Source organism: Bubalus kerabau, chromosome 5, assembly GCF_029407905.1.
Source record: "Bubalus kerabau isolate K-KA32 ecotype Philippines breed swamp buffalo chromosome 5, PCC_UOA_SB_1v2, whole genome shotgun sequence".
Taxonomy (NCBI): Eukaryota; Metazoa; Chordata; class Mammalia; order Artiodactyla; family Bovidae; genus Bubalus; species Bubalus kerabau.
The window spans coordinates 96,529,329-96,669,268 of record NC_073628.1 but is presented as its reverse complement, the minus strand read 5'-3'; the positions used below and the strand labels follow the sequence as shown (position 1 = coordinate 96,669,268).

The 139,940-nt window shown below is 49.7% G+C and overlaps 6 protein-coding genes and 1 non-coding gene across 19 annotated transcripts in view; 4 read left to right on the top strand and 3 right to left on the bottom strand.

Moving 5' to 3' along the window:
* The window catches only part of AGTRAP (angiotensin II receptor associated protein), a 20,165-nt gene extending 14,350 nt beyond the window's left edge, over positions 1–5,815 (top strand). The window contains exons 4-6 of one of the 5 annotated variants that reach the window (XM_055582307.1): positions 1,432–1,537; positions 2,386–2,581; positions 3,937–5,815. In XM_055582307.1, the coding sequence (XP_055438282.1) occupies positions 1,432–1,537; positions 2,386–2,564 (285 nt within the window). In that variant the 3' untranslated portion in view covers positions 2,565–2,581; positions 3,937–5,815. The remainder of the gene's footprint in view (positions 1–1,431; positions 1,538–2,385; positions 2,582–3,936) is intronic. The other 4 variants (XM_055582305.1, XM_055582303.1, XM_055582304.1 and 1 more) reach the window with 4 other exon arrangements.
* Positions 5,816–25,611: 19,796 nt separating this feature from the next.
* Positions 25,612–48,466, top strand: C5H1orf167 (chromosome 5 C1orf167 homolog). Its single transcript, XM_055583781.1, is given in 21 exon segments — positions 25,612–25,681; positions 26,739–27,759; positions 27,877–28,003; positions 28,524–28,597; positions 28,676–28,883; positions 29,962–30,082; positions 32,486–32,536; positions 33,079–33,265; positions 37,168–37,343; positions 37,822–38,008; positions 39,663–39,813; positions 39,898–40,052; positions 40,731–40,939; positions 41,835–41,979; positions 43,327–43,652; positions 44,329–44,535; positions 46,198–46,291; positions 46,594–46,619; positions 47,078–47,275; positions 47,520–47,593; positions 48,086–48,466. Coding segments are annotated over 21 exon segments (3,984 nt in total). The 3' UTR covers positions 48,263–48,466.
* Positions 46,551–63,838, bottom strand: MTHFR (methylenetetrahydrofolate reductase). Of its 3 annotated transcripts, none has more exons than XM_055582302.1 (13): positions 63,707–63,838; positions 63,215–63,367; positions 60,711–61,036; positions 59,080–59,318; positions 58,152–58,262; positions 54,727–54,920; positions 53,535–53,785; positions 53,125–53,259; positions 52,787–52,967; positions 52,348–52,530; positions 51,154–51,255; positions 50,208–50,327; positions 46,551–49,683 (listed from the first exon to the last, which is right to left on the bottom strand). In XM_055582302.1, exons 3-13 carry the CDS (start codon positions 60,941–60,943, stop codon positions 49,465–49,467), a joined length of 1,968 nt encoding a protein of 655 aa, XP_055438277.1. In that variant the 5' UTR covers positions 60,944–61,036; positions 63,215–63,367; positions 63,707–63,838; the 3' UTR covers positions 46,551–49,464. The 3 variants fall into 3 exon arrangements, with proteins under 3 accessions (XP_055438277.1, XP_055438276.1, XP_055438275.1); XM_055582301.1 differs by having other exon boundaries at positions 60,711–60,956; XM_055582300.1 differs by lacking the exons at positions 63,215–63,367; positions 63,707–63,838 and adding an exon at positions 61,225–63,178 and having other exon boundaries at positions 60,711–60,956.
* Positions 63,698–97,896, top strand: CLCN6 (chloride voltage-gated channel 6). 7 transcript variants are annotated; one of them, XM_055582294.1, is made up of 24 exons: positions 63,698–64,178; positions 64,963–65,022; positions 71,105–71,170; positions 71,741–71,806; positions 74,410–74,476; positions 76,441–76,547; positions 77,593–77,719; positions 78,915–78,982; positions 80,264–80,322; positions 81,179–81,311; positions 82,305–82,418; positions 82,666–82,832; positions 83,375–83,501; positions 85,814–85,940; positions 86,211–86,364; positions 86,705–86,864; positions 86,953–87,059; positions 88,048–88,234; positions 89,170–89,327; positions 89,444–89,600; positions 91,173–91,277; positions 91,423–91,548; positions 94,653–94,968; positions 97,524–97,896. In XM_055582294.1, the coding sequence occupies exons 1-23, from the start codon at positions 64,092–64,094 to the stop codon at positions 94,731–94,733; spliced, it is 2,610 nt and encodes an 869-aa protein (XP_055438269.1). In that variant the 5' UTR covers positions 63,698–64,091; the 3' UTR covers positions 94,734–94,968; positions 97,524–97,896. The 7 variants fall into 7 exon arrangements, with proteins under 7 accessions (XP_055438269.1, XP_055438273.1, XP_055438272.1 ...); XM_055582292.1 differs by having other exon boundaries at positions 63,699–64,178; positions 91,173–91,280; XM_055582296.1 differs by lacking the exon at positions 63,698–64,178 and adding an exon at positions 64,198–64,644 and having other exon boundaries at positions 91,173–91,280.
* A 2,847-nt stretch (positions 97,897–100,743) lies between these two features.
* Positions 100,744–102,110, bottom strand: NPPA (natriuretic peptide A). Its single transcript, XM_055583597.1, has 3 exons — positions 101,900–102,110; positions 101,476–101,802; positions 100,744–100,949 (listed from the first exon to the last, which is right to left on the bottom strand). The coding sequence occupies exons 1-3, from the start codon at positions 102,017–102,019 to the stop codon at positions 100,938–100,940; spliced, it is 459 nt and encodes a 152-aa protein (XP_055439572.1). The 5' UTR covers positions 102,020–102,110; the 3' UTR covers positions 100,744–100,937.
* Positions 102,111–112,312: 10,202 nt separating this feature from the next.
* Positions 112,313–113,677, bottom strand: NPPB (natriuretic peptide B). The gene is made up of 3 exons (XM_055583596.1): positions 113,546–113,677; positions 113,025–113,271; positions 112,313–112,493 (listed from the first exon to the last, which is right to left on the bottom strand). The coding sequence occupies exons 1-3, from the start codon at positions 113,669–113,671 to the stop codon at positions 112,477–112,479; spliced, it is 390 nt and encodes a 129-aa protein (XP_055439571.1). The 5' UTR covers positions 113,672–113,677; the 3' UTR covers positions 112,313–112,476.
* A 15,056-nt stretch (positions 113,678–128,733) lies between these two features.
* On the top strand, positions 128,734–128,805 carry TRNAC-ACA (transfer RNA cysteine (anticodon ACA)). Its single transcript has one exon. It is a non-coding gene; the product is annotated as a tRNA-Cys (tRNA).
* The last annotated feature ends 11,135 nt before the right edge of the window (positions 128,806–139,940 follow it).

The window sequence follows — 139,940 nt, the reverse complement described above, 5'->3', positions numbered from 1 at the left end:
TGTACATGTTTGTGGGTATGAATAACGGGAGCAGTGATCATCATGGTTAATGGCCTTGGGGAGCAGAGTGAAAATCCAGATTTCTCAGGAACACTCCCCGAGACTCTGAGTTAATGAGTCCAGACCGGGCCCCCAGCACTTGCTTTCTCAAAACCAAAAAATGAGATGACTGATTTCCAAGTAAGCCCCATGGTGCTCTGCACTTAACTGCTTTGCACATGTTTTCCATATGGTATACTTCAGGGAATGTCATTTATATTTATGAAGCACCCCACTCTGTGCTTGGGCCGTCCAGGTGGGTTAAGAGCATGGCCTCTTGAGCCAGACTGCCTGGGTTTAAATCTCAGCTCTGCCACTTAGGAGCTGTGTGACCTTGGGCAAGTTCCTTGACCTCTCTGGGCCTCAGTCTCCTCATCTGTAAAATGAAGATGACCGTAGTGCCTCTTTACAAGGGTTGTTAACACATATGCACATAAATGAACCCATTTAAAGCACTCGTAACTGTGCTAGATACTAGTAAGGGGTCTGGGTTAACTATTCTTTTCTTTGAATTGACAAACAGTTTAGTTAGTAGCGATGCCCTACAAGATAAGAGAGTGGGCATTGTGTTAGAAGGTGGTCCTTACAGTGGGGCAGTCAGGGAAAGAGTCTCAGAGTTAACATATGAGCTGAGGCTAAAATGACAAGAAGGGACCAAGTGTTCAGGTAGAGGGAACAGCAAGGCAATGGATGGGAGGTATAGGCTGGGCTGTGTCATCAGACCCCACAGCACCCTGTGGACCATGATCAAGAGTCTGAATTTTATTCCAAGAAAGTGTTGGAGGAGTTTTAGCAGAGAAATGACATCCCCTGATTTACCTTACCGGTTGCTGTTTATGGAGGAGTTAAAAAGTGTTTCTAGTGGTGAAGAATTTGCCTGCAAATGCAGGAGACGTAAGAGACACAGGTTCAATCCCTGGGTCTGGAAGAGCCCCTGGAGGAGGGCATGGCAACCGGCTCCACTATTCTTGCCTGGAGAATCCCATGGACAGAGGACGCTGGCAGGCTACAGTCCATGGGGTTGCAAAGAGTCGGAAACGACAGAAGTGACTTAGTATGCATGCAAGTGCATTTATGGAATGACCAGGATGGGGCAGGAGTGGAAGTTAGGGGAACAATGGGTAGAGGCTACAGCGAAACGCTCAATCCCAGTAGGAGAAGATGGTGGTTTGGACCTGGAGGGATATGGCCAGATTCCGGATCCATTTGGGAAGCAGAGCCGATGGGATGTGCTGACATTGGCACATGGGTGTGAAGTAGGGGAATGGAGAGCTGAACGAGGCCGAACTGTGGCCTCTACTCATGGGGGCCCTGAGACCTAGCGCCGCAGGAGGTGACCTGTGGGCACCTAGGGGGCACCTCCTGACTTGACTCAGGTGCCTCCTCCTGCAGGGGCTGCATCGTGTTCCAGGGCCCCTATGCCTGGACCAACGTCCCCATCCTGGCCTTGGGCGTGTGGGCCGTGGCGCAGCGGGACTCTATCGACGCCATAAGTATGGTAAGCTGGGGGAGCAGCCAGGGAACCGGCTTCAGGGTGGTCATAGGCCCAGCTCCATCTTCCCCTTTCCCTGTCCTGTCTTCTCTGCCTTCTTTTTTCCCCATTTTCCATTTTCTAGAGTCCAGGCTCCCAGCCCACATGTATCTTCACTAGCCTGGCCTGCTGCTCTGCCTGCCTGGCTCAGAGAGTCTCCTCATTGTTTTCCCCAAAAGGGGCATGGGGTGGATTCCCACCAGTGCCCCATGAGATTGGCCATTCCTGGAGGGCAGTAGGGCATGCGCCAGTAACCCTCCTTGAGGGCCCCCCTAATAGGGAGGGCCCCCCATGAAGAGGGAGCTCAACCACTTTGTGAGGTCAGAGTGGACACAGTCTGGCTAAACTGTCATACTGGGAGTGCCCGGACACCCGCGCAGACCCTGTGGCTGTGAGCACCAGCACTGGCCTCTCAGGACGGGTGGAGACGGATTTCTTCAGTGGTGGAGATGGAACCAGTGAATTCCAAGGGACCTTCTATCTTAGAGGTTCTGAGCCCACGTCTTGTGCCTCATCATGGCCTCAAGGATGAGAAGAGTTGGGGGAGAGGACTCTGTCAGAGCCTGCAGGCTGGGTCCCGATAGGGACCCCATCCCTGGTCTCAGCCCTGCAGTCCCCAGTCGGGCATCTAGTCTGCAGAGTCCCACCTGCTGTCTTGGTCTGTCTTCCAGCAAACCCCAAGGACACAGTAGGGCACAAATGGAGCTTCCAGTCTGGTATATATGGTGGGGGGATGGGGTGACAGGGCAGCAGTGTGCTCACCACCCTAAGGACACTGTGGTCACCCCTCGGCCCTGTGCCTGGCTGTCTTGCAGTTTCTGGGTGGCTTGGTGGCTACCATCTTCCTGGACGTGATCTACATTGGCATCTTCTACCCGAGGTCCAACCTCTCGGACACAGTGCGCTTCAGCGCAGGCATGGCCATCCTCAACCTGATCCTCAAGCCGATCTCCTGCTTCTTCGTCTACCACATGTACCGGGAGCGTGGGGGTGAGCTCCTGGTCCACGTTGGTGAGGCCACCACCTCCAGCCAGCCCCCCAGTTCCCCTCCCACCAGCCCCGGTGCTGGCACTGCTGTCTCCTCTCCTTTCCTCGATCTCTGCCTTGCCCGCCCCCCAGCCCTTGCCCCAGGGAGCCAACCTTGCCCCCTGAGACAGGGATTCAAGGTGCAGGGTGGGGCCTGGTGTGGGCTCTGGGCACTAGGATGAAAGGTGTGCAAGTTTCTGGTCTCCTAGAGGAACCCAGGGGTCCCCTGGCCATCCCTGCCTGGCTATAGTGCCATGTCCTTCTCTCAGCTTAAACATGGGTGCGACTGGGGGCCTGACCCCATAGGCACCTGCAGGGCCAGCTTCCCCTCTCAGCTCCCTCTAGCCCCATTGCTGGAACCCCCTTTCCTGCCACCTATGGGGTCTGGGCGACCAGGGGAGAGCCAGTGCTGGCCTGGGTCCTGGGGGCCCCAGCCAAAGCCAGCCCTGAGCTGGACCCCTGCTTGTTTCAGCCCTTCCCCAGCCCCTTGTGACACCCGTTCTCATGTCCTTTCTGAGAGAAGTGGGGAGAGCTGTGGTCTTCTGCCTTTCACTCTTGAGAAAAGTGGCCTGAGACCTGCTGGGGGAGCAGCTGGGTTGAGGATGGGAATGGCCCAGGGCTGCCCACCCTTAGCAAAGCACCAAGCTGCCCGGACCTGCCCCGGGGTAAGGAGGAGCCAGCGCTGTCCCTCCATTAGACAGATGAGGAGACAGAGGCCTGGGGTGCTGGGGGCTTGTTCAGGAGCACAGGACAGATGTGGGGAGTGAGGATGGGAGTGAAGGGTATGGCACCCAGAAGCCAACAGCCTGCCTGGCACTGTCTGGGCTCTGCAGCTGCGCCAGCCCGGGGGCCTTCTGGAGGCTGTACAATGATGTCCACTGTCCGGGAGAGGAGCTGGAGGGGAGCCCGTGGGTCTGGGGCTGGGCATCCCTCGGCCAGATTCCTGAGCACACGCTCCCAGGGAAGCACCGAGGCACAGTGGCTGAGCCCTGTCTTTGGTGCCGTGCTGCATCAGTTGGAATCCTAGTGTCCTCTGCTTCAAGCTTTATAATCTCAAGCAAGGCGGTTTATCTTTTTAACACTCGGTTTCCTCATCTGTAAAGTAGGGACAAAAAAATACCCTGCTCTATAGGGTTACAGGAGGACTGAATAAGTGATACATGCTAAAGGCTTGGTGCCTGGGGCTGCTGCCACTGTCTGTCCTGGATACCTGGATGCCCAGCTCTGGCTTTTCTTGTTGGGGTGGGATGGGTGGCGGGGAGTAGGGGGACCTTGGTTTGGCCTCATGGAATGTGCTAAGTCTTCACCCTTCATTTTTTTCTTTCTCTCCAACCCCCCAGGTTCCCTTGGGCCCTCAGAGGATCGCAGTTCCTACCAGCCAATCGACTCCTCAGAGGTGTCTGCCGACCCTGAGAGCAAGGCTCACATGACCCGAGGATACTGAAGCCCAGCCCAGGGGCCAGTCTGACAAACTGTGGAGCCGGCAGAGAGGAGGCCTCCTCACCTTCTTTGTGCCTTGGACATCATTCTAGGGGGTGCTCCTGACCGCCCCCTGCTTTCTCAGAACTAACTTGTGTCCTCCAGTTCCCCATCTCAGGGATTGCCTGAGTCACGTGCCCTAAAAGGCCCAGAGCCCCTGTGCACACCTGTCCCCAATTCCTCGAGCCCTCTCCTCCCTTCCGGGTTGCCCACTGGTCCCAGGCTGGGAACTCTAGTTGCTTTTGTCCCCTCCACCCTTAGCTGCTCCGTGCAGGCCCCAGGCCGAGCCATGCCCGAGCCTGGCAGGATCAGGCCTCTAGGGGCCAGTGGTGCCCCCCCACCTCGGCCTCTCCTAAGGTTGGCCATGCCCTCCCGCAGGAGCTCTGAGAGCCTTGGGTCCTGCTCACTGCCAGGAGCACAGGGGTGAGGACTCCTGGCTTCTCACTACCTGGTCACTTGGTGCCTGAGGACCCCAGGGCTGGAGGCAGAAGGGGTCTTCAGCCCCTCAGACCCCCATCAACCTCCAGCTGCAGGCCACAGCATTAAAGGGAATTCTGCAGCCAAGTGTGTTTTGAGCCGTGTTTCCTCTCCTCTCAGAGCTGGGGCCTGGACTTGCCATTCCCAGGAAGATTTCTCCTGTGAATCTCCAGGGTGCCAGGGCTTAGGTGCTTGTTTTCTTGTGACAGGAGGAAACGGGGGCTCGTGACCAGCTGGGCCTGCTGGGTGCTCAGCTCTGGCCTAGCCGAGGCCCCAGGAGAGGAGGGCACTGTCCAGTGTGTCAAATAGGCATCCATGTCTCTGAATTAAGTGACAGGTATTGGTTTGAATCCTGCTCTGCCACTGACTGTGTGCCCTTGGGCATCTCAACCTTTGGAGCCCGTGTCTGCTGGAAGAGGGCTAATAACCTGCCCAGAGAGAAAGAGATGACGCAGGCAAAATGTACAGTGCCTGACCCTCGGGAGAGCTTCCTAAATGACAGCAAAGTTTTTGATGGGGCTGCTCCCTAAGCCCATGCTGATGTTGGTCAATAGTCCGGGGTGGCCTCCCCCTGGCAGACCCAGTATCTTGGACTCAGAGCAAACTGGGACAACTGTTCAGAAGCTCCAGGGGTTTCGTGGCCAGGACCCTACCCCATCCCTACTGGGATGGGTATTGACCACTGGGCCCCAGGCATCTGGGCTTTGTCAGGCCATCCTGGCTTGCTTGTCCCTGGCACAGAGAGGTTAAGGCTGGGTGCACAGCCCCCACCGCCCCATTCTTCCATATCCATCCATCCAAAGAGGCTGAGTGCCTGCCAGTGCTGGGCATGGGCCTGGGGCTACAGGGGTGAACTCAGGTCCTGCCCTCAGGATAACAGACGCTGGGAGTCCTCTGTCGGGAGGCCCAAGCCCGGAAAAAAGGAACATGGGCCTCTGAAGAAGGGACCCAGGAATGCTCTTGGGCCCAGGAATGCAGAGGAGCTGCAGCTGCGGAAAACCTTAAACAGTCTTTTAGTCAGACAAAGGCAGACAAATAAGCCATGGTTCATTCATTCTAAGGAATACTGTTCAGCAGTTCAGATGAATAAACCAGACATATTTCTATCAATGGTGGTCCCCCCAAACATCGGTTGCAGAGTGGCACATGCAATATGAGAGTGTTCGTGTGAATTTTAAAAGCTCATAGAAATACTTTGTATTGTTCATGGGTGTGTATGTGGTTAAGGCATAAAAGTGTTGACTAGAAGGACCTGTCTCAAGTTCATGATTGTGGCTTTGGGTGGGAGAGAGGTTCCAATTCTCTCCCCAACCCTGCCACCCCGCCCTTTAAAATTTTTTTTTTGGCTGCACTGGGTTTTCATTGCTGCACACAGATTTCCTCCAGTTGCAGAGTGGAGGTTACTCTCTAGTTGCAGTGTGTGAGCTTCTCGTTGCGGTGGCTTCTCTGGTTGCAGGGCACAGGCTCCAGGTACATGGGCTGCAGCACTTCTGAAGTGGTGTGCTAGGTACACTACTTTCAGCGGTGCATGGGCTTAGTTGCGGCATGTGGAATCTTCGGGGACCAGGGTCAAACCTGTGTTTCCTCCACTGGCGGGCGGATTCCTACCCACTGTACCACCAGGGAGGTCCCCAGGTCTCTTGTTTATACCAGTTCCTGGCACGTGGGAGGCTGGCAGTGTATGTGCTCCTTGAATGTATCAGGAGGCCACCATGGCTGCAAATGAGGACAGGAAGAAGGAATGAGGTCAGGGAGGCAGCACAGCCCAGATGGCACAGTGTCACAAGGTCATTTCAAGAACTTTGAATGAGACAGGAGCTGCTGGAGAGCTTTGGGCAGAGTTGGACATGGTCTGATTTATGGTCTAGAAGGACAGTGTTGGACAGACAGGTGCGGGTGGTGAGAAGTGGTCAGGCCAAGCAGAGCACCAGGCACCAGCTATATCAATCTAAGGGAGTTCTTCAGGTACTTCTGCCTGATAGGGATAGAACAGGTCAGGAATAGGTCGGAAAGATCCCTTAGAGAGGGAAATGGCAACCCACTCCAGTATTTTTGCCTGGGAAATCTCATGGACAGAGGAGCCTGGTGAGCTACAGTCCATAGGATCACAAAATAGTCGGACATGACAGCATAACAACAGGTAGCGGTAGAAGTTCTAGTAGGGCACTGTAGATAGGGAAACCTAGGAAACCTTGGGAGACCACTGTAAGTTAATGATCACTCAAGAAAGCTACTGGAAGGTAGTGGAATTACAGCCTTGCTAAACTATAAAGTCATAAATAAAGGCACGAGATATGCCCCAGGCCATTGTGTGTGTGTGTGTGGTAAGTCGCTTCAGTTGTGTCTGACTCTTTGCGACCCCGTGAACTGTAACCCACCAGGCTCCTCTGTCCATGGGATTCTCCAGGCAAGAATACTGGAGTGGGTTCCTGTGCCCTCCTCCAGGGATCTTCCCTGACCCAGGGATTGAACCCACGTCTTTTATTTCTCCTGCATTGGCAGGCAGGTTCTTTACCACTAGCATCACCTGGGAAGCCCCAAGGCCATTAGGTGAAAGAAAAATATCACCTCTTTTCTTTTGATATAATAATCCTAAGAGATCAAGAGATGGCAAGAATATACAGAACTGTACAAAAAAAGTCTTAATGACCTGGATAACCATGATGGTGTGGTCACTCGCCTAGAGCCAGACATCCTAGAGTATGAAGTCAAGTGGGCCTTATGAAGCATCACTATGAACAAAGCTATTAGAAGTGATGGAATTCCAGCTGAGCTATTTAAAATCCTAAAAGATGATGCTGTGAAGTGCTGCACTCAATATGCCAGCAAATTTGGAAAACTTAGCAATGGCCACAGGACTGCAAAAGGTCAGTTTTCATTCCAATCCCAAAGAAGGGCAATGCTCAAGAATGCTCCAACTACCGCACAATTGCACTCATCTCACATGCTAGCAAGTGCTCAAAATCCTTCAAGCTAGGCTTCAACAGTATGTGAACTGAAAACTTCCAGATGTTCAAAATGGATTTAGAAAAGGCAGAGGAACCAGAGATCAAATTGCCAACATCCATTGGATCACAGAAAAAGCAAGAGAATTTCAGCAAAACATCTGCTTTGTTGACTACGCTAAAGCCTTTGTGTGGATCACAACAAACTGTAGAAAATTCTTCAAGAGATGGGAATATCAAGCCATCTGACTCCTGCAAAACCTGTATGCAGGTCAAGAAGCAATAGCCAGAACCAGACATGGAACAATGGACTGGTTCGAAATTGGAAAAGGAGTACATCAAGGCTCTGTATTGTCACTCTGCTTATTTAACTTATATGCAAAATGCCTGGCTGAATGAAGCACAAGCTGGAATCAAGACTACCAGGAGAAATATCAATAACCTCAGATATGCAGATGATACTACCCTAATGGCAGAAAGTGAAGAGGAACTAAAGAGTCTCTTGATGAAGGTGAAAGAGGAGAGTGAGAGGAGAGTGAAAAAGCTGGTTTAAAACTGAACACTCAAAAACCTAAGATCATGGCATCCAGTCTCATCACTTCATGGCTAATAGATGGGGGGAAAATGGAAACAGTGGCAGATTTTATTTTCTTGGGCTCCAAAATCACTGCAGCCATGAAATTAAAAGATGCTTGCTCCTTGGAAGAAAAGCTATGACAAACCTAGACAGCTTATTAAAAAGCAGAGATATCACTTTGCCACCAAAGGTCTGTATAGTCAAAGCTATGATTTTTCCAATAGTCATGTACAGAAGTGAGAGTTGGACCATAAAGAAGGCTGAGTGCCTAGGATTTGATGCTTTCAAACTGTGGTTAAGAAGACTCTTGAGAGTCCCTTGGACACCAAGAAGATCAAACCAGTCAGTCCTGAAGGAAATAAACCCTGAATATTCATAAGGACTGATGCTGAAGCTCCAATATTTTGGCCACCTGATGCAAAGACCTGACTCATTGGAAAAGACTGATACTGGGAAAGATTGAAGGCAGGAGGAGAAGGGGATGACAGAGGATGAGATGGTTAGTTAGCATCACAGACTCAATGGACTTGAGTCTGAATTTGAACAAACTCCAGGAAATAGTGAAGGCCAGGGAAGTCTGGCCTGCTGCAGTCAATGGAGTAAAAAAGAGTCAGACACAACAACTGAACAAAAAGAACAATCCCTAGTTTGGCCTCAGGTCAGACACTCTCCTGACTGATAGGAAGGAGAAGCTCATGATGTAAGCCTCACATTTTCTGGAAGAAGGTCGTCTTTTCCCTTCCCCTTTTCCTTTGACAATAAAATTGTAATCTATTTAATCCTGGGGCAGAATTCCCTCACCTGCCCACCTGCACCTCTTACAAGCATCCTATGTTAATAAATCTGCTTCTTGCCTATCACTTTGCCTCTTGCTGAATTCCTTCTGTGCTGAGACAAAGAACCTGAGCTTCATTAAATCCTTAAACTAGGTGTGTGATCTAAGTTGGAAGACTGGGTTTTGGCTGGGTTCAAGTCCCAATCTGAGGTGAATGGTTTCATGCCCACGGCAACTGGGTATTGGAGGCACCAAGGAAAACACCAGGCACTCAATAACTGATGGACAGTGGCTGGACTCATGCCAAGAAGAAGCTACATGATCAGCATCAGTAGTGGTCATCTCTTTGCCAATAAAGGTCTGTATAGTCAAAGCTACGGTTTTTCCAGTAGTCATGTATGAATGTGAAAGTTGGACCATGAAGAAGACTGAGCACCAAAGAACTGATGCTTTCGAACTGCAGTGCTGGAGAAGACTCAAGAGTCACTTGAGTCCAAGTCAATCCTAAAAGAAATCAGTTCAGTTCTGTCAGTTCAGTCACTCAGTCATGTCCGACTCTTGGCAACCCCATGAATCACAGCACGCCAGGCCTCCCTGTCCATCACCAACTCCCGGAGTTCACTCAGACTCAAGTCCATCGAGTCAGTGATGCCATCCAGCCATCTCATCCTCTGTCGTCCCCTTCTCCTCCTGCCCCCAATCCCTCCCAGCATCAGAGTCTTTTCCAATGAGTCAACTCTTCGCATGAGGTGGCCAAAGTACTGGAGTTTCAGCTTTAGCATCATTCCTTCCAAAGAAATCCCAGGGCTGATCTCCTTCAGAATGGACTGGTTGGATCTCCTTGCAGTCCAAGGGACTCTCAAGAGTCTTCTCCAACACCACAGTTCAAAAGCATCAATTCTTTGGCGCTCAGCCTTCTTCACAGTCCAACTCTCACATCCATACATGACCATAGGAAAAACCATAGCCTTGACTAGACGGACCTTTGTTGGCAAAGTAATGTCTCTGCTTTTGAATATGCTATCTAGGTTGGTCATAACTTTCCTTCCAAGGAGTAAGCGTCTTTTAATTTCATGGCTGCAATCACCATCTGCAGTGATTTTAGAGCCCCAAAAAATAAAGTCTGACACTGTTTCCCCATCTATTTTCCATGAAGTGATGGGACCGGATGCCATGATCTTCGTTTTCTGAATGTTGAGCTTTAAGCTAACTTTTTCACGCTCCACTTTCACTTTCACCAAGAGGCTTTTGAGTTCCTCTTCACTTTCTGCCATAAGGGTGGTGTCATCTGCATATCTGAGGTTATTGATATTTCTCCCGGCAATCTTGATTCCAGCTTGTGTTTCTTCCAGTCCAGTGTTTCTCATGATGTACTCTGCATGTAAGTTAAATAAGCAGGGTGATAATATACAGCCTTGACATACTCCTTTTCCTATTTGGAACCAGTCTGTTGTTCCATGTCCAGTTCTAACTGTTGCTTCCTGACCTGCATACAGATTTCTCAAGAGGCAGGTCAGGTGTTCTGGTATTCCCATCTCTTTCAGAATTTTCGATAGTTTATTGTGATCCACACAGTCAAAGGCTTTGGCATAGTCAATAAAGCAGAAATAGATGTTTTTCTGGCACTCTCTTGCTTTTTCCATGATCCAGCGGATGTTGGCAATTTGATCTCTGCTTCCTCTGCCTTTTCTAAAACCAGCTTGAACATCAGGAAGCTCACAGTTCACATATTGCTGAAGCCTGGCTTGGAGAATTTTGAGCATTACTTTACTAGCGTGTGAAATGAGTGCAATTGTGCGGTAGTCTGAACATTCTTTGGCATTGCCTTTCTTTGAGATTGGAATGAAAAGTGACCTTTTCCAGTCCTGTGGCCACTGCTGAGTTTTCCAGATTCGCTGGCATATTGAATGCAGCACTTTCACAGCATCATCTTTCAGGATTTGAAATAGCTCAACTGGAATTCCATCACCTCCACTAGCTTTGTTCATAGTGATGCTTTCTAAGGCCCACTTGACTTCACATTCCAGGATGTCTGGCTCTAGGTCAGTGATCACACCATCATGATTATCTGGGTCATGAAGATCTTTTTTGTACAGTTCTTCTGTGTATTCCTGCCACCTCTTCTTAATATCTTCTGCTTCTGTTAGGTCCTTACCATTTCTGTCCTTTATCGAGCCCATCTTTGCATAAAATGTCCCCTTGGTATCTCTGATTTTCTTGAAGAGATCTCTAGTCTTTCCCATTCTGTTGTTTTCCTCTATTTCTTTGCATTGATCGCTGAGGAAGGCTTTCTTATCTCTTCTTGCTATTCTTTGGAACTCTGCATTCAGATGCTTATATCTTTCCTTTGCTCCTTTGCTTTTCACTTCTCTTCTTTTCACAGCCATTTGTAAGGCCTCCCCAGACAGCCATTTTGCTTTTTTGCATTTCTTTTCCATGGGGATGGTCTTGATCCCTGTCTCCTGTACAATGTCACGAACCTCAGTCCATAGTTCATCAGGCACTCTATCTATCAGATCTAGTCCCTTAAATCTATTTTTCACTTCCACTGTATAATCATAAGGGATTTGATTTAGGTCATACCTGAATGGTCTAGTGGTTTTCCCTACTTTCTTCAATTTCAGTCTGAATTTGGCAATAAGGAGTTCATGATCTGAGCCACAATCAGCTCCTGGTCTTGTTTTTGTTGACTATATAGAGCTTCTCCATCTTTGGCTGCAAAGAATATAATCAATCTGATTTCAGTGTTGACCATCTGATGATGTCCATGTGTAGAGTCTTCTCTTGTGTTGTTGGAAGAGGGTGTTTGCTATGACCAGTCCATTTTCTTGGCAAAACTCTATTAGTCTTTGCCCTGCTTCATTCCGTATTCCAAGGCCAAATTTGCCTGTTACTCCAAGTGTTTCTTGACTTCCTACTTTTGCATTCCAGTCCCCTATAATGAAAAGGACATCTTTTTTTCGGTGTTAGTTCTAAAAGGTCTTGTAGGTCTTCATAGAACCGTTCAACTTCAGCTTCTTCAGCATTACTGGTTGGGGCATAGACTTGGATTACTGTGATATTGAATGGTTTGCCTTGGAAACGAACAGAGATCATTCTGTCATTTTTGAGATTGCATCCAAGTACTGCATTTTGGACTCTTTTGTTGACCATGATGGCTACTCCATTTCTTCTGAGGGATTCCTGCCCACAGTAGTAGATATAATGGTCATCTGAGTTAAATTCACCCATTCCAGTCCATTTTAGTTCACTGTCAATCCTTAAAGAAATCAGTCCTGAACATTCATTGGAAGGACTGATGCTGATGCTGAAGCTGAAGCTCCAATACTTTGGTCACCTGATGTGAAGAGATGGCTCATTGGAAAAGACCTTGATGCTGGGAAAGGCTGGAGGAGAAGGGGATGACAGAGGACAAGATGGTTGGATGGCATCACCGACTCAATGAACATGAATTTGAGCAAACTTCAGGAGATAGTGGAGGACAGAGGAGCCTGACATGCTGCAGTCCATAGGGTCACAAAGAGTCGGACACGACTGAGTGACTGAACAACAAGTGGTGTGGGTCCCCTGGGACCAGCAGGTCTCTCCCGGCAGCTGATGGGCAGTTTGCTTGCTGAGCCCTCTCATGTCACAGTGCAAGCACCTTATCCCCTCTTGAAGGACAGATAGAGCAGTGGAGTTGGCTGGGTGCCACGTGACAGGCATGTTTAAATGGAACAAAAGAGCACACACTGGCCTGAAAGAGGGTAAGATATTCCCACACCAAGTGATGAGCTTGGCAAGGCTGCGTGGGCTCTCCATCTCTCAGTGAGGAAGTGTCCCAGGCCAAGCAGGGTGGAAAGGCCACACCGCAGAGATTACATCTCCCAACCTGGAAGCTCTGGGGTCTGTTCTGAAGGCAGAGTAGCAGGTTTCACTCATGGACTGGATACAGGAAAAAAAGAGAAAAGAGGATATCAACATGGCAAATTCTCCAGCTCACTCAGCTGGAGGCAAGGAGGCCAGGAGGAGGCAAGGAGGCCAGGTTCAGGGCAATGATGCCTAAAACTCGGCCCCTGTGCACCAGGGCCAAACTGAATCTCAGAGACAGAATTTTGGGTGAAGTAGAAAAGAACAGGTTTATTGCTTTGCCAGTCGAAGGGGGACACATAGTTTTATGGGGCAGGAGTCTGCTGTATCCCCCTTTGCCTGCAAGGCAATAAAGCTGTCCTCTTCTATTTCACCCAAACCTCTCTCTCCTAGATTTGAGTATGCCCTGGTGCCCAGAGGCCGAGTTTTCGGCATCAACAAGGCCATGAGCTCAGTCTCCAATGGGTCATGCTTGAGGTAATGGGGCTTTCTAGCCAAACATTCTCACTATTGTGGTCTTTCTACTTTTTTTTTTTTTTTTTTTTTTGAGCACCTTGCAGCTCGTGTGATCTTAGTTCCCCAACTAGGGGTCGAACCACAGGCCCACAGCAGTGAAAGTGCTGAGTCTTAACCACTGGATCCCACCCCCTCCCCACCCAGGGAATTCGCACCTATTCTTTTTAAAAAGCCAGTTTCTATAGGGATTTGGAAAGAGACTATATATTTTTAACTTATTTATTTTTGACTGCACTGGGTCTTCGTTGCTGCCCATGGGCTTTATCTAGTTGCAGGGAGCTGGGGCTACTCTTCATTGCAGTGTGCACGCTTCTCATTGCGGTGGCTTCTTTTGTTGCTGAGCACCGACTCTAGGGCGCAGGCTCTGTAGTTGCGGCACACAGGCTTAGATGTCCCACAGCTTGTGGGATTTTCTTGAACCAGAGACCAAACCCATGTGCTCTGCATTGGCAGGAGGATTCTTAACCACAAGACCACCAGGGAAGCCTGAGAGTCGATATTTTAGTCTATAGTGTTATCTGACATTCTAGAAACTCAACCACAGGGAGCAAATTCCTCTTGCCTTTGGTTCCCTGCTGGTGAGAGCTAGAGTCACCTATCTTGTCTACAAATCTTCTATTTCTTGTCTTGACAAAACTGAGCCTTCCAGATTTAGGAACCAGAGAAACTTCCCTGGGAGGACTGCTGTCTTTTCCTATTGTCAAAACTGGACCAGAGCAGGAAATACCATCCCTCTTTTGCATCAGGCCCATCCTCAGAATCTCCAAACCAGCTCTGGAGCCAGTGAGTCTTTGTTTTAATCCCAACTGTTGCCTGTGACTGGTGCTGTAAGAGACTGGATGGTCCCTAGACTTCACTGAGACTCAGTTAGATAAATGTGACATCTCAGTTAGATAAATGTGTGTTAATTTTTCAGAGGGAGGGATGACCAATGTAGGAAGGGAAGTTTTTCTCAATCCTCCCCGGGTCTCTGGATAGGTCTGAAAATTAAACTGACAGAGATTATTAATTTTTTTGGCTTGCAGGATCTTAGTTCCCCAACCTGGAATCGAACCCACATTCTTGGCAAACAAAGCTCAGAGTCCTAACCACTGGACCACCAGAGAATTTCCTAAACTGGTAGAGATTAACAGGAGAAAAGTGTATAAGCTTTTTCGAAGTTTTATGTATGCAAGAGAATGGAGACCCAAAGAAGTGGCTGGAGTAGGAGGCTTTTAGACAGAGAAACAAGAAATTTGTGAAGCATTAACAAGACAAAGGTTTGGGAACCTGGGGTTGTAAATAGTAAAGAAGTAACTACAAAGATAAAGGTTTAACAACCGATAAGGGTTTGTTTATACAGATTTCTTGATCAGAAATCCCCTATCTCTGGCGATAAATGTCTTCTTTTCTCCTGAAACAGCAAGGGTACCTTGCATGCAAGTGTCTCATGACCTGTTTCAGGGAAGAAGAGCAGGAGGGTTGGGGAAAGGTCAGAGGGACTTTCCTTCTGCTGTTTTCTCAAAAACTCCTGTAGCTTAAAATCCCCTTGAAATTAAAAGACGTTTGCTCCTTAGAAGGAAAACTACAACAAACCTAGACAGCGTATTAAAAAGCAGAGACATCACTTTGCTGACAAAGGTCCGTCTAGTCAAAGCTATGGTTTTTCCAGCAGTCATGTACAGATGTTAGAGTTGGACCATAAAGAAGGCTGAGCATCAAAGAATTGATGCTTTCGAATTGTGGTGCTGGAGAAGATTCCTGAGCGTCTCTTGGACAGCAAGGAGATTAAGCCAGTCAATCCTAAAAGAAATCAACCCTGAATATTTACTGGAAGGACTGATGCTGAAGCTAAAGCTCCAATACTTTGGCCTCCTGATGGGAAAAGCTGACTACTAGAAAAGACCTGATGCTGGAAAAGATTGAAGGCAAAAGAAGAAGGGGGCAACAGAGGATGAGATAGTTAGATAGCATCATTGACTCAATGGACATGAATCTGAGCAAACTCCAGAAGACAGTGAGGGACAGGAGCCTGGAGTGCTGCAGTCCATGGGGTTGCAGACTTAGTGACTGAACAACAACAAAGCTTAAAATATTCTATCTGCCAAGGTGCCATATTTGGGGATAGCATGTCCTGAACCCTATCACCAGTCTGACCACCCATTTATCTATCCATTTATTATTAATTCCATAAACATTTATTGAGTGCATTCTACAAATTTTCAAAAACTTGAAAAAACTGTCAGGAAACAGAGGTCAACAGGTTTTATAAAACATTACTGTTGTTCAGTCACCCAGTGGTGTCCAACTCTTTGCAACCCCATGGACTGAAGCACACCAGGCCTCCTCGTCCCTCACCATCTCCTGGAGTTTGCCCAAGTTCATGTTCCTTGCATCGCTAATGCTGTCTAGCCATCTCATCCTCTGATGCCCTCTTCTCCTTCTGCCCTCAATCTTTTCAGTATCAGGGACTCTTCCAGTGAGTCATCTGTGTGCATCAGATGACCAAAATACTGGAGCTTCAGCTTCAGCATCAGTCCTTCCAGTGAATATTCAGGGTTGATCTCCCTTCAGATGACTGGTTTGATTTCCTTGCTGTTGAAGGGACTTTCAGGGGTCTTCTCCAGCATCACAGTTCAAAGGCATCAATTCTTTGGCATTCTGCCTTCTTTACGGTCCAGCTCTTATAACCATATGTGACCACTGGGAAGACCACAGCCCTGACGATATGGACCTTTGTCTGGCAGAGTAATTAATGTCTCTGCTTTTCAACACACTGCCTAGATTTGTCATCACTTTCCTGCCAAGAAGCAATCATCTGCTGATTTCATGGCTGCAGCCATCATCCACAGTGATTTTGGAGCCCAAGAAGAGGCGCCTATCTTGATTCTGGCTTATAGCTCATCCAGCCTGGTATTTCTCATGATGTGCTCAGCATATAGGTTAAACAAACAGGATGACAGCAGACAACCCTCTCATATTCCTTTCTCGATCTTGAACCAATCAGTTGTTCCATACAGGGTTCTAACTGTTGCTTCTTGACCTACATACAGGTTTCTCAGGAGACAGGTGAGATGGTCTGGTATTCCCGTCTCTCTAAGAGCTTTCTACAGTTTGTCATGGTCCACACAGTCAAAGGCTTTAGTGTAGTCAATGAAACAGAGATAGATGTTTTTCTGAAATTCCCTTGCTTTCTCTATAATCCAGTGAATGTTAGCAATTTGACCTCTAGTTCCTCTTCCTTTTCTAAACCAGCTTGGACATTTGGAAGTTCTTGGTTTGCATAATGATGAAGCCTAGCACCCAAGATTTTAAGCATGACCTTACTAGCATGGGAGATGAGTGCAACTGTCAAATGGTTAGCACATTCTTTGATATGACCCCTTTTGGGAATTAGGATGAGGACTGACCTTTTCCAGTCCTGTGGTCACTGCTGGGTCTTCCAGATTTGCTGACATAGTGAATGCAAAACCTTGATGGCATCCTCCTTTAGGGATTTGAATAGTTCTGCTGGAATTTTCATCGAATCCACTAGCTTTATTAACAGCAGTGCTTCTTAAGGCCCACTTGACTTCACACTCCAGAATGTCTGGTTCTGGGTGACTAAAATATTATATCAGAGATCTAAACTCAGAATCATAGATTTGAACTTGAAGAGAGCTTACAGCTCCCCTAACCAATTTGAAAGTCTCTTTTATTTCAAATGCTTTGTTCAAAAGAAATCGTATCTAGTATATGGAATGGAGCTAGTCTGACAAATCACATCCCAAGCTCCCATCACCAGTGCCACACTATGGTAGGACCTCTGAGCACAATATGAAAACTGGTCCCCTGGATCCTCCTTGTTCCACAACTGGGGACACAGCCCAGCAAGAGGAGACTCAGACAAGAGCACGTGGAAACTTCTTGATTTTAGAGTCAGATTGTGACTGTGCAAAATGGGATGTTGGGTAGAATTTTATAGGAAAGAAATAGGGAATTTCGCTGGTGGTCCAGGGGCTTTGCTGGTGGCTTAGATGATAAAGTATCTGCCTGCAGTGAGGGAGACCTGGGGTCCATCCCTGGGTCAGGAAGATACCCTGGAGAAGGGAATGGCAACCCAATCCAGTATTCTTGCCTAGAGAATTCCATGGACAGAGGAGCCTGGCAGGCTATACAGTCCATAGAGTCTGCATGGAGTTGCTTGGACATGACTGAGCAACTAATACCTTCACTGATGGTCCAGCGTTTAAGACTCTGGGCTCCCAATTCAGGGGGCATGTTTTCAATCCCTGAGGAACAAAGATCTTGAATGACATGCTGCATGCCATGGCCAAATAAAAAACTGGAAAGAGATATAACTTCTATCTATGAAAAACAAAGTGATTGAAGTTAAAAATTCAGTGGATAGGTTAATTCATAGAAGAGATTCACCAGAGGAAAGAATCAGTAGCCTTGAAGATAAGAGGTGAAGGATGCAGCAAAAACAGGCAGAAAACAGGAGAAGTTAAACCAAAGACAGAGTCAGAAGGTCCAATAAAAATATCATCAGAGTTTCTGAGGCAGACAGTATGAGAGAGAGGTAACATCCAAAGAAACAATAGTGGGGAGTTTTCCAAAATGGAAGGACACCAAACCCAAGATCCAGGGAGCCAAACAATCTCCAAACAGAACTAATAAGAGGAAATCCACGTTTATCAACATAATGGAACTTTGTTCACTCACTGATGTATCTTCAGCACCAAGAATAGTGCTGGCTCTCAGTAAGTCCTTTATAAAAGTTATGGAATGGGGGCTTCACTGGTGGTCCAGTGGTTAAGAATCTATCATGCAATGTGAGGACGCCGGTTTGATTCCTGGTCTGGGAACATCCCACATGCTGCCAGAGCAACTAAGCTCATGCACCACAACTACTAAGCTGGCGCCCTAGAGTCCATGAGCTGCAACAAGAGAGTAGCTCTGCTCACTGCAACTAGAGAAAGCCTGTGCGCAGCAACAAAGACCCAGTGCAGCCAGTTAAAAAAAAAAAAAAAGCTATGGAATGAATGGATGAATGAAAACAGCAGAAGATTAAGGACAAACATTAAGATGCCAAAAGCAGTTAGATAGATATTGTCCTAAAAAGGAATGACGTGTCAACTGAAAAAAAATGCACAGACTAAAGGTGGAAAATTATGTTTTATTTGGTGGACAAAACTGAGGACTTAAGCCAGGGACACAGCCTCTCAGAAAGCTCTGGGAAACAGCTCCAAAGAGGTAAGTAAGGGGGAAGCCAAGGTATATAGGAGTTTTTGCAACAAAGACCAGCTAATCAGAACATCAAAAGGTTACTGTTAATTAAAGAAAACCAGACATTTCAGGTAGATGCATGTAGCAATTTTCTAGGTATGCAAAGATGCAAAAGTCTGGGCTCCTTGACGTCATTCCTTTGATATGCATCTCAGTTACCTGGGGCCAGTATCCTGTGCTTTCTCATTCTGAGTGTCCTCAGGGGGCACCTCGGGAGCCACTGTTATGTGGTGGCTTGACAACTGCAGCATCCTTTGTTTACTGATATGGCAGCAACATTTTTTCTTGCATAAAATTATACTGTCAGCTGATGTCTAGTGAGGTATCTGTCAGGATGAAATGCATATTCAGAGGAACGCCAGTGGAGATGATCACCAATAGACATTCCCTACAGAGGTGTCTGAAGAACCTTTTTGTGAAAGAAGGAAATTTTTCCATAAGGAAGATCTGACATCTGAAGGAAATATTAATAGTAAACATGTGGCTTAGCGTTCAAGACAATAATACTACATGTCAGGAAGAGCAGAGCAGGCACAGTGTTACCAAGTCCATTAACTTTAGACTTCGTTAAATAAATACACATATTAAAATGTTTTGGAGGACCACTGAGAGAAAAAAAATAAAATGTGTAATTTCCAAAACAGTGGTGGGGAAAAATATGAGGAAAAAGGAAACCTTGATCGATTACAAAAAAGACAAGAAAGGGAGCTCCCCTGGTGGTCCAGTGGCTAAGATTCCTTGCTCCCAATGCAGGGGGGCCAGATTCGAATCCTGGTCAGGGAACTAGAGGCCACATGCTGCAACTAAGACTTCGAATGCCACAGCCAAAGATCCTGCATACCTCAAGGAAGATCCAAGATCCCACGTGTGGCAACCAAGACCCAGCACAGCCAAATAAATAAATAAAAATTTACAAATAAATTAAAAAGGCAAGAAAGGAGAAAAAAAAAACAAACCATGAAATGTGACCATTAGCAAGCACCAAATAAGATGGTTTATATAAATATAGTCATACATTTGTAAACGACTTTTTTAAAAATTCCAGCCACATTGTGTTTTAAGAACCATGACTAAAATATACAGACACAGGAAGCCTGAAAGTAAATGGATGAAAAAGTTAAACCAGGCAAAGAAGGACCAAAACAGAGCTGGTAAATATAATTACCAGATTGATTTGACTTTAAGGCAAAAATTATTACTAGAGATAAAACAGGACTTGAAATAATAACCACACTCTCCAAGAAATGCTTTAATTTAAAGGCTCTTTAGAGTACATCATGAGAAACGCTGGGCTGGAAGAAGCACAAGCTGGAATCAAGATTGCCGGGAGAAATATCAATAACCTTGGATATGCAGATGACACAACCCTTATGGTAGAAAGTGAAGAGGAACTAAAAGCCTCTTGATGAAAGTGAAAGAGGAGAGCGAAAAAGTTGGCTTAAAGCTCAACATTCAGAAAACTAAGATCATGGCATCCGGTCCCATCATTTCATGGGAAATAGATGGGGAAACAGTGGAAACTGTGTCAGACATTATTTTTTTGAGCTCCAGAATCACTGCAGATGGTGATTGCAGCCATGAAATTAAAAGACGCTTACTCCTTGGAAGGAAAGTTATGACCAACCTAGAGAGCATATTAAAAAGCAGAGACATTACTTTGCCAACAAAGGTCTGTCTAGTCAAGGCTATGGTTTTTCCTATGGTCATGTATGGATGTGAGAGTTGGACTATGAAGAAAGCTGAGCGCCGAAGAATTGATGCTTTTGAACTGTGGTTCTGGAGAAGACTCTTGAGAGTTCCTTGGACTGCAAGGAGATCCAACCAGTCCATCCTAAAGGAGATCAGTCCTGGGTGTTCATTGGAAGGACTGATGCTGAAGCTGAAACTCCAATACTTTGGCCACCTGATACAAAGAGTTGACTCATTGGAAAAGACCCTGATGCTGGGAGGGATTGCGGGCAGGAGGAGAAGGGGACGACAGAGGATGAGATGGCTGGATGGCATTACCGACTCCATGGACATGAGTTTGGGAGTTGGTGATGGACAGGGAGGCCTAACGTGCTGCAGTTCATGGGGTTGCAAAGAGTTGGACACGACTGAGCAAATGAACTGAACTGAACTGAAAGGCTCTTTGGCATCACCTTGCTAAACAGCTAACTCTCACATCAAACCCGTGAAACAGTCGAGTAAGTCTCATCACTCCTCTTTTACAGATGAGGAATGAGCCTGCGATTCAGAGAAGTTAGAGACTTGCCTAAGGTCAGACAGCAGCGGAATCAATATTGATCACAAGTCTTCTGACTCCCGCTCCGTGCTCTCCGTGTTTACAAAGGAGAAAATGGGAAACAGCCGGGTAGGGCTGGGTGAGGAACAGCATATAGGCAAAGAGGCTTGGCAGGGAGAAAATGCCTGGAAAATAGTAAGATTGCGCTGAATTTGGGCCGACACACTGCGGAGGGGAGTGGGTAGAGTGGATTACAGCCAGTTTTGAAGGAATCCAAAGCTTTGTGCAAGAAGTTTGCACAAGGCCACCTACCTTGCAAGTACCCTAACGCGGAGGACCGTCCCTTCCAGCGTCCTCGAGCCCGCGCACGCGCAGACACCGGCTGTTGGGCTCAGGACTCCTACGCAGGTGTCGCGTGCACCCTCCACAGGCAGCAGCTGAACGCTGGGCAGGCGCGATCTCTGACGTCTCCCAACACACATCCCGCTTACCTGGGTCGTTAGCCGTCCGTCCTGAGACCCCGCCCCCCCTCCCGTGAAGGTGGACAGAAGGTGAAGGTGGACCAGAGGAAGACAGACACGCGGGAGGGCAGGTCCAGGAAGTCAGGAAAACAGTTCTGGTAGGAAAAGAAGAGATGCTCTGATCACCTTAACCAGCCAAGGATGGAGTGCCCGCGGGGTAGGGGGCAGACAGGCTGGGGTGTGAGGAGAAGGTAGATGGGCAGGTGAGTCCAGGCACAGGACCAGGGGAGTTGGAGGTAGGAAAGGATATTGTGGATTGAGCTGTCTCCACTCTCCTTTGAAAAGAGGTAGGGGTCGAGGTGGTCCTGGTTAGGAGTATGCACTATGGGGTTGAACCCCTGGCATAGCCCTTCTGCAGCTGCTGATCTACTTTAACCTTTGGGCTGGGCAGGCTTTAAACTCACATCTAAAACAAGGAACTACTTCTTAGGGCTGCAGAGCAGATTAAATGACAGGAAGCATCCTAAAGTCTCCATGATGCTGAGTACCAGCCAGTCACTCCTTTAACACAATGTACAGGCCCCTGCTATGTGCCAGATACTGTTTACTCTATGTGCTGTGAATACAACAGGAGAAGAGACAGTGGCTTCAGTCCACTGAAGGGAGTAGAGCAATTTCTTCAGTCTGTTAGGTGGAGAAAAGTCATGGAGAAAAATCAGGCAGGGTGAAAAGAGGGAGTAGGGAGGGTACTGTGGAAAGGGGTGGGGGAGTGGTCAGGGAAGGGCTCCCTGTGAAGTCTGAGCAAGATTTGAAAGAATGAGGGAGGGTGGGAGGGAGAGAGATAGTTCTGAGCAGAAGGGACAGCAAGTGCAAAGGCCCTGAGGTGGGAACATGCACAGCATTTTGGAAGAACATGGAGGAAGCTGATGTGTCCAGAGCAGAGAGAACGAGGGCAGGGAGTGGGGATGGGGGGGAGGTGGGGTAAGCTAAGGGTGGGGAGCAGATAGCGTAAGGCAGGGGTCAGAGAGTAAACGTATGCAGCCATAGACAAGCATAACCAAAGAGTGGGACTGTGTTCCATCGTCACTTTGTACATAAAAAACAAGGTCCCTGAGGTAGGGCTTCAAAGCCTTGGTTGAGGACTGAATGGGCTGGGGAAACTTTGGCAGTCTTTGAGTTGAGTCAGGGCACACTTAGATCTCAGTGTTCACAGGTCACTCTGCCCTCCTTGGGAAGGAGGCTCTTGGGTGTGGGGACAAGGGCAGAAGTGGGGAGACCAGTTAGGAGGCAAGAAGAGAGGGTGACTTGACCCAGGGAGGTGAGGATGGAGGTGGGGAGCAGCGGCAGATTCTGGGTGTCTTTGGAAGGTAGGACAGATGGGGTTAGCTGATGGATTGCATGTGAGGTGAGGGAGTAAGGAGTCAGGATGTCCCGATGGAGCCATCCTTCTGGAAGAAGAGAGGGATGGGAGTCTGGGTGAGAAATGTCTGAGGCTGAGGTCACCTGGGGTGCGAGCATCAGGGGAGTCGGGCTGGGGGCTGAGATTGAACATGGAGAGGAGGAGGAACCAGCAGAAGAGACTGGAAAACAGGCAGGAGGGAGGGAGGAAAACTGAGAGGGGCAACCTGGAGTCAGGGAGACAGGGACTCTGAGGAGACTGAGTAACAGTGTCCTGCCTCCAGAAAACAGAGGGCTGGGAATTCCCTGGTGGTCTGGTGGCTAGAACTCCACACTTTCACTGGGTTTGATGCGCTTTGGAAGGAAAGCTATGACAAGCCTCGACAGCGTATTAAAAAGCAGAGACATTACTTTGTCAACAAAGGTCCATATAGTTAAAGCAATGGTTTTTTCAGTAGTCATGTAAAGATACGAGAGTTGGGCAATAAAAAAAGTAGAGCACCAAAGAATTGATGCCTTCAAACTGTGGTATTGGAGAAGATTCTTGAGAGTTCCTTTGGACAGCAAGGAGATCCAACCAGTCAATCCTAAAGGAAATCAGTCCTGATATTCATTGGAAGGACTGATGCTGAAGCTGAAACTCCAATACTTTGGCCTCCTGATGCGAAGAACTGACTCATTGGAAAAGACCCTGATGTTGGCAAAGATTGAAGGCAGGAGAAGGGGACAACAGAGAATGAGATGACATCACTGACTTGATAGACATGAGTTTGAGCAAGCTCTGGGAGTTGGTGATGGACAGGGAAGCCTGGCGTGCTGCAGTCCATGGGGTTGCAAAGAGTCGGACATTACTTAGAGACTAAACGACAACAGGAAGCTAAGATCCTGCAAGCTGGGGGCTGAGAACCGGCCAGGGGTGTAACATCCCAGAGGTCACCTAGAGGAAAGGATCTTTGGGGTGAGAGGAGCCTGAGTGCAGTGAGGTCAGCAGAGGTGAAGGTGGGGAAGGAATTGGGATTTGGGGGTGATGAGAAGGGAAGACATGGCCTGGGTCCTTCCTAGAGGCTCAAAAGGAGAATTTTGTTGTTGTTTGGTGTTTTTGTTTTTAAAGATGGAAAAAAATAACCACTGTTTAAGGGCTGATGGGAATGAATCAGTCAAGAAAGGGGAAGTGTTGATGGGGGGGGAAGTGACTTAAGGAACAGGGACAAGGCCCTGACACACCACAGCCTGTGTCCTGCACCCTAGCTCTGTGTCCTGGTGGGGTTGGGGGGCTGAATCAGCTGTGGGGCCGTGGGGATCGAAGGTGCTCTTTCTGAGTCACAGAATGGGACCTTAGAGGCCAGTGGTGGCCCCGGGTGCTGGCTTTGGGCAGGGCAGACAGGATGGCCTCTGGAGCACAGAGGAGGGTCAGGCTGGGGGTGGGACCACACAGGATGGCGGAGGGGCTGGGAGAGACTATGGATACAAAGGTGACAAGTGGGGACACTTAACAGCATTTCTCTTTATACATATACATATATTTAGTTTTGTTTATTTATTGGTTGGCTGCACTGTGTCTTAGTTGCAGCACGCGGGATCTTTAATTGCAGCTTTTGTTGTTATTCAGCCACCAAGTCATGTCTGTCACTTTGTGACCCCATGGATTGCATCATGCCAGCTTCCTCTGTCCTCCACTATCCCCTGGCGTTTACTCAAAATTCATGTCCATTGAGTCGGTGATGCCATCCAACCATCTCATCCTCTGCTCATCCTCGCTCAATCCAACCTCTCATTCTCCTTTGCCTTCAATCTTTCCCAGCATCGGGACCTTCAGGTGGGATCTAGTTCCCTGACCAGGGACGGAACCCAGGCCCCCTGCACTGGGAGCATGGAGCCTTAGCCTCTGGACTGCTAGGAAGTGCCAGCATTTCTCTTCTGATGTCCCTATTTGATGGATAAAATAGGAGCAAGTTCTGCTGTAGGGGGAAAGTGGAGAAGTGGTGGCAGAGGCCTGAGAACAGCAGAGAAAGTGTGAGTTAGCATCGGGGAGGGCTGGGAGGAGGGGACCAGAGTCTGGTTCTCCAGCAGCCTCGGGGGCCCCGCTTGAGGCTGATGTGGTACTTTCTGAGCAAGGCCACCAGTGCAGTTGTAGGGTTTCCTTTAGTCGCTTTAACCTGTGTTGTCGTTTTTCTGAGTGAGTGGCAGAGAGGAGGAGCTGGGAGAGCACAGAGGGGATGGTTAGGACACTGGATGGCTAAGCTGCAGGAGGCGGGAGAGAGACATCAAGGATCAAAGGACAAAGGGTGATGAGAAGAGAGGACTAGGTCTCACACAAGGTCCAGAGGAGGGAGCTGGAAAGATGGGTGTGGGCTCTGAAACAGAAATTAGGGAGGGGTGCAGTTATTGAGGATGACAAGTCTGGGGGGACCCTGGGCACCGGTGGCTGAGGTTGGGTGAAGGACAAGATGGTGGGAGGCAAGAAGGTCAAGGACTCGCAGACCAGGAATTAGACGGATCGTCCACATGGAGGGTAAAACCACCCAGAACTTAGGTGTGTGTTGGACAAAGTGACAGTGAGCCGAAGCTGACATCTTCAAGAAATAAATAATTAGAACTTCCTTGCTGGCTCACCTGGAGCTTAGAACCAGAACATTCTAGAGAAGAGAGAGGGAGAATGGTTGGGAAGTGGTCACAGGAATCAAAGAGGGGCACCCCATCCTGCCTGGAGGTCTGAAAGAAAGAGCCCCTACCTAACAGGGCTGCTGGGGAAGCGCAGTCCACAGGAATCTGTCATCAGTGTTAGAAGGAGTGGGTGCTGGAAGACATGGGAAAATGACAAGGGAAAAGGGTGGTAGGGGGCTGGGGAGAGAGACCCGAAGGGGCCCTGAACAGGACAGCCAGGCTGGACCTCAGGTCAGCCAGGGATGCTGGTGATGGGTGGGGTTGGGGACCAGGGATGGGCATGGCTGGGTAGGAGCTGGGCACTCTGTCCTTACCCCTCAGAGCCCCTCTAATCAAATAGGACCGCCAGCTGTGGTGTGGAACAAGATCACTGCCCCCTGCCCCCAGCTTTGCCCTGGAGCACATGGAGCTGAGACCTGATGCCAGCTACAAGGAGAATGTGCCCCCCAGGCTGGCAACCTCCCTGAGGCCAGGCAAGAGGTTCAGTGGGTCTGGGTCAGAGGTGGCAAGAGCAGGGCCCCCTTGGCTAGCAGCCCAGAGCCCCTTTCGCAGACAGGCCAGCCCAGGGCCTTGTTAATTCCTGAGATTGGCTGTTTGAGGCCAACTGGACCAGGACAAAGTCTTCCAGCCCAGGCCCCAAGGGAGGATCAGAAAGTCAGGACGTGAGGTGAGAAAGGGGGAAACAGGAGCCCCAGAGCTAGGTCTCTGCAGTGGTGGGCTGGGGAACCCCCCTGCTCAGGTGCCTGGGGCTTCCAGAAGGCCACAGAACTGTGCAGCCAAGAGTGGGAGCAACCCAAGAACTAGTTCAGATTCCAATTCACACGCCAGTTTCTCTGTGTTCTAGCTGTGTGACCATAGGGCAAGGTACTTAACCTCTTTGAACTTTAGTTCCTGTCTGCAAACTTTCATGGCCCATTCTACCTGCCAGGCCCTCCCAGGCATCTCACCAGCACCCAAGAGGCCAGGTGGAAGGGAGGCGGGCTGGGGAGACTGGTGGCAGTAGAGCGGGGTCGGGGGGTGGTGGCTGCGTAGGGGAGGGCTCTAAGCCCCATGCCCTTGGTCCCCAGAGCAGCTCCCTTTTAACTTTAATGTGTTGGGTCTTGCTTTCACTCCAGCTGTGAGCCACCCCCTCATCCAGCACCTCTGCTCAAGCTGGACACTAGGGAGTCGTCCTTGATGCTTCTTTCCCCTTCACCCTCTTTTACGCCTTCACCTTCTCAGCAGATCTGATCTGCTTCCTCTCCACCCTCCTACCGCCCCCATCCCAGCCCCATCACCTGTCACCTGGGACACCCCTCAGCCGCCTCCCCACTCTCTCCCCGCTTCTCACTGCCCCCCTCCGAGCCCCTGCCCCATCCCTGCATTGAGTCCCTGCATTGATGCCAGTTTGCTGCTCTTGGGGTGCATCCATCGGTCCACCCGGGACAATAGCTGACACAGACCTCTGGACCCTGGGCTCCCTCCCCTGTCCCTCCCGAGCACTGACCACAGAGTCCTCCCCCAGTGCATAACTGTCTGTCCTTTCTTTAGAGCCACAGAGACTCCGGAAGAGCCTGGGTGTCGGCTTGGGCAGTAGACATGGCCGGTGGGTGCCCGTGGGCTGGGCTGAGAGGGGAGGGCCTGCTGCCACACCACGCCTGGGGACAGCGCTGCGCCAGGAGCCTTGCCAAGTCCAGAGCAACCTGACCAGCCCCAGCCCCAGCCCCAGCCTGGGCCTCATCCTGAGGGACAGGACCGGCCGGCTGACCAACTCAAGCTTCCGGCAGCAGGTCAACCTGCAGTCCTTGGTTGGGAGACCCCAAGGGACAGCCCAAGACTTTGCGATCCAGCAAAGTAATTTATGCGCCAGGGAGACCCACACGGCTGAGTGTGGACGTCTCACCAGCCCCCAGCTCTGGTCAGAGCCTCAGGAGAGCTTCTCGCCCCTGATGCCCCAGGGAAGCCCCCTACCACGAGGGCCACTGGCTCACCCATCCTCCAATCTGAGGCGGTCCTGGCTGCTGGCCACAGATACCTCTTGCCCAGACATCAAGCTTACTACAGGGCTGGCCCCACTCAAAGGGCCCACATGGTCAGACCCCAGATCCCAGTGTGGCCTGGGGGGCTGGACCTCCAGGCTCGTGGGGGAACCCCTGACCCTGAAAGACCTGGCTGTCCCTGCCCAGATCGCGCCTCAGGCCCCATCCCAAGCTGCCATTCACCAGCTGCTGGTCTGCGTGCAACGCCTGGAGTGCGAGGCAGTGAGGCTCAGGTGCCAGGCATCCCGGGAACCCCCAGGCCCTGTGCAGCAGGAGCCCTGGACCAGAGCTGGCCAGACACTCCCTGTCTGCTCCCGGCCCTGCCAGCCTGTTCTTGATTCCTGGGATGAGAGGAGGAGACACTCCCGAGGCCTCAGGGGAACTCCCGGTTTCCTAGAGACACAGGAGGCCCAGGAGGGTCTCTCAGACTCTCAGGCAAGCAGCAAGCGTGCATCACTGAGGACCACTCTGGAGATGCTGCCTGGGGATGCCCTTGATCCTGAGCAGGTGGTCCTTTCTGCCTGCCCCCTAAGGCAAGGAGAGCAGTGCTTCCCAGGGACTACACATGGCTGGGGGCAGAGGGGGGACCCCCTGCTTCCTCCAGGGGCGGCCAGCAGGGAGGCCAGACTCTGCTTTTCAACCTCGTCCAGTTCAGCCCAGGGCATCCTCCCTGGGCAGGAAGGAGGGAACAGGGCCCCAAGGGAGCGGATCAGCAGGGAGAAAGAAAGGTCAACTTCCGGGCCGCCAGGCATAGCCTCCACGAGGAGTGCCCTGCAGGTAGGGGCCAGAGGAGTCTGGGAGTTAGGGGACTCTGGGTTGGGGGCTGCCCTCCCTCCCAGGAATTCTCACTCCAAGATGGCCGTCACTACCCTGTCACCCTCCCTCGAAAGGGAGGCCTTGGGCAGGCAGGCTTAGCAGGGGGTATCTAGTCCTGCTTGCTTCTCAGCCTGAGAGTGTGTTGTGTTCTTTTATTTTCCAAGAACAAACCCAGAAACACTGTGAACCTGGAGCCTGAGTTAGGCCGGTGAGGATATGTGCTGTGGTGTGGGGACCGAGGCCACACTCTGGGAACAGCTCCTGTCCTACTTGCCTGCAGATTCAGGCCTGATGGCGATAAGGCCTGGCTGGCAGATCCTTGCAGAATTTAAGGGGGAGGGAACCTCCCAGGCCCCTAAGGACGGGAACGTGGGGGCTGCTGCTTCCTGGGATCTGAAACTTGTTAGGCTGCCCTGCACTCTTAGCAGTCAAACAGGGCATTCCCCTGCCTCCAGGAGCCCTTTTTTATGGGATTTCCAAGGCTAGCCCTCTGCAGAGGAAAGTCCTCCCCGTGTCCAGCCAGTGGAGCATCACCCTCCATGCTGGAAAGGCAATGTGGGTGGTGCTGAGCCCCCAGCTGCTCCCTGGGGCTGGGGGCCAGGCCGACCCCTGGTCAGCTTCGTCTGTCCCCAGCTGGCAGTGGCTGTCCAGATGTTTCAGAGCATGGTGGTGCTGGGCACAGCGGCGGCAGGCAGTGGCGGCGGCCGTGGCGCTGGGCCGGCAGCAGCTGTTACGCAGGGGTCTGCGGGCACTGCGGTGGGGACTGTGGCTCCGGGAGGCCCAGCTGGATGCGGCATGGGAGCGACACACACAGGCCCTGCTGGCCCGGACCTTCCAGAAGGTTAGGAACCTCCAGATTGGGGCATGGGGAGGTGATGAAACACCTGTGTGTCTGGGGAGGAGGTTCTCTTGGGGCACAGGTTGTTCCGCCTGAGTGATTAGCAGGAGAGCGGGCAGGCATCGGCCCAGACACGTGACTGAACTCTGATTAAGTTCAAATCCTATCTCCACCACTTTCCTTTCCTCCACATTTTCTCACTGTGTGATCTTGGGGAAGTTACTTGACCTCTCTGTGCCTTAGTCTCTTTAGCTCTGAAATGCACTCACAATAGCACATACCTCTCAAGGTTGTTGTGAGGTTGTGCTGTGCTTATTTGCTCAGTCGTGTCCAACTGCCTGCAATCCCTCGGTCCATGGGAACTCTCCAGGCAAGAATACTGGAGTGGGTTGCCATGCCCTCCTCCAGTGGATCTTCCCATCCCAGGGATGGAACCCAGGCCTCCCGCATTGCAAGTGGATTCTTTACCAGCTGAGCTACCAGGGAAGCCCTGTTGTGAGGTTAAATTAATAAATATAAGGAACTCAGAATCCTGCCTAGCACATAGCAAGCCCTCTGCTATTTAAGTGGTTGCTTTTTTTTTTTTTTTTAAGTAGGGGCTTCCCTGGTGGCTCAGCAGTAAAGAATCTGCCCGCCAATGCAGGAGATGCAGTTTCGATCCCTGGGTCAGGAAGATCCCTTGGAAAAGGAAATGGCAACCCATTCCAATATTTTTGCCTGGGAAATCCCATGGACAGAGGAGCCTGGTGGGCTACAGTCCATGCTGTTGAAAGAGTTGGACACAACTTAGCGATTAAACAACAATTTTTTACTAGAGGTTTGCTAGCCAGGACTGGGAGGGCATTTCAGTGTTTGTCCCTCCTTAGGAAAAGTGCTTTGGGAGGATCTAGCTCCAGGTTTTGTCTCCCAAGGAAAACCCTGCCTCTTGGGCTCCATTTCTCCATCCATCCATTCATTCCCAAAGAGGCAGGGGCATCTAATTGGTTAAGACCACAGTGTCTGACTTTGTCTCTGCCCTTCCCGCTCAGAGCACATTTGAGGCATCAGCCAACGTCCCTCTTCCCCTTCTCTCTTGACCTAGTGGAGACACTTGATTCAGCAACACAAACAAGGGCAGTCTCACGTCCAGGCTGGGCCAAGACCTCTGTCCTCCGGGGTAGACCAGGACCAAGGCCCCTCAGGAAGGAAGCCTGTGGTGGATGGTGCCTGGAGAAGCAGGTAGTCTGGGACACCCCAGGTTGGTCAGTGTGACCCGGACAGTGCTTGTGGCCTTCCCTCCTTGTCCCCCACTTCTCCTCAAATGTGGACAAGGATTTGTACAAAAGGATGTCCATCGTGGCGTTATTTATACCTATGAAAACTTCACTATCCAACATCAAGTGAGAAAATTGTTATTTAACCATGTGATAAACATTTGGCAACTGTTCAATATGATGTTTATCAAGATTTTAAAAATTCCTCCCCATTCTTTTTTTATTTTTTGTTTCCATATCTTTATTGATGTTTTTTCCTATTATAATAATCATAATAGGAATGCATGCTTGATTAGAAAAAACAATTCAAGATAGTTGCAAGTATTTCAGTTAATTCAAAAGTTTCATCTCCCTCCTTATGTATCTTATCCTCCTTTCTAGAAGTAGCTTTATGGGTATTTGCATATGGGTATTTTTAATGCTGGGAGAAAAAAAAAGAGGGTTAAAATACAGTACCTAATGGGCTTCCTTGGTGGCTCAGTGGTGAAGAATCTACCTGACAATGCAGGAGACACGGGTTCGATCCCTGATCTGGGAAGATCCCACCTGCTGTGGAGCAACTAAGCCTGTGTGCCACAGGTACTGAGCCTCTTCTCTAGAGCCCAGGGAATTGCAACTACTGAGCCCATATGCCACAACATCGAAGCCCGTGTGCTCTAGAGCCCGTGCTCCACAACCAGAGAAGCCACTGCCATGAGAAGCCTGCTCAAATGCAACTAGAGAGTAGTTGCATTTAGTTGCAACTAGAACTTGCCAGAACTAGAAAAGAGCCCGTGCAGCAATGAAGACCCAGCACAGCTCCCCCACATCAAAATAGTACCTAAGAAGGAATTCCCTGGCAGTCCAGTGGTTAGGATTCTGTGCTTTAAAAAAAATTTTTTTTTCTATTTATTTTTAATTGGAGGATAATTGCTTTACAATAGTGTGTCCGTTTCTGCCCTACGTCAACATGAATCAGCCATAGGTATACATATGTTTCCTCCCTCTTGAGCCTCCCTCCCCATCCCACCCCTCTAGGTTGTCACAGAGTAACGAGTCTGAGCTCCCTGCATCATATAGCAAACTGAGACATAAGCATTACTGTATGTAAAATAGACAGCCAGTGGGAATTTGCTGCAGGACTCTATGCTTTCACCGCCAAGGGCCTGGGTTCAGTCCCTGGTTGGGGAGATTCCACAAACTGTGTGGCAACAAAAAGAAAAAATAGTATCCAAGATGGGCTTCCCTGATAGTAAAGAATCCACCTGCAATGCAGGAGACCCCGCTTTGATTCCTAGGTTGGGAAGATCTGCTGGAGAAGGGATAGGCTACCCACTCCAGTATTCTTGGGCTTCCCTTGTGGCTCAGCTGGTAAAGACTCCACCTGCAATGCGGGAGACCTGGGTTTGATCGCTGGGTTGGGAAGATCCCCTGGAGAAAGGAAAGGCTACCCACTCCAGTATTCTGGCCTGGAGAATTCCGTGGACTGTATAGTCCATGGGGTTGCAAAGAGTCAGACACAACTGAGTGACTTTCACTTCACTTCAGTACCCAAGATATTGTTTTCTATGAATGAAAAATAGTGCATAGAAAAAAGACCAGAAGGAAAAATATTAAAATGTTGCATAACAGTGTGAATTAGTTAACACCACTGAACAGTTCACTTAAAATGGTTATTGTGTTTTAAATATTTATTTTAAAACAATCGTGTTTAGAATATTTACTTAAAATGGTTAAGATGGTAAATTTTATGTGTATTTTAATTACCACTGTTAAAAATAAAAATAAGTAAATAAATCTCATTTTCCCCTGTCCCCCCAAAAACGGTAAAATGGAAATAGTGGTCATTTCTGGAGCAGTGAGGTTTAAGATGGTTATTTTCAGTTCCTCAGTTTTCCATTCCAATGATATATTGTTTTTGTTCTTTTTTTCATTTTTAAAATTTTATTTATTTATTTTAGGCTCTGCTGGGTCTTTGTTGCTGTTTGCAGGCTATCGCTAGTTGCAGGAAGTGGGGGCTACACTTTGTGTAAAATATTTATTTAAGTAATATTTATTTTAATGCATGTTTGTTGTAAAAAATCCAAATAGTATTAAAGAGATTACAGCAAAAGCAGAACCCTCCCCACAAATTACTCACATATCAGGAACAGAATGTACTGTCTGGAATAGAACAGGGGGATGGCTCAGCGCACCTTCGCTCCTGCCAGCAAATGGTCCTTCAGGACTGGGGTGGATGGGTTGGGACTGGGTGCCCTCCCTAGGCCAGGGAGGGCATCAGTTTCTATCTGGGCAACTTCACTCTCAGTCCAGGGAGTTTGAGAGAGGAGGCGGGAGCCCAGTCGATTCCGTTGTGTTCTGGGCTGAGGCCAGATGGAGGAGAGAGGGGAGTCCCGATCCTGCAGGCTCTGCAACATCTGGCTGGTGAGACGTGGGGTTCTGGGGAAAGGGGGAGATGGATCCAGGCAGGGCAGGGCCCGAGTCCCTACACTGGGCACATAGAGCCAGGCAGGGTAGGCCCAGGCCCCCACACTGGGCAGGGCAGGGGGGTCAGGGGCTCCTCAGTGAGTAAGTGAGTGCTTACTGAGTATCTACCCTGGCAACTTCCCAGACAAGATCTCATTTAAGTCTCATGGTGACCTTGGCAAGGCATTGTGCCCATTTTACTGATGGGGATCTGAGGCACAGGGAAATTAAGTGACCAGCTCAAGGACACATAGTACGAGAGGGGCACTTCCCGCATTTGTGTGCCGTGGAAGATGGATACAGGCCAGACAGAAGCTTGCATGTTAGAACTGGGAAGTCCTTAGACATGACTCACTCATGGGAAAACTGAGGCCCAGAGATGGAGAGTGACTGACTGGTCCCAGGCCACTCAGCCTGGCATCCCAGGATTCAGTGGTCCCTCCTGGCCCTGTTGCTCCCCTCCACTCACTCTCTCTTCCCGCCTTCTTCCCTCCCTTTAGTCTTCCTCCTGTGGTGCCATCAGAAGGAATGGGCCAGGCAGGAGAAGGGGGTCCAGGGAGAGGCCTCCCAGGCCACGCTGAGGACTCAGAGGATGGGGAGGCCCCCCCACACCTGGCGTTCTCCTGCTGCAGGTGCAGCCTGGGTGGCCCTACTGGACCCTCAGCACCGGAGAGCCTGGCTCTGCAGGTAGGGGGAAGAGAGAATGGGGACCACCTTCCCTGAGGCACAGGGTGGGAAGCAGCTGGGATAGGCCTTTTGAGTCCATTTTTTACAAAACATCTATTTATTTGGCTTCACCGGGTGTTGCGGCAAGCAGGGTCTTTAGTTGCAGCATGTGGGATCCAGTTCACCGATCAGGGATCGAACCCTGGGCCCCTGCACTGGAGTGTGGAGTCTTAACCACTGGACCACCAGGGAAGCCCCTTAAGTCAATTCTTGACTCCTCGTATTGAGAGACCAATGAAAATAAGAAATGAATACATCCACCATTTAGTGAGACACTAAGACCTGTCAGACACCACCCAGGGGCTGGGATTTATTTATGCATGCGTGTGCAGTTGCTAAGTCCTGTCTGATTCTTTGTGACCCCATGAACTACAGTTCATCAGGCTCCTCTGTCCATGGGATTTTCCAGGCAAGTGGAGTGGGTTGCCACTTCCTCCTCGAGGGGATCTTCCTGACTCAGGGATCAAAACACATCTCCTGTGTCTCCTGCATTGGGAGGTGGATTCTTTTTTTTTTTTAATTGGAGGATAATTACTTTATAATACTGTGATGGTTTTTGCCATACATCAATATGAATCGGCCACAAGTATGCATGTGTTCCCCTCATTCTACCCGCCCCGCTCCCTCCTGACCCCATCTTTCCAGGTTGTCCCAGAGCACCAGTTTTGGGTACCCTGCTTCATGCATCGACCTTGCCCTGGTCATCTATTTTATGTATGGCAATGTACATGTTTCAATGCTATTCTCTCAAATCATTCCACCCTCACCTTCTCCCACTGAGTCCAAAAGTCTGTTCTTTACATCTGTGTCTCCTTTGCTGCCCTGCATGTAGGATCATCAGTACTATCTTTCTAAATTCCATATATATGCATTAATATACAGCATTTGTCTTTCTCTTTCTGACATACTTCATTCTTTATAATAGTCTCCAGGTACATCCACCTCATTAGAACTGACTCAAATGCATCCATTTTTATAGCTGAGTAATATTCCATTGTGTATATGTACCATGGATTCTTTACCACTGAGCCACCTGGGAAGCCAGGGATTCAATTATAGGCAGAGCTTAAAGCCCATGGAACCCATGACTCAGTGCAGGGACAGATAGGAAGGAAATTAACAATCACAAAGGATGTGTGTGTGTGTGAATACCACCCAAGTTAAGTGTTGTGAAGGGAAGGAACACAGAACTACATGATTTTTTTTCCCTGTTAACTATTTTATTATGGGACATTTTTATCTTACACAAAAGTAGGAAAACAGAATAAACAGCTTCAATGTACCCATCAAGAAAATCACCTCCTGAGAAAACTTGTTTCATCTGTACCCTAGCTACTTCCCCCACAAAAACCCCAGGCATCCTATCATTTCAGATGTAAATATCTCCGCAGGATCTCTAAAACAGAGTCTTTTAAACAACAGAACCACCATACCATGGGCTTCCCAGGTGGTGCTAGTGGTGAAGAACCCTCCTGCCAATGCAGGAGACACAAGAGACACTGGTTCAATCCCTGGGTTGGGAAGATCCCCTGGAGGAGGAAATGGCAACTCACGCCAGTACTCTTGCTTGGAGAATCCCATGGACAGAGGAGCCTGGCAGGCTGCAGTCCATGGGGTCAGACAGGACTGAAGCAACTGAGCACGCACGTACCACCATACCATGATCACACCTGAAATATGAATAATTCCTTAACACCAAGAAATAGCTGGTCAACAGTCAAATTTCCACTTCTACTATGTGTTGTTATCATTTGTTTGAATCAGGATCTAAATAAGGCCTATGTGCTGCCATTGGTTGAGGAATCGTCAGTCTTTTTAGTCTATGGCGTTCCCTCTGAGTTTTTTGTTGTTTCTTCCTGTCAATGATCTGTTGAAGAAACCAGGTTGCTTGTCTGATAGTTTCCCACTGTCTGCATTTTGCTGATTGCATCCCCTGATAGAGTTTTCCATGAGAACTTTTTTTTGGCTGCATGAGTCTTCGTTGCTGCGAGGGCTTTCTCTAGTTGTGGTGAGCGGGGGCTACTCTCCAGTTGCGGTGTGCGGGTTTCTCACACCAGTGGCTTCTCTTGTTGCAGAGCGCTGACTCTAGATGTCATGGACTCAGTAGTTGTGGCGCACGGGCTTAGTTGCCCCATGGCATGTGGGATCTTCCCGGACCAGGGATTGAACCCATGTCCCTGGCATTGGCAGGTGGATTCTTAACCACTGGACCACTAGGGAATTTCTCTGTGAGAACGTCTAACAAAGGGAGCTGACCTCGACCAGAGTTCAGCAGAGATGGGAAGGATGCATGGTTGACTGGTAGAGGGAGAGCAGACAAGAGCGCCAGGCAAAGGGAGCAGCATGTTCAAAGGCCTCTGACAGGGGAACATGGAAAATTCAAAGAAGGACAGTCAAGTTGGAACCCTGTTAGTACAGGGTTGGAGGCCAGGGTGGTCTGAGATGAAGTTGGAAAGGTGTGCAGTCATGTTGGGGGGCAGATCAGAGAGGGCCTTTTTGGCAGTGGGGAGCAGTTGAAATTTTCATCAGAGCAAGGAGACTACTGCTGGAGGATTTTAGCAAGAGAGTAAGATGCCTGCAATGCAGAAGACCCAGGTTCCGTACCTCGGTCGGGAAGATCTTCTGGAGAAGGGAATGGCTACCCATCTCAGCATTCTTGCCTGGGAAATCCCATGGTTAGAGGAGCCTGATGGGATATAGTCTATCAGGGTCACAAAGAGTCAGACACAATAGAGCGACTAACACTTGAAAAATATTTCTCTAGGTGTTGAGGTCCTTTAATGGACTGGAACCTGGTGGCCCAGAGTCGATCAATAAGAAAGTAAAGGAGAGAGAAAGAGGCTGATATTCCTTGGTTTACACAGAAAGCCAATAAAGCCCCTGGCACGGGGCTTGCTCTGTTCAAGGAGGCCTCAGGCGCCCTCTCAATGGGGTGAAGGCTCAGAGCGCCTTCTCGAGAGGGTCTTAGAAGCCCAGGTAACTCAGGGAGACTCTGAGCTCCAGGGGATCAGCCTGAAAAAGAGAGAGAGGGAGGGGGAGAGAGAGAGAAAGCAAGACACGGGGACCAAAGCTCTGATGGAGCAAAGGTGTTTTAATCAACATGGTGGGGACATATATACTGTAGTTATTCTCAGCAAAGATAAAGATTAAAATTCCAGACTTACAAAACATAGGCGATCCATATTAAAGAGAGAGAGAGTTGTAAATAGTCACTTTTACCATATGGTTCACAAGAAGGAAGAGGGTACTTATCACCGTATAGAAAAACTAATGAGGAAATGCCTGGATTCCTCAGCCCCCAGGAGAGGCTTGCCTCTCCTCTTAATTCCTGAATATTCAGGAATTAATAAGGAACAGAGAATTCCTGACAGATCCAAAACAGCACACAGGAAGCCTCCTGTTAAATGCTTCCTGACATCTAGGGACTTCCCTGGGGGTCCAGTGGTTAGGGCTCCACACTTTCACTGCAGGAGGCACAGGTTTGATCCCTGGTCAGGGAAATAAGATCCCACAAGCCTTGAGGCACGGCCAAAAAATAAAAATACAATTTTTTAAAAAAGAAAGAAAAATATTACTTTGGTTATGGTGTAGGCACTGACCAGAGGGGTGGGGGTAACAGTGGATGTGGGAGGCCAGGTAGGAGGCAGCAAAGAACTGCCAGGCACCCAGAAGTGGTGGTGGTGTGGCTTGAGCAGACGGCATGCCTCACTATCCTTAAAGCAGCCCCATTTTACAGATGAGAAAGCTGAGGCTCAGTGAGGTGAGTGGCTCACCCAGGGCCTCAGTGGTGTGTCTGGCACATGGCAGGTGGCCGTAGCTGCTGTCATTACTACGAACACCAGCACTTTCCCTTGGCTGTCCAGGTGCTTTGGGGCCTGGCAGCGTTTCGTGCAAAGAGGGACCCGGTACCGGGACTACGTGGCCAACCGCCAGGCAGGGACCCTGAGGACGTGCTTGCAGCAGTGGGTGCAGATGAAGCAGCTCCGGGCCTCAGATGGTGCGAAGGTGGCCCAGCTGTCCCTTTGTTGGCAGAAGGCAGGTGAGTGAGCGGCTGCCCAAAGGGCTTCCCCTCCCCCCACTCAGCAAACAACGCCACTTCAGCTCCTTCTGTAGTTGCCCTGGTTAACTTACAGATTCACGGGATGGGAGGTGATGAGATTGGGAGCTTTCTCAAGGGTGCAGCCTGGCAGACTTGGGAGGGTCCCTGGAGCAGCAGGCCTTGATGGGCCCCATCCTGGCCGCTGTCATGAGCTCCTCTAGAGAAGAAACCTCTTCCGTCCTCCACCTCGAAGGGCTATGTAGCCCCTACTCCTGTGAAGCCCTGAATCTAAGGGGGATGCACAGCCCCTGAACCTGAGACCAAATAGGATCTTTGAGGTGTCCTGATGGGGGAGGGTTTGGAGGTAGTGGGAGGGGGCAGTGTCCATGAGGAGAGAGGTCCTAAGGGGCTGAGGCAGTGATCACCAATGGCTTTGAGCAGAGAGAGGTCACTGATTCATCTCTTGTCTACTTCTCAGGGAACATGGTTCTCTTCAGCTCAGTCCCTGGAGGGGCCACAGCCCATGGGCTGAGGTTCATGGCCGCAGCCCGGGTGCTGCCTCAGGAGCAAGGCCAGGGCTCCCTGCAAGAAGCCTGCCGGAAGCTGGCCCTCCAGCGGGTGCTGTTGCTCTGGAGGACACGGCTGTCCCAGCGCCAGCGGGCGGAGTAAGTGACCACAAGCTTGTGACCTGGGGTAGGGTCTTGGGGAACCTAGGGTGGGCGTGTGAGCAGTGCTCAGCACAGGATGGAGCATTCCATAAGGAGCAGGTGGCATCCTGCTCCTCCCTGTGGTCTCAGCCTGGGGCCTGGCACCCTGTGATGCCCAGCGGGTGTGAGGCTGTGGGAGGTGACCCAGGGACACTGAGACAGTGGCTGAGCAGAGAGCTGGTGGCGGGGGGTGGGGAGGGTGGGCAGGGCGCGCCAGGGGCACAGACATGGAATCCCACCAGGATGGCCGGAACCTGATGGGAGGTTGGTTTAATGCTCAACTCCCTCCTCAGAACCTGAACCCACCTCTCACCCATCTCCTAGTTAAGTGGGAAACCATGTCTGTCTCCTCACCAGTGCCTCCCGGTATTTCACAGGTGCCTGGACTGCCTGTATGCGCAAAGTAGATACTCTAAATGAATAAAAGTGAGCCACTTTTCCCTGACCCCAGTTGCCTTACTGGGGCTTCCCTTCAGTGGTTAAGGATCTGCCTGCCAATGCAGGAGATGCAGATTTGATCCCTGGGTTGGGAAGATCCCCTAAAGTAGAAAATGGCAACTCACTCCAGTATTCTTGCCTGGAGAATCCCATGGACAGAGGAACCTGGTGGGCTAGCGTCCACGGGGCTGAAAAGAGTCGGACATGACTGAACGACCAATACACAACACAATTGCCTTATTACACAGCTAGAGAAACAGGCTCAGAGGGGTCAAGCACTGTGCTCTAAATCACACTGTGAATCTTTAGCAAGAAAGTCCCTATAGTGAGACCTTCTTCATGATGCTTTTATACAAGACAGGATGCTGGGATTCAGGGCCCAGGCTGATGGTTGTGGGTGAGGGGGCTGGTGAAGGTCAGGAGGGATCAGCTTCACTAATGGGATGTCAGGAGGAATGAAAACTAGCAGCTGCAGGGTTAAGAATTCTGTCCTTAAAAACTGTACACCTGGCATTCATCAGCCCCACACCCACTTGGTCCACTTGGACCCTCAGTCTCTTTTAATGCTGGAACTCCAGGGAAACTCCATTCACAATGATCCTTCAGAATGTAGCCCTCCTTCTGCCAGGCTGTCCTCTGGCATTTGGGTACCAGGGCACAGTCCATATCTCTCTGCGACATGTCTGGGGTTCCCTGTAGCCTGAGACCAGTGCTAGGATCCCAGGTCTGCCACTGTTTGGCATTTGAGGAAATGACCTTTCCTCAAGCCTCTGTTTCCCTACCTTTGTAACCAAGTGGAGGCAGAAATACTGGTGTGGGGTCTTGAGTCTTGGGTCTGGGGGCCTGGGCCCGGCTCCACCCCCCATCAACTGCATGTACCCCCCCCCCCACCGGGAGTGTGGTGAGAATCAAGCAGGTGATCACAGCAGGTAGAGCTGTGCTCTTGGCCTCAGCTGCTCATGAAGGTCACCCTGGGACTTTGGGAAGCCCAGACAGCACCCAGACCAGTAAAGCAGAATCTTCAGGGGTGGGGCCCCAGTGGACCCCGGTATCTCTTAGAGTCCTGGGTGGTCCCAGTGTGCAGCCAGTCTGGTGGTGCCCAGCTCTGTGCCTTTCCAGCAGCCCCAGCCACAGGTGAGGTGCGACCCCAGCACTCCCCTGCCCCCTCCTGTAGCTCCTTCTTCGAGGGCGTGCAATGGCGGGCACTGAGGCACATCCTGAGGGGCTGGCGCCTGAGAGCACAGGATCCGGGCAGCGCCAGGATTGCCTCGGCCCCAGATCTGCCGCCAGGCCACAGCACACACCGGAGAAGCTCCCAGGACAAGGTGAGGGGCAGAGGGTGGGGAGGAGGACAGGGGAGGAGACGATGGCAAGCCAGAGCACCCAGGACCCCACAACTCCTTCCCCAGGCTTCCAGGGCCCCCGCCCTCCTGGAGATGCTCCAGTTGAGCTTTCTGTGGGCAGCGGGTCGGCGACAGCAGGGGCGATGCCTTCTGCTCTGGCGGGCGCGGGCCCAGCAGTCCCGGGACGCAGCGAGGTGGCACCAGAGCACGCTTCAGAGGCGGTAGGGACCCCTCCCAGGACAGGGGAGCCATGCTGCCCGCCCCCCACCCCTGCCCTGTGGATTTACTGTTTCCCAGCAATCCTTGCTTTTCCATCCGCATCTCCTTGGGGTCTGCATCCCAGAGGGCCCCCCTTCACTCCCCAGACTCAGGTACTGCCCTCCTACCCTGCCCTGCTGCGAGACATGAGGGGGAGGGTAGGGATCATGTGAGGGAGAGTATTCATTTCTCCCAGAAATTTCATGGCTGTGGTCATCTCAGCTTTGTCCCACACCGTCTGTGTGATCTCGGGCAAGTTGCTTAACCTCTCTGTGCCTCTATCTCCCCATTTGTATGGGGTTCATACTAGGGCTGTCACTGGTGGGACTCAGTGAGGTAGGGGCACACACATCCCCTAGCAAGCACAGTACCTGGCATTAGTAAGCACTTAGTTCACAGCGCTGTTCATCACAGCGGTTGGCATCGGGCATCTGGGGTCCCATTGTATCCTGACCACCTGTCAGCATGACCCTCAGGGTAGCGTTGAAACCCTCCAGCCCCTAGCAACCCCTCCTCCTCCAGGATGGAAACAGGAGAAAGGGTCACCCAAGCCCCTCCTTGCTGCTGAGGGGAGGGGAGGGCAGCGCCAGGCTGGCCCAGGGTGGCAGTGACCACCTGAGGGTGGACGCTCCCGTTCCCAGCATCCTCCTTGACTGGAGCCACTGGGCAACAGCCCAAGGGGCCCAGAGAGAGCTGGCTGCCCGCTGGGCCTGGGATCGGAGGGGCAGGGCTGCCCTGGGCCTGTGGCGGCAGCGGCTGGTACAGCAGCGGGAGGTGGAGCGGCGGGCCCGGGAACAGGGCCGGAGACTGCAACGACGTGCCCTGGGCCACTGGCACTTCTACTGGCAGAGTGAGTCGGGGACTGGGACGGGGCACCAGGGGTGAGGGAGGGGCCAAGGTCCGGCAGGGACGTCCAGGATTCAGGTCCTCTAGCACAGACTCCAGTGATGGACTGGGTGACAGATTGGGACCGAGGTGTGGGGGGGGTGTGGTGTGTGTGTGTGTGTGGATGCTGTATGCTTGGGTTCACAGTCCCCACTCTTCCATTCCCTGATTGTATGGACTTTAAACAAGCTACTTAACCTGAGTCTCAGCTTATTCATCCATAAAATGAGGACAGTGGTACCCACCTGCTAGGGTGGTGGTGAGGATTCTGTAAGACAATCCACATGAAGTGCTTGGCTCAGAACCCAGCTCCTTGTGGGTGTTACCATCATCCTCACCATCTCCATCACCATCTCCATCTGCATCCTCATCATCCTCACCTGGCCTTTAGGAGTCAGGGGGTCCTCAGAGCCCAGCACAGAAAGCAGGGGTCAGTGGGGCCATTTTAGAGGCTTCTCACTCCTCCAATGTCATATCAGTGGGCTGCCAGGTGGGGACTTGGATGTTCAGAAATTTATGTCCTGTCCACTGGGGACAGCAGCTTCCCTGACCCAATTGTTGCCCAGGGATATTGACCCAGTGTTGCCAGATCTTTGTTTTTACAGAAAAGCTGGAAATCTGTATTTTTGTGTGAATTCTCCTGATTCCAAAACATCATCAAGAAATTAAAAAAGAACTCTATGAGTTGGTTGGCTTAGTCACCAGTAGAACACCTGTAATGAGAGAATTTTAACCCAGTTAGCCGTTCCCGCTTGGGTAGAGGGTCGAGGTTGGCGGAGCAGGGGCCCACGGTTCTCCAGGGCCCAGGCTTGAGGCTGGAATGAGCACTCAGAGGGACCTCAGCATCTCTCTGGCCACAGGACAGGTGTTCCTGCAGGAGAAGTGCCAGCGGTGGGTGCAGGCCCGCCTGCAGGGCCTGCGGAGGGCCATGTTCTGGGGCTGGCAGCAGGCAGCAGCTCGCCGGAGACCCGTGGTGGCCAGTCCAGAGCAGCTTCTACTGCAGAGGTGGGTGGGCCTGGGGGTGGGAGTGAGAGGGTCATCCCCACCCCAGAAGCAGCAGGGAGAGTGCCTAGGGATGGGAGGCTGGGTGGCCTCTGCAGCTCGAGACACAGGCCAGGCTGGAGACCTGGCATCCAGGCAACAGGGGCATGAAGGGAGACCCCAGCCTGGAGTCAAAACCACCAAGCTTCCATTCTCCATGCTGTTCAGGAGGTGGGGGATAGTAAGCCCCTAACCCCTCCCAATGCCCTGACAAGCCCTGGGTCTCCACCTCCTGGCTGGGTCAGCCCTTTGGTTTCAAAGCTCACAGCTAAGATGGGGGAACCAATTCCTCAAACAGCCACTGGAACATGGGTTCCAACTCCACGTCTTGTTTAATGAATCACAGAACAGGAGAATTCCATAGTCAAAGAAAAGAGTGAAATCTGAAGTAGAGATGGTCTAGTGACACACATCTACAGATCATAGATGCATGTGGTTTTTAAAAAAAATTATCTTTGGCCACACCCCACAACCTGTGGGATCCTAGTTCCCCAACTAGGGATTGAACCCAGGGCCCTTGACAATGAAAGCATGGAGATCTAATCACTGGACCACCAGGGAACTACCTGGGTGCATGTTTAAAAGCAGAAGGGGACAGATCATGTTTTCTCCCAGGGTTGGTTCTATACAAACTCACAGGCGTTCTCAGTGCTCCCACAGGGGCAGTGAACCATTCACTGCAGAGTACCTGATGTTTTCTTGGCCTCTCTGACCACAGTCCCCTCACTGACCTCCTGCCCTAGAGTTGCCGTGTGAGGGCAGACAGGGTGTGGCTGTTCCCCTGATGTAGGGGACCTGGACCCACACCACCAGGCTCCCACACTGTCCCACGCAGCCTGCCCTCAGCAGCCAGGGTGCACGCATGCCGAGGCCCCTAAATGAAAGCCAGGGCTTTCACCTGTCACTTAATCAGTCCACACTTCTTTTCCTTAAAAAAAAAAAAAAAAAAAGATTTATTGATTTTGCTTGTTTTGGCCATGCTGCATAGCATCGCATGTGGGATCTTAGTTCCCTAGCCAGGGATTGAACCCAAGCCCCCTGCAGTGGGTGGAAGGCAGAGTCTTAACCACTGGACCTCCAGGGAAGTCTGGTCCAGATGTTTTTAAGGCACCGAGGCTGTGTATACAAAACTGTGTATAACCTGTGATGGTTTGTGGACGAGTTTCAGGTGTAGCTTTGAATACCTGGACTGGAGTGCTGCAGCCCATGGGGTTGCAGAGTTGGACACGACTGATCGATTGAACTGAACTTTGAATAAATGAGACTTCTGACTGGGAAGCCACCTAGGCCCCTCCTCTGCCCATTCTGCAGCCACTTCCAGGCCTGGTGTGGAGTCGTGAAAGCCTCCTGGGCTAAGCATCCAGCCTTCCAAGATGGTCTGAGCAGACGGATACCCAGTGCCACGTTTGCCAGTGAGGCCCCAGTGGCCACAGCCCAGCCTTGGGAGCTGCGTGCGGCCCGGGCCTCCTGCTGGAGAAGCCGAGAGCAGAGGTGCCAGGCAGACAGGCAGCTGAGGAGGACCTGGGCCCAGCAGGCCTTCGTTGCAAGGCGAGTGGCCCCAGGCCAGTGTCGCAAGGCCTGTCGGCAGGCAGGAGAGAGCTCCAGGGCCCAGGCCCTTTGCTGGATGCTGTGGGCACGTGAGTCCTGCCAGCACCAGGTCATTCGAGACCATGCTGTCCCAACTCTGAGCGCCAGGTGGGTGCCCTCGACCTGAGGGCAGTCCCGTACTGTGTGGGGCCAGCTTAGGCCTTGAACTTGTTTAGGGTCAGGGTACAGGGTATTTGGTGGCTAGTGGCGGGGCTCAGGGGGCTAGGGGTGATGGGATAGGACATCCTGGTCATTGCAGCTAGTCCTGGGGCCAAATGCCAGGTCTGTACTCTCCAGCCATGCCACTCCCTCCTTGGGCAAGTCTGACTTTGAAAGGTCAAAGGAAGATAACAGGCCTGCCTTGCAGGGTGGCCCCAGGGTTACCATGGGCATACTCTCAGTTCAGCTCAGGCCAGACGCACACCAGGTGCTGAAAATATACAGCAGTGCTTGTGGGGGGATGGGAACAAAGGCGCAGTGGGCAGGCCCGCTTTCTCTGTCCCCACGTGTAATATTCTGCTGCTCTCTGTGCCCATTTGAACCTGATTTCAACAGAAGAGGGATGAGGGAGGGGAGCACAGGCATGGGGCTTTGCCTGGACCCACCGGAGAGTCCCGGCCCTGATGACTTCGGTGTGGGTTCCTCCCTCCCCCCAGGGTCCAAGAGACCTGGACCCAATCAGCGACTCAGGGCCATGTCCAGCGAACTGCCGTCACCCACTTCCAGCAGGCTGGGACCAGGCGCTTCCTGCGAACCCACTGGGCCCAGTGGCGGACAGCACTGTTCAGAGTGTGGCTAGAACCACAGGCGGAGGTCCAGAAGGCCAGCAGAGCCCACCCGGCCAGGCCCAGGGCCAGCTTCCGGTGCTGGACTGGGCTGGCCACCAGAGGGCGCCTCCTGGTGCTGATGAACCCTCCAGCCCTGAAGAGCCAGGTGAGGCCAGGCCGGGTTGGGTGGGAGGTCCCAAATGACCCGAGGGCCAGTGGCCTCAGAATCAGCTTGATTCAGCCCAGGCGGCAAGGGTGGCTGGATGCTTCTCCAGGATCCCAGTGGCCTTGTGGACAGCACCCCTACTAGTTCTCGGGCAGCCTCTGGTCTGGCAGTCAGCCAACTGTGGGACCGTCAGCAAACACTTACTGAGCACCTGCTGAGTGCCAGGCCAGTGCAGTCTGCTACAAAGGCACACCCTGGCTGGCAACTGTTAAGGAGCAGACACCTCAACTCCCAAGTGAAGGTGCAGCCTAGGATCAAGATAGGTAATTGAGTTCAGTAGAAATGGTGACAAAGAGCTGGGTAGCCTAACAGGAGGGGAGAAGCCACAATGACTGCGTCACTCCAGGCACAAGGAATGCCACTGCACAGCAGTCTAGGGACACTTCATTGCAGGGCACACAGTATTCCTCTAGATGACTGGCAGCATCAAGAATCCTATTCTAGGATACCAGGAAGCATGGCATAGCCTCTAGGAAGGTTCTAAGAAAAAAGATTCAAGTCATTTATTTTAAATGGAATTGAAGGGGACTAGTTTAAGGCAATGGCACTCCACTCCAGTACTCTTGCCTGGAAAATCCCATGGATGGAGGAGCCTGGAAGGCTGCAGTCCATGGGGTTGCTAAGAGTCGGGCACGACAGAGCGACTTCACTTTCACTTTTCACTTTCATGCATTGGAGAAAGAAATGGCAACCCACTCCAGTGTTCTTGCCTGGAGAATCCCAGGGACGGGGGAGCCTAGTGGGCTGCCGTCTATGGGGTCGCACAAAGTCGGACATGACTGAAGCGACTTAGCAGCAGTAGCAGTAGCAGCAGCAGCAGCTTTGGTTACTTACAGAATCTGCATTTTCACCTATGCAGGGCTATGGCAACTGCAGACTTTGAGGTCTCTGGGTATTTTCTTTCTAGATCTGTGTTTCAAGACAACTTTGTTTTCAGAGTATGTTTATAAACACTTCCATTCCTGTCAGCAAAGGCAGGCAGGGATCCCATCTACTGATGGAGAAACTGAGGCTTGTAGAAACAAAATACAGTAAATGCCAGGAATGGCCAGTGGTACTAGGGCGAATTCCAGGCCCCCTTCTTTCTACCGCATGCACACACATGCCCAGGCAGCCCTCACTTAACAGGAACAGGCTTTATGCCATCTCTTGGTGGCACAGGCTCCCTTCAAGAGCCCCCGCCCCCACTTGTATAAAGCAGTCGCTGGGGTCTCCAGCCCTGGAGTCAGACCACTCTGGAGAGGTGGGGCCTCAAACAAGTAACTTTTAACTTTATGTCACTAAGTAGGGAGAGAAATGCCCACCTCACAGGCTGTGCCTGACACAGGCAGGCTCTGAGCAGCAGCTCTTATCGGTCCACTTGCCTTCCAGAGTCTCCAGCCACGTGGGAGGATGGGGGAAGAGGCAGTGGTGTGTACCAAGGGCCACATTACTCTTGGCCCTTTTCTGTCTCCTCTGGAAGCCTCACAGGAGAACCTGAGGCAATATGAACCGTCCCACTTGTTCGCACACAAACAGGAAGTCCCCTGATGGGCTGGGGCAGGACAGAAAAGGAATCCTGCCAGGTCACTGGGGTTCAGGCTTTTCTCTTTGTTCCTTCAGACTCGCAGCAGCAGGCCATGGACCATGGGGCCCAGCCCAACCCAGCACCGCAGCCCCAGTGGACAGATGCAGGGAGAAGCGTCCTGGGCTCAGAGTAAGGAGACCCTCCCTCTGGGGATAAACGAGGTCTGAAGTGCAGCGGTGAATCAGTTACCAGCCCTCACAGGCCTGGAAATCAGCATCGAGCTCTCTACGAACCTGTCTTTTCTATTTACTGTCTTCCCTACCCATCTCCTCTTCTGGAACATTTCCCAGTGTTGGGAAAACAATGACAACTTCTCCCGCACCACCCGGTTCCTTCTCTTTGGGCCACAGGAGACTTGGACAGCGGTGGTGGAAGCAGGGACACTGGCTCCATTCACTCAACACCATTTCTTGTTCACCCTTCTCTTACAGTTCAACCTCCAGAAGCATTGGGGCAGGTAAGTCTCCTCCCCTGAGTCATGTGTTAAACCTCTTCCAACTCCCCTTTCCAGGTGACAGCCAGCCTCCCCTCTGCCCCACCTCCCAGCTCCAGATGCAGGGGCCCAGGTGCGCCTGCTGGGCCCTGGGCCAGCACCCTGCAGGGTCAGGAGGGGACTGCAGCTCTGAAACCAGAGACCTCGAGGGCAAGACAAGGCATCTGGGGTAGGAGCAGAGGGTGTGCATAGAGAGGGAGAGGTGAGGATGGGGGCCGGGCCGAAGGGTTTGCCTGACCCATGGCCAGACCTGGGCCCCCACCCCTCCCCCGCCAGTGCTCATCCCACAGGATCCCAGGGGCACAGGCCCCAGGCCTGGGGCTCTGCCCTTTATCCTGACCATGAGGAAGCCGTAATGGCCGTCAGAACCCACCAAGGCCTCTCCCCTCAGGAGGAAATACCTGCAGTGCTGGCGACTTGAGGCCCGGCTGCGCCGGCTGCAGAGCTCCCAGCAGGCCAGGCTCCAGGCAGCCATGTGGCAGCGCTGGGTAGATGCTCAGGGGGCGGAGAGGCTGGCGCAGACACTGGTGAGTGGGGGGCCCCTTCCCAACCTCACGCTGATTGCCCATCCCGTCCCTTTCCCAGCCCTAACCCCTGGACACGCTGTCTCTCCAAGTTTGGTCTTTGAACCTACCAAGCCTGAAACCTTGGGAACAGGCCCAGGGACCTGCACTGTTAGCACATCTCTGACGACATCCCCTTGTCACACCCCCTTTCCCCCCGCGCCGGGGCTTTTAGCCTGGAGCAGAGGGAATGGCCCCCTCTTCCCTCAGGGCTGCAGGTGGGAAGAGGCAGCGGAGGGGCTGGGGGCTGCTGGGGATAGTGGTGGGCCCACTCAGGGCCTCCTAGCAACTGTCCCCACAGCTCAGGCAGTGGCACCTGAGATGGGTCTGGCGACTGTGGCGGTGGCGCGTCCTGCGGTTGCAGGTGGCTCAGCGGTTCCAGAGTCAGGAGGACGGCCGGGTCCTTTCCCAGGTACCGGCGGGGGCCCCATCTCCAGCAGGCCCTTCCCAACAGGGCCACACCTGAGCATTCCTGAGCTGTGCCCTCCCTGGCAGCTGTCCCCAGAGCCTCTCCGTTTTCAGGGAGGGGTCAATTCAGTTAGGAGAAAACAGCCTGGATTCCTTAATTCAGCTCTTGACCAAGGGCTCCGCCCCGTCCTACATCACTGGTTGAGGACAAGGCTTGGCCCAGGACACAGCTGTTGTTCACACCAGCCCGTGATGGCTGTGGGTTGCTGAGTGTCACCCCTTCCTGACATGCAGAGCCTAGCTTCCCTGGTCACAAATCACATGTATCCTGAGCCAGGGCTCTTGGCCTGGGGCAGAGGGAAGGGCCCTCTCTTTCCTCAGGGACAGAAGGATCTGGGCCCAATACTGACCACACAGACCTGGAAGGGAGCCGAAGAGCTCCTCCCTCCCTGATTCCAGGCCTTTAAGAAGTAGCACCAGTGTCTGGCAGCCAGGGGCCTGAGGACCAGAGCCAGCAGCAGCGTGAGGCCCTGGGGCAAGGCAGGCCTCAGGAGGCCTGGAAGCAGGCTGGAAGCTGCCAGAGCCCCAGCACTGGGTGGACCTGGGGCGGAGAAGGGGGCCCAGCTGCAGCTGTGACTTGTTCTCATGGAAAGAAAAACAGATCGGAGCTCCACCCATCTGCGGAGCGCAGGCTCAGGCCATGGAGAGCCCAGGCCAAGAGCTCTGAAAGACAATAAAACGCCCTCCTTAACCCCAGCCACTTCTCTGTCTCTCCTAAAGGGTGCCCGCCCCTGCCAGCCAGACCCTGTGATCCATTTCCTCTGCCATTAGGCTGCTCTGTGGACACTCACCCCCCTCTCCTGCCCCTGAGCTGGTGAAGACCCACAAGAGGGACTGGGACAGGGACCAGCCTGTGTGCTTGTGTCAAGTCACAGCCCCAGGGCAGCGGGGAGCAGTGCCAGGCAGACAGCTTCCTGGACAGGGTGCTCCAAGGGGAGGAAGCAGCTGGCAGGAGGAGGGGGTTCCGCCTGAAAAATAAGCCAGGAAGAAGTCAGTCGAGCTCGGCCAACCTCATCTTCACCCTTGATGGTAACAGGCAGGGTATCCTTTCACCCTTCAGGGCCAGGGGAGAAATGGGAAGGCCAAGGGTACAAGGGTTCAAACACCTTTAACCCTTAAGAGGCAGTTTCTCGAGTCACAGGGATACGTCTTTCAAACAGCAGCACTGTAGAAAGGGGAGAAACTCAGTTGAGCTCTCTGCTAAAAGGAGGCCAAAACTATTAGGTTTCAGTCCAAGGTCCATCCAGGGGCCACCGCCTGATGGGGCAGTTGGCAGGCAGGGCAGTGGCTGCCTCTTCATTCCCAAATGGGTGGCACCCGGCTGCCAATGCCTTGGAGGTGGAAGGGTGAGGCGCTATGACCTTGCCATGTCTACTCTGCAGTCCCATGGGGCCTGCTGCAATGTTCACTTTGCCTGTTCTCCTGGCACCCAGGAGCAAGGTCACTGGCAGTCAGTCCCAGGCTGGCCCCTAGGGGCTCTTTTAGCAACAGCCCTTCTCGGGGTGGACGGCGTTCTGCCCATGGGGTCTTTGTGGAAGCGGCTGCTCCCCACCAGAGTACAGACTCTCAGCTGAGCAGGAACACCAGGTTCCTGTGTGGGGCGGACTCAAGTCCAGCCAGAGCCTGGGAACCTCACACCAGTCTAGCTGCATCGTTGTATCAGAAGGTGGAGGCCAGGGCTGGGGAGAAACGAAGAAGAGGGGTCTCCCAGAGAGCCAGGATGGAGATGAGGAAGGCGGGACACAGTGGCCTCAAGCTAAGGTTGTCAGGGTGCAGGGTCACAGCGCCTCTGTCTCCCTCTTGTCTTGGGGGGGCCTGCTGAGAAGCTCAAAAGTGTCTTCCACCACCTGCCACAGGCAGTTGTCCAGCGGAAACTCGTTGTCCACCAGGTTGACCAGGAAGTAGTTGTCGTGGATGTACTGGATGATCATGCGGGAGGGGGACTCCTCCTCATACAGCTTGCCCCACTGCTCAATCCACAGCGCGAAGGCCTCATCCTGCGTGTGTGCACATGCCAAGTACATAGGCACACACACAGACACACGGAGTCACAGACACACGGAATCGCAGGCACACGTGCACAGAGAGGCACAGGTACGCACAGACACACACGGAGACGCGGCAAACATACAGGAAAGCACAGGTACACGTAATCGCACATGCAGAAACACACAGAGACACAGGCACACAGAGAGGACAGGTACGCACAGTCCCACAGACAGACAGACAGAGATACACAGACACAACAGCCAAGTTAACAGAGCTGCCCCTATGTCAGGGCTCCATGCTCAGCACCCCAAGGGCCTCTGCTGCTGCCCAACAGGACGTATTCCAAGAACTCAGCATAGCCCATTGCCAGTACCACCCCCCTCCCCGGGCGAGAGGTAAAACACCGTGAGTCAGAGTCAGGCTGCTGCCAGCCCTGGGGGTGCAGCCTCCAGCCACCTACCCAGGACCTGGCGACACGGCCCGCACAAGGCTCTGGAGGTGGGCAGGGCAAGCCTGCTCCTGGCCCCCTTACCTTCCAGAACATGAAGCTGACCGGGTCCACCACTGTGGGCTGGATGATCTCTCGGCCAGGGAAGATGCCCCAGGTGACCGCGTTGGGTTGCAGCTCGGGGGCGTTGGTGATATTTTCACCCTGGGGGAGGTGGGCAGGAGCAGACTTGGGGTGCAGACAGCTGCAGTCCTCTCACCTGGAGCGCGCACCCCTGTTCCCCTCTCCGCCCCCCGGCTCTGCAGCTCTGTGACCAGCCACAAGCCTGAAAGTCAGAAGTCATCCTGGCCTTTTCTGTCCTCCGCCCAATGCGCCAATCAGCTCCTCTTTCAGTGGTTCTGCTCACTTCCTCTCATGTCTCGCCTGGCCAGGCCTCTCTTTGCTACTTAGACCACCAGGCCTGGGGACTCTTGTTTGCCCAGCCCTGTTATCCACACAGCTGTCCACTGGGACCTGCCCCCAATCAAACACAGGGCCAAGGCTACCTCTTGCCTATAAGGGAAACCTCAAATGCCAAGCATGACAATTGAGACCCCTAAAGACCTGGGCCTGGCTAACACTTCAGCCTCCCTCTGACCCCATTCAGCAGTGAGGCCTTGGCACACCCTCAGGCCTTTCTCTGGATTGCCCTTTACTCCTCATCCTTAAAGATTCAGATAACACAGATCCCTCCCATCACCTCCTCTGACCTCTCAAGTTAGACATCCCTCCTGCATCTCCAGCTTCCTCTGCTGAAGTTCACTGTTACAAAGTGCAGCCGCTTGCACCCATTCATAATTATCCACTGATGGCCTCCTCGCTAGGCTGGGAGCTCTAGGAGAGTGAGGCCTGGCTCTGTCTGCTAATCTGCTTGGCATGATGCCTGGCCCAGTTGGGCACTCTGTGATTGCTGAATGGCAGAGTAAATGTGGGGCCCTTGGCCCTGGTGCTCTGGCCCTGCCGGGCGCCCTTTGACCCAGGGCTGGCCTACCTTCACATCCACGATGTGGTAATTCACCCGGAGTTCATACTTCTTCAGCACCTGCAGCAGCGCCTCCACCGTTTCTCGGGAAGTGAAGAACTCTAAGTAGGCCTGCAGGAGGGAGAAGGCACTGTCACGTAACCTGCAGGCCTCGCTGGACACCTTCCATGGGTGCTGCTGAGCGAGCTCTGTGTTCTGAAACACTGGACGCTTGTCCTGCTGACCGTGCCGGGGAGAAACCCATGAGGACACGTGTGGAAGGACACTTAAGGTGTCGGGATAAACAGTGGCCACTGGCTGGAGTTAGCAAATACATGAATGACAGGGAGGGGAGCAGGTATGTGCAGTTTCCTGGTCTTGACGGGTCTGAGGGCCATCTGGCACCCTTCCATCCAGTGGAGAAAGTGTCCACGGAGAAACCATTTCAGAAGCTGTACAGGGGGCCCAGTTTGGCAAGAGAGGCCTGACACACCCTATCCCATTTGCTGGGTGGAGGGCTTCTCCAGCACTACCTGGCCATCAGGAATTAAGCTGGGTTTATTTATTTAAATTTTGGCCACACCATACGGCATGTGGGATCTTAGGTCCCTGACTGAGGGATCTAACCCATCCACCTGCATTGGAAGTAGTCTTAATCACTGGACGCCAGGGAACTCCGAAGCTGCGTTTATCTAAACTCACTTGCTATAATACTCATAAAACTGCAAGGTGGGGGCTGTTAGCTCCATTTTACAGATGAGGAAACTTAGGTTCAGGGAAGCTAAGGAACTTGTCTGTAGTGACTGTACACAGCAGAGCTGGTATTCAAACTCAAGTCTGTCTAACCCCTGAGCCTTCAGGCTTTAGTTTAGAATATAATTTTGACTCTAGCAGCCCCTGGAGAAAGGGATCCACAAGGAACAGTAACAACAGCTCCCACTTAGGGGACGTTTCCCACGTGCTGAGCACTTTATGTGCTTTGTTGTGTTTCATTCCCAGAACACCTGGCATATCCTCGTTTTACAGAAGGGAAAGCGAGGCTCAGAGCGGCCAAGTGACCATTCTACCCAGGTCTGTCCGACTCCGAGCCTGAGCTCCCTTCCACTTTGATTTACTGCTGCTCAGAATAAAAAGTCCCCGAGAGGAAGGCCGCTCTGTCCTCAGCCCTGGAGAACCCCTGCATGCAGGTCAAGGGGTAGGTAGCCCTGTGGGTCCCTGCCACACCTTCTGGAAGACATAGCCCCCACTGGGGCCCCAGCCCACAATGGGGTCAGAGGACGGCTTCCCGTTGATGTTGGGCTGGGAGTTGATGGTGAGGATGCCCCGCTGGTTCACTCTCAGCAGCTCCTCCTTCATCAGACTGGTTTCAGCCGCCAGGGGCTCATCATTCCAGGGCAGGCAAGTCACCTGAGGAGGATGAGCCCGGCTGTGGCAACAACCTGACCTGGCACCCTGGGTCCTTCCCTGTTACAGTCCCCATCAGAGACCCAGCCTGTCTCTCCCTCTGTAAGCCCCTTCCAGGCACCCCACATGGGGACCCCCAGACTCACCTCCTCCCTTGGCTGAGGTGCCACATCCAGACACAGTGACAAGACTCAGGGTAGGGCATCTGGCCCACAGGACGAGGGGCAGTACCTGGGGATCCCACCGCAGCCGCACTCACTTTGTAGCCATTCTGGTTGGGCTCTCCCGAGAGATAGTGGGTAAAGACTTGGAAGACGCTTTCCTCACTAGTCAGCTCCTCCCCCCACATCTTCAGCAGCTCTTCCTTCGGGGACTTGCTCTTTAGGTAGAAGAGGTAGTAGTCCTTCAGCTCCCCAAAGGCCGGAGAGGAGGAATTGCCCCTGGCGGAGGAGGTGCCCTAGGTCAAGTCACAGACAATGGCTCCAGGCAGACAATGGCCTCCACCTGCCCCGGGGGCGGTGCATTCCTGTGAATTGTCCGAAGGGCTCCTCCACACTCAGACTCCCTCCTCCTCCGGATAAACAGAACCCCACTCACCAGCGGCCGTTGGGGAACTCATCCCACTCCTGCGTGCGGTAAATGTAACTCTTTGGTCTTGAGGCCCAGAAGATGGGCCGGACATCCTCCACCCGGCGCTTGGGGTGGGCACTGAGGGCCCAGGGCAGGGGACGCCTGGGTGAGAATGGAGACAGAAAGGGTCAAGGACTGGACAGAGGGAGGGAGCGAGGCAGCACCGAGCCCAGGTTCTTCCATCGAATTCAAACATCAAGCTGGACAGGCAGTTCTGGCTGAGACTGGAGCTCTAAGACACTAGGCACTGCACAACCCTCTGTGCCCCATGGCGGCTGGCACAGCTAGGGTATGCACATTCTGGGACTTCTGACTTCCTGACCCACCCGACTCTCCTCTGTGGCTCCTGGGCCTGAATTCGGGGCCTCTGGCCTCACCTGGGGTCCTCGATCCAAAGCCCCAGGCGCTTCAGCACCTCAATGGTGGCCACCTCGCGGTTGAGGGTGTAGAAGTGGAGGCCTGGCACCAAGCCGCTGGCCAGCAGCTCCTGGCACAGGCTCACGGCCTGCTCTATGCCGTAGTTGCGGATGGCAGCATCATTGTCTTTGATGGGCTCGATTACATCCTTGATCTGCTGTGGCACCTCCAGTTTGGATAGCTTCACCAGCTGCCGGAGGGAGTGGTAGCCCTGCCCAAGACATGGGGGGCTGCAGGGGCCATCTCCCAGCCCGTCTCTCACCCCCCATACTCATCCCCACACTGGGTCTCCTGGCCCCTGTAATGCGACACAGGGTGACCCAGGACAGTCAGGCCATACAGTACAAGCACCCTTGCCTACTGCAGCTTTTTCTACTCTGCAGATTACAGTAGCTGCCCCCAACATCCCTTGGGCTTCCCTGGTGGCTTAAGCGGTAAAGAATCTGCCTGTAACGAGGGAGATCCAGATTCGATCCCAGGGTTGGGAAGATCCCCTCGAGAAAGGAATGGCAACCCACTCCAGTATTCTTGCCTGGAGAATGCCATGGACAGAGGTGCTGGACGGGCTAAAGTTTATGGGGTCACAAAGAGTCAGACATGACTAACACTTTCATACTTCATAGCATCTCAGCCACAGGCCTGAGGCAGCCCTTTGGCCCCTAGATGGATCTATTGATAGCACGGTGGTCATTTAAGCCAGTGGTTCCCAAGCCTCACCAATCACCAGAATCGCCCACCACATTTAAGAAGTAATGGACAGATTCCCAAGCCCCACCTCAGATCTACTGAACCAGAACTTCAAGGCCTGAGGTCTGGAAATCTATCCTTTGAAAAAGCTCATTAAATGATACTGGTGACAGTGAAGTTTGGAAACCATCAACCAAAATTTATAATGAGAGTAATAACCCCTTCCAACGACACTTATCAGCAAGCCTCTCCAACAGGTACTATTGCTATTTGAGAAGACATCAGGGGTCTGAAGTGGCTGGAAAGATAGCATTTTGCAAAGACTGAGCATCCGTTTAATGAAAATCTAATGAGCATCAGAAAGAACTTGAGCCTGAACTTCACCCCAGAGCCCTGGCTAAGGGGGAAGTGCTAGGATGAGCAGGGACAGTGGTGGGAGTCCATTAGCCCTCCTGGGGCCCTCACCTGAATAGGGAAGATGCCGGGGAGGATGGGGCAGGTAATGCCTATCTCGGAGCAAGCCTTCACAAAGCGGAAGAACGTGTCAGCTTCAAAGAATAGCTGGGTGATGATGAAGTCGGCTCCCGCAGCCACCTTCTCCTTCAGGTGCTTCAGATCAGCCTCAAAGCTCTCTCCTTCAGGGTGGCCTTTGGGGTAACCTGTCAACAGGGATACCGTAGAAAGAGGCTGGCTCCACCCACTCAAGGTGAGTGATGAAGAAACCAGAGAGCCGGCAGTGGACAGCTCCGGCCCCATACCTTCTAGCCTCTCAGCACGGACGGGGTGAAGTGGTGACGCTGCACTGCTCAGATGGGCCCCTCGCCCCGAAGGTGACCCTCGGTGAGAGCTGGCTTAGAGTCAGCACCACTCCCAAGAGTGGGGGTGGACTGCCCTCAAATTCCCACACTGTCCTGCTTCATGGTCCACGCAAACAGTCAGGCCAAGCTGACCTGGATTTGGTGGCCACAGAAAAGAGAAAATGCTACATTCACACTGGCTGGGCAGCTTGGGAGGAAGGGCTTGACTCTAGGTACCGGATGAAAACGGTGCTTTTAATTTCACATCAAAATCACTCAGTGGTTCCACACAGTACAGTCAGAACCATGTTATACAAGGCAGAATTGAAGAGAGTGGAGGTTCTGCTTGAAGAAAAGAATGGAGAGAACATGGTAATTATTCCTAAATGTCCACAGGTCTGTCACCGGGAAAACAGAGTTCCTTATTCGCTATATCTTGTGCTGCTCCTGATGGCAGAACTAGAATCAGTTTCAGAGAGCTGACTGACAGTGGAAAGAGCAGCCCCACGAAAGAACAAACTCCCAGAGTGTGAAAACGCGGGGTTGGGGGGGGGGTGTTGCGGCGGGGGGGGGGGGGAGGGGGCACAGATGTCCACATGCTGCGATGGCAGGGATGTCTGGGAGGCGGAGCCAGACCTCCCCAAGGCACATCTAGATCCAGGAACAGTATACCTCACCCCACCCCATTTCCCCAGAGGACTAAACTCACTAGTGCCTTTGCCTGCACTGAAAGACGGGAGGACCTAATGAACTACAAGCAGAGCACTGGTTTCTTCAGCCTGAGGCCAGGGCAGGACCCTAAGGAAGTGACAGACCTGAACCCATGCTGTTGGACAGCCAGGCTGCTTTGCTGTGACAAGGCAGTTTCATTCTTAAGAAAGCCCGAGTCATCAAAAATGGATAGAAGAACTACTGTTTCAGGGATAAGGGGGTGGGAGGATTAAACACCAGACTGCTACACTTTCAATAACAAGGCTATTTTTCCAGCAGGAATTTCAGAAACAGAAGTTTTAACAGCCGAAACTCTAGAAAACCTCAACAGCACCCAAGAGATCCAGCCGTTGCTGACGTTTGGGTTTTGCTACGTTCTTATTCTATGGTGGCCAGCTATGTGCTTCCTAATCTACCCGTCCACTTTCTCATCCACTTCACCACGAGCAAGGCACCAAACTGCTCGGCAACTGTACGCTCACAGCTCTGCTGGTTTCTACTTGTGACCATCCAATGCCCACCACACGTGGGCACATTCCCCAATCAACCGTCTCATGGCCCCGTGAGCAAGGACACTTGAATTCCCAATTCCTCATCAGGGCCTCCCACACTCATCCACCTCAACACCCTATTCCTAACACTGAGTGGACCTGTACACTGGGGGCCTTGGGGACACAGCCCAAAGCCCTCACAAGAAGTAATTTCCTTGAAGTCACATGGCTTACTTTTTAAAGTTCGGATCACTCCGATGTTCCACTCCATAACATAACTGGATTCGTTTTAATGAGAGTGATATAATTTTCTCCAAAATATTTGAAAAAATCATCATGCCGAGATGATGCATCAAATGAATCCCTGGACTTCCAGTGTGTCTGGCACACACTGCCTCATCATACCTAAGTCCCTATTCAAGAGGCTTAAGGCCCAGACCCCAAGAGTGAGGGCAAGAGGGAAGGCCATGCCCTTTCTAGCAGGTGAACCTCACCTCCTGGCTGTAGCTAAAGAAACTAGAGTTGAAACTAGAGTTCACTCTCCTGAGATCTGGATTTATCACTGAGGCCTGAAGGTCCGTCTTGGCTACACCCAGGAGCAAGCAGTGGGTCACATGTGTACCATACATATCAGAGACAGGGCAAGTGTACATATCAGATCTACTGGGTGAAGCATGGAGCAGTGGAAGGCCGAGATGGGGCTCTGTGGCCCCAGAGAGGATGAGGGAGGGCTGTGGATTCCAGGGCTTAGTGAGGTATGATGCCATTTCCTGACCTTATTCTGAGATTCCCTGCCCTCGCAATCTTAATAAATATCTCTCTTTTGTTTGAGGAGGAATAGAGCTGGGGAACAGGCTAACAGCAAGAAAAGGCAGAGGAACAAAACTTTACAATATGAAGGGATACGGGGTGGGGGGAAATCATTGGTTCTGATTCGTGTTCACCTTGAGTAAATAAAACCTCATTTTGAAACTGTTCACACCTCCCTAATACAGTTAAAAATAACGTGGCCCTTTTCCCTTTCACATGAAAACACAACATCCTTTTTTCATCAGGTCAAGAACACATACATATCTTCCTTGGAAGTCTGGGTGGTTAGATTTTGGCCACCAGGAGTTGAAGAAGAAGGGGAGAGAAAGGGGCTCCCAACGGTGGGTACAGGTGTAAGGACAGAAGAGCCCTGGCCATATGACACTGGTTTATGCCACATGAACAGAGAATCAAGTTCAGTTTTGGTACTTTTCATTCCACTGTATTCAGTTGTATAGTACTTCCAAATTCAAAATGAAAAGAAAAGTTGCTCTGTATCAAAACATCTGAGCGATATTACATTTTTAAAAATGGATGGAGGACTTCCCTGGTGGTCCAGTGGTTAAGAATCTGCCTGCCAATGCAGGGGACACAGGTTCAATCCCTGGTCTGGGAAGATCCCACATGCTGTGGGGCAACTAAGCCCGAGCACCACAGCTACTGAGCCCACGTGCGCTAGAGCCCATGCTCCACCACGAGAGAAGCCACTGCAGTGAGAAGCCCGAGCACCACAACTAGAGAGTAGGCACCACTCACCGCAACTAGAGAAAGCCCTCGTGTGGCAATGAAGGCCCAGCACAGCCAAAAATAAATATTTAAAAAAAATAAAACTGGAAAAAAAAAAAATTAGGGGATGGTGACACTCCCAGGAGTGTGGTATATGAGAGAAGGAGGAAAACGCAGAAGACGTGGTCTGTCCAAGTCACCTCTGCACCTCCATCACTCCATTCCATCACAGCACAGGCCTCCCCCCACGGGGCGGGCAGGCCCCCGTGGTGCAGTGAACCTTCGGGGTCCTCACCTGTGCCTCTCCTTCCTTCCTCTCTCAGGCCCCACCCACTGGGATGCCCCAGCCCCTCACCTGCCACACAGACGTCAAAGTAGTCACCAAACTCGTTTCGGATGTGCTTCACCAAGTCCGTAGCATAGTTGAAGCCTCCTTCCTCCTCTTCCCATTGGTCACCTATGGGGTCTGCAGGGTTGGAGGTCACAGTGCTGGGTCTCACCCCACCTCCAGGAACCTCTCTGTTCCTTCTTCCCACGCCCACACCCAGGGCCAACAAAATCTCGAAGGCAGAGCCTTCCTATTGCTGAAGTTGGTGTCTGCGCTTTCCACTGTAGCACTTGGGAACAGTAGGAAGGACGACAGCAGCCAAGCCAGCAAACAGTCGCCAGGCACAGATTCGGGCAGCGGCTGGCAGAGAACAGCTGCCGCTCTGCATTCAGCCTGGAGCATCTGAGATTCCCCCCACCTGCTCACACCTAGGTGTGTCCAGGCACCTCACCCAAGCCCACTGCTCACTCTCCCACTCCCTGGGAACCCTTGCCTCCTGGGACAAGCTTCCACTCATCTCAGGTGAGACGTGGTCTTTGGGGATAGGGAGCATGAGGCCACAAGGGCCCACCCAGCAGACTGCCGCTTCCCACACTTGTGTGCCCCAATGACAGCCGGGGCCAGAGGCATAATCAGCTACTCTCACTACTGGGACACAGGTCAGAGTGGAACTCTGTGGCTGGGTCAAAAGCTGGGAGCAGGAAGGGATCGATTCAGTGGTGTACATCACAACAGTGGGTTATTAGGCACCGACTGCGGTCCTGACTGAATTCCTACTGGGAGGTCAAAAGGTCAAAAAGTGGCTCCATCTATGTGTCGCCTGTGGTCCTCTTGACCCACACCTACTAATGCTACTGGCAGGGATGGGACCCGGAGAAAAGAAAAGGACCATTGCAGGGATAGAAGAGGTCCTCCAGAAAGCAAGACCCCAGAGAGCAGGCCACTGGCTGCACACCTCCCCTCAGCGCCAGGATGTTCTTCAGGCCCAGCTGCTTGGCTTTGTGCAGGTGGCCCGTGATCTCTTCACGGCTCTGATGGCAGCAGGTCATGTGCAGGATTGTCTCGAGGCCGCAGTAGTTCACGGCTGTGCTGGCAATCACCATGGACGAGGTCTCCTTGTCGGAGCCAGGATCCCCAGCTGGGTGCCAGGTCACGTCTACAAAGAGGGGGCCACCCGCTCCCATCCGGTCAAACCTGTAGGGAATTTCTTTCTGAGGAGGGGCTCCTGGGGGTGCACCACCCATCACCACCTTCCCATGGGGTCTTGGACTTAGAGAAGCCTCACCTGCAGGTTGGCATCAGACTGACCTGCATTCACATCCTGGCTCTGCTACTCACCAACTGTGCGATCTTGGGAGAATTACTTAAACTCTCTGCGCCTCAGTTTTCTCATTTCTACAATGTGGCAGGGCACAGTGCCTGCTTCTTAATAACATTCTGAGAATATCACGACAGATGGCTCCACAACTCAAGAACAGTGCCAGGTACGCAGTGAACAAGCAATCAATGTGCTGCTACTATGATTACTCTTATTGCGAAGATAACAACAATAAAGCCATTTTCTTTGAGAGCAGCACTTTGGACTTTTCAAAGTGCGTGCATATTTACCATCTTGGGTGAATTAAAACATTTTGATGGATAAGGGTTCAGGGCACTCCTCAGAGTGGCAAGTAAGGCCTTATTCTAGGGAAAAAGAGGGTCAGCAGACACAAGTTTCTTCCATGCTACCTGCCTCCACCACCCCCCAGCCCCCCACCACTGCCCAGTCCTGGCAGCAGCCAAGAGTCCTGTAGAGCACGGCCACATCACCAGGACTAGTATCAAGAGCCACGTGGATATGCTGTGTTATAAGCTGTGAAAAAGTGAAAGTATTAGTCGCTCAGTTGTGTCCAACTCTTTGTGACCCCATGAACTGTAGCCCGCCAGTCTCCTCTGTCCATGGAATTCTCTAGGCAAGAATACTTGAGTGGGTAGCCATTCCTTTCTCCAAGGGATCTTCCTGAGCCCAGGATCGAACCCGGATCTCCTGCATTGCAGGCAGATTCTCTACCATCTGAACCACCAAGGAAGCCCATTATAAGCTGTGGTGCATTTGCACATTTTTGTGCCTTCAAGTTTCACAACCATGGGAATGACACATAAGAGCAAGCAATACAAAGCATAAACTTTAAAAAAAGAACTGCTATTCATAAAGCGCTAATGCAATCCAATTGGCATTTCTTGATTTCAAGGGCATAATCCAAATGCCAAGCTTGCTAAAAATGTTCTCCAAGCCACTGTTTTTTAACTTTCTAAACTCTACTCATGATCTAGCCACAAACTCCATCAAAGAATGCTGTCTGGGAGAATGAACATTTTTAATTCATGGAAGACTGTGAATAAAAATTCCACGTGCCTGGAGAGACTTTTACAGATCAGAAAGTGGCAAGTTGCCTGTCAAAGCATCTCTCTGGGCTTGTCTTCTTTCCACCCCTTGGAGCTACCATTTTTCTGCTGGGTCGAAGTGCAGCCCAGCCGCAGGGCACAGTTCACCTATTCACCTTGCCTCCATTCCCAGTCTGTACTCCTTATCTTACACCAACTCACCTGGAGATAAGATTGACAGCACCCTGGGCAGTTCGGGGAGGGAAGAACTCTAGGGAGAACCACTTGTCACCAGAGTCCATCCTCCGCTTCATTTTCTCCCGGAGTCTCTCGCATCGCTCGGGGTCCAACCCCGGCGTGGAGCACCTTGAACTGTCCTTGGAGCTCTCGCTGCCGCTGCTGCTGCCCTCCCAGCGGGGGCCGGGGCTGCCGTTCCCTCTGGGTTCGTTCACCATGGCCGCGTTCCTGCTGCACGGGGCGAGGGCAGGGGGCGTGAGACGGCGGGGCAAGTGGCCGAGCCCCAGCGTGGAAGGGTCAGGTGAGAGATGCTGCGTTTTCACGCAGGAAGAAGGCTGGTGAGGGTCTGGGTGACAAGGCCCCCACCCAGAGACTCCACAGTAAGGACTGTCTGCGCTGCCTCGCTCCAAGCTTGGCCCTCCGCTGCTGCCTGACTCCAGGGACGTCAGCCCCAACCCGGCACATGCTCCTCAGCCCCTGGGTCCTCTGTGACCACTACCTGATGGAGGGTGGCACTGAGAGCCTTCCGCTGCCAGCCTCCGAGGCTCGCATTCCCAGGGAGGGGCAGCAGTGCCCCACTGGGAAGACCTTGGGTTTTGGACGGTCCATCTCCACCAGGGTAAACTCAGACCCCGGACCTCTGAGTTCCTGAGAAACGAGGAACCTTCCCCAGCGGGTGTGCCTGACTGGGCGGAGCCGTGACAAAGGAAGAGCTTAAAGCTGTGGCTGGGGCCAGCGCAAGGGGGCGGGCACAGGATTCCAGGCGAGAGGGAGGGCTGAGGCACTAAGCCGTTGAAGATGGATAGGAGGAGGGGGACATGGGGCTGCAGACCGCAGCGTTTGGGTGGAGATGAGGTCAACAGATGTTTGGGGCAACTGCAGCACTTGCCAAGAAGGAACAGTTCAGCCCTCGAAACATCTCCCGGGACTGGGAACAGTTTGTGTGCACGCAGGACGGAAGGGCTTAGGGCTTGACGAAGCTGCCAGCTTTCTCCCAAGCTTGTGCTTCTCTGACAAGTCCATGTCATGGGTTGCTAAGTCACTTCAGTCGTGTCCGACACTGTGCGACCCCATAGACGGCAGCCCACCAGGCTCCCCCATCCCTGGGATCCTCCAGGCAAGAACACTGGAGTGGGTTGCTATTTCCTTCTCCAATGCATGAAAGTGAAAAGTGAAAGTGAAGTCGCTCAGTTGTGTCCGACTCTTAGCGACCCCATGGACTGCAGCCTACCAGGCTCCTCTGTCCATGGGATTTGCCAGGCAAGAGTACTGGAGTGGGTTGCCATGGATTGGCTGGGTTCCAAAAGTAGCCAGATCCAAGCTCTGTAAGGGCATGGATTTATGTCCAACTTGGAACAAAGACTGTCCAGTCTGTGCATGCCTTCCAAGCTGTTGTCCTTACACACATCAGTGAAGTCAGTTCAGGAAACTGCACGGCCACCACAGCTGACGCCCTGAACACGGCAACCACAGGCAGGCCAGGCTGACAGAGGGCACAGGGCCACCGGGCAGTTTGGTGCGGAACATGGGACACACTACTCATACACCGCAAAAGTATCCAGGGTATGGCAACGCGGAACATTAGAGGAACAACCAGACCAAGATCATGTGTTTCAGGGAATGCCTACTGCCAAGCCCATGTTCTTAACTAGTTTGGGGTCCTAGACTCATGAGAAACTGATGAGATCCAATACTCCTCTACCCTAAAACATACACAAGTGTCCTTGGTACATCCAGGGTCAAGGAGTTGACTCCAGACTATGCTTTCCATCCTGAGGGATGCCCATTTTGATTCTGACCTAAAGCTCTAGTTTCTCTGAAAGGGATGAACACAAACAGTAAGAAAGGGGAGTGTGTGAAGATCAGCCGAGTCTGGCCTCTGCTCAGAAAGCAAGCCAGTGCATCGTTGATTATCTGCTGGACCAAAACAGGAGCGGGGGAAGAGGTTGAACCGCCTACAAACTAACTGCTCCTTCGTTTGTTCATGAAGACTTCCTAGCTCTGACCAGGCACTAAACTCGTTTCAGCATTTTTTCACTTAATCCATTTTAAGCTAGGACCCCAAAGGACCCTTTTGCAGCTGTGGATTCACATGTTTATCTACCGTCTTCCCAGTTCCCTGAGACCAGAGCCAAGTATTCTGCCTATGGTATCCCAATACCTGGCATCCGGTAATAACAACTGGCACTCACTGGGCACCAACAGGCCAGGCACTGTTACACTGTTCTCAAAACAACCCTCCACCAATGGATGTGCGTGCTCAGTCACTCAGTGTGTACAACTCTTTTTGACTCCATGTAGCCTGCCAGACTCCCCTGTCCATGGGATTTCCCAGGTAAGAATACTGGATTGGGTTGTCCTTTCCTTCCCTAGGGGATCTTCCGGACCCAGGGATCGCACCGGTGTCTCCTGCCTCTCCTGCACTGGCAGGCGGATCCTTTACCACTCAGCCACCTGGGAAGCCCCTCTGCCATTTGATGAGCACTTACTTAATTGGTGCCAGGCACCCGGAACAGTGGAGAAATACTGGAGTCCACCACTCTTAGAGGGGCCCGGGTGGGCACTTGTGTGCAGCCCGATGCAGTGGACAGCAGTGCCAGCGGCCCTCGGCTCTTCTCAAGGTGTTCAGCCACTCTGGCACGCTGCGAACAGAATCACCGCGTCACTGGGTCACGGGTGGGGGCGGAAACCAAGGCCCAAGTCCGGTCCCAGGGCACTGGGTCACCACCCCACCTCAGGGCCGCCTCAGCCCTTAAGTCCCTCCGTCCAGGTTGGGGGCCGAAACTGATTATCTGCTCCAGGGTTGGGGGGTCGCAGGGCACTCAGTGGGGGCTACATTAGTCTCGCCGAGGGCGCGCGCGCAGAGGGGGCTGGCCAGCCTCCACCGCTCCCCGCGCCCCCCGCAAGAGCCCGCCCCCCGGTGGGTGGCCCCCAAGGCCCGGGTCTCCCCTGAGGGCGACGGATGCCTCGCCGTCACTCACCCTCTGGTCACTGATGACTCAGAGCTCGCGGCCTCCGCAGCCGTGTGGCGGCTAACGAGGCTCCGGCGGAGGGGGCGGGGCTCGGGAGGAGGCGAGGCGCGGGTGTCAAGTTGCTAAGGGAGGCGGGAGCAGAGGACGGAAACCGCCCTCGCGAACGCCCGGAAGCCCCGCCCCCAACATGGCCGCGCCCAGAAGTCTCGTTGGAAGCCGGCCCTCCGCCGTCATGTGACGCGAGCCCTCGTCCCACCCGTCTGCAGCCACTCCCCGTCTCCATCCTCAAGCTCGAGAGGGCCACGTGACACTCCCGGGACCAGTCACGTGAGGCGCGGATCCTGGGTGGGAGGGGGGTTGGCAGAGGGGTCCAGAGTGGCAGTAAAGGAGGAAGATGGCGGGATGCAGGGGGTCCCTGTGCTGCTGCTGCAGGTGGTGCTGCTGCTGCGGTGACCGTGAGACCCGCACCCCGGAGGAGCTGGTAAGGAGCGGGTGGAGTCGGGCTGGGGAGGGGGCGGTTGCTAAGGGACTGCGAGAGGCGTTGCCGGGGGTGGGGCCGGTCGAGCTAGGCCCGCAGGTGGCCTCGGGTGGGGCCTGGGCTCCGCACGCCGGGCTCTCGAAGCATCTGCCCGGCTTCACGTGCCCAAGTCTGGGGTCTTTTCTCATAAGCCCTCCCTGGATTCTGAGGGAAGATCTAGGCCAGCTCCAGTCAATCTCATCCATATTAATTTTTTAGTTTCCACCTAAAAGGAGTTTTGAATGAAACGAGCATTTTCAGAATGAGACCCTTCACTAGACTTTGCATATCATGCCGCTGTTTTAGTTTTTCCAGCGCTCTGTCACTGTATCCTTCACCCTTTCTGGGTCACTGATAATCCAGCTTCCCTCTGCAAAGCACCCTGGGAAAACTTGAGTTGTATCCTCAGAGTTGACAAGTCTCTCCTGAAGTAAGACTCCACTTGTTGTCAGAAGGAACCTGAATTCTTTCTTTTAAGCTGGCAGTTGACATCTTTGAAGTGTCCTGAAGATGAGTGGTGATTTGAAGAATGTATGGTACGAGTGAAGAGCTCAGCTGATGACTGTATACCCTCACCACATCACCCCCATCCCAAAATGTGTTTGTTTGTTTGTTTTAGGTGTTCCCATTTGATGATAATGGCTACAGAGGATTTAGAAATTAGTAGCTGGTTTCAGTAAATACTTCTGCCTCTTTCTACTTTTAAAAACATTGAAAGGGTCTCCCTTCTCTGTATTTGTTTTTCTAGACCATCCTTGGAGAAACACAGGAGGAGGAGGATGAGATCCTTCCAAGGAAAGACTATGAGGTAAGATTCTTAGATGCTGTCTTGGGTAACAGAAGAAGTGAATGACCAGCTCACTTCAGACTGAAGCATTAGGATTCCAACCAGAGATGCTCTGTGACCTTCTCTCCCAGGGAGTGAGTAGGTAAGAGATAACTTCTTTGTCAGAAGGGGCTGTTTAAGAAGCCCTTTTCTCACCTTAGTCTCAAAGCAGGGTCTGAGTGTGTCTCCAGGCTTTCATCAATCTATTGCACCTTAACCTGGTTAGAGCATGTGTTTGCCATTAGACTGTTTGCTTTTGTAAATTGTAGAGACCCAGAGTCAAAGCCACTGACAGCATTTGCTTGTAAACAGGTGTGAGCCAGGAAGCCTTGCTTTTCTTCTAAGAGAACTAAGTTTTCAGATGATTGTTTCCTGCCCAAGCAGCTTCTCTTGGAATTGTCAGTTCTTGGTTATAGTTCCTGACTTCATGCACGGGATAGAGAGAGAGAGAGAGAGAGAGAGAGTGTGTGTGTGTGTGTGTGTTGTGTGGTGGGGAGCAGCAGGGCCAGTGCTGCTGCTGCTGCTAAGTCACTGCAGTCCTGTCCGACTCTGTGCGACCCCATAGAATCCCGTCCCTGGGATTCTCCAGGCAAGAACACTGGAGTGGGTTGGCATTTCCATCTCCAGTGCCTGAAAGTGAAAAGTGAAAATGAAGTCGCTCAGTCATGTCTGACTCTTAGCGACCCCATGGACTGCAGTCTTCCAGGCTCCTCTGTTCTTGGGATTTTCCGGGCAAGAGTGCTGGAGTGGGGTGCCATTGCCTTCTCCGAAGGCCAGTGCTGCTAGAGTTTACCTTTTATTATTTAGTAAGCTTATAGTGAGATTTCTACGACTTTTGAAATGGCAAAAACAAGCCATGGTTGTGATAGAGATTTTCATATGATTTGCAAAAAGAAGCTAGGGAAAAATCTACAATCCTGTTCATGAAAAGATGACTGTTCATTTTATTAAATGTCCTTTTCTGTGCCTTCTTTTAAATAACAAAGTGAAATTCTACTAAATACACTATTTTAACATGGTTTTCCCTCCCAGTTGATAACAAATTTTTGTTTATCAATAGATACTTTTCTGTAAATCATTTTTAAATGGGGAAATAGTATTTCATTATCTATGAAATAAGATAATGTTTTTTATCTGACTTTTCTGTTATGAATTGCATGGTGGTGACCATCCTTTCTTGTTTATCTTTAATTGCTTTCTTAGAACTAATTCCCAAAGTGAGATTAATAGTGTCTATACTTAATGACTTAAAAAAAAATAATACCATGTACTTAAAAAATTCAATATTCTAGAGCAATAACATACCCAGACTAATTTTCTTTCTAATATCTTATCTACTTTTGCTGTAGAATTGAGTGTATCTATTACGATTCATAGCTTCTCATGGAACTCTTTTTAAGTTCCATGAGAAGCTACAAATCATAAATGTAGACAAAATGGGCAGAATAGTACACTGAAAACCCCCTGTACTCATCAGACAGCATCGTTCAGTCATGCCTAACCGTGTTTCATGTGTGTACCCATCCACTTCCCCAGTCCCATATTATCTTGAAGGAAAGTCTATACATCATATTATTTCACCCATAAATAATTCAGTTCGAGTCTCTAGTGGAGAAGGATACTTTTTTTCCTATCATAAGCCAGTGCCATTTTCACACCTAAGAAATTCACAATAAGTCCTTGATGTCAAACAACCAGTGTTTGGGTTTTCCAGTTGTCTTATAAATGTCATAAGTACTTTTTCATAGTTTGTTTGAATTGGGTTCCAAGTAAGGTCCTAACGTTGTACTTGATAAATCTTTTAAGTCAAATATTTTGTTTGAGATGAAGTAGATTCCACCTTCATCTTTGTTTTGTTTTGTTTCATCTTTTTTTCCCCCCTTGCAATTGACTTAACAAAATAATTTTAAGAGTCTAAAATTTGCCAACTGTACTGCAGTGGCATAATGTGTTACTCTGATGTGAGTGCTTTTAATCAATCAAAAAGCACTATATCCAATGATGTATTGTCTCATATTTCTTCTTTAAAATAATTAATTTATTTTATTTATTTGGCTGCGCCAGGTCTTAGTTGCAGCAGGTGGGACCTTGAATATTCGTCAAGGCATGCAAACTCTTAGTTGCAACATGTGGATCTAGTTCCCTGAGCAGGGATGGAACCCGGGCCCCCTGCTTTGGGAGCATGGAGTCTTAGTCCCTGGACCATCAGGGAAGTCCCATAACTCTTAAATACGTGTTTGCTTGTACACAGTAGAAAGATTTGAAAGAATTAGTATGATAATCCATTTCGTGCTGTCACCTTGCCGTCCCTCCCTGAACCTGGTGATATCATTCTGATGGTTACAGTTGACACTGTCCCAGCCTTTATCCTCCTCCTGAGATCTCAACACTGCATGTCTGCTCCATTGATCTTCTGTTCCCTTCACTCTTTTTGCTAAATTGCACTCATGTCAGTAATGCATTTCCTCTCACCTGATATGCATATTTGTGTAAATTTTATGGGTTAATGTTCTTCCGTGTGAGTCATTAATATTTTTCAATTAACCATCTTCTTGAGAGCATCTGCTGTAAGAGCAAGTTAGTTAGGCATTGATTCAGAAAAGTCAGCTCAGATTTTATTTATGAGGGATCAACTAGAAAACCCTTCTGCTGCAGATCTTTCTAAAATGTGCTACTTCCTGCCTTAGTGGGCTTCCCTGGTAGCTCAGCTGGTAAAGAATCCGCCTGCAATGCGGGAAACCTGGGTTCAATCCCTGGGTTGGGAAGATCCCCTGGACAAGGGAATGGCTACCCACCCTGGTATTCTTGGCCTAGAGAATTCCACGGATAGAGGAGCCTGGCAGGCTACAGTCCATGGGCTCACAAAGAGTTGGACACAACCAAGTGACTAGCACACACAGTTCCTGCCTTAGTTAAAATTCGTTGTACGTACTTGACTTTTTCTTTAATAAGTTGGGGATCTTACAAGATGTTAGAATCCCCGTTTGACATCCATTCTCATTATAGATGGTTTGAATAATATCAACTCCCTGTTTGTGGGATGAGACCATTCCTAAGGAGTATTGTTTTTCTGCATGTCACAGAACCTATAGTGCCCTTTTGAGGTAGAGAAAGGCACCCCCTCAGAGCTGAGGACTTAGAATTTCTAACAGGCCTCCCCTCCCTGAGTCATTTCAACGCCAACACCCCTGCTAAAGGCTCATCGAAGGTGCTTTTTGTGGGGGCTGTAAGATGCCTTCCTGAGTGAATTTGGGCTACACCACAGTCCCCATTTGTGCCCTATGGCCGGGTGCCATGTTTGCTCATAACCATGGACATCAGCCCTGCAGCCTACCTATTCCTGAGTGAATTTGGGCTACACCACAGTCCCCATTTGTGCCCTATGGCCGGGTGCCATGTTTGCTCATAACCATGGACATCAGCCCTGCAGCCTACCTATACAAGTTTTATTTTTAAAGAATTTTAAAGAAGTTGTTCGTTTCCCAAACCAAAGAGTAACATATACAGCAGAAATAAAAGAAAATTATAGTCATGGCAAAGGAGAAGTAATTATCTGGTTTTAATAACAGATCATATAGTTCATGGGTACATGTTTACCAAGTGTCAAATTTTCAAAGCTTAAAAAAAAAGTTTGGTGTTCTTGTATTACAGTTCTTTCTAAATGCCCCTTTTAATAGCCTTATTGAGCTATAATTCACATTCTATACAGTTTACCCATTTAAATTGTACATGCAGTGGTTTTTAGTATATTCACAGAGTTGCACAACTATCATCAAATCAATTTCAGAATATTTTCATCACCCAGAGAGAAAACATGCACCTGTTAGCAGTCACCGCCCACTTTTCTTGCCCCTGACCATAGGCAAGCACTAATCTGCTTTCTGTGGCTATACCTTTGCCTGTTGTGGATGTCTGCAAACCTTCTCAATGTTTATGGAGCCTAAGCATTATTAGAACCATCAAGCAAATAATTGCTAGTGATTTTTATACATATTGGGCATGAAGGATATCATATTTTTCAACATGTTAATTTTTTCCCATTTGTTCCTAGAATGTGATGTCACTTAATTGATTAAAATGTGTGTGTGTGTGTACATACACACATATATATGTATATGTGTGTGGACATACAGTTAACCCTTGAACAACATGAGTTTAAAGTGCTCAGGTCCACTTATATGCAGGTTTGTTGGTTTTTTTTTTTTTCCAATAAATATTGTATTTTCATTTTACAGATCTTTAAGTGTGGGGAAGAATTTGTGTTCCATTAGAGATCACAGTGTGTGGAATCTAAAGAACTAGGGTTGAGTCCTGATTCTATCCACATTATTTCAGCTTCTTGTCCTTGGTTGAGCCATTTATCAAATTCTTCATTTTTGAGGAAGAAATAGCAAAATGTGGATTTTTACCTGTGTGGAAAGTTGCTTCCCCTAACCCCTTTGTTGTTCAAGGGTCTACTGTATGTGTGTGCGTGTGTGTGTATGTGTATGTATGTAAACTATATATGCGTATATAATCACTAAATACACATATGTTTAATCATTCACTTGATGGGTCTAGTTTCCCAGCAGAAATATTGTTTACTGGTTGTTTTTTTTTTTTCCCCTGATTGGTTTTTTTTGTTTTATTATCAGGCAGACAAGTTTGTTTTAATATAAAAAAATGTTCACCATATTTGCCAGGAGAATTTTAAGTAATATCCAGATGTGAGTGCCTACTGAAATACCACCTCAGAGTTAACCATTGTGAACGGTTTTCCCAAACGTTTTTTATTGTTTGCTGACATACAAATCTTTGTTTAATCAAAATAGGATGCTATTACACCTTTTAATCTACATCTGCCTTTATTTATTTATTTTGCATCTTGTCTTTTTAACTTAATCTTTGCACATTGGCTACATCTGTCCTTGAAGACCTGTCCAAATTCTTTTAAAGGCGTGTGCGTGCTAAGTCGCTCAGTCATGTCCCAACTCTGTGCAACCCTATGGACTGTAGCCTGCCAGACTCCTCTGTCCATGGGATTCTCCAGGCAAGACCACTGAAGTGGGTTGCCATGCCCTCCTGCAGGGGATCTTCCCAACCCGAGTCTCTTAGGTCCCCTGTATTGGCAGGCAGGTTCTTTACCACTAGTACCACCTGGGAAGCCCTGTGACTACATAGTCTTCCATATTGGGTGGATAAAAGTTGATTTGATCAGTCACCTGCTGCTACTCCAGGACCCTTTTAGAAAAGGAATTTGGACTTTGGGTAGTCACAGAAATGGAATGAACTATCACATGTCACACCTGCATTTGTTTAGCGGCTGACTCTGAACTCCTGTGTGGGAATGTGGCCACCAGGCCAGTGTCCCAAGTTTGTTCACTAGCTGGTGTGTAAGTAGCAACAGGTTATGGGGAGAGAGCACACAGCAGACTGTTTTCTTTTGGTGCCAGACTGCTGCTGCTTGTGCATGATGTAGAAATAAAATCACTTCCTTTGAATTGTTCCTCAGAAATGTCCCTGGCACACCTGCAGATTGTTTGCGGAACTGCTGTGTTCTGTGAAGTTTAAGGAACTGTTTTAGGAGCCAGGCTGGATCTGTGCCTCTTCCTAACATAAACTGGAAGTTGTTTTTTAAAACAGTCTCCACGTTTGTCTCGTGACTCACCTCTTTTTCACAGATCCTAACTGCAGAAGATACTTAAAATTAGACTTGCTAAATTAATTTGGTTCTGGTTAATGGAAGCATTTGTTCATTAATGGAGTAAGTTGGGTAACACCAGTGAGGGCATGAGGTCTTTAGTGTTTTGCAGAAACAGGGCACTTAAAAATATGTAGTTTAAAACTTCTTAAAGTGTAAAGTATTCACCTACAGGGGTGCTGCTGAAATGTCCATGTAAGTGATTTTGATTAAGAAGGACCTGAGGGCGTCCAAGAGTCTGTGTTTCTAACAAGCCCTTCCTGGGTGCTGCTCTGGCCATCAGTGCTTTGAGTGGTGGGAACTGGAAGGTTTATCCTTTCCAGGTTATGGTAATTCTTCCTATCTGCTTATAACTTTTTCTTTACTTACACATTCCTCTTTCAGAGTTTGGATTATGATCGCTGTATCAATGACCCTTATCTGGAAGTTTTGGAGACTATGGATAATAAGGTGAGTTCCTTATTGATCTTTTGGGACCAAGTAGGTTTTATGACAGCCTGAACCCCCCTCCCACCGCCCTCCCCATCCCACCCCTGAGCACTCCATCTCATGCATCGAACGTGGACTGGTAATCTGTTTCACATATGATAATATACATATTTCAATGCTATTCTCTCAAATCATCCCACCCTCGCCTTCTCCTGCAGAGTCCAAAAGACTTTTCTATACATCTGTGTCTCTTTTGGACAGCCTCTTTTTTGTTCTAAATACTTTAGTGATTTTCCTTAACCTTTGGACTCTTAACCCTTTTCATGGGATATTTATTAATACCATCTATTAACTAAATTAAATATATTAATTCCTTAGTCCTTCAACCTGCCAGCCAGCATGTCCACTGTCAGTGCACCTGGCCTGGCCCTTCGCGTTCTTCATTCTTGCATTGTAAAGCTTCCCTGCCACACCAGACATCATCTCTGTGCTTGCTGTCCATGTGGAATTTAGTCTGAAACTGATTGCCTAAGATGTAGTTCCCCCTTGCTGCCATCATAATCCTGAGTCATTCTTTTCCTTTGTGAACAGAAAGGTCGCAAGTATGAGGCAGTCAAGTGGATGATGGTGTTTGCCATTGGAGTCTGCACCGGTCTGGTGAGCAGGCGGGGAGATCGTGGGCCAAGGGGCAGCGGAGGGCAGAGGGCATGTGCCAGTCTGGCAGATAAGTCATTTGTCCTTCTAACAGAGAATGCCTTTTTTCTTTCTTTCTTTTTTAAGTATAATCCTGATACTTTTTTATACTTTTCAATTTATGAAATGAAAGTGAGCCATGCCACGCTGATGTCCTTTAAAGCACTCGAAGTCTTGCTCAAGACCTGTCCTTTGTTATGTGGTCCCATTAGGTAGATGGCAGAGTGGGGAAGAGTGCTTAGTGGATGCTGAGGTCACTGTGCAGGGAGAAAGCAACATGATGAGAACAAAAGTGTGGCTATTATGCTCTTTGCTCGAGCATAGCATGCCAGTAAACAGGACATCGCGGATCTCCGTGAACTCATTACACCGTCCCTCTCCCCTGAACACTGCTCATTTTACCTGGAAGGTAGAGCTGGCAGTTGTGGGTAGAGGAATATGCCTGAGTGCACAGGGTTCTGGGTCAGCACATTCACAGATGAATCCCAGGCAAGAAGAAACCATGAAATATTACCAAAGATTGTCATAGCAAAAGTCTGGAACCATAACTGCTGACTCATCGTGCTTCAACCTGGAGCAGAGAAGCTGGAAGAGTTAGCAGACAATCCAAATGATAAATGTCAAATCTGATTTTCTGTCAATACATTGTTAGAAAAGGGGATTGTCTTCATCCATACAGACTGCTATAGCAAAAGTACCATGGACTGAGGGGTTTAAACAACAGGCATTTACTTTTCATAGTTCTGGGGTCTGGAATGTCCAGGCCAACAGATCTGGTGTCTGGTGAGGGCTCAATTCATCATTCACACATGGCCGTCTTTTTGCTGTGTCTTCAGGTGGCAGGAGAGGCAAGGGAGCTCTCTGGGGTCTCTTTTATAAGGACACTAATCCTATTCATGACCTAATTACTACAGAGGCCCCCCCACCTCCTAAGTAGAGGAGGTTAGCATTTCAATATATGAATTTGGGAGTGGCAGGGGAGACCACAAACATTAGCCCATAACAGTATATATGTATTCTTAAGCAGTAGCCTGTTCATCACCTTTCTCTAGAATTAACCACAGGTTTCAAACTTAATTCTAGATAACATACCCATTAAGTGTAAATACGTATTTAAACATAACATAGCCACAGGAACTGACCACAGGTTTTAATTTCAGATTTTTACTGTAGTAAATTCAGAGATCAAGGAACATCTTACTATTTAAGATTAATAGCATTCAGGAGGCCTCTTTGATAATGTTCTGCCATGTGGGGGCACCATGGGCTGATTTAATTGTTTTACTTTGCTATATAGTTTCCTGGTTGCAGATTACCCTGTAATAAGCATAGTCACTAGCCATATAGGTGTTAGTATTTCTGCAACTGTCGTGTCAAACTCTAGCAACTTTACCGAACACCCTCCTGTTCTGCCTTAAGGCAGGTCTGAAAGCAGACCTGCCTTAATAATGTAGCAACCATCTCCTCTTGCTGCTGGCTCTCTTCTCCTTTGATCTGTCACTGTTTATTGTTTCAATATTTAAAAGCCCCCGAAGCACTGGTTTGTGGGAAGACCAGAGTTAAAGGCACAAAGCCTTTGATCCTGAATTCACATGGTCAGAAGTCTTCCCAGTTCTCTGTTAAGTCCTGAGCACGCCCCTCAGAGAGTGAGCTAGTGGAACAGGAGTGGTTTTCTCTTATTCACCAGGCTAACCATTGGCTATACAATGGTTATAAATCGAAGTCATGATTTATAAAATGGTAATAACAGAGTGCCAAAGAATCAATGCTTTTGAATTGTGGTGGTGGAGAAGACTCTTGAGAGTCCCTTGGAATGCAGGGAGATCAAACCAGTCAATCCTAAAAGAAATCAGTCCTGAGTATACTTTGGCCACCTGATGCAAAGAGCCAACTCATTGGAAAAAATCCTGATGCTGGGAAAGGTTGAGGGCAGAAGGAGAAGTGGGTGACAGAGGATGAGATGGTTGGATGGCATCATCAATGGACAAGAACTTGAGCAAACTCTGAGAGATAGTGGAGGACAGGAGCCTGGCATGCTGCAGTCAAGGTGGTTGCAAAGACTCGGACATAACTTAGTGAATGAACAATAACAGATGTGCAAGAGCCATATACTACTCCTGAGTAGGTACTGGCTTTCAAAGTAACATTCTGATACCCTAATCTTTTCTACACTTACCCAGCTAAGGATCACTGAAAGTGTATTTGGATTTCTTCTTTTGACCCTACCTTTGGGAAGAGCAGAGCAGGCCCTCACACGCCTCTGTACTGTTTCTAAGCACTCTCAGTCTTCCTTGGTCTGAGGTTCTTTTTTTATTCTTATCCCTATGTGTTGTAACTCTCCTTCTGACAACTTAGCTACACCCCTTCTTTTGTCCTCAGAAGGGCTGTGGGACCAGACTCAGGTGGGGCACTCCTTGACTAAGGAAAGGCCTGTTCGCACATGGCCTGTTGGTAGCATGGGTGCGTGTGACCAACGAAAAAAGCGGTGGGGGGTGGGGGGCTGTGTTTCCAGGGGAGTGCCTATGACAGTGTGGAAACTCAGGTGCCAGCTCTTGTCCTCTTCCCAGGTGGGTCTCTTCGTGGACTTCTTTGCTCGGCTCTTCACGCAGCTCAAGTTTGGTGTGGTGCAGGCGTGTATCCTTTACAAGGGTCACAGTGTTCCCCAACATGTGTGGTTGCTCACCCTGCTTTCCCATACAGAAATGAGTTTACAGACGTGATCTTTGAAGAGCTACTTATTGGCCACTTGAGATTAAAGTTTTGCATTATTATCAAAGGACACAGAGGAAGACTTGAATAGAAAGATGCTCATGGTCATGGTAGTAAGACACGAAGCCCAGATACCTGTTTTTTCTTATCAGTCTGTGAACTGATTGTGGTTCCAAGGAAAAATCTCACTAGAATTGTTAATGGAACTTGAAAATAATTCTCTTCCTAAATTTGTGTGGAATCATAAAGAGCCCAAAGTATCTGAGACAGCTTTGAACAGCAGATGGGACTAGCCGTCCTAGATGTCAAGATTTACATAATTTAAGATATAGTAATTAACCCAGTGTCATATTGGTACAAGAACACCCAATTAGACCAGTGGAAAGTAATAGAGAAGCAGAAACGGGCCCACACGCATACAGCAATGCAGTGAGTGACAGAGGTGATATTATAAATCAGTGAGAAAGGATGGGTTTGTTAATAAAAGATGCTGGGGGATTGGTTACCCATCTGGAAAAATACAAAATTAGATTCTTTCTTTGTACTATACATTAATTCCAGATGGATTAAAGATGTAAATAGGCAAAACAAAACTTGAAGAGACTGTGTAACGTCAAGACCAGGGAGTAATCTCTAAGAACTCCAGAAGGCATGAAGATCAATAAACTTGATGACATCAAAGTAAACATTCTGTTTATACACGCACCAAAAAAAAAACCTCAGACAATAAAACTCCATAAACAAACTGAAAAACAAGTTTACAGCTTAGGAGAAGTGACTCTCTGTGCATTTAAGAGACAGATAATTAGTATCCATAATAGAGGGAGAACGGCAACTCAATTAAGAAAAAAGCCGAAACAGCTCAGTAGAAAAACATACAAAGGATGGGAGCAGACAGTTCTCAGAAGAGGAAAATGACCTGTGGAAGAGCGCTTACCTCACCACCAGCAGGGAAGTGAGAGTTAAATACACAGGCCGCTGCGCGTCCCTGACTCCTGTGTTTGTGCTCTAGGCGTAGCCCTCAGACATGCACAGAGATGCTCACTGCATCTCTGGGATTGCAGAACTCTGCTGCCACAGCAGGTGGGAGAGTGGGCCAGTGGTGATTCAGATGGTGTAATTTCACATAGAAGTTAAAATGAACCAGCGCTTTTAGATCAACATGGCTAATTCTCAAAAAGTATTGAGGGAGAAAAAGCAAGGGTAGAAGGTGCATCAACCGCAACGCCACTGTTTTAATTTCGGAAACACTCAGAACAGTGTGGATGCACGTGGACGTGTTCCGGAGAGGATGTGCAAGGGTTCAGGTTAGGGGTTTCTTCCAGGAAAGAGGGAGGGAAACACAAGGGGTTTTGTTGCTGTTTTGAACGGTATCTAGTGTTTGAATTTTCAAAAAGCACCTGGAGCAGATGTGGCTTAACACTGAGATTTGTTAAGGCTCTGAGGGTACAGATGTTTGTACATCTTGTAATGTTTGAAGTATTTCATGATTTTAAAATGGTTCCTAGTGTAGGAGACAAGGGCTTCCCTGGTGACTCAACGCCTGCCCATGCAGGAGTCGCGGTTTCTACCCCTGGGTTGAGAACATCCCCTGGAGAAGGAAATGGCGACCCACTCCAGTATTCTTGTCTGGGAAATCCCTTGGACAGAGGAGCCCAGCAGGCTACAGTCCATGGGGTCGCGAAAGAGTCAGACATGACTTAATGACGGAAAACACCAATGAGAAGACATCTCAGACAGTTGTGTTTTTGTGAAGTTTATATGTGGAAAACAGGAAGATGTGCAGTAAGCAGCCCCCATGCTTCAGAGGAAGAAAAACTGCTTCATACCTAGTGGTGGCAGGACCGCCCCTACTGGCAGGCTCGTTTTCCTTAACCCCATGTCTGCAGCGGTGGAGGAATGCAGCCAGAAAGGCTGTCTCGCGCTGTCCCTCCTGGAACTCTTGGGTTTCAACTTGACGTTTGTCTTCTTCGCAAGCCTTCTTGTCCTAATTGAGGTGAGGTGTGATGGGGGTGAGGCAGTGGGGGTCTTCTTGCTCATGAGGTTGTTGGGGACTCCATTTTTCTCCATCTCCATTTCCGAAATGTCAAGACACTGATTTAGTGTTAAGAGTATAGATTCTTGAAGAAAAAGTGATCTCTCTTTCACTTAGAGAGGTTTTCTGAAAGTGGTTTCAGCCTCTGGGGAGATTAAAGGGGAACAATCTGGACTAGGAGGTTACCTCTCAACCTTGACAGCACATTAGAAGAAACACCTGGGGAATTGTGAAAACACCTTAGAATAACAAATGCTTTAAACCTTGCTGCTGCTGCTCCTGCTAAGTCACGTCAGTCGTGTCTGACTCTGTGCGACCCCATAGACGGCAGCCCACCAGGCTTTCCCGTCCCTGGGATTCTCCAAGCAAGAACACTGGAGTGGGTTGCCATTTCCTTCTCCAATGCATGAAAGTGAAAAGTGAAAGTGAAGTTGCTCAGTCATGTCCGACTCTAGCGACCCCATGGACTACAGCCTACCAGGCTCCTCCATCCATGGATTTTCCAGGCAAAAGTACTGGAGTGGGGTGCCATTGCCTGCTCCGGCTTTAAACCTTAAAGAACTTGAAAAGTGACCAATACCCAGCTTAGACAAATGAGGTAAGAGTCTCCGGAAATGAAGGGCGGCATTTGGCTACCTGATGCGAAGAGCTGACTCATTTGAAAAGACCCTGATGCTGGGAAAGATTGAGGGCAGGAGGAGAAGGGGACAACAGAGGATAAGATGGTTGGATGGCATCACCAACTCGATGGACATGGGTTTGAGTAGACTCCAGGAGTTGGTGATGGACAGGGAGGCCTGGTGTGCTGCAGTTCATGGGGTCGCAAAGAGTCGAACATGACTGAACGACTGAACTGAACTGACTGACTGTTGAAAAGCCTCCCTTCGCAGAAGGTGTTAAATCACCAGGAACTTGTTAGAAATGCATCAGGCCTACTGAGCGTGGTGCTGTCGAGGGTGAGCCCAGTGGGTTCTGAGTTTCTGAGTATGCTTGCTCTCCCCCTCAGCCAGTGGCAGCCGGTTCTGGGATCCCTGAGATCAAATGCTATCTGAATGGCGTGAAAGTGCCTGGAATCGTCCGTCTCCGGACCCTGCTCTGCAAAGTCTTCGGAGTGCTGTTCAGTGTGGCTGGAGGTCAGGAGGGTCTTTCTTTCTTACTTTTTTTCTTTTTTAAAAATATTTATTTATTTGGCTATTCCGGGTCTTATTTGTGGTGTGCAAGCATCCTCAGTCACGTCCAACTCTTTTTGACCTCGTGGACTGTAGCCTGCCAGGCTCCTCTGTTCCTGGGATTCTCCAAGCAGGGATATTGGAGTAGGTTGCCATTTCCTCCTCCAGGGGATCTTCCCAACACAGGAATCAAACCCGCATCTCCTACATTTCCTGTAGGAGGCACCATTTCTTTATTGCACCATCTCAGAAGCCCTGTTACCTGCAGCACACAGGGTATTTTTAGTTGTAGCATGTGGAATCTACTTCCTTGACCAGGGATCAAGCCCAGGTCCCCTGCATTGGGAGCTTGGAGTCTTAGCCACTGGACCACCAGGGAAGTCACAAAAGCATCTTCCTGACCTTTATCTTTCAAGCCTTCCAGGATTGAAGGCCACAAGAATCATTATGGGTGTACATTAAGCAGATGTGGCCTTGGAAGTTTCTACCCTCAAACAGATCTCTGCACTTTTTGTTGATGAGTTAGTTTTTAAATGTAAACGCTGTTAATAAGTTACCATTCAGAGCTGTCTGACCAGCGCACCATTGAGTTTCAAAGTAGAGCGACTATCTAGTTGATTTGTGGAGTTGGCTTTTAGCAAAGTCAGCAAGATTTTTGTGCCAGATGGTAAATATTTTAGGCTTTGTGGGCCAAGTGGCAAAAAGGAGCTATTATGTAGGTGCTTAAACTTACATAACCACTTCAAATGTATCCATTCAAGAATGTAAAAAACCATTCTGAGCTCTTGGGCTGTATAAAAATAGGCAGCAAGCCTGTCTTGGCCCTCAGGCTACGATTTGCTGACCCCGAATTTAGAATTTCAAGGTTGCTGCTGCTGCTGCTAAGTCGCTTCAGTCGTGTCCAACTCTGTGCGACCCCAGAGACAGCAGCCCACCAGGCTCCCCTGTCCCTGGGATTCTCCAGGCAAGAACACTGGAGTGGGTTGCCATTTCCTTCTCCAAGAATTTCAAGGTTACTTTCTCTTATTTGATAGGGATTTGACTCACTGTTAGCAAGTCGTTTGATCACCTCTGTTTTATAGTTGTCAAGAGAAAGGTCTATGTAACAAAGATTGTTCTGTGCTGATAGATTATCTTGCCTTTTTCCACCTGTTCCCAGGGCTGTTTGTGGGGAAGGAAGGCCCCATGATCCACAGTGGAGCAGTGGTGGGGGCTGGACTCCCACAGGTAAGGGTTGATGGGCTGTCGGGGGTGGATTGGCCTTCAGAGTGGGCCTCCTGGGCAGGGACGTGTCCGTAGTTAAAATTGGGAAAAAATCCATCAAGAGCACCCTAATGTGGCCTTGGGATCCATTATCAGTTTGGGTTGATGAGAAACATAAGGTCTATCTCCCAGGAGAGCAGGTAGCTGGTACCTGGAGGTTGTATTGGGGCCCTGCGGGGTCCTGGGAGCAGAAATGGAACAGAGAGAGAGTTCAAACGAAAGTCACCCGGTGCTCCCACAGCCATTGCCAAGCGCCTGCACACAGGGTGGCTTTCAGAGCGTCCCAAGAGAGGCTGGAAGCCTTGGCTATGATGGTTTCAGGCACAGGCCGATGCTGATACCATTGGATGCGGCAAGGGAATAACAGCTGCTGTTCATCAGGTGCCATCTGGGCCAGACTCTCTTGTCCCATCTCCTCTCTTTAAGCCACTTCAGGGACTTCCCTGGTGAGTCCAGTGGTTAGGACTCTGAGCTTCCACTGCCATGGGCCTGGGTCCCATCCCCAGTCAGGGAACTAAGATCCCACAAGCCATGTGGCCCAACCAGAAAAAAGCCCCCTCGGGTTTAGTTGTCCTCATCAGCATCATTCCTAGATGAGGAGCCGAGGCTCAGGGAGGCCAAGAGGCTCACTCAGGACTCCCAGACTCCCCTTCTCACAGGCTGGTCCACAGAGGAAAGTCTCAGGTCCTTGTGAACTGTCACTTGTAGACAGTTCATGTCTCACGTTCTAAGGGAAGGGAGTTGCTGTGGTGGCTGTGTTGTCCAGGAGAAGGAGAGAAGACCCTGTCGTCCAGAGCCCATCTTTTGATCTCTCTCGTTACTGCCTCATCTCATCTCCATGCACTGGCCTCTAGGAAGTAAGCCGAGAGGTAGAAGGAGGCCAGGCCAGGATGGGGCGGTAGTCTGAGATTTTGTCAGGCAGTCACTTGGCTCTTCCCTGGTGACTGCCCCGAGCAGAGCTCATGTCTTCTGTAGCAGCTTTCAGTTCCTCTCCACCCTTTACCCAGCTGTCTCCCCTTTTCCTTTCAGACTTGTTGAGTATGTACAAAACGCAGTTTCTGAAGAGCCTAGGAATCCGGGGGTAGGAAAGAAGTTCCTCCTCAAAGTCAGCTCTTTTAGCAGCTGCTGTCCTAGACTCTCCTCCTTGTGGCTCCTGCCCAGGAGCGGTCAGGCTGCAGGGACTCCCAGTGCTGTGGCTTCCTGCAGCTTCGGGCCCCTCCCTAACTCTGCTTTCTCATGTTCTAGTTTCAGAGCATCTCCTTACGAAAGATCCAGTTTAACTTTCCCTATTTTCGAAGTGACAGGTATGGAAAGGTTAGAAATTGGGGCGTTTTTTTTTTTTGTTTTTTTTTTTTAATAAGCTGTTCGTTTATTGCCACTGAGACCTTGTACCTGCTCTAACCGGGCTCATAGTCTCCCCGGCTTGGGTGGGCTGCATGCAGAACCCAACCATCAGGAAGTAGGTGGGCTTTGAATTATTTTTCTGAAAATTAGGAGCACAAGGGGCAAGCAGGCATCACAGCTTCTGTTTTGCCATAACCCAGGGCCTAGAAACATCTCTGGCAACAAAGAACATGGTCCAAGATAAAAAATACAACCAAGAAAGTCCATTGGCATATTATCAAGAATGGCGTTTATTTACTTGGTCCACCGCTTCGGGCTTGGAAGGTCTCTGCACCCTGTGCGATTTGCAGGTGTTACTGACCTGCATGCCTGGCGAGGCCCTTGCAGTCAGGGGCCCACACCTGAGTTGGAGTCCACCTTCTCACCTTCCTGCCGGGCACTGTCACCTGTCCTGCTTGCAGCCACACTTGGCCATTTTCTCTGGTATTGGGCTTTCTGGAAGGAAGGTCTAGGGAGCCGGTGGCTCAGTGGTGATACCAGAAATCTTTGACCTGCCTTCTGAGAGTTCATGCTTGGAGTTGACTAATGTCAGGGAGCCTCCTGCCTGGCGGAGTTCAAATAGGGGAGAGCATCTGGCTGGTTAGTGAACTGTGTTCAGTGCTGAGTCACTTTGGCAGAAATCGAAGCCCTTTGTGAGCCCTGACTGTTTTTGGGTCTCGAGATAATAGAATGTCGGTGCGTAAGGAAGTGAGAAAACTGCCCTTTGCAGCCTGAGGACTGTTTCTCAGATAAACCATCTCTCTCTCCACCCCTTAGAGACAAGCGGGACTTTGTATCAGCAGGGGCAGCCGCCGGAGTTGCTGCAGCTTTTGGGGCCCCCATTGGGGGCACCCTGTTCAGTCTGGAGGAGGGTTCGTCCTTCTGGAACCAAGGGCTCACATGGAGAGTGGTAAGGAGGGCCTTCCCCGAGCTTAACCACCTTACCCCCACCCCAGGTTTCATCTGGACAACTCTTACTCGATACATTTACCAGGAGTTTTTTTTCTCCTCTTTCACTGTTTACCACAGACATACTTTATGTACAGTCATAAATGTCTGAAAATAAAAGGAACAGAAAAGGTAGACCATGTCAGCGCTAACCAGAATAAGGCTGCTGTAGGTGGTTCCGTGGTAAAGAATCCACCTGCCAGTGCAGGAGACTTGGATTCAATCCCTGGGTCGGGAAGACCCCTGGAGAAGGAAATGGCAACCCCCTCCAGTATTCTTGCCTGGGAAATCCCATAGACAGGGGAGCCTGATGGGCTGCAGCCCATGGGGTTGCAAGAGAGTCACACAACTGAGCAACTCAACAACAAAAAGTAGTGTATTAGTGTTAAAGGAGACTTTGAGGCATATCACAGTGGTAAAAGTCTCGATTTAATGGATAGTTTCAGGCTAACCTGTAGTTTTGATGAGGCCAGACTGACTTCCTTTGCTCTAGATGCCTGTATCCTCCTATGGACTGTTCTCTATTTCCCATATTAACTTCTGTGAACTGTTCTCTATTTCCCATATTAACATACTTCCCGTCCCCAGTGAGACGTTATCCTCTTATGACGAACTATCTGACTGGAAACGTGAGACCACTGTGGTCCTGACTGAGCTCCCGTCTGCTCGCTCAGGGAACATGTTCTTCCTCTGGTGTTTGCTGTTCCTCTTTTAGCATAGGGTCTGGTGCACCATAGACTTTAAATAGTCCACCAAAGGCTGAATGGAAACTCCTACTAGCCCGATTTCCAGCTTTTCACACTTGAGGTGAACTTACAGCCATGGTCACCCGAGCCCCATGTCCAGACCTGGAGTTGGAGGTCTCTGTGTGGAGCCGTAGGTTTACGGGACGCATCTGGGAGGAAGTAGGACTTGCAGCTATGAGCTGTTTTTGTTTTTGTCACCTGTTTCCCAGCTCTTCTGCTCCATGTCTGCCACCTTCACCCTCAATTTCTTTCGTTCTGGAATTCAATTTGGAAGTTGGGGTTCCTTCCAGCTCCCTGGGCTGCTGAACTTCGGCGAGTTTAAGGTATGTTTTGTCCTTGCCCTCAGAATTTCTTTTTTGACCCGTGACAATTGCTCTTAAGTAAAGTATCAGAGAGAAGCTGGCAGAGGTAGGTGCGCCTGGGCCCTGTAGTCTCCTGCATGCGTGTGCTTAGTGTGGGCAGGATTCCAGCACCGCTTCGGCTCTCGTCTCTGTCTTCTCTGCTCTTGCCCCTTCCTGTTCTCACGGGCACTCTGGTTTTTCTCTCTCCCTCCCCTGCCCTTTCTCTCAGTGCTCTGACTCTGATAAAAAATGTCATCTCTGGACAGCTATGGACTTGGGTTTCTTCATCGCGATGGGGGTCATTGGGGGCCTCCTGGGAGCCACGTTCAACTGTCTGAACAAGAGGCTTGCAAAGTACCGTATGCGAAACGTGCACCCGAAACCTAAGCTCGTCAGGTACCCTCGCAGTCGCCTCCCCCATCTGCTGCGGCTCCCCGGCCCCATGTGGACCGGCCATCTCTCCTGAGGAATAGACCCCACTTCCCATGCCAGCTTCCAGGTCACGTCTAAGACTGAGAACATAAATGTGTGTATCAGACAGACCAAGAGACTGCGGCTGAGCTTAACTTATATCAGAGCCACTCTGGCTCCCGGCCTCTCTCGACTTGGCCACGGGGACACATGGCAGAGTCAGTATCGGCCCCGCCAAGGGGTGCGCTGTCATGAGACTCTCACCCTGGGACTTAAAGTGGGAAGCCATTCATTCCTTGGAGAGAGATGATGTGGCCGCAGCAGCCTCGCCACTAACCACCTGTACAGATTTGTACATAGAGATTGCTGGAACACAGCAAGCCGCTGATACATTCTGCGCGTGTGCTGACTGCCCAGGGGCAGCAGTGCGTGCTCTGGGGGCAGGGAGGGTTGGGGGTAGGCAGTTTCAAGTTCCCAAGACCAGGTGGCTTTTTAGTCCATGCTAACAGCTGTGTTTTGCCTCCTAGAGTCTTGGAGAGCCTCTTGGTGTCCCTGGTGACCACCGTGGTGGTGTTTGTGGCCTCCATGGTGTTGGGAGAATGCCGCCAGGTGACTTCTGCGGCTCAAGTTGGGAATGACTCCATCCCGCTCCAGGTAACCCCCTGTGCACCTGCTGCCCTTGTCCTACGTCCACAGAGACGAAGCATCCAGAATGTATGACGTGCCTCTGTGTAGAGCCAGTAGATGCATTGGTTCACTGTTCCACACCTGAGTCAGATTGCTGGGTGGGGGATGGGGGTGGGCTGGGATTCGTAGCTGTCATCTCTTAGGTGAACACCTAAGAGAGGATGTTCACCAAACTGGCTCTTTTTCACTTTTGTGAACAGTCCTGGTCATCATAGAGGGGACTCCTGTCTCTCCCCCGACCCCCACCGTGAGCTAGGCATTGGAGCTTAGTTTACAATGTGTGTTGGGTCTGAGAGTTGGACCCTAGGGTGGAGGCTGGACGTTCTCTCAGTACATGTCTTAATGGCCCCTGGGGAGCTACTGGAGTCCCTCCGAGCCCCTTTGGGTTTTTGTCTAGAACGGCTGCATCTTCCATGTCCCCAGGAACACTAAATGGCTAGAATGTACTTAATCAGAGGTCAGCAAACTATGCTCCATGGACCACATCTAGTCCTTGGCAACTGCTTGTTATTGTGTAGCCCCCGAGCTAAAAATAGTTTTTACAGTTCTAAGAGTTGGGAAAGGAAAGCCAGAAGAACATGCACTAGAGACTGTATGTGGCTTGCAAAACCTAAAATAGTTACTCTCTGGCTCTTCACAGGAAAAATCTGTTGATCCCTGTTGATGGTTATTCCCCAAGGCCACCTCCTTACCAGGCCAATACTTTCCAAAGTGTGTTCTAAGGAGCATTTATACATGATTCAAGAGTAAACAAACGGAAACAGATTCTGTGGTCAGATGAGATAACCAGGCCTAAGTAGGTTTCTTGAACACAGGACTTCTCAGGGCCTTTAAAGTTCCAGTAAGTGTTAGGAATGTTCGGCGTGTTCTTTGTGTGCCAGGTGCTCCACTAAGCACTGTACGCACATGACCTCACTTAGTTTTTACCATGGCCACTCTGGCTAGTATTGTCCCCACTTGACAGATGAGAAAACGGAGGCAAACTGAGGTCTTGCCCAAGACCAGTCGGCTAGTAATAGGTAGCCTGAGATAGGTGTCATTCCCATGTTATAGATGAGGAAATGGAAGCTTCACGAAATGGAGTACCTTTCCCGAGGTCACAGGCGGGTGACAGGTTGCATGTTGGGTCTGTCTGATCTGGAGCCTGTTCCCTGCTTGTTGCAGATACACTGATTTCCAGCAAGTGCAGTGATGCTCCTCTATGCGCTTGACCACAGGACTCTTTCCAGAGCGCCTTCAGCACTGGGTTCGTCCAGACCTAAGTTGGGGAAACATTGCGTTGTTGGTTATTAAGCTGTTTCCTCAGCTTGTCCACCCTCGACAACTGTGCACACACATCCCAGTTGCCCGCTCCTCCATGCCAGGTTCTGCCCATAGGGGGCGCTCCCTGTTTCCTGCAGCAGCCTTCATCTGGCTGTTGCCCAGCCAGGCGCACCTCATAGGATTATACTAGCCCATGGCCTGCTATCGTTACAGTGTCCACGTAAGGGCATCTCTTCAGTATCACTGATGGAATGGGATCCAGGAACAGTCCGTCTCCTCAGTTAGCTTTGCAGTAACACCCATTAGTTGTTTGCCCAGGGACAGGTATGAGGTTCACCCCCTATGCTGCTGAACACCAGCAGCCAGAAAACAAACACCCCACTGATGAGTCTAGCAGTGCCAGGCTCTCATCTGCTCACACAAGATGATGAAGGGGGTAAGAGGGCTGGGATGTGAAGAAATCCCATCTTTTCCCAACTTGGGTTTTGTTCAGCCAGGTGAGGGATAGGCAACCAGGAGCAAGGTATCTGCAGTAGGCCTCATATACACAGGTTTCTTCTGCAGCAAACTCGGGGCAGAGGCTTTTTCCACTTGGAACAAAGCTGGGCTTAGGTCCGCAGTGCCCACTCTCCTCTGCAGCCACCTGACCACTCTGGGCCTCTTGTCAGGCCTCTACCTCGTCCTCCACGGTCTGTGGTCCCTGGGGGCCAGGCTTTCCCCAGTGCCTCTGACAGAAGTAGCACTGAGCCAGACCTACAGTGAATCTTGGATGTAGTTATATTTTTGTTGCAAATGTGGATGAATAAGGGCTGTCATCCTGATTCTTTCTTCAAAATGTGAGGAATACAGTATCACAGTTGGCTGCTTTTGGATCTTAATCTACTTTTGCTACCTGTTTTATTATGAGTAAAGCTTGCATGCCAGGTTTGCTGCAACCTCTCTGGAGATGTCCCACTTGAAATCTCAAGTGCCCTGGTCAGGGACCTGTGTTTGACTTTTTGATTCTTGTTTCTCAGGTCACATCAGAAGATGTGAATTCAAGTATCAAGACCTTTTTTTGTCCCAACGAGACCTACAATGACATGGCCACCCTCTTCTTCAATCCCCAGGAGTCTGCCATCCTACAGCTTTTCCACCAGGATAGTGAGTCTCGGGTTGGGCTTTGGGGCAGGTACAAATGATTATTCACCCACCCCTTCCGTTTACCCTCAGACACAGCTTGGCTTACCCCTAATTTTGAGCAAGAACAGGGCTTTTTGTTAGTGACATCACCCCAGACAAAGATAGGCTTTCTGCCTCCAGCACTGGAGGTGAACCGGACAGGATTCAGTAGGACCTGGTGGGAGCCGGCTGGTCTGGGAGGCCTTGGTAAGCATCTTGGTGGGCTTAGGTCAGTCTGCTCTTGCTTCGCAGGTACATTTAGCCCCGTCACTTTGGCCTTGTTCTTCGTCCTCTATTTCTCACTTGCGTGTTGGACTTACGGCATTTCTGTTCCAAGTGGCCTTTTCGTGCCTTCTCTGCTGTGTGGAGCTGCTTTTGGACGTCTAGTTGCCAATGTCCTCAAAAGGTACTCTGTGCATGTGTGTGTGTGTGTGTGCGTGCGCGCACATATGCACATGTGTAGGAATCATAGCTTCCCACATGGCTTCCCCGGAGGCTCAGCAGTAAAGAATCCACCTGCAGTGCAGGAGACCTGGGTTTGATCCCTGGGTCGGGAAGATTCCCTGGAGAAGGAAATGGCAACCCACTCCAGTATTCTCGCCTGGGAAATCCTATGGACAGAGGCGCCTGGCAGGCCATAGTCTGTAGGATCTCAATAGTCTGACATGTCTTAGCGACTGAACTACCCTCACCCCGCCACACACTGTATGATTCTGAGTCATGTTCTCGGTCTGTTTCTTCACCAGCTACATTGGATTGGGCCATATCTACTCCGGGACCTTTGCCCTGATTGGTGCTGCGGCTTTCTTGGGTGGGGTCGTCCGCATGACCATCAGTCTCACGGTCATCTTGATTGAGTCTACCAACGAGATCACTTACGGTCTTCCCATTATGATCACCCTGATGGTGAGCGCACCCCTTCTAGGCCTCGTTCAGATTCCGGGCCCAGTTCCCCCACAGCAGCCTATTTTTAAGCCTTTCCTTTGTATTTCAGGTGGCCAAATGGACAGGGGACTTTTTCAATAAAGGCATTTATGACATCCACGTGGGCCTGCGAGGCGTGCCGCTGCTAGAATGGGAGACAGAGGTGGAAATGGACAAGTAAGGCCAGGATTTCTCTTTGTGTCCTAGTTCCAGAATTTATAAAATCTAGGGCCCAGGAACTTTTGTATTAGGGGGTAGTAGTACAGATTCTTGGTTTGGAAGAAGGTAAGTAACAGTAGCAAGCACGTTTGTCCCCAAGTGTTTTCAGAAGAGTGGAGTGGCCCCGTGGGCTGGAGGCTGGGGTGGGCAGGGTCGCTTCATGGACTATTCAGCCACTGTGGCATTCTAGCAAAACAGGATTACGTGTTACGATTGAATGTTGACGCGTCCGATCCTTGTGAGTGACAGCAAGCTGCCTCGTGTGCCCAGTGAAGAGTTGTCTATCAGCGGTGACTCCTCTGGGCATAAACACCAGCTTATCCATCAGGCCTCTCATGTCTAGAATCACGTGAGGTGCTTAAAGTCTGTCCCGTAGGAGTCAGCCAGCTTCCAGAAAGGACCAGCCAGTCAATATTTCCAACGTTGCAGGCTATGTGGTCTCTATCACAGTTATCCAGTTCTACCATTTTAGTGCAGAAGCACCCGTGGACAACATGTAAATGAGCAAGCGTGACCAGATTGGACCTGTGGGTGATAGTTGCCATCCCTGGTCTAAAGGGACACCCAAAGATTTTCATTTTAATTCCCGTGTCATTAGCAGTTCAATGGTGATACATGACATGTGCCATGGGGTGCTGAGGAGGGATGGCTGAAACCCTGGGCAAGCGGATGGGGTTCATGGTGAGGGGGCGTTTGTATAGAGATGAGGGTCTTGGCCCACCCACCTGACAAGGCAGGGAAGAGCATATTCCAGGCACAGGGAACAGTGCATATGAAGGGGATGGGAGTACCAAGGAACACGTGTGTTCAAGGATCGGCTGGAAGTGGTTCAGAAGAGGGACCCTGGTGGTCCAGGCAGTACGGAAAGGGAGCATGGCCATGTCATGGCTGCTCCCAGTGCCACAGGCTCCGTCCTGAGGCTGGACCACTTCTCTCCCTCCCACAGACTGCGAGCCAGCGACATCATGGAGCCCAATCTGACCTACGTCTACCCGCACACCCGCATCCAGTCCCTGGTCAGCATCCTACGCACCACCGTCCACCACGCCTTCCCGGTGGTCACAGAGAACCGGGGCAACGAGAGGGAGTTCATGAAGGGCAACCAGCTCATCAGTAACAACATCAAATTCAAGGTAAAGAAAGTGACCCTGGAGGAGGGGTGGACCATGGACAAGTGGTTCCCTGACACACACACTCACCCCATGCTTGTCGTACCCTGTATACAGGGTGGCCCTGGTTGGCTCTTGAGAAAGTCAGCATTCTTGTCATCGTACGTGACAGTGAGTAAGGACTGGACAGTGAGTGAGGACTTCGTTTAGGCCATCAGGATGTGTGTGCATTCTCACTCCAGCAAGCACGTGGATGAGTGGTGGTTTTAATCAGCCTACCAGGCTCCTCAGTCCATGGGATTTTCCAGGCAAGAATACTGGAGTGGGGAGCCACTCCCTTTTCCAGGGGATCTTCCTAACAGAGCAATTGAACCCGTCTCTCCCGCATCGCAGCCAGATTCTTTACCATCTGAGCCACCAGGGAAGCCTGGTTTTAATCAGCAGTGGTTAGCATTCAGTGCAGGTTGTCCCAGAGAGGGTTCTGAATTGCCAGCAGTGGGCTTTGACCTACTTAAGAAAGAAGTTCGTAGGAAGCTGTGGGACAGACGGAACCTGAGGAACCAGGCGTGGGGCACCCTGGGTGAGCAGGTAGCTGACGGCTCCCCTGTGGGGACCAGGAGGCATCAGCCTTGAGGGCGGGTCCCGCTGCCTCACTGGGGCCATGTGCCCACCCTTGGCTTTGGAGGCTGGGGCACATCAGTTGACAGGCCTGCAGAGAGATGACGTGGGAGCACTGCCGTGCTGTCCCCACATCAAAGGAGTCGGGCCATGGAGCCGGCAGAAACCTTGGGCTCCAGGAGGCTCCTTGAATCACAAGTCTCTGAGCCGCCATGCAGGTTTCTTGCCGTTCTGGCGTGGGCCTGTGCCTTTTGACCCTCGGGGTCACCCACCTCCTCCCGAGTGGATGCTGGCCCACCCTTGAGCAGCCGTCTGTCATCACTGCCCCTTCCCATCCTCAGAAGTCCAGCATCCTCACCCGCGCCGGCGAGCAGCGCCGGCGAAGCCAGTCCATGAAGTCCTACCCATCCAGTGAGCTGCGCAACATGTGCGATGAGCATGTGACCTCTGAGGAGCCGGGCGAGAAGGAGGATCTCCTGCAGCAGATGCTGGAGCGGAGGTGAGGGGGCCCCTCGCCCGGGGCCGTCCCTGGGAGTGCAGGCGGGGCTTGGGGCCGTGGACGGGACGCGGTCCTGCTGAGGGTGTCCTAGGCAGCGTCTGGTTTTTGTATAACAGATACACCCCCTACCCCAACCTATACCCTGACCAGTCCCCGAGCGAAGACTGGACCATGGAGGAACGCTTCCGCCCGCTGACCTTCCACGGCCTGATCCTGCGCTCGCAGCTCGTCACCCTGCTTGTCCGAGGAGTCTGTTACTCTGAAAGCCAGTCGGTGAGTCTCCCTTCTTGTCCACATCAGGCCTCTGGAAAGCATGAGGGCGCTCGGAACCCAGTCCCTACACCTGCTGTCGAGCAGTGCGTGCAATCCCCGCTGCCCTGATGCTGAGCAGGGCTCAGAGTCCCTCCAGGGCCTTGCCCCTTAGTCTCTGCACCTGTTGTTAAGTGTCCTTCTGGCCAGTAGCCTTTTAATATAATTTCTACACTTTAATTTCTGCCATGTATGCACTTTGTTACATGTGTTATCCAAAGAAATGCCTTTGTTCTTGTTCATTTCCCTGTAGTCTTTTCTTTCCTTTGGTTTATGTGTGTTCAAAGTGGTCCATATAATGACCTGCAACACACTTCACCCCTTCAGATGGAGCCTGAAAAACTCACACAGAGACCTAGTTCCCAAACTAATTTTCCTTTGGGTCTTGCCCGTGGGCAGCCAGCCTGAGGTCACCCATGGTCTGACTAGCCTGCAGAAGAGCAACTCACGTGGGCAGGACAGGAAGGGCCACGGATGGAGTGGCTCAGGCTTGGGGGTATGGCCTGTGGGAGGCCCAACCTCACTGGAATGGCCCAAGGGACGAGAGCTGGAGGAATGAAGCAGGCCAGACTAGATGAAGCAGGGCCTCGCCTGCAGACAGAAGCCACCAGTGCTGGCCTGAGGAAACCCTGGGGGTCAGCGGTGGACAGCAAAGACTGTGGGCCAAGGGGAGGGGAGGGGAGGAAGATTGGGGAGGAGTGGTGACTGGCCTGAGAGCTGATGGTCTCGGTGCCCTGTGACGGTCAGCGGCCTTGAGAGCTGAGGGAAAGTCCAGAAGACTCAGGATGCAGGAATAGTGGCAAAGCTCCCTTGTGACTTTTCTGGGCTGACTTTCCTGGGGCTGCCGTTTGCAGTCGCCGCAAACTGGGCACAGTTCCACAGGCGGGCCCCTCAGATGCTTCCAGCAACAGCAGTGTGTCCTTGCTTGGTTTTGAAGGCCCTGGGACAGAACGCCCGGTCGGCCGGGCTGTGCTTCCTCTGAAGGCTCCAGGAGAGGATTCTTGCCTCCCTCATTTGTGGTGGTTGCCCTCAGCCTGCCCTGGCTGGAGGCCCATCAATTGTGTCTGCCTCTTTCTTACCCGGCCCTCCCTCTGTGCCCTCGCCTCTTTCAGCAGGACACCAGTCCCTGGGTTTGGGGCCCACCCTCCTCCACGTGACCTCATCTTACCTTGACTACATCCGCAAAAGCCTCTTTTCCAAGAAGGCCACATTCACAGGTTCTAGACGGATCTTTTAGGGGACCCAGGCCACCGCAGCTACAGCTACTATTAGCGCTTCTCGCACCGAAACTCGAGAGTAGCTCACGCCTGTTCTACAGATGAAAGGGACGTTCAGAGAAGTTAGGAGACCAGCCCAGGGGACACAGCTAGGGAGTTGGCCGAGAAGTGGCTTTGGAGCAGGAGGTCTCACTCCAGAGCGCCTGTCCTGGCCCTGCGCTGCCCTCCCGGCTCTCAGACATTGAGGGAGGGTCCCCTAAACGTGGCTCCGCCAGTGGCCACATCCAGTGCAAGGACAGTGTCTGGGTTGGGATTGCAGAGTGCCAGCCAGCCACGCCTCTCCTACGCCGAGATGGCCGAGGATTACCCGAGGTACCCCGACATCCACGACCTGGACCTGACCCTGCTGAACCCGCGCATGATCGTGGTGAGCAGGGCTTCCCTGGGGGCGGGGCTGGGTGAGGAGGCTGAGGGCCCATCCCGCACGGCCTGCTCCTCGTCTGCGTGGCCAGAGTCACATCCTGGGCAGGCAGGACTGGCTGCGGGTCACCATGTTGTCTCCTCTGCAGGACGTCACCCCGTACATGAACCCCGCACCCTTCACTGTTTCGCCCAACACCCATGTCTCCCAAGTGTTCAACCTGTTCAGGACGATGGGCCTGCGGCATCTGCCAGTGGTAAATGCGGTGGGCGAGGTGAGTCGGAACCTGTGAGGCTGTGTCTCCTGGAGGGGAGCCTGTAAGCTCAGCGCTGTAGGAGGAGCAGCAGAACCCCACAGGGGTGCCCCTCAAACTCAACCTGCTCTGCGCTCCCCCAGCAGAAGTGAGGGGCGGAGGGGTGGGCGGGAGAGAAGCAGCTTCCGAAACCTTCCCCTTTGGCCTCCTGGGTGTTTCCTACATGTGGTCTCCTGTGTGGCTGGCAGGTGGAGCCGGTGTCGCACTGGTCTTCCTTTCTGTGGAACAAGAAAGCTTAGGCCTGGAGCTTCCCTGGGGGCTCAGTGGTAGAGGATCCATTGGTCAATGCAGGCAACGCGAGTTCAATCCCTGAGTCATACAGATCCCCTGGAGAAGGAAATGGCAACCCACTCCAGTATTCTTGCCTGGAGAATTCCATGGACAGAGAAGCCTGGCAGGCTACAGCCCATGGACTCACAAAAGAGTCGGACACAGCTTAGCAACTAAACAACAAACCTCTCTATATCCTAAAATCTTTCTCTTCTCGTTGGACTTGGGGGTGCCTTCTTATGGGAAGGGGGTCAGTTCCCTACCTGTTATGGGAATTTGTAACACTAAAGGAGAGAATTTCAGGCAAACTACTCAAGAGAGTGTTAAAAGATAAACTACCTACCTAATTATTATTATAGATTTTTCCATTTTTTTCTTCTTAGAACTTCATATTTTTTTCTTACTACAGCAACATTGGTATTTGATTGTAGAAAAAAATGTGATACTATAGATTAAAAAAAAAAGATCTCTATAGAGGCAGCCATGTTAACTTTTTAAAGTATCTCTTGTTTTTTCTTCTGCATCTAGGAGTAAGAGACTTTGTATGTCAAGTTTCAGTGAAAACATTACCACTGCCTGTACTGTTTCATATCTTAATTTTTCAATGAATCTATGGGAAATGACTTTCCATGGCAAAAAGTATTCCTTTAGGACATTTAATGGCTCAAGAGCATTCTGTTGTACAGTTGCCTGGTCACTTACTCAGTTCTCTGTGGTGGGATATTTAGTTAAATTTCACTGTGAAAGTGAAAATGTGAGTGTGTTACTCACTCAATCGTGTCCAGTTCTTTGTGACCCCATGGACTGTAGCCTGCCAGGCTCCTCTGTCCATGGGATTTCCCAGGCAAGAATACTGGAGTGGATTGCCATTTCCTTCTCCAGGGCACCTTCCCAACCCGGGGCTCACACGCAGGTCTCCTGCCCTGTGTCCCCAGCATTGCAGGCAGATTCTTTTTTTTTTACGGTCGCGGTAATGGTCACCTTTCTGAGGCTTACAGTCAGTGCCCCCTAGCTGTCTTGCAGGAAATGACACTTCTCCAAAATGAGGGCTACCCAGCAGAACCCCGATAGCATACATGCCCTTCCGTGTGTTTAGTGGCTGGAGGTGGAATCGTGTTCCTTGGAACACAGCTGTGCTGACAGTTCCGGGACACCCACCCCAGTGAGACGTGAGTCACTGCGGTGACTGTGGGAACCCCCTGGTTTTCTGGACTCTCCTGCTCTGCTGAGCTGCTTTCGCTGGTTTAGGGAGGAGGGTGAGTTCCCTACACAAAGCAGTTCTCTAGATACCAGCTGGGTGTCCTCAACTCAGTTCAGTCCTGACACTGTCTGCCTGGGGATGGTGTCATGTCCCTTGGGTTAAGGGCTCAGCCCCAAAGATGGTTCACCCTACCCTCCTCCCCCACCTCAGTTCTCAATCAAAAGTCTAGGTTGTCACCTGTGCTCCTAACTGACTGGCTATAAATAGAAGGTTCCCATGACCCCCTGCTCACAGAATTCAGAGAAACAGTTACTCATATTCTTTCATTAATTTCTTTCTTCATTCAGTCATTCATTTACTCATTCATTCATTATTTATTGACTTATTGGCTGTGCTGGGTCTTTGTTGCTGCACAGGCTTTTCTCTGTTTGTGGTGAGCGGGGTCTACTCTCTAGTTGTGGTGCGTGGGCTTCTCATTACAGTGGCTTCTCTTGTGCAGAATACAGGCTCTAGGCAGGTGGGATTCAGTGGTTGCAGCTTCTGGGCTCTAAAGCACATGTTCAGTGGTTGTGGTCACGGCCTTAGCTGATCCATGGCCTGTGGGATCTTCCCAGACTAGGGGTTGAACCCATGTCTCCTGTACTGGCAGGCAGATTCTTTACCACGGAGCCACCAGGGAAGCACCCCCTCATATTCTTTTATAATAGATTGTGGTCCATAACCTGGAATGGGCAGATTTGGAAGAGATACACAGGGCGGGGGATGGGGGAAGGGAGGCTGAGCCCTACCTCCTCTCTGTCAGGCTGGGCACCCTGCTGTCACCTCACGGTTCACCAGCATGGACGCTCTCCAAACCCTGTGGTTCAGGTTTAATAGAGGCTTCATGTCACAGGTGTGGTTGATTACATCTGTGGCCATTGGCGATGGATTCAACATTTCCAGCCGCCCCCACCCCCACCCCACCGGGTAGGTAGGGCTGACAGCTCCAATCCCTTAGTCATACACTTGGTTCCCTGGGAAACCAGCCTCCATCCTTAAAGGCTTCCCAGAAGTGACATTAGCATAAACTCAGCTGTGGTTGAAAGGGGCTTGTTATGAATAACAAGACACCCTTATTATTCACCACTTAGGAAGTGCTGAGAGTTTTAAGAACTGTGTGCCAGAAACTAGGCTGATGACCAAATATATTTTTCTTACTATAAATCCAGTATCACAGTGACTCAGGTAGCTCTGAATGGAGAAGCTGGCTGGGTGTGGCGGCTGTAAAGCTACAGACGGCGAGCTCTGCTTAAGAAGACATTCGTGTCCAGATTCCAGCTGGCCCAGCTCAAATCTCTGCAGCTGAGTTTGTCCCATTGGCCTCCAGCTTGCGATCCCGAGCTTTCTCTGTATCTCGTTTCCATCTAGAAATGAGGTGCCCTTCGGAACGAGCGTCCTGATCGTGTTGTCGGGTCTGCCCTGGTCCTTCCGAGGCCTGATTCTGGCCCTGCCGCCTGAGACAGGCCGGGCAAGCTCTGTTCACTCCTGTCAGTCAGTTCTCTTCCCAGTGGGTTTCACTCTGCAGGTGACTTGGGTCTTTTCTTCCTGGTCCTAGATCGTGGGGGTCATCACACGACACAACCTGACGCACGAGTTCCTGCAGGCCCGGCTGCGGCAGCACTACCAGGCCCTCTGACAGCCGCGCTCGGGCTCAGCCTCACAGCCGCGTGCCGGCTGCCCTCTCTGGAAGCCGCCTTGGAGGGCAGCAGCTCGGGCTCCGCCACCACGGCTGGCCGGACTGTTCCCGGGCACGGAAGATCCCCAGTCACCCACTTGCTTGGAAAGCCTACAGCCATCGAACACTTTGCCGTCAGAGATCCTGGGGGTGGTATGGGACCATCAGAGCCTGGACTTGTCGGACTGCTCAGCAAGTATCTTCCCGTTTTCTGCTCCCTGCGTTCCTCCATCCAGTGCCGACCTAGGCCCCAGCCCCCCTCCCCGCTAGCACCAGGACCAGAGGGAGTCAGGCCTCGCCCGCTGGAGGGTGACCCTCAGAGCAGGTGTCCCGCCTCCTCTTTGCCACTGTCCTAGGGAACCCAGCTGTTGCCTTAAAGCATCATGGGAGGGGCTTTGGCCAAGGCAAACAAGGGTTGGGGGAGATATGCCAGTTGCGGAACTCAGTGAATGAGGAATTGGGCCCTGAGAAAACCACCCACGTTTCAGAGAGCACCCCCCACTCCAACTCATTGGGACTCAAGTTGACACCTTCACTAGTTCATTTTAAGGGAAGTTCTGAGTGTGAGGTGGGGCCCCTGTGGTGTGAACCTCCCTGGAACCACCATCTCCAGAAGCACAAAGCGTTTAAATCCTGCTCGTGGTCCCTGAACTTTATGATAAAGCTGATGACAGGGTCAGATTTCCACCTGTCCCAGCTTTGAGCATTTCGGCTTTCTCTCTAATTTCCCGATTACCCATGGTCTCCTTGTGCCGTGTTTTCACCCCAGTCCTTCTCCTCTCCATCAGATTACTAAACTTCCCTCAAGTTCTACCTGCCTTTTCGTGGTGAAGCAGCCACAGTCTAGAGGACCTTGCATCACCCCTAAAAGCAGGGCTCCCTTAGATAAAACTGCTTCACTTGACCCTGGAGAACAGTGCCGTTATTCATAAGACGGGAGGGAGTGAATCCTGAACCAGGAATGTGGACGGGTCCGTGATGTGGCTGAGAAAGCCAGAGTGTGACCACACAGCAGGTGTTCATTCGAGGAAGAGGGTGTCTGCCCTTCATAAGCATCTCGCACTCGTCTGCTGCTGGCCGTCCCCACCCTCCTGAGGGGCTCAGCAGCAGCAACCTCAGGAGGGGTTAGTGGGTAGTAGGAGGTGCTTCCTGCCAGCTCACACCCCAAGGTTTTAGCCTCAGACATAGGAAGCCTCCCTCTCTGTTTCTGTGACTCAGTTTCCCTCCCGGCTGTTTGGTCATCTCTGAACAGGCACCCAGAATGAGCATCTGTGTGTCAGGCATTTGCACTTACTTTCCTCTTTGTTCTCTCTACATTCAGCAGCATCTTTTTTTCTTTTTTAAATTGGAAGATAATTGCTTTATAATGTTGTATTGGTCTCTGCTGTACAACAACTCGAATCAGTCATAATTATATACATAGACACACAGCCCCCTCTCTGGAGCCTCCCTCCCTCCCATCCCTTTAGACAGCCCCACAGCAAATGTGGTTGAAGACTCAAGATGGCATCTGTTTGCATTTAGTCAGTTGTTCCTGTTTTTGTTTTGTTTTTTTTTTTTTTTAATCATGGAAGTTGCCAGAGGGCATCAGCGCCAGGCCACAGTAAGGCTCTTCTCTCCCCTGAGCCTCCCAGCTTTGTTGCCAAAACTGCTGTTCAGCCTGGGGATGAGTACCCGCCCTGCTTTGCCAGCTCTGGTCTTGTGCTCCACGCACTCGAGGGAACAACACCCGCACCCAGGGGCTGTTTCCACATGTTTACACATTTCCACTGTTTCCCCAGTGACTAGGGCCCCTCTGTTCTTCCCTTTTTCTCATCTCTCTGATCAACATGACTTTGACATATAAATTTTTTGACTCCCTTGGGTGCACTTGACTTATGAAACACAGATGAACATTCCAGTAAGTAACTGAGGAACTCACCAGGAACAAAAGAGCAAGCCCTCCTAAGTGTGATGGTGTTCAGCCAGCTGCCACTGTTCTCAGGCAGCATCCGGAACTGGAACCTGCTCCCTTCTTGCTGCCTTTCTCCCCTTCCTGAAATGGGCAGGACTGAGGTCCTCCCACCTTCAGGGGGCGGGGTCATACAGTTGTCTGGGAGGCTGCCCTGGGTGAGTGTTGCTGCAATTTATCCTTCCTGCACACCATGTTGTGTTTAAGTCACCTGATATTTTGTTCCCATCGGTGCAGCCCAGAGATAGACGGCAGAATGCAGACACCTTCCTCCCCCTGAACAGATGCATCAGACCCAAACCCAGCCCCTCTGGAATGGCACGTCATTGTCCTCTCCTGGCGTCTGCCCTTTCCAGACAAGCCCAAAGACTAGCACAGCTCCACTTGTAACACAATTAACTGTCAGCCTCATTCCTTTGATTTCGGTTAGTTAGAAACCTGCATTTCAACATCTTGCCTGTTTCCAGCACGGTCACCTCCCAGGGATGTGGCCTCGATAGATTCTCAGGGGCCAAGCTTGGGATTGGCTAGAGGGGGTTTCATGTTCCCCAGCTGAGGTGTCAGGGGAGGGAGCAAGTCCCACCCAACTGTGGGACCTTTGTGCTCTGAGAAATAACTGCTCATGACCACAGAGGGTGAGATGTTTAGATAGCATCACCAACTCAGTGGACATGCATCTGAGCAAACTCTGGGAGATAGTGAAGGACAGGGAAGCCTGGTGTGCTGCAGTCCATGGCGTCGTAGAGAGTCAGACACAACTCAGCAATTGAACAATAAAAACAGCTATGTTTCATTAACAGTTCCTGGCTGGAATGGACACTTGCTTGGTTGACCCAGCTGACCATATGACATTTCTGATGCAAAGTCACACACTGACATGGCCCTCGGGGATGAAAAAGCCTGCAGGAAGGCCCGCAGCACCCTGGTGGCCCCACAGTGATGTGCAGTATTCCACCACAGCTTGTGGACCTTGGTCATCTCGTCAGTAGCAGCTTCCTTCTTAATCTTTGCACTGTTTGTTTATACAGTAACGTTAGCTAATTCTATGGTGTATATAAATTGTATTTTTTTTTTAATTTGTAAAGTTCTATTTTTATTTGAACTCGTGAAACTTGGAGGTTCTCATTGTAACCGTAACGTGTCAGAATAAAACGTCTCCATCCATCTCCATCATCCTTTTGTCTCCACAGTGCCCTTTTTTTAGCGTGGTGAGGACTTGTTTTCATTTCATTCCTACCCCTCTGTAACATGTACACATTGCAAAGGTAGAGAGGGGTGTTTAGCCTCAGATCTCCTGTAGCTCTCCCAGCAGGACTCTTCATCCTCAGGGGGCCGCTTGGCACCTTAAGGTAAGAATCACTTAGTCCTACAGATCTCAGCAAAAACCACAGCAGTAGCCGTGCTCTGTCCCCACTTCAGATCAACACTGCCAGGCTTGTTCACAGGTCCTTTCCACCTATAAAATCGCCGGTCCTCACAGGCACTCCCTCACAGAGCAGCCAGTGAATCGATTCAGTTCCTGCCAGTGCTTCATTTAGGATACAGCCCTGCGGGCAGATTCCCCCAGTGTCCAACCAGAAGAAATGGACCCGGTGCTGGGCCTAAGGACTTTCAGACCTTGGTGCCAGCCTCCATCACTGCCACCTCTCAGGGCTTTTGGGTCACATTTTGTTTTGCCTGAAATGTGATTTCTTGGTCTCTGGGTGATCTGCTTCGAGTTGCTGTCCCCCAGTGGCAGAAACACTGGCTGGGCTTTCCTGGTGGCTCAGTTGGTAAAGAATCTGCCAGCGGTGCAGGAGACCTGGGCTCAACCCCTGGGTTGGGATGATCGATCCCCTGGAGGATGGCATGGCAACCCACTCCAGTATTCTTGCCTGGAGAATCCCGTGAGCAGAGGAGTCTGGCGGGCTACAATCCATGGGGTCGCAGAGTTGGCCAGGACTGAGCGACTAAGCACAGTGGCAGAAGCAGCCTCAGCCTACTCAGGCCCCTCCATGCATCCTCCCTCAGCTGTCACCCTTTCACCCATCCCTGCTTCAACCTGTCCCTCCCGCAACTCATCACCCCTTCCACCCATTCCCCAGTGTCCGCTAAGTTCCAGGGGCGTCTCATGTATTTGGCATGTTCAGTCAATCCCATCCGTGAGAACCTGCTGTGTCACTGTGACACCTTGGCAGTGAGCCCAGCTCCCCTCTCCTCCCCTGCCAGCAGCCCCTGCTCCCCCAGTGCCAGACCTCAGGAGCCAGATGCTTCTTCCTTTCTCTCCACCCTCCTGGTCCTTGTTAGTCCTCTGTTCTTAGTTTTCCACCCTCTGCATTCAAAATCCACGCAAGGAACATCTCTTTCAGAAGCAGTTACCTTAGAGTTCTTTTCCTACCTCCCTGCCTAACCATCAATTCTCTGCTGGCCTCCCCCTCACTCTACATGGAGCATATTACTACTTTACTTCCTCTTCTCTCAGTTTCTGTACAATCTGACCAACTGGATGTAGGGTGCCCGCTGTGCCACATGCTGCAGGGCCTGCTGAAGGGGCATTTACCTCCAGGAGCTTGCAGATCAGGGACACAGACCCAGTTGCATACCCAGGCATGTTGTGGTGACTGGTAATAGTTATAAAATGCTGCCAGTGAAGAGCTTAATCTGTCCTGGGTATGTGGTATCCTGGAAGGCTTCAGGGAAGAAGTAGCATTCTTAATGAGCTTAAGAAATGAGTGAAATGTTTGGAAGAGTTGGGGAGCTCTGGATTAAGGGCATCTACGTGGAAGGAACAGCATGAATAAAGGCATGGGGAAGTGAAGGTGTAGGGGTGTTGGAGGAATGTCATAAAATCTGACACGGCGAGTGTGGTGTCAGGGGTAATGGGTGGGGAGGTGGCTCAGAGCCCTGCTCCCTGGTGCAGGTAGACCAGGGCAACACCCGTTTCAGAAGCAGATACAAAGAAACTACCTCTTCAGCAGCTCCCACCTCAGTAAAACATGCAAGTCCAAACACCTTGAACATGAATTTGGGAAAACCAGTGGCTAATTTTTAAATTTGGTGCCCCAAAGATGCATGAAGTTGAAGTATGTCAGCACAGCGAACATTCCTTTCTTCATTTTCCTCAGCTTTGAAACCCAAATATTCTGCCTATTCTTCAAAGAACTGCTGAAGAAGAACGAAAGTGCAATTCAGTCAGCTGCCACACTTAACTCTCAAAAGGTGTCAGAGAAGAGTTAGTGTCCTGATTTCATATATGCCCCTCTAAAAAAAGGATAACTGTAACCAAATAATACTGTGTGTACAAAAGTGTGGCCAGGAAAAAAGCCCAAATGTTTATAAGTTTTCTTTTCAATCCCTAAGTGCTCTGAATGTGAGCAAGTCTGAGTAAAGATAAAGGCCCTTTTGGTCTCCTAGGGCTTTTTCAGAATCAGTGGTGAGGCTGCAGTGTGAGTGAGAGCAAGTAGAGAGCTGCAGTTTGAGCCCCTACCCGCTAAACACACACACACTTGGAGGGAGAAATGAAGCTGAAGTCCAAAGCCACACACCACCAAGGATGGACATGATGTGAACTACGGATGTTGGATGACTATGATGTGTCAGTGTAGGTTCATCGATGGTAACAAGTGTCGCACTCTGGTGGGGATGTTGGTCATGGAAGAGGATGTGAACGAGGGGTGGGCAGGGGTATGTACGGAGACTCGGTAGCCCTGCTCCCTGGTGCAGGTAAACCAGGGCGACACCCGTTTCAGAAGCAGATACAAAGAAACTACCTCTTCAGCGGCTCAATTTTGCTGTGAACCTAAAACTGCTCCCCCAAGCAAGTTAATTCCATTAAAAAAGAATGAAAAAGGAACTGAGAATTATTCTCTCCAACAAAAGGTAAAATGACAAGGAGTATCAGGCTGAACTCCCTTCCGGAAATGAAAGAAATCACACCAACCCGAGCCTACTGCTTCTGTCCATGGTGCTGAAGTTTATTCATTTTCAAACTGATGTTGGTAACAGGTGATTAAAACTTAACACATGGGTGGGAGAGGTGGAGAAGCCACAGTTAAATCACTTTGTCTACATTTAGCATAAAATGTGAGAAATGTTGACAGGAAACTGATGCTTGAATAGAATGCTCGTCACAGCTCAACTTGATGGCAACCAGATGCGACAAAGTTGAGTGAGAGACCCCAGGGGATTCTCTTGAAGACTGCCCGGGGCCTGGCCTGCCTTTTCCTCCCTGGCCATTATCTTCGATACTACAAGAGAGCAGAGACATGTTTGGTTTGGTGACCTGACTCCACCGGAAAAGCAGGCTTCATCAGACTGTGTTCCCTTCCCACCAGCCTCCACTCCAGCCTGACTACCCTCTGACTTCTATAAACTGGTAAACAAAATGCCCATTAGGAGCTAGTAAAGTCAGTCCTGCTCAATTTCAATCCTTTGGGATCTGATGATTCTGCAAAGGACACGAACTACCGATCAGCAGAGCACAGGTGATTTGGCCCCATGAACAATTTAAGTCCCCAGTGGTCATGGCAGTAAAGTCTTTTTTTCTTAGCATTCTCTCAGCAAACTGTAGCTGAGGTTGGTATCATTGTCCTGAGACTCAGAGCACACCCTCCTCCCCACCAAGTTGGGGCAGAAATTTCAAAGGGGTTGCTTCTATGCTGTCCCTTTCCTACTGAAGGCATTCCCTGGCGGTGTTCTTTCACAAGGTTTGAACTTCAACGAAGCCACAATTTCCTTCCTCCCCATCCCATTTCCATTCTCAGGTCCTCTTACCCGGAAGCTGTTGCAGCCCAATCCACTCTGGGCTCCAATCCTGTCCATCCTTCCCCCGAAGCAGCTGGACCTCCGCAGGCTCCGAGGGGCAGTGAGCAGTGCCCTCAGCTTGCTCTTCAGGAGGGCAGATCTATCAGAGGATTCCCAGGGGCCCCGCCCGAGGGCACCCCCCTCTCTCTGGGCTGGGTTGACCTCCCCCATCCAGGGAGGCACCTCTGAAAGGGGGCTGAGAGGGGCCCCAGCTTCTTCATTCTGCTCACTTAGTACTTGTGATGGCACAGCCTCATCTTCTAAAGGCATCTTGTCCTCCAAACGGTCCAGCAAATTCTTTACAAAAGGAAAACAGGGAAAGGGAGAGGTCTCACTGCCTGGCACAATGTCACAACCCCCCTCACCCTAGACCATGCCGCTTCCCTGGCCCTACCTTGAAATCCATCAGGTCTGCATTGGACACAGAGCCATACACGGGATTTGCTCCTGTTTGCCCTGGGAGCTGAAATGCCAGAAAGAGGAGGAAGCTCGCGGTGATGGTGGAGGAGCCCATGCTGGCGTCGGTCAGGGAATGGTCGGTCTGGTGCTTGCTGCCTCCTCTCTGTCCTCTTTGGCCTTTCACTGTTGGCCTTTGTCCGTCTCTGTCTCCCAGCTGCCCTGAGCCTCCTCTTTTTATAGCCCCCTGGCTCTCTGGGAGCTCGTCCGGGAGAGGGACGGAACCCTCCCCATTCTGTCACTTGCAGTGATAAAGCAGCTGAGTGAGGAAGCAGCAGAAGATGCCCTTTTAAAGTTATCAGTCCAGCCTGCTTGTCACAGCCCCTCTGCCTTGAGCAGCCCCGACAACCCCCAGGACCCTCAGCTGCAGGAGCCACATTCTTGTTGATTTGCCTCAAGAGGTTCCCACTTCAAAGGTGTGAGAAGAGCAAAAAAGAGTCCTTAGTTATCTCACAACGATGCCTCCGGCTTCTTTCTCCTCGGCAACAGGACTCATGCGGGGAAGCAGAGGGTGACGGTTGGCGGGCGCCCAGCTCCCCTGTTGGTTTGCTGCTCAGCTGTCAGGGCTCCAAATAAGGGCGGGAGGGGAGGATGTGGCAGGCAGCCGGCTGCTCGGCTCAGGACAAATTAGTCCAGATGCTGGCGCTGGCCTCACACCTGACTCATCAGCAGTGGTGAGGGCAGACCTCTCCCTCCGCAGGGCTGCCCCCACCCCGACTGTCCCTCTCAGTGTCCAGGTGAAGAGAAAGTAGTTTTCTAGAGTCCTAAGTCAGCTGGAACCAAATGGGACCAATGTCCCAAGAACTCCACTCCCTAAAAGAAACACGAGACAAGTTTTGGGAACATGATCATTCCTGTGCAGAGCCTGCCCTCCTTCACTGCATGGTTCCCTCAAAGGTGTTGGGGGAACTTGACTCTAGGAGGATGCTGATATTTTCATTTATGGAAGCTTGTTGCTTCTAGAAACTCAGACTCAGATGTGAAGTTTGTAATGCCTTGCACCTTCCTAGGAACACTCCCAAGGTGAGGTTGGCTGATGGAGGCAGCTGTGACCCATGCAGTTTCCCTAAGGTCTTTCATGTCCTTCTCTAAGGCAGCAAGCGATGAGCCATTAAGGTCTCTGTTTTCCTGGCCCCCCAGAGAGAAACACCAGGCAGTGAGCCTCTCTATCTGCAATGAATGGCCTCTTTTGGTTGTTGTTGTTGTTCAGTTGTTCAGTTGTTAAGTTGTGTCCGACTCTGTGACCCCATGGACTGCAGCATGCCAGGTTTTCCTGTTTTCCACCTTTTCCTGGAGTTTGCTCAAACTCTTGTCCATTGAGCCATCTTACCCATCTCTTCAGCTGCTGCCCCCTTCTCCTTTTGCCCTCAATTTTTCCCAGCATCAGGGCCTTTTCCAATGGGTCAGCTCTTCCCATCAGGTGATTGAAGTATTAGAGCTTCAGTTTTGGCATCAGTCCTTCCAATGAATATTAAAGGTTGACTTCCTTTAGAATTCACTGGTTTGATCTCTGCAGTCCAAGGGACTCTCAAGAGTCTTCTCCAGCACCACAATTTGAAAACATCCATTCTTTGGTGCTCAGCCTTCTTTCTGGTCCAACTCTCACATCCATACATGACCGCTGGAGAAAATGGACAGCACTGGCCTTCATTTACTAAGTGCCAGACCCAGCGCTCTACACTCTGCAATGCAATGCATCCAGAGGGGGAAACTACACTGGAGGGATGAGAACCCTCCATTGCAGCCCAAAGCAGTTAAATTGCATGCATCTTTGTGGCCTTCTTTTCCTCATCTGTGAGCCTTAAAAGAACTGTTACTGTATAAATGCATTTTGAAGTGTGAACTGACTCATTGGAAAAGACCCTGATGCTGCAAAAGATTGAGTCAGGAGGAGAAGGGGACAACAGAGGATGAGATGGTTGGATGGCATCACTGACTCAAAGGACATGAGTTTGAGCAAGCTCCGGGAGTTGGTGATGGACAGGGAAGTCTGGGGTGCTGCAGTCCACGGGGTCACAAAGAGTCAGACATGACCGAGCAACTGAACTGATCAGAAGTGTGAACTGCCATATAACTGCATGATACTCATAATGGTTATCTTTATTGTTTGGTTGGGATATGCGAGACATGGTGCTGAGAGCTTTATGTGGATTCTTCCATTTTCATCACAAGCCCCATTTTGGGGGTTTTGTCCCCATCCACAGAGGGACAGAACTGAGCCTGAGAGCATCTGTCACTTGCCCAGTGTCACTCAGCAGGATCAGGACATGAACCCCAGATCTGACGCCAAAGCCTGTAATTTCAGCCCACTTCTCAGATACTGCTGCTTCTTAGCACAAAGTTTCCTTAACAATCCCTTTAGTCTCAGTTCCTGATTAAACACTGCCCTAGTCCCAGTCCTTTAGATTGCCTCTGAGCACCTCCTTGCTGTCCCCCTGTCCTGGGGCTGTAGCTTTGCATGCTTGGCAAGTCTGTGAGTATGTGGACTGTCTCAGGAAATCAGCATACCCAAGCCCCATTAATTTTGTATGCACACAGCAGCAAGTGGTATCTTGCAGTAAGCAGCAGTAGTGAGCTGGAATCCAGACCTTAGTTCCCTGACCAAGAATCCTAACCATTAGACCAGAGAGGCCAGCAGCTAGGGCCTAAATCCCTAGTCCTTGCCTACTGAGATAAGAAGGAATTCTGATGAGGAGGCAGAAGGTAAAGAGAAAAGTAAAATGTTTATTGGGAAGGCAGAGTGCTTGCAGAAAGACGCATGGGCGAACTCTGTGAGAGCTGTCTCCAGAGTCACACCTTTGGAAAGTTTAAATCGTTATAAAGGGCCAGTTTTCTGGGTCTTTGTCTCCCCTCTGGCCAATAGTCTTGTTTTGCCCCTCCTGGCTACTTTGTCTCAAGACCCTCCCCTCCCAACCAAATAGATTTCAACACAAAGACATCTGGGAGGAAAGAAGCAAGACTCATTATGGCCTGGCATCCCCTGACTTTTGACCCCCAGGGAGACTTTCTGCGCTTGTGTAGTGTCTCCCTTGCCCCAAGGAGGGGGAATATGTGATTTCTTGACCCTTCACTCAAACAAGATTTAGCCCTTTTCTGTTCTTGCCATGATTGTTATCTTAAGGTGTGCATAAGAGACAAAGCCTGGCTATTTACCCTGTTTCTATTGTTACTTTCATTTCCGAGGGTAAACAGGAGTGCGAGAGTGCATGCGTGCTCAATCAAGTCCAGAGGGGAAACACTGCTCTGAAGGGGTGAGAACCCTGCATTGCAGCCCCAAGCAGTCAAATTGCATGCATATCTGGGGCCTTATTTGTGACCCCATGGCCTGTAGCCCACCAGGCTCCTCTGTCCATGGAATTTTCCAGGCAAGAATATTGGAGTGGGTTGCCATTTCCTTCTCCAGGGGATCTTCCCAACCCGAGGATCAAACCTGTGTCTCCTGCGTCTCCTGCATGGTCAGGTGGACTCTTTTCCCACTGAGCCACCTGGAAAGTGCCTAACCTGGAGCCCACCTATGTCCTGTCTCAGGCAATGTAAACAGGATGCTAGTTGTACAGGTCCAGCCTGAAGCCCCCTTTTTCTTGCCCCATGAAATGTAAACAGGAAGCTATCTTTGAATGCTTAAACTGGAGCCCATCTATCTCCTGCCTTACCGTGACCTATTTACACACCTAACTTGTTTCAATCTACCCTCTAGAACCTCAGGAATTGCAAATGGAATGACAGCTCTGTCCTAGCCAGACCCTCTTCCACCCATGCTTAGTCCTTGGCTGCTCAGATGGAGACGCTGTTACACAGCAAGAGGACAGAATATCAGGGCAGTACGTGTCCAGAGGACACAAGAGACATCCAGGGTAGTTTTATTCTAAGGAGAAAGCAAACCCCTTTACTAATTTGGATTGGCCAAACTCAACTTCAAATCCAAAATGAGTGCAATTCTGAGTAGGGAGGCGTCTGGGAGGAAAGAAGCAAGACCCATTATGGCCTGGTATCCCTTGACTTTTGACCCTCAAGGAGACTTTCTGCACATATATATCTCTGGGGGCCAAGAACCACCGTATCCTGACGTATCCTGGAATGCGCTCACAGCTTAATTGCTCGGGTAGCAGGGTTATTATTAGCAGAGGATTCAGTGAGCAGCCACCCTGGGGGAACTGATGCTCCTCGAGTGTGCGTCACACAGGCTGTCTCCTGGAGATGTCCTTTGAGATAGGCCTTTGATGCAGGAAGGGCACCATGGTGGGTGGCCTCTGCTGTGGCTTAGCCTCTGAGGGCTGATGCTGCTCTTGCATCCAGCACCTCTTCTGAAGTCTGTCAGTGGCTCAAGGAAAAGTGAAAGTCCCACGCAAGTTTCCAGAAGAAGAATTTAGAACTTTTTTCAGTTTACTTTTATTATTAAAACTTTTCCCCTTCCAGAGTGAATCTGCAGTAGGGGCACAAGTGTCATTTTTTGAGTTTCTTCTTTTGTCTCTGTTTTTTGTTGTTGTTGTTGTTGTTGTTTGCAGAAGGTGGGTGGCAAGACAAGAATACTTAGTTTCTGCCCTGAGGACTTTGTACAGAACACCACCTCCTGCACTAACAGAGCCCAGGGAAAACAGATAGTCCCCAATATACTCATTACCCCAATGCTATGAAAGCCTTTGATTTGAGCCTGAAATGGAAAATGACTTGACGTACAGTTTCTCTTTCTTTCCATGCCCCTGATCCACTTCAGGATATGTGTGTGAAAGAGTTAATATTTAATGGGGTGTTTAGAAGCCAGCCTGTGGGAGTGAAAAGCAAAAGACACAGAAGACCAGATCCACCCCCCACCCCCACCTCTTCCACTAGCTGAAAAATCAAAAGCCTTTATTTCCTTATCACTGGAAAGAAGTCGTCTTAGTCATATGATGGAATGAGGGTTGCAAATGGCTGGGAGAATCCAGAATTGGGGCATCTCTGGTCTCTAGCTGAGTTTGTTTTCATGATCCTCCAGGGGGATGCTGTGGGCTGCTTCAGGGAGCCACAAGTCCCCAGAGATGTTACACATGTGCAGAACTGGTGTGAAAAACCCATCACATTCCTGGCATGACTCTGTCAGACCTAAATAGCCTAAAGCAGAAGCCCCAGTTGGGAGAAATTGGTAGGACACTGGTCCGTATTTAGGAATGATTGCTTTAGACTTTGAAAATAATGTTCTGTTTCTTTGGTGCAAACTGGAGGTCACTGAAACTGGAATTTGGGGGCAAGTTGCCCAGGGGAAAAGGCCCAAGGCAAGTGTATTTGCTAAAGCTTTTGGGGCTTCTACTTCAAGTGAAATAAGAGTGAGGGGAAAAGGAAAGAATTAGTCAACTATGGCTGCATGACAAATTACCCACCTCTTAGCAACCTTTTGTGTTTCCAGCTGCAATGGGTCTTTGTTGGTGTGCATGGGCTTTCTCTAGTTGCAGTGAGTGGGGTCTACTCTCTGGTTATGGTATGCTTGTTTCTCATTGCAGTGGCTTCTCTTGTTGCAGAGTATGGGCTCTAAGGTGTGTGGGCTTCAGTAGCTGCAGTGCGAGGGCTCAGTAGTTGTGGCACACAGGCTTAGTTCCCCTCAGCATGTGGGATCTTAGTTCCCAGACCAGGGACAGAACCTGTGTCCCCTGCATTGGCAGATGGATTCTTAATCAGAGGACCATCAGGGAATTCCCTACCTAAGCAACTTTAATCAACACATATCTATTATCTAAGTTTCTGTGGACCAGGGATCTGGCTCTGCTTAACTGGGTACCAACTTTCTCAGAGCTTGTACTGGCTACAGTTAAGATGTTGGCCAGGGCTATGGTCATTTCAAGGCTTGGCTGGGGACCTGTTTTCAAGGTCACTCATGTGTCTTTTGGCAAGCCTTGGGTCCTCACTGACTGTTGCCTGGAGATGTCATTTCCTAATGACATGGACTTCTCCATAGAGATGCAACTGACTTCTCTTAGATAGAAAGAAAACCGCCATCTTTTTGTAACCTAATCTTGGAAGTGGTATCCCATCATTTTTGTTGTCCTCTGTTCATTAGAAGTGAGTCACTAAGTCCAGCCCATACTCAGAGGGAGATGATTACCAAGGGCATGAATACTAGGGGATGAGCATCACTGCAGACCATCTCAGAGGCTGCCCACCACAGGTAAGGAAAGAGAAAGAGCAAATACACAGTGATATGTTACCAAGTTGGTCACAGCTTTGAGAAAACAATTTAGTGGTAGGTTGGTTGGTTATTGGTTGGTTGGTGTGTTGGTTGGTTGGTGGTTGGTTGTTCATGGTGCACGTCTCCAGAGAATTTCATGGGACCCAGCATCTTGGAACAGTCTGTGAGGAAAGAAAAGGATGAGGCCACTGCATCGGATCCTTTGGGCTGCTGTTACAAAGTACTACAAACTTGGTATCTTAAAACAATAGGACTGTATTGTCTCACAGTTCTGAAGGCTAGAGTCCAAAATCAAGGAGTCAGCAGGGCCATGTTCCCTCTAAAACCTGTAAGGTAGGATCCTTCCTTGTCTCTTGAAGCTTCTGGTAGCTGCCAGCAGCCTTTGGCATTCCTTGGTTACAGATGCATCTCTCTGATCGTCATCTCTTCCTTCTTGGGTTTCTTTCTTTTTTTTCTTGTAAGGGCACCAGTCAGACTGAATTGGGCTTCACTGGTGGCTCAGACTATAAAGAATCTGCCTGCAATGCAGGAGACCCAGGTTCCATCCCTGGATCTGGAAGATCCCTTGGAGAAGGGAATAGCAACCCACCCCAGTATCCTTGCCTGGAGAATTCCTTGGACAGAGGAGAATGGTGAATGACAGTCCCTGGGGTCACAAAGAGTCAGACACAACTGAGTAACTAACACTCACTCACTTATACTGACTCAGGAGCCCACCCTACTCCAGGATGACCTCATCTTAATTTCCTCCGCAGTGACCTGATTCACCACCCCCCCTCCAGCACACCACCCATGGACATATCTGGGTGTATGCCCTCCAAGGAGTACCTGCCCTCCTTGGGGGCCTCACAGAGAGGAGGAGTCTCCCTCTGGCTAAGGCATGAGGGTTCTGCTCTCTCCCCCTGTTGCAGGAAGAACCAAGTAGAAAGCCTGGAACAGGGGGGCCAGTTAGGAAGCTGGTGTACCAATATGGGCATGAGTGGTGAGGGAAAGAAGGAGGAATGAACATGGTACCTGCCTGGGTGGTCCAGTCAAAGAACGGAGTCAAGGAAGATTCCAAGGGCTGAAGTCATCAAGGGTGGGGAGCCCTGGAAGTAGGTTTGCTCATTTGGGAGTGTCTTAGTTTGGGTTCGCCTGAGCCTGAGACATGTATTCAAGCAAAGTAGTTTATTTTGGAGACAATCCCAGGAAATATTGGCAGGAGACTGGGGAAGTGACCAGGGAGAGGGGTTTAGTGATCACCATGGGCAGCTGAAGCTTAATCCCCATCCCCTGCAGAGAAATCTGGGGGCCAGTGAAAAATGCACACTGCCTGTGAGCCAAAGGCACTACTTGGCATGGATTGAGTGCTGCTCCTGGTCCATGTCGATTTCCCAGATTCCTGCCTGCCCCCAGGAAGTGGGCTCTGGCTGCCAGAGAAAGTCCTGGGGCAGGAAAGTGGGATACTTCCAGATGGAAGCAGGGCTGTTGTGCACTGTGAGGGCAAGGATTGTGTTTGGCAGTGTCAGAGACACAATACTAGGAGCAAGAGAGTGGGAGCCACTGTCCCAGGGCTGAAATGCTATAGAATGCCCACACAGTTCCATGAGGCCTGGCTCTTCATTCCATGAGAGAGACAGGCCTCTTAGTGGAAATGCACTGATTTCATGAAAAATTCTACAGAGACAAAGATAGACAGCTGAGAACTGCAACATAAACAAGACAAATGGCCAAGTTCATGACTTTGTGCTTGGACCTGGTTCTGTGGAGGTAGGGGGAGATGCATTCTTTTTTGCCACAAATCATTCTCAAGAAGGTCAAAGCTGCCCCAAAAAGGATGGAGAGGGGAGTGTAAAATCGGTGACAAGAGATGAAGAATTCAGGTCCAACACTGTCCTGACTTCATTCAATAGCTTTAACACTGGAGACCCAGCAGAGCAGGCCCACCCTCTACTGAAGCTTCTTTCAGCTGCAAAGCTGTGGGCTGTGAAGCATGGGTCTGTGTTCACCATATTGTTCTGGGTAAGTTACAGTGACAAGCATCCATGGAGATACATAATCTAGCAGCTTCTTTGGAGGACAAGGTTGATCATAGGTAAGTCAGGGAGATTAAGGCCATGGCTGTAGCTCCATGGGGATGTGTTTGAAGGGCCAGGGCCACAGGTCTGTGCCATTTCACTGCCCACAAACACCAAACACAGGAGGAGCTTGCTGAGATGTCATTCTGCTGGGTACATCAGACCACCAACTCCCCACCCTCCAGAAGTCACATTTGGCTCTTCGGTTTGTTTTAGAGTCCTTTTTCCTGGACCGTGGCTTGGGTGAAAAGCCTCAAGTAACAGATGTGTCTGTATCATGCACAGACTCTATCACCTGAGCCCTATTTATGGAAGAACTGGACTTACCTGGAAGACTTCTGAAGTGCTGGCTGGGTTTGTAAAGTGGGTGTTCTGGGAGGAATCTGTCTTCATCACCTGAGTAGGGGAGGGAAGTTGACAACAGGCACTGGCCCCAGATGTTGAACTGACTGATGCCATTATGAGGGGACCGTCCATCCCACCAGCAAGCCTAATTCACTGGCCTGGGAAGGGATGGATTGGTCAGTGATTAGGTGTATGGATGCTAGGCCAGCCTGTGTGGGCTTGAATCCTGGCTCTGCCACTTTGCCAACTGAGAGACCCTGAGCAAGATATATCACCTTTCTGTGCCTCAATTTGTAAAATGAACAATAATAAGAGTTCTTCCTGCATAGCTGTTGTGAGGGCTGATATGAGTTCATGGAACTGTGCCTGGACATTATAAGTCCTTTATAAATGTTAATTATGCTAATTACTCATTACCACCCAGGGCCAAAACAATTAGGCAAAGATGACTCACGGTTTTTTTTGTTTTGTTTTGAGAATAAATTGGCCCTAAAACCTTATTTTCAAAACTTTAAACTCATTAGATATCTATCACCTCAGATGCAAACTGGGTTACAATGAGAAATAACACAAAGATCCACCAGTTCTGGTTCCCCCTCACTCAAAGAAACATCAGATGAGGACAGCAGGAAAGTCATGAGTGCAGTTAAAGGTCTGGAGCTCAGGGAAAGAGTACAGGCTCCAGATTCATGAGGATCCCTGCTCAAATTCTAGCTCTGAAACTTAGCAGCTGTATGCTTTCATGTAAGATGCTTCCCTTTTCTTGGTCTCAGTTTTCTCATCCATAAAATGGGGATATTTATAGCCCTGTCCTCCTGCTGAGCTGGTACCATAAAAGGCATTCTTGGCAAAAGAAACTGCATAGGCTGAAAGCAAGAGCAAGTTCCATCACATGACGTGGGATGCCTGGAACCCAAGATGCAGGGGGAGGGGCATCCTGAGAGGAGAGGGCAGTGACCCCCTACCAGGACTCCCAGCTGATTAAGGCAGCACCGTAGGGTTCTGGGGCTTGTCTCTTTTCCTGCCTTAGAATAAAAATCTTTGCTCTCTAGGGCAGAGAGGAAGTAAAAATGTGGGACCCCAAGGGAAGGGCACTCTGAAATGCTGGGCCTCTTTCAGGCACTTCTATGCTTGTGGGCTCAGAAAATGAAAATGCTATTAAACTCAGGGTTTTGAAGTCACCTTTCCAGGATGACATCAGGAATTGAAGGCCTGAACCTGAGGTTGGAGGCAGGAGGGAGAACTCACTCATCAGGAATGCAAATGAGCCAGCATCCCTCTCTCTCTCTCTCTCTCTCTCTGATACACACACAAACAGACACACACACACACACACACACACTGCCCTCGATCTCTGAGAGCTTCTAGAAACAACAAATATACGGAGAGTGCCTCCAGTCACAGAATTCTAGGCAGAAGGAAGGCTATTGTCAAGGGGCAAATAACCTGCCACACACCCTCATGCAGCAGGAATACATCAGGGTCCATTCAGCTCCCACAGAGAAACTGTCAGGCTTTCAAAAGTAGTTTCTGGAAAGTGTCTCAAGTGTCTGAGGTGTTTAGAGATATTTCCAAACAAGAAAAAAAAAACTTTCAAGAAAAGTAGTCCCCCTCCCACCAACTGCTTGATCATCAGCCCTTGAAGCTGTGTCCCCACCCCACCATTAAGTGGACACCTTTGGGACTTGCAAGAAAACACAGGTTTTTTGTTGTTGTTGTTGTTTTTAAATGATGCCTTATTTTTTTTAAACACTGAGACAAATGAATTTCAAAAGGAAAAAGCTATAATACTGACTTTATTTCATCATGGAAAATTTGTGTCCAAAGATAAGAACCATCTTATATAAAACAACCAAATAAATAAATAAATAAAAATAAATAGGAGTTGCTTCCAAGGGGATCAGGGGTTGATGGAGAATCAGATGCAGCCATATCTGCAGCCAGGACCTCCTCTTAGTACCTCCTCAGCACTGTGGGGGGAAAAGAGAGGGTGATGATGACTTTGAGGTGGGAGACAGGCAGGATCTGAGCTTGCCCTCACCCTGTGCCACCCCTGCCACCCCCCTCTTCAGTTCATCTGCATGTTTGGGGCTTTGGAATAACCCATCTCCCTGGACCTCCCCTTCCTCCTTGTAAACCGGGGATTACCATCCCCCCTGGTGACCTTCCCCTCTTCCTTCGCAGCTTTAGACAGTTCAGGGGAAACCAGGAGGAAAAATGTTAACTATTCTCTGCTCCAAGGAGGGCCTGCTGAATAGTGACTGAATTACATCCTAAGGTGATTCTGCCCCTTTCAGTCAGAGGCAGGAGGTGGATAGAAGCGGCTCCCAGACATGATAATGAATGTTGTCCAAATTTAATATTCCCAGAAAGGCATGCCTTGGCCCTGAGGACTGCCAGCAAAGAAGAGTGATGTTCTTTGTTCAAAATTTGGTCTCCTGAGACATCGGACCCAGAAGTGGCTCTAATGATGTGCAGTTGGAATGGGGATAGGTGCTCACCGTTGCAGCCCAGGCCGCTGAGGGAGCCGATACGGTCCAGCCTCCGTCCAAAGCAGCCAGAGTCGCGCATCATCTTGGGGCCCCGCAGGGCCCGGAGGATGCTGTGGTGGGGCCCGAGGAACCCCGCGGGGGCTGCCGCCGGGGAATCCCAGGTTTCTTCCAGGCCCTGGCCCTGCTGGAGGGGCTCCACGCGCAGCTGCTCCGCCTGCAGCTCCGAGACCCTGTCCCGTAGACGGTCCAGCAGCTCCTGCAATGCACGGTGGGGGAGTCAGAGCTTCAGAAACCCGCACCTGGGCCCAGCCGCCCTCGACGGCGCCAAAGCGATCCAACCGCGCTGAGTACCGGCTTCCGGCACCCAGTCTCGCCATTTTCTGATTCCCTTTCTGATTCTCATATCACTAATTCCCTAGGGAGGGTGGGGACCTCTTGGGATGTAAGTAGCGGGGTGGATGGGGACCCGTTAATCGCTGCTGTTCGCGCCCTCCTGGCGAACCGGGTTTACACAGTTCAGCAGCGCTCACCTGTAACCCAGGTAGTTCCGAGACCGGGCCGGGGCCACCCACCGGGTGCGAACGACATCCTAGCAGCGACAGGTGCAAGAAGAGGAGAAGCAGGAGCGCCCGGGACAGCGCCGTCTGGGGGTCCATGTCGCTGGCGGTGCGGATAGAGGTTGCGGCCGCGGCTGCTTCGCTGGGTTGCGCTTCACGTCTCACCTTCTGAAAGTGCCCGGTGGGCGCTCTCCCGGATCCTTGGGCAACAGCGGCCTTTTATTCCTGGTCCTGGGAGCCTGGCCGGCCCTGCCTCTCTGGGTTATCTCTGATTTATCGGCCGCATTCCGGCCCGACCCGCTGAGCTCAGGGCGGGGGAATGCACCTCTCCGCGCCGAGGGGGTGGAGGTTGGGGAGAGCAGGCCTTGTATAGAAATGGGCCTGACCGGGAGCTGGAACGCGTGCCCGGGGTGGGGGGCGGGGGGGGGCGGTTGGAGGTGTGGGATGCGGGAGTGGGGGCGTAGGCAGGGAGGGGTAGACACCAATAGGTCCTTCGTCTCTCTCTGCTTCCTTTCCTGCGAAACCTCCGGGGGCATTAGCGTGGATTTTTTTTCTTTCCTCCCCACCCCCATTCCTGGATTGAGCAGAGAGAACCCCAGCGATCAGAGACTCGACGCAAATGCCGGGCGCACGAGGTGACTCACAAAGAACAGCCCCAGCCAACACCCCATCACTGCAGCGCGTCTTCCCTCCCCGCCTGGAACTCGGCACCCCGCCTGGAAGCGCGCAAGCCTGCAACTCTGCCCTGCGCCAGACCGCCGGTCCCCAGGGCGCGCTGACCGCTGTCCGTGGTTCTGATCACGCTGAGCCACCAACGCAAGAGTTCTTGCTCTCCTCAACTCCCGTCTTGCCAGAAAGACAAGCACGGGGCAGGGGCCAAGAGACGCCTGAGACCCCCTCCCCGCCCTCTCACGTCCTCCTGCACTAGGATGCTAATTCTCCAGTGTCACCTGATTAAAAGTCTGGGTATGACAAGGAACTTCTGGAATGCTGACCCTTCTTCCGTCCCTTAAAGGGTAGAGCTGATTTGACAGGAATTTTGAGAGGCAAAGCCCAGAGATGAAGTCATTCAGGAATGCCTTCTATCACATCTCCTCCAGGTGCCAACACCTCCTCTCCCCCACCAAGCCAACATAACGGAAAAAGCAGGGATGACTGCAAGATGGTTATCTATTTAGTGGGACACTATGGGTGTGAAGGAGTGTCTTCTGCAGTGCCTCCTTCAACTGGTCGTCCAGGATCTCATTCCCATTTGCAGATCTGGTCTGCAATTTGCAGGTCTGGGCCTCCTGCCTGTGATAGCAAAAGGGGCTCCAAGGGGAACATGGCCCTGGGAAGAGAAACAGCCGATTAAATCCCCCTTAAAGTGTGCATGACTGATGTCACCTCCCCTTCCAGATAACTTGTGTTGGCAAGCATCAGGATGAGGGAGAAGGGTTGTTCAGTAAAGGAACGGTGTTGTGACAAAAGTAGAGAAAGGGGCAGAAGCTGGGACCACTAAGCAAATCTTGCCTGAAAAATAGCACCTCCCAGGTATTGAGTGAGAAAATTGTTATTATTGTTCTTCACTTTTGTGGATAAGGAAACTGAGCTCAGAAAAATTAATGTACTTTTTTTCTTTTATTTTTTACAGCAAAATTGATTTTTTTACTTTAATCAAGGTACAATTGATTTACTTAGTTTCAGGTGTATAACATAGTGATTTAATATTTTTATAGATTATACTCCATTTAAAGTTATAAAATATTAGCTATATTCCATATACCATGTATTACATCCTTGTATCATATCAGTTTATACCTAGTAGTATACCTCTTAATACCCTACTCCTATTTTCACCTCCCCCATCCCACTCCCTAATGGCAGCCACTAGTTTGTTCTCTGTACCTCTGGGTCTATTTCTATTTTGCTATATCATTCATTTGTTTTATTTTTTTTAGATTCTACATAGAAATAAAAACAAATAGTATTTGTCTTTCATGGCTGTACCAGTTTACATTCCCACTGACAGTGCATCAAGGTTCCCTTTTCTCCACATTGTCGCCAACATTTTTTATTTGTGGTCTTTTTGATGATAGCCATTCTGACAGGTGTGAGGTGATATCTTATTGTAGTTTTGGTTTGCATTTCTCCACTAATGATGTTAAGCATTTTTTCATGTGCCTCTTGGCCATCTGAATGCCTTCTTTGGGAAAACATCAATCAGGTCTTCTCACCATTTTTCCATCAGATTTTAAAAATATTGACTTGTATGAGCTATTTGTTTGTTTTGGATATGAACCTCTTATCAGACACATCATTTGCAAATATTTTCTCCCATTCAATATCGTGAATCATGAAGTCGCTCAGTCATGTCCAATTCTTTGTGATCCCATGGACTGTAGCCCACCAGGCTCCTCCATCCATGGAATTTTTAGGTTGTCTTAATCTATTTTCTTAAGATCACACAATTGACAAGTGCTAAAACCTGGATTCTAACCTAGGTAGTCTGATTTTTAGACCTGAAGCTCTTAATCACTGCCAGGGTGATTGTTAGGTGTTTCTACTAAAGAAAAATTAGATTACCCTATGGTCATTTCTAAAGTTACAGAAAGCTGTGCAGTGAAGTATGTGTAAGTCTGGTCCCTGACACAAGGGGAAGGAGGTCAAGCAGAGGCAAGTTCAGCATTTTACAGATAAAGATGGGGGAGAGATAAGGGCTGTGTAAACATGTCAGTCCTGGAAATATTCTGGGAGCTGGAACAGAGTGTGCGTGTGTATGTGTGTGTGTGTGTGCACATGCACACATGCACACCAAAGGCAGAATATCCAGAAGTTAAATGGCGGAGAGAGACAACAAAAGACAGCCAAGAGCAGAGCTGGGACTTAAGACTGGGGCTGCTGAGGGTGTAGAGAATCCCTAGAGCTGGAAGTCATGAGATTAAGGGTTGGGAGCAAGACAGAGTCCATCAACCAATACCTTTCAAGAACTGATTCTGTATCTAGCCTGAGCCTTGCCTTGCTCTTCTGCAAAATGGGCATATGCTCCCTCCTTTCACGGACTAAAAGGGAGAAAAAAGTGTCTTTGAAAGTCAATAGCAGTGTGAAAAGAGCCAAAGAATTCAGAAGACATATAAGAGTTCATCTTTGCTTCAAAGGAGATTCTGTCTCAATGGGGAGACAGAGCCATTCCAGGGGAAAATGATAAAGTGCTGAGCACTCTGACTGAACCCCTATCTTCTTCCGGGGAGGGGATTGTGGGAGAAGACTTTAGGGCAGACACAAGACTGAATACACACTCCAGGGACTTCTGCCCAGGGAAGGACAACTCTTACAACAGATCATCTCCATCAACATTTATTGAATGCCTACTCTGTGCCATGCACTTTTCTACTTCTATTTAATGGAGCTATGTCATAGCACTACCACCCAAGGATTAAATGAGATGGATATGTGGTAAGCTGAATAAGAGCCTCCCTAAGATGTATATATCAAAATTCTCAAATCTCTATGCCTTTGAGGAGCATACAGTGTAGGGAGAGAAACAGACAGTCACAGGCCCCCAGGGTAAGGTGGTGACTGATCCAACAATGAGACCTGGGTGCTCTGGGAACGTGGCAGAAACACTCAGTTGAGGAGACAGCTTCCTAGAGAAGGTGATTCTTGGCTAATGCTTAATAAGAATGGGTCAGCCATGAGAGAGGAGATGAGGAGGGTTCCAGGGAGAACTAGGGGGCTGGTTAAGTGTTCAACTACCTCTCCTAGCATCTTAGTTCATTCAGTCTTCTGTATGAACTAGGAATACCATAGATTGGGTGGATTAAACAACAGAAATTTATATCTCTTAGTTCTGGAGACTGGGAAATACAAGAATCAAGGTGCGGGCAGATTCAGTGTCTGGCGAGAGCTCATAAGTTGTCTTCATTGAAACCCCACAGGACAGAAGGGGTGAAGGAGATATATGGGTTTCTTTTAAAGATTCTTTGATGTGGACCATTTTTAAAGTCTTTACTGAGTTTGTTACAATATTGCTTTTGCTTTAAGTTTCATTTTTTGACAAAGAGGCATTTGGGATCCTAGATCCCAGATCAGGAATCGAACCCACACCCCCTGCATTGAAAGGCAAAGTCCCAACCACTGGGCCACCAGGAAAGTCCCAGCGGGGTCTTTTTTATAGATCCCATTCACAAGGGCTCCACCTTCATGTCTTAATCACCTCCTCAAACCCTACCTCCTAACACCACCACATTGGGGGTTAAGTTTCAACATATGAACTTCAGTTCAGTTCAGTTCAGTTCAGTCGCTCAGTCATGTCCGACTCTTTGTGACCCCATGAATTGCAGCACGCCAAGCCTCCTTGTCCATCACCAACTCCTGGAGTTAACTCAAACTCATGTCCATCGAGTTGGTGATGCCATCCAGCCATCTTATCCTCTGTTGTCCCCTTCTCCTCCTGCCCCCAATCCCTCCCAGCATCAGAGTCTTTTCCAATGAGTCAACTCTTCACATGAGGTGGCCAAAGTATTGGAGTTTTAGCTTTAACATCATTCCTTCCAAAGAACACCCAGCACTGATCTTCTTTGGAATGGACTGTTTGGATCTCCTTGCAATCCAAGGGACTCTCAAGAGTCTTCTCCAACACCACAGTTCAAAAGCATCAATTCTTTGGCGCTCAGCTTTCTTGACAGTCCAACTCTCACATCCATGCATGATTACTGGAAAAACCATAACCTTGACTAGACAGATCTTTGTTGGCAAAGTAATGTCTCTGCTTTGGAGGGATACAAACATTCAGTCTATAGCACCTAGGCCCTTGGCAGAAGGAAAAAGATGCAAGAAAGAAAGGTTTGGGATAGCTGATCCCATCAGGGAGTGTGGCTTGGCTGTATTATGCTGAGTTACTTCCCTACAGCTTCTCTTCACACCTTACTTCTAGCACAGCCCTGGGCAGCTATGGGGCAGCATAAGAACACTGGGCACCCAGGGACAGGGAAAGGTGGGGCAAGGAGGACTGCCCCCGGAGTCAGCAGCTGGCAAGACTCTGCCTACTGCTATCTCACTGAATAGCATTATGCAAGTCCTTTCTATGGGCTGGGATTCTGTTTCCCCTTGTGCAGAAAGATGAAATTAGACAAAAACGTTATTATAGTCAACTACCCCTACCTAGTTCTTGGTTAGGTCTACTTGCCAACTCCCAGCCCCCGGCAAAACCTCCATCCTCTATGACCCTTAGACTTTCTCCAAAAGCCAGAAACCACCCACAGAGAGGCTGTCAGATCCTTCACAGCAGTGGCAGCCCTGTGTGTGTGTGTGTGTGCATGTATGGTGAAGGTGCTTTAGAAACCAATCTGAGTGTGTAGATTGTCTCTGCTCTTGGAGTGAACTTCTAGACTTATGGTTAGCAGAGGAAGGTCTGAGTTTGGTAGCCTGGAAGAAAATAGCTATTAACTCTTCCTACTCCATGTCTAGCTTCCCAGGTGGTGCAATGGTAAAGAATCTGCCTGCCAATTCAGTAGACAAAAGAGACATAGGTTTGATCCCTGGGTCAGGAAGATCCCCTGGAGAAAGAAATAGCAACCCACTCCAGTATTCTTACCTGGAGAATCCCATGGACAGAGGAACCTGGCTGGCTGCAGTCCATGCAGTCACAAAAGAGTCAGACACAACCGAGCTTGCATCCGAAGTCCAGCTTCAACAACAATATTCAAAGCATCTGACTATGGTTGCCTGTGTGTCGCAGGGTAATAGTCTCTCTCTCTCCCCTTTTCTCCCTGTCTCTCCTTTATTCCCCTCTCTTTCTCATTGTTATAACCTCAAAAGGAAAAAAGAATTCTGAAAGGGTCACCTCATCCCTCCCCTCACCTCCAAAAAGGGTTGTATTCATTATTTGTCCCCATAGCTGACATTCTAGTGACATCACTGGGGCCCCTGGACTCAGCAAACCTTGAAGTCAATTTACTTTCAATGAATAAATATACCCCTCCTTTGCCTAGACCAATTTAAGTTAAATTTCTATCACTTCTGTCTCAAAAATTCCTAACTGACACAGTCCCCAAAAGAAACGGCAAATCTTCTTCTTAGAAGTGTATCTGGAGAACAAGCTATCTCAGCCCTGGGTAACAGCCCAAGGTCTAGAGCCTGTGCAGACTAAAGTACTGAGCACTGTCCAATTTAACCCCCTCCTCTTGTAATGTGAGTTAATCCCCATGGTCAGACAGAAAGAAGAAAACACATTCAATAACTTTCCAAAAGGCTGGAAAGTCTGAGCTGTCTCAGCAGGTGGGAGGGATACAGAAGGAAGGATGAGAGAATCCACCCCAGAATCCACACCCTACAGGAGTTCTGTCCTGGCACAGTGGGGAGAGCTGGAGGAATTAGAAGGTCCAAAGACTGCCTTCAAGTTGCTACAGTCTTAACAGGCAGACAGACTTCCCCCTTCAGCAGGTTGAGGAGGGGTCCTTAAGAAGCAGGACTGAGGTCGTACATGTTGACCCCCACCGACCAACTGGACATTTGTGCATCTTGTGATGCTGAGCCAGAGACACCATGGGAAAGAGGTCCCTCTGCCTCCTGAGGCGGTTCCCTCCCAAGGTTGTCTTGGTCCAGGAATCTCACCTCCTTCCCACAGGAAACAAGACAAAGGATTATCTTAGCTCAGAGCTGGGAGCCTGGAAGTGGGTGTGACAACCGTTCTCTGGCCCTGCTAATCCAGGAGGGACATGGGGTCTGCACTCAGACCCCATGTTTTCTGCTTTCTGTCTGACTACGGGGATCAACTCACATTACAAGAGGAGAAAATTAAATTGGACAGTGCTCAGCAATTTTGTCTACAAAGGTTCTAGACCTAGGGCTGTCACCAAGGGCTGAGATACCTTGTTCTTAAGATACATTTCTAAGCAAAGGTATGCAGTTTCTTTTGGGAACTGCATCAGTTAGGAATCTTTGAGAAGTGATAGAAATTTAACTTAAATTGGTCTAGGGGATGCGGCTCTTAACCTCTGAGGGTGGTGGCAGGGCATTGGCTTCACCCAGCCTGTCTGGTTTGAAGGCTCAAGGTCAGTTAAAGGACTGGTTTTGGCTTCAGGGAAAAAAGCCATGTTGGGGAGCCCCTGGAGAGATGCTCCATGGCCCAAGCAGCTGACCTCACTGGGTCAGGAGCTGACCCTGGACAAGCTTGTGCCCTGTCTCTAGGTGGGAGAGGCTGTTCCCAGACCTGGGACTCCCTAATTAAACAAACGTCTCCTCCTATCTAGACTGGCTGGGATAGAGAGCATTAATGAGCTGAGGAAATGGCAACCCACTCCAGTACTCTTGCCTGGAAAATCCCATGGACAGAGGAGCCTGGTACTTTACAGTCCACGGGGTCACAAAGAGTTGGACACGACTGAGCAACTTCTTTTCTTCACTTTTTTTAATGAGCTGAGGCCAGGAGCTGACTCCTCGAGGACTCTTTCAGGAGGGGAATTCCTGGGTAGCACAGCTCAGCCCAGTAAACTGGGGTGTCTTTACCCTAAAATATTAGTCCCATGTTGTCTGACACTCAAACTTATCTGGACATCCTATATTGTTCTGTGTTCAATCTGGCAACAGGACATGCGGAGAGGAGAGTGGGGCTTGGGGGCTGCTCTCTTACCCGGCTTCTTCTGTCTGCAGGTAGTGGATGTGGGAATCAGAATAAAGGGAGTTCTCCAATTTTCATTAGCATCCCCACCCAGTTCCACCTCACTGTGCTTGGATATCCACCACCGGCCTTCACTGTGAGGGTCTCCAGCTGTCTGTCCTCAAGAGCGCTGACATCCTGGGTCTGACCACCTCACCGCTGTCTGGGGCGAGACAGTGCAGCCCTTGACTGAGAGGATGGAGAGGATTCTGCTGCACGATAGTACTGACCCGCAGCCCAGGGGGCTAACTACGGGACCGGACCTCTGCAGGTGCAGCAGGCCAGCATGCCTCCCCCTCATCGCCATCATCAATCAATCGGCAGGGTCCTTGTGCCCCACCCCTCCTCCAGTATCAGGAGAAAGAGCACAGGCTCACAACCCGACACCCCCCTTCCCATTCCCACACCATCTGCCCTGCCTGGTCACTGAGCTTCTGGCTCTGTGGAAGCCACATCCCCTTGGGGCCTCAGTCTCCTCATCCAACCTTCGGAGGTGGGGCAGAGGGATGGACAAGATTCCAGCACCCTTGGTACCAAGAGCTGTGCCACCTCAGGATAGTCACAGACTTCTCTGTGCTGCTATTTTTCCATCCATGAAATAGGAACATGTGGTCTTGTGTGAGGATTAAGGGACTTCCATGGCGGCTCAGTGGTTAAAAAATACACCTGTAATGCAGGAGATGCAGGAGACACAGGTTCCGTCCCTGGATCAGGAAGATCCCCTGGAAGAGGAAATGGCAACACACTCCAGTATTCTTGCCTGGAGAATCCCATGAACAGAGGAGCCTGGCAGGCTACAGTCCAAGGGGTCAAAATGAGTCGGACACGACTGAAGGGACTGAGTACCCGTGTGTGCACGTGAGGATAAAAGGAGAATGCCAAGCAGATACAATCTTTCAGAAACCTTGGCTGCTGTGTTGGCTGTTTTCCAATCCCTGTGCTCTGCGTTTCCCCATAGTGCCATCTTAGACAATGGTTTTTGGAACTTCCATCCTGTCCTTGCAGGAAAGACCATGGAATTTTTCCCTAGAGATCTTTAATGTTATGACTCAACATTTTAAAACATTTATCAAACTAACTGTGTTTGGCTTATGTTAGGCTCTTGGTCTTGAGTGGTCCTTTTGCAAGTGAGCATTCTCTAAAATTCCCGTAGTCAAACAGCTTAGTTTCTTCTTGGAACTTGGTGCCCTTTCTGCTCAGCATCAGCTCAAGGTAGAGTTTGCTTTTCCTGCACATTTAGTTCATCGTCACCTTCTTTCTTGGGACAGAGTTCCACTCCCACTAGGCAGATAAAGCATTTTAGGTAAGAGTGGAATAAAGAACAGAATGGAATTTAACTTCATCCTTCCTTTAAAATCCAGCCCACAGGTCACGGGGCTTCCTTGTTGGCTCAGATAGTAAAGAATCCACCAGCAACGCAGGGGATCTGGATTTGATCCCTGAGTTGGGAAGATCCCCTGGAGAAGGGAATGGCTACCCACTCCAGTTTATTTGCCTGGAAAATCCCATCAACAGAGGAGCCTGGAGGGCTACAGTCTATGGGGTTGCAGAGTTGGACATGATTGAGTGACTCACACACACACACACACATCAGGTCAGGTCAGTCCCAAAGAACCAGGAGCTGTTGCTGCTGCCACTGCAGGGAAACTCTAAGCATCCCCTCCCTCCAGCTCTCTCCTTCCTCCTCCTCCTCCTCCTCCTCCTCCTCCTTTCCCCAGTGCATCTCCACTCTTGCCCTGGAAAATGCAGCCACTGGTCCCTCTCCTCATTTTACAGATGGGGAAACAGAGGCCCAGAAAGACAAAAGTCCCAGTCCAGGGTCACACAGGTAGGCAGTGATTCAACTGATTCAATCATGAGATGGACATGAGGCCAGTATCTGCCCTGCAGGGAGGCTGTAGGAACCCATGGACCAGTCTATACAAAGGACACATCATCCCGGGTGATACCCACACTCTCGGTGTACTGAAGGCTTTCTAGGGCCAGTTGCTTTTTATTTTGAACTAATTTCCAACCTATAAGGAAGTTCTGAGAATAACTGAGAGAAGTTCCATATACCCCTTACTCGGATAAAACCATTCTTTAATGTTTTGCCACATTTGTTCTGTTGCTCTCGGATCAGGTAAAATAGGACAATTAACACACAGGCAACTGAAGAAAAAAAGTAGATAAGTTAGACTTCATCAAAATTTTAAAATTTTGTGCATCAAAGACACAATCAAGAACATGAAGACAGCCCATATTTGAAAATAATTGTGGATCATATATTTAAATGTCCAGAATATATTTTAAAAACTCTTAAAACACAGCAACAAAAACACTAATAACCCATTTTTCAAATGGGCAAAGGATTTGAATAGATATTTCTGCAAAGAAGATGTACAAATGGCCAATAAACACATGAAAAGTTGCTCAGTGTCATTAGCCATTAAGGAAATGCAAATCAAATCCACAGTGAGATATCACTTTATACACTAAGATGCCTCTAATTTTTTTTTAAAAAAAGGAAGATAGTAAGGGTTGACAAGGATGTGCATAAATTAGAACTCTCATATGTGGCTAGTGGGAATGGAAAATGATGCAGCTCTTTTGGAAAGCACTTTGGTGGTTCCTCAAAAAGTTTAATAGAGTTATCATGTGATAAATGCTATACTGTTTAATATAGAGTTACCACGTAGGAAACTCTATACCATTTAATATAGACTTACCACATGAGAAACTCTATACCATTTTTTTTTTTTTTTTTGGCTCAAAAGGTAAAGTAAGAGAGCTAAACAGCAGGCATGTGAGGGTGTTTTGGCTAACACAGTCTCTCCCCCAGAGTCATTCCCTAGCCTTGGTCTTGCCTCCCAAATTCCAGCCAGACAAGTGGAATCAGAATCTAAATGAACACCAGAGTATCACCCAGATTTCAAGTTCCCTTAAGAAAGAGGCTGATTAAGAGGAATGGAGAGGATCAGAGAAGTTAAATTCAACTAACAGCTATATACCATTTAATATAGAATTACCATGTGATAAATGGTACACTGTTTAGTATAGAATTACCACATGATAAACTCTATACCATTTAATATAGAGATACCATATGATAAACTTTATACCATTCAATATAGAGTTATCATGTGACCCAGTAAATCTACTCCAATCAATACACTCTGGAAAAATGAAAATATGTCCACACAAAAACTTGTATACAAATGTTTATATTAGAGCAGCTTTATTTATCATAACTAAAAAGTGGAAGCAATTCACATGTCCATCAACTGATGAATGGATAAACAAACATAGCCTAGCCATACAATGGGATATTGTTTGGCCATAAAAGAGTAATGATGATTCTTGCTACAATATAAATGAACCTTGAAAATAATCACACTAAATGAAAGAAGCAGAAACAAAGACCATATATTATGTGATTCGGTTTCTATGAAATGTTCAGAATAGGCAAATCCATGGAGACAGGGAGGAGATTAGTGGTTGCCAGAGACTGGAAGGAGAAGGGCAATGGGGACTAGCTGCTAATGGGTACAGGGTTTCCTTTCAGGATGATGAAAATGTTCTGGAACTAGTCGTGACGGCTGCACATTTTTGTGAATATTCTCAATGTGTGGTTAAAAGATGGGATGTGAATTATATCAGTAAAAATGTGAAATTGATCTTAATTTTCTGTATTCTGAAACAATGCAACAGTGGGGTTATCTTGACCCTAAAGCTGAGGTAGGATTTCCCCCATGAAATCATATGGGACTGGGTTTTTTCTGTTGTTGTTTTTTGTTTGTTTGTTTTTGGTGTTTTGGTCTTTTTGCAGGAGTAGTTTTCTGCCTCTTCTATGGAAATAGGTTTATTTGTAAGTTCATTTTACCTCAGTCACAACTGATTTTGGAAAACCACATTCCTTAATAATTTATCTATTTCATCTAGGTTTTCATATTAATGTGTATTGGAATGTACAAAGTAGTGTCTTTTGACATTTAAACTTTCTCTCTGTTGATAGGTACTATTCTTCCCATCATACCCTCAAAATTGTTGTAGTTTTTGCTCTGCAAATAAATATATTAAATGCTTACCATCAACCTTTTAACCTACATTTCCCCAATTGCCTCTTGGTTGGATCCAGCTCATCATCTAGTTTTGTTGTTGTTTAGTCACTAAGTCATGTCTGACTCTTTGCAACCCCATGGACTAAGCCCTCCAGGCTCCTCTGTCCACGGGATTTCCCAGGCAAGAAGACTGGAGTGGGTTGCCATTCCCTTCTCCAGGGGATTTTCCTAACCCAGGGATCAGACCCGCATCTCCTGCAGTGCCTGCCTGCATCTGCAGGCATATTCTTTACTACTGAGCCACCAAGGAAGCCCCCAGGACAGAGTACATCAAAAACATGATTACAGGCACATTCCAGGCTGACTGCTATCCTGACTATTGCTGCTGGTGTTGGTGAATTTAAAGCAAGTATTTCCAAGAATGGGCAGATTCATGGGCATGCCCTTCTAGCTTACACTCTGTGTGTGAAAGAGCTAATCATTGGAGGTAACAAATGGATTCCACTGTGCCACCCTACAGCCAGGAGATTTCTCTGAAAGGATGCCTGTGAACTATATTCTTTGAGATCTTCAACCTTTGATACTTGGAAGGACAATTTAACTAGATAGAAAGTTTTTACTTCACACTTTATTTCTTTGGCGCTTCCCTGGTAGCTCAAATGGTAAAGCATCTACCTACAATGCAGGAGACCCGGGTTCAATCCCTTGGTCAGGAAGATCCCCTGGAGGAGGGAATGGCAACCCACTCCAGTATTCTTGCCTGGAGAATTTCATAGACAGAGGAACCTGGTGGGCTATAGTCCACGGGGTCTCAAAGAGTCGGGCACGACTGAGCAACTAACACTAACACACTTATTTCCTTGGTCTCTTGAAAATGTTGCTCTGTCTGTTGTTGCCTTGCTTTGTATGCTTCTCTTGGGATGTCTGATCATAGCCTAATTTATTATCCACATAAAATAATTTGGTATATTCTTTTAGCCTGGGTGACCTGATCATATTTTCTAATAATTTTTATCAGTGTATATCTTGGAGTTGATAGCCTCAGGTCAATTTCTCAGTTTTCTGGGAATTTGTATATATATTTTTTAAATCTTTGTATTTTATATTGGAGTATTGCCAATTAACAATGTTGTGATAGTTTCAGGTGGACAGCAAAGGGACTCAGCCACACATGTACATGTGTCCATTCTTCTCCAAACTCTGTTCCCATCCAGGTTGCTATATAACATTGAGCAGAGTTCCCTGTGCTATACAGTAGGATCTTGTTGGTTATTCACTTCAAACACAGCAGTATGTACATGTCCATCTCAAACTCCTTAACTATCCCTTCCCCGCATCTTTCTCCCCAGAAACCATAAGTTCGCCCTCTAAGTCTGTGAGTCTGTTTCTGTTTTGTAAATAAGTTCATTTGTATCATTTCTTTTTAGATTCCACATATAAGGGATGATGTTTCTCCTTCACTGTCTGACTTACTTCACTCAGCATGACAGTCTCTTAAGTCCATCCATCTTGCTGCAAATGGCATTATTTCATTCTTTTTAATGGCTGAGTAGTAATCCATCGTGTGTATGTGCCACTTCTTTATCCATTTCTCTGTTGATGGACATTTAGGCTGCTTCCATGTCTTGGCTGTTATAAACAGTGCTTGTGTACAGGACTTAGTATTCCATGTCTACTCTTTCATAAACAGCCCCTTTTATTAAATCTCCTCGAATTAATCTAAGTCTGCTGCTTTCTGCTTCCACCCTCACCAATACCTTTCATCATCATTGTCATCACCATCAGGTAATGTTTTTGACCTTGGGTGTTTATTCCTCCTGGTTATGTCTGCTCTTCAGACAAGTCCCATGGTTTGTCCAGGTTCTGTCTGGTTGAGATGAGCCCTCTGTGTGAGGGAGAGGAAGGCACCCCAGGCCTGAAAATGAGACAGAAGAAGGCAGGACAGTCACAAGGCCCTGCTGCCAGGGACTTATCTTAAGGCAGCCCTCTGGCCTGTCACCTGCTCTCAGCCACCATCTCCCACTAGGGTTTTAGGATCTGAAGGTGGGAGGGCGACAGGTAACACACATGCATTATACCGAGCTCTCCTCCCTGGCCTGGCAGGCTCTGGCCAGTGTCCCCCAGGAAACCACACCCTCTTCCTGATTGGATGGGGCCGGAGGGGGCTTGGAGGCTCTAGATGGCCGTGGGTCAGGAGTGACTGGCCAGTCTCCAGTTCTGCCCAGGACAGAACAACCTCAGCAGCCGCTTCCTGCCAGTGGCGGGGAGGGCAGGCCAGGCCATTCAGACATGAGGAGCCATGTGATCTCTTTTTATAGCACCTACATTTGAACTGGGCCAGGTTCTAACTCATTCATTCAATAAACATTCATGGAATGCTTACTCTTGTCAAGGTGTCCAGGGTACAGCAGTGAACAAAACAGACAAAGCCTTATATTTGGGAAGCTTATGTTCTAATAGAAGGAGATAGACCCATAAAATGAAGTAACTAAAATATATAGTATACTGTGTGTGTGCTCAGTTGCTCAGTCATATCCAACTCTTTGTGACCCCATGGACTACAGAGCCCGCCAGGCTCCTCTATCTGTGGGCGTCTCCCAGCAAGAACACTGGAGTGAGTTGCCATTTCCTCCTCTGGGAGATCTTCCTGACCCAGGGGTCAAACCCACGTCTCCTGCATTGGCAGGTAGAATCTTTACCACTATCACCACCTGGGAAGCCCCATTTAATATATTAGAAAGTGATCATTCTAAGGAGGAAAATAAAGCAGAGAAGAGGGAGGGCTGTGTTAGGGATTGTTGAGTTGTTGGCAGGAAGCTCAGGAAGAACTCACCAGGGAAGTGATATTGGAGCAAAGATTTGAAGGAGGTAAGGAGGTTGCCTCAATGGTTTCAGGGGAAGAGGGAGCCAGGCAACACTACAGTGTGTTGCAACATGCAAGAATGGCAAAGAGGTCAGCATTAGGGAGTGGAGCAAGTGAGACGAGAGAGAGAGGAAACAGGATCAGAGAGGCGGTGAGGGCTGAACAGAGCAGAGCCTTCTGGTTCAGACTTGGGCTAACTTTACTCCAAGTAAGATGGGGCCATCAGAGTTTAAGGCCAAAGATGGATATGATCTGACTCATGACCTAATACTCAGTGTGTCCATGTCTGGTCTGAAGAGCTGGCCCCAAGGACTCTTCTACTTCTCCATCCTCCTCAGAATTCTGGGTCTCAGCCCCATTTCTCAGCTTCTAAGTTTTAACCAATTCCAGGGGGGCACAGTTTCTTCTTTTGGTATCTCCCTCCTTGACACCTAGTTTTAACCAGTTCCAGGGGGCACAGCTTCTTCATTCGGTGTCTCCCTCCTTGACACCTAGAGTTCTCATGATATTTCAGGTTTTCATGACTAATTAACAATTTTAGGGGCTTCCCTGAAAGTCCAGCGGTTAAGACTCCACACTTCCACTGCAGGGGCCAATGGGTTTGATCCCTGGTAGGACTTCCCTGGTGGCTCAGACGGTAAAGCGTCTGCTTACAATGCAGGAGACCCAGGTTCAATCCCTGGGTTGGGAAGATCTTCTGGAGAAGGAAATGGCAACCCACTGCAGTATTCTTGCCTGGAAAATCCCATGGATGAAAGAGCCTGGTAGGCTACAGTCCATGGGGTCGCAAAGAATCAGACGTGACTGAGCGACTTCACTTCACTCACTTCACTGGGGAACTAGGATTCCAAATGACACATGGCCAAAAATAAATAAATAATAAACAGTTTTTTAAAGGTTTACACATAGAAAAAAAAGCAAATAAAAATAGCAAACAAGTAACTTTATGTTAAATGCTGCTGCTGCTAAGTCACTTCAGTCGTATCTGACTCTGTGTGACCCCATAGACAGCAGCCCACCAGGCTCCCCTGTCCCTGGGATTCTCCAGGCAAGAACACTGGAGTGGATTGCCATTGCCTTCTCCAATGCATGAAAGTGAAAAGTGAAAGTGAAGTCGCTCAGTCATGTCTGACCCTCAGTGACCCCATGGACTGCAGCCTACCAGGCTCCTCAGTCCATGGGATTTTCCAGGCAAGAGTACTGGAGTGGGGTGCCATTGCCTTCTCCTATGTTAAATAGTCTCTGTTAAAATAATCAACATGGTTCCTGTCTTCAGCTGGCCCTTGGCTGTACCTTCAGTGACAGACCTTCCCCTGAGAATGAAACCCAGTCTCTAGTTCTGAGGATGACCTGAAGGTGATAAAAGGGAGATTTCCCTCATATTCACCGAAGATGAGTTTCCCAGTACTGCCAAAGCATAGTACCACAAATTCCTTAGCTTGAAACAACAGAAATTGGTTCTCTTATCATTCTTGGAAACCAGAAGTCCAAAATCAAGGTGTTGGCTGGGTCTTGCTCCTTCTGTAGTTTCTAGGGGAGGATTGTTTCTGGCCTCTTTCAGCTTCTGGTGGCTTCAGATGTTCATTAGTGGCGTGTGGCAGCATCCCTCCAATCCCTGCTACTGTCTTCACATCACCTTCTCTTCTCTGAGTCCCAGATCTCCTTCTCGCTCTCTCTTTTTTTTTAATTATTTATTTTGGGTGCTCCCAGTCTTAGTTGTTGCATGCAGGATCTTCAATCTTTGTTGTGACAAGCCAACTCTTAGTTGTGGTTTGCGGGATCTGGTTTCCTGATTAGGGATTAAACCCAGGCCCCTTTCACTAGGATCACAGAGTCTTAGCCACTGGACCACCAGAGAAGTCCCTGTTGGTATTTTTAAAACTTTATTGAGACATAATTCACATACCATACAATTCATCCATTGAAAATCTATCATTCATGCTAAAGAAATCTGCAGCTGGTGGTGAACTGAAGGTGATTAAAACAATTTAAAAATTAAATTTTTGAAAGTGTATTGTTCAATAGCTTTAAGTACATTGCAGATATATGCAACCATCATCATAGACATCTTAGAACATTTTCATCACCTTATCATGCCATTACCTGCCTCCACCACCCCTATCATCACCTTCAGCCCCTACACCACCCCCATCATCACCTCCAGCCCTAAGCAACCACTAATCTTCTTTCTACCTTTATATTTGCCTATATTGGATAGTTCATATAAATGTAATCATAAACCATATGGCATTTTGTGTTAGGCTTCTTTCACCTAGAATAATATTTTCAAGATTTATCCATGCTGTAGATTTACGTATCAGTATTTCACTCCTTTTCATAGTCAAATAGTATTCCATCCTGTGGACATATCACATTTTGTTTGTTCAGTCATCCACAGATGATTGGGTTACTTCCACCTTTAGGTGATTATGAATAATACTGCCATGAACCTCCATGTACAAGTTTTTATGTGGACATATGTCTTCATCCCTCTCAGTTATATACCTAAGAGTGAAATTGGTGAGCTATTATAGAAAAACTATGTTCAGTCATTTGAGGAATTCATATATATAATTATGTATAATATTCATTTTATATATAATTTTAATATACTTCTCTATGTTGCTAAGGCCACCAGGGCTTCCCTAGTGACTCAGACGGTAAAGAATCCGCCTACAATGAGGGAAACCTGGGTTCAATCCCTGGGTTGGGAAGATCCCAGAGAAGGCAATGGCAACCCACTCCAGTATTCTTGCCTGGAGAATTCCATGGACAGAGGAGCTTGACGGACTACAGTTCATAGCGTCACAAAGAGTCGAACACAACTGAGCAACTAAGCCCAACATGTTGCTAAAGAGCTGTCATATTTATCCTTTTAAATGGCTATTTTATAGCTCACTGAATTTAATATTCTTAATATAATTAACTGTTCTAATCTGATAGTGCCTAGATTTTTCTTATTAGTTTAATTAATGCTACTATGAAAATCTTTAACTATGTAGACTTTTAGGTCAATTTTCCTCAGCCTCAGCCCTATGGACAATTTGGGGTCAGATAATCTTCTGTAGGGGTCAGGGGCTGTCCTGTGTGTTGCAGGGTAGTTGACAGCATTCTGGGTCTCTAGCCCCTTACCCAAATTGTGACCAAAAGTATCTCCAGACATTGCAAAAATGCACCTGACTGAGAGCCATGGTCTTAGATATTTACTCAAGATAAACTCCCAAGGGGACTTCCCTGATGGTCCAGTGGTTAAGACTCTGCTCTTTCACTGCGGGGGTGTGGGTACAATCCCTGGTAGGTGAATGAAGATCCCACATGCTGTGTGGTGTGGCCAAAAACATTAAATATATAAAATAACAAATGCCCAAGAATGAGACTCACTGATAGAGGCTACGAGTCTGTTCATGGGTCTCAATGCCAGCCCGTGGCCAACCCTCCAGGGATGGCAGCAGTTCACAGCCTCGACACAAGGGTCAGGAAAAGGGGATGAAGGATCCTCGTGGACACCTATGAAAGAGCAGACCTCACCAAGAGTGGCTGCCCACTGCTGCTCACACACTTGCAGGGGGCGCCTTTCACAGAGCAGCCCCTGGGACATGTCCTAGACCGACGTCATTCATTCGGAGTACAATGCATGATGTGAACGCAGAGCCTCTAGCTCACAGTCAAGAAGAAGCACACGGTGGCTTAGATCCTGCAGGTTCTCTGCAAACAGAGCAGAGAAGAGTGGAAAGGAGCAGACAACAGAGAGAGGGCACAGGAGAGGGGAGGGAGCCAGCCCTGCCTGGAGGGCAACACTCATGAATGGTGGAGTGGGGGACACACGTGAGGACGGGCTCATGAATGGCCAGCCCAGAACGTCCACATGAGGGATATTAATAGAGCCATTCCGGGAGAGGACACCCTGTGCTGGGCAGGGTCAGACACAGGACCAGGCCCGGGTGTACGGGAAGCAGGCCCCGTGAGAGCTCTACCACGGGAAGTAGGGGAGGTGCTGGCAGGGCTCTGATGTCACCCTGGTTGGCTCTTTCCCCTGACGCCACTCCCCAGGGAAGGCAGCCACCCCCACAAGGGCTAGCCACATCCTCCTTGATGGCCTGGACCTAGAGCTGTGCTCCCCTGTTTGAATGGCTGTGTGGAGTGATGAGAAGGACCGGAAAGTAACTAGGTGTGACTGGAAAATCAGAAAGGGGCATTGTACTGGGCTGAGCTGTGTCCCCTAAAACTCACACCACCCAGAACCTCAGAATGCAACCTTATTTGGAAATAGGATCTTCGCCAATGTCATTAGCTAAGATAAGATCATACTGGAACAAGAAGGGCCTTGAATCCAACATGACTGGTGTCCTCATAAGAAGAGGAGACAGGGACTTCCCTGGTGGTCCAGCACTTAAGAATCTGCCTTTCAGTGCAGGGGACTTGGGTTCAATCCCTGGTCAGGGAACTAAGATTCTGCATGCTTCAGGACTTACATGCACAGGAAATTTTGAGCCCGTGCACTCTGGAGCCCATAGAGAGAAGTCTGTGCACCACAGTGAAGATCCTGCCTGCCATAACTAAGACCCAATTTAGCCAAAAATAAATACATAAATAAATGAAGAGGAGACACACAGGTACAGACAGACATGTAAGGAGAAAGCCATATAAAATCAGAGTCAGAGATTAGAGCCACATGTCTACAAGCCAAGGAACACCAAGGAATTCGTGAAACCACCAGAACTGGAAGATGCAAGGAAGGATCCTTACCTTGAGCCTTAGAAGAGAGCATGGCTCTGCCAATACCTTGGTCTCTGACTTCCAGCTTTTAGAAGTGCGACAGCATGAATCTCTCTTGTTTTAAGCCACCCAGTTTGTGGTGCTTTGTTGCAGCAGCCTCAAGAAAGGACAGGGACATCTAGTATTTGCAAAGGATCTTTGATCTGATATCCTTTTGTTTATGCCTTAGGTCTCTGGGGGACTTAGCTTTTATGGGGCAACACAGTACAGAAAGGCAGAGTTTGGGGTCCAGGAGTTAGCCTGTTGGCATTCAGATTTCAGTCCCACCTCTCACTAGTGTGACAGATTGAACCGTCAAAGAGGGCTGCAGGATCTCCCACCCTCCATGCTCTTTCTACAGTGGGGACTTGACTCTCCTCCCATTGAAAAGGGGGTCCGTGTTCCCTCCTGTTGAATCTGGACAGGCTTGTGAATAAGGCAGAATAAGCCCTGTGACTTCTCTGGCTGGGTTATAAAAGGTGGAGGAGCTTCTGTTTTGCTTGCCCAGCGGAACACTTGTACTGAAGTCCTGAGCTGCCATGTAAAGAGTCCAACAGCCTCGAGATTGCCATGCTGTAAGGAAGCCCAAGCTAACCCACCCATCATGAGGCCTCATGGAGAAGGATGTTCCCCACCTATAACTGCTCTGCCACCATCTGACTTCTGGGACAAAAGACCTTGAACTAGCCCTCCTCATACTCCTGACCCACAGAAATTGTAAGAGAGACGAAAACACTTTTTAAGCCCCCAAGTTTTGGGGTGATTTGTCATGCAGCAATTGATAACCAGATGCTAGCTGTATTTCAGGGAAAGCTACTGCAGCCTCTCTTTGCCTATTGATAATAGTACCTGACTCATGAGGCAGTGGAACGATTAAATGAAATATGTAGGCTGCTTATCACAGGGCCTGGCACAAAGTTAAGTACTCAATACAAATTATCAATTGTGCCCATTATTATTATGATTACTATATATAACTGCTTTATACACAGTTACTGTATATACTTTCCACCAAGAAACCAGTTGTGCAGAGAAAGACAAACATCACATGATACATGTAGAGCCTTTTTTAAAATGGTACAAATGAAGCTGTTTACAAAACAGAAATAAATTCACAGATGTAGAAAACAAACTTAAGGTTACCAGGGTATAAGGGGGACTGAGGTGAAGTGAAAGTCGCTCGGTCATGTCCGACTCTGTGACTCCATGGACTGTACTGGGGTGTAGTCAAACCGAAGTCTCCTGCCTTGCAAGTGGACTCTTTGCCAGCTGAGCCACAAGGGAAGATAAATTGGGAGACTGAGACTGACAAATGCATACTACTATATATAAAATAGGGATTCTCAGGTGGTGCTAGTGGTAAAGAACCTGCCTGCCAATGCAGAGGACGTAAGAGATGAAAGTTCGATCTCTGAGTTGGGAAGATCTCCTGGAGAAGGGAATAGCAACCCACTCCAGTATTCTTGCCTGGTGAATCCCATAGACAGAGGAACCTGGTGGGCTACAGTCCATATGGTTGCAAAAAGTCAGACACAACTGGAATGACTTAGCATGCACATACACACATATATAAAATAGATAACTAGTAAGAACCTACCGTAGAGCACAGGGAACTCTACTCAATACTTGTGATGATCTATATGGGAAAAGAATCTAAAAAAGAGTATATATATGTATATGTATAATTGATTCATTTTGTTGCACAGCAGAAACTAACATAACATTGTAAATCACTATACTCCAATAAAAATTAATTAATAAAAAGTCAGTTGTATCTATTCTGGGAAACAGGAACTGATCTTCCAGCTCCAGTTAAGCCTTCAGACATTGCAGCCCCTGTTGATATCCTGGCGGTGACCACACAAGAGATGGGCCGGAACCACCCAGATTCCTGATCCACAGAACCTGTGGGATTATAAATGTTTATTTTTCAAGTCATTGCATGCATGCTTAGTTGCTTCAGTCATGTCCAATTTCTTTGTGACCCTATGGACTGTAGCCCACCAGGATCCTCTGTTAGGGTTCATTTGTTATGCAGCAGTAGATAACTAATACAGGTAGGTATTGTTCTGTTTTATAGATGAGGGAAGTATGGCATTCATTCACCCCTCCAACAACTACATATTGAGTGTCTGCTATATGCCAAGCACTGTCTAACCTCTGGGACCTAACAGACAACAAGGAATACAGAGCTCCCCTCCTCACCTAGCATAGGACACATGCAGGTTAAGTAATGTGGTCTCAACTCGCAGTGAAATGACACAACCAGGATTCAGCTTCAATCTGCTGCTGCTGCTGCTGCTGCTAAGTCGATTCAGTCGTGTCTGACTCTGTGCAGCCCCATACACAGCAGCCCACCAGGCCCCGCCGTCCCTGGGATTCTCCAGGCAAGAACACTGGAGTGGGTTGCCATTTCCTTCTCCAATGCATGAAAGTGAAGAGTGAAAGTGAAGTTGCTCAGTCGTGTCCGACTCTTAGCGACCCCATGGACTGCAGCCTACCAGGCTCCTGCGTCCATGGGATTTTCCAGGCAAGAGTACTGGAGTGGGGTGCCATTGCCTTCTCCGCAGCTTCAATCTACCTGTCTCTAATTCTTTGACCCCAACACCCAGGGCTTTCCTCACCCCACAAGTTAATTTCTTGGGGGCTGATGACCTCATCTCCCGCTGCCCACCCCTCTAGAGTAGTCTAGAGAGAGACATCCTGGTGGAGGTGCAGATCTATGTGGGGTGCAACTGGTGAAGAGGGCAGGTGGCGTGCCCTCCCTTGCCCCCTACTCTCAGAGATCTGCTGGGTGCTGGCAAGTCAGGCACTTAGGCCCCAGAAGAAACTCTGGGGAGGGGAGGAGAGTAGCAGGAATGTCCCCAGGGTGGAGCACTCAGGGAATAAAACCAACCAATAACTAGAATGTCCCTTCTCGGCAATCAACTTACTAGGATCATTTTTTTTACATGGGGGTGAGGTAGTTTTTGGATAGACTCCCACACTTTTTAAAGATCATTTAAAATACTCTTTGTTGGACAGAAATATAGATCAATGGAACAAAATAGAAAGCCCAGAGATAAATCCACGCACATATGGACACCTTATCTTTGACAAAGGAGGCAAGAATATACAATGGATTAAAAACAATCTCTTTAACAAGTGGTGCTGGGAAATCTGGTCAACCACTTGTAAAAGAATGAAACTAGAACACTTTCTAACACCATACACAAAAATAAACTCAAAATGGATTAAAGACCTAAACGTAAGACCAGAAACTATAAAACTCCTAGAGGAGAACATAGGCAAAACACTCTCCGACATACATCACAGCAGGATCCTCTATGACCCACCTCCCAGAATATTGGAAATAAAAGCAAAAATAAACAAATGGGACCTAATTAAACTTAAAAGCTTCTGCACATCAAAGGAAACTATTAGCAAGATGAAAAGGCAGCCTTCAGAATGGGAGAAAATAATAGCAAATGAAGCAACTGACAAACAACTAATCTCAAATATATACAAGCAACTCCTACAACTCAACTCCAGAAAAATAAATGACCCAATCAAAAAAATGGGCCAAAGAACTAAATAGACATTTCTCCAAAGAAGACATACAGATGGCTAACAAACACATGAAAAGATGCTCAACATCACTCATTATCAGAGAAATGCAAATCAAAACCACTATGAGGTACCATTTCACACCAGTCAGAATGGCTGCTATCCAAAAGTCTACAAGCAATAAATGCTGGAGAGGGTGTGGAGAAAAAGGAACCCTCTTACACTGTTGGTGGGAATGCAAACTAGTACAGCCACTATGGAGAACAGTGTGGAGATTCCTTAAAAAACTGAAAATAGAACTGCCTTATGATCCAGCAATCCCACTGCTGGGCATACACACTGAGGAAACCAGAAGGGAAAGAGACACGTGTACCCCAATGTTCATCGCAGCACTGTTTATAATAGCCAGGACATGGAAGCAACCCATATGTCCATCAGCAGATGAATGGATAAGAAAGCTGTGGTACATATACACAATGGAGTACTACTCAGCCATTAAAAAGAACACATTTGAATCAGTTCTAATGAGGTGGATGAAACTGGAGCCTATTATACAGAGTGAAGTAAGCCAGAAAGAAAATCACCAATACAGTATACTAACGCATATATATGGAATTTAGAAAGATGGTAACAATAACCCTGTGTACAAGACAGCAAAAGAGACACTGATGTATAGAACAGTCTTATGGACTCTGTTGGAGAGGGAGAGGGTGGGAAGATTTGGGAGAATGGCATTGAAACATGTGTAATATCATGTATGAAATGAGTTGCCAGTCCAGGTTCGATGCACGATACTGGATGCTTGGGGCTGGTGCACTGGGACGACCTAGAGGGATGGTGTGGGGAGGGAGGAGGGAGGAGGGTTCAGGATGGGGAGCACATGTATACCTGTGGCGGATTTGTTTTGATGTTTGGCAAAACTAATACAGTGTTTGAGGTTTAAAAATAAAATAAAATTTACAAATAAATAAATAAATAAAATGTTATTCACACACACACACAAAAAAATAAATAAAATACTCTTTGTTCATGGCCAACAACAGATGACGCCTGCTCTCAGGGTCCACCAGGCTGTTTCAATCTGTCTGGCTCAGAGATGAGGCTCATAATCTTTTCTTCTAGAACCATACAGTCCCCACCTCTTCACCCCATCACCAGCATTTGAACTAAATCTCAGTTCTTCAGAGGTGTCTGCTTGTGTGTGAGAGTCAGGTAGGACCCACACCTGTCTGGGTGAGTTTAAGTTTCACTGGACTCCTGATCTGCCATGTGTGTGAGGAGTCCGACAGCTCTGAGACTGCCATGCTGTCAGGAAGCCCAAACTAGCCTGATACCAGTCAGGGTTCTTAACCTTCCCCAATCAATAGAAATTGATAAGAAGCCAGACAAGAAATGCAGGCAAGGCTTTACTGGTTCTTGCTGCAGCAGGGGGAAGCAAAAACAGGTAACAGGTTCCCTTGCTCAGTCCCCAAAGTGAGGAGAGCTGGTTCCTTATATAGGGTAAGGTAGGGGTACGATTAAAGAGCTTCTTGACCAGGGTGAAAGAGGAGAGTGAAAAAAGCTGGCTTGAAACTCAACATTCAGAAAACTAAGATCATGGTATCCAGTCCCATGACCTCATGGCAAATAGAAGAGGAAAAAGTAGAAGCAGGGAGGTTTTATTTTCTCGGGCTCTAAAATCACTGCAGACAGCGATTATGGCCATTAAATTAAAAGATGCTTGCTCCTTAGAAGGAAAGCTATGACAAACCTAGAAAGTGAAAATGAAGGTGTTAGTCCCTCAGTCGTGTCCAACTTTTTGCAATCCCATGGGCTATAGCCCACCAGGCTCCTCTGTCCATGGGATTCTCCAGGCAAGAATACTGGAGTGTGTAGCCATTTCCTTCTCCAGGGGATCTTCCTAACCCAGAGATCGAACCCAGGTCTTCTTCATTGCAGGAGATTCTTTAGGACAAACATAGACAGCATATTAAAAAGCAGAGGCATCACTTCACCCACAAAAGTTGCTATAATCAAAGCTCTGATTTTTCCCAGTGGTCATGTTCTAATGTGAGAGTTGTACCATAAAGAAGGCTGGGCACTGAAGAATTGATACTTTCGAATTGTGGTGCTGGAGAAGATTTTCGAGAGTCCCTTGGACTGCAAGGAGATCAAACCAGTCAATCCTAAAGGAAATCCATCCTGAATATTCATTGGCAGGACTGATGCTGAAGCTGAAGCTCCAATACTTTGGCCACCTGATGTGAAAAGCCAGCTCACTGGAAAAGACCCTGATGCTGGGAAAGATTGAAGGCAAAAAGAGAAGGGAGGGGCAGAGGATGAGATGGTTAGATAGCATCACTGACTCAATGGACATGAATGAGAGCAAACTCCAGGAGATAGTGGTAGACAGAGGAGCCTGGCATGCTGTGGTCCACGGGCTCACAAAAAGCTGGATACGACTTAACAACTGAACAACAACGACAGGGATGTGTCTAAGGGTGGGGCTGGAGGGGTGGCTTAGGTGGTTTGCCTACCTCTTTGGTGATGTGGGCAGGGGGCATGCACAGCACCCTGCTTTTGCTCCCAACACCCTATTTTTGCTTCCAGCTCTTCAGAAGTGGCAGTTGAAAATTTTTTTTGTTCATTTTGTATCTTGTTGTCCATAATTTGCCCCCAACTGCTTGGGCACACAGTTATTTTTAGTCCCTTACAATTTGTTTGTATTTTGTTGCTCCAGGAGACATTTGTCCAGGTGCAGCCACTGCAGCAAAGTGTCCCAGGTCCCAGCCTGTCTCAAGCGCACCTGGAAAAGCCCTGAGCCCACCTGAAGTGAGAGAAATGCCCCTAGTTTAGCCCCTGTTGCTAAGACAGCTCAGCTGCTGTCGGCCTTAAAAACAAACAAGCAAGAATGAAGTGGACTTTTAAAAATCATCCATTTTCCACCCTCTTGTTTAAACAGAGAAAGAACTGAGGCTCAGAGAGGGGAAGCCAGTGTCCAGGACACAGAGCCAGTTTCCTGCCTCTGTTCCCCGCTTACCTCCTGTGCTCAGACGCACATGGGGAGCCTTGAGAGCCCCATGAACTAGTTAACATTGACTGAGCACATCCCGGGGCCCTGTGATCATGGGAAGCATCTCACTTATGGGAAGAGAAGGTGAGCAGAGCCCAGCTCTGCAGGGCAGGTGAAGGGTGGGAGGAGTTCAGATTTCATTCCTAGTATATCATCTTCCCCACCTCTTCCCTCGTTCATTTCCTCCCATCTCTCTCTAATGGGCCCCAATTACACCCCACCCGTTTTTAAATAATTCAACTTGTTTCAGTAAAAAGCCATCAGCTTTGATGCTGTACACACATTTTTAAGTCTGTGAAGGCAAGGAAAGTGGGGAACAAAGCAAGCCTCTCTGATCATCTCTTTCTTTTCCTCCTTCTCCTGCCCATCCTCTCCTCTACTGTCCCGGCAGAGTACACCTCCCACCCTGCAGCAGGAAGCCAGGGTTATGAGCAGAAGCTGTGCTCCACCGCCGGCCAGGCTCCTGGCTGTCA

Bases quoted from the DNA above. Each gene is read 5' to 3' on its own strand.
- NPPA (XM_055583597.1), bottom strand. From the start codon at position 102,019: ATGGGCTCCTCCACCATCACCGCGAGCTTCCTCCTCTTTCTGGCATTT. The intron at 101,803-101,899 runs GTAGGGCCAGGG...CCTTTTGTAAAG, and splicing joins CAGACCTGATGGATTTCAAG to AATTTGCTGGACCGTTTGGA.
- CLCN6 (XM_055582292.1), top strand. From the start codon at position 64,092: ATGGCGGGATGCAGGGGGTCCCTGTGCTGCTGCTGCAGGTGGTGCTGC. The intron at 71,171-71,740 runs GTGAGTTCCTTA...CTTTGTGAACAG, and splicing joins TGGAGACTATGGATAATAAG to AAAGGTCGCAAGTATGAGGC. The intron at 78,983-80,263 runs GTAAGGGTTGAT...CTCATGTTCTAG, and splicing joins TGGGGGCTGGACTCCCACAG to TTTCAGAGCATCTCCTTACG.
- NPPB (XM_055583596.1), bottom strand. From the start codon at position 113,671: ATGGACCCCCAGACGGCGCTGTCCCGGGCGCTCCTGCTTCTCCTCTTC. The intron at 113,272-113,545 runs GTGAGCGCTGCT...CGTGCATTGCAG, and splicing joins CGGAACTACCTGGGTTACAG to GAGCTGCTGGACCGTCTACG.
- MTHFR (XM_055582300.1), bottom strand. From the start codon at position 61,334: ATGGACCGTCCAAAACCCAAGGTCTTCCCAGTGGGGCACTGCTGCCCC. The intron at 59,319-60,710 runs GTGAGTTGGTGT...AATTCCCTACAG, and splicing joins GCTGTCAATCTTATCTCCAG to GTTTGACCGGATGGGAGCGG. The intron at 52,531-52,786 runs GTGAGTGCGGCT...CATCCTCCTCAG, and splicing joins CCAACCAGAATGGCTACAAA to GTGACTTGCCTGCCCTGGAA.